Source organism: Aquarana catesbeiana, linkage group LG03 (assembly GCF_042186555.1).
Source record: "Aquarana catesbeiana isolate 2022-GZ linkage group LG03, ASM4218655v1, whole genome shotgun sequence".
NCBI lineage: Eukaryota > Metazoa > Chordata > Amphibia > Anura > Ranidae > Aquarana > Aquarana catesbeiana.
In genome coordinates this window covers 635,510,406-635,639,288 of record NC_133326.1, presented here as the reverse complement: position 1 = coordinate 635,639,288, position 128,883 = coordinate 635,510,406, and the positions used below count along the sequence as shown (strand labels likewise).

Here is a 128,883-nt window from a genome sequence, read left to right as displayed (position 1 = left end):
ACGCGCACACCCCCCCACCACCGTGTGATCGCAGGTCCCATAGACTCGATGTCCGCGGGGATACCCATAATCATTTCACGGAGAGAGGAAGAATGGGGAAATGCTGATGTAAACATGCATTGCCCCGTCCTGCCTAGTGACAATGAAACTGATCACAGCTCCCTGTAATCAGTGTCTTGTCATAGCCCCTCCCCCCCACAGTTAGAATCACTCTCTAGGACACGCTTAACCCCTACAGCGCCACCTAGTGGTTAACCCCTTCACTGTCAGTCACATTTACACAGTAATCAATGCATTTTTAATTGCACCGATTGCTGTATAAATGTGAATGGTCCCAAAATCACGCCAAAAGTGTCCGATCTGTCCGCCATAATGTCGCAGTCACGATAAAAATCGCTGATCACCGCGATTACTAGTAAAAAAAAAAATAATATAAATGCCATAAAAAAACAAACTATCCCCTATTTTGTAGACGCTATAACTTTTGCGCAAACCAATCAATAAACGCTTATTGCGATTTTTTTTACCAAAAATATGTAGAATACGTATTGGCCTAAACTGAGGGAAAAAAAATGTTTTTTATATATTTTTTGTGGATATTTATTATAGCAAAAAGTAAAAAATAATGCGTTTTTTTCAAAATTGACGCTATCTTTAAGTTTATAGCGCAAAAAATAAAAAAAATCGCAGAGGTGATCAAATACCACCAAAAGAAAGCTCTATTTGTGGGGGAAAAAAGGACGTCAATTTTGTTTGGGAGCCACGTCACACGACCGTGCAATTGTCAGTTAAAGCGACACAGTACCGAATCGCAAAAAGTGCTCTGGTCTTTGGGCAGCCAAATGGTGCAGGGCTTAAGTGTTTAAGAAGTTTAAAATACCTCTGAAGCACAGTTAAAATAAACTGGTAGTTTTTAGGTACTTACTTGCTTTGTATAATAGACACATACTAGTACCTGTGTCTCACCTGCAATTTTCTTTAAAGCATCCAGGGGAACCAGTTATGTGCACAATGAGCAGCTTCAGTGGTTGCTGGCTCCAGTATTCCAAGTTCCCTACCGTTGGTTAGTGTGGGACTCATCACAATACGGAGGTAGGAGCAGTGGCCATGGCCAATTATAAATTCAGAACTCATTCTTACATTTGTCATCAGTGCAATATATATAGGAATACACTAAATAAAAAAAAAACAAAACAACTGCCCTGTGTGAGGATCGAACTCACGACCTTCAGATTATGAGACTGACGCGCTACCTACTGCGCTAACAAGGCATATGAAGGTAAGACAGCCAATACCTTTTAGAGGAGTTTAGAGGGAGGGGTGTTAAGGGCAGAAATCTAAATGCACTAAAATCACATTACGGAGAGTAACATTTGAACAGAAAAACTATCTGACGCACCTAAAAGCGTGTAAATGTTTATAAACTTTAGGCGCATTTAGCACTTTTATTATTAATTTTAATGGCCAGAATGCATTAATATTTTGGTCAATGAAATGAATAAATGCCCAAATGCTTGATGCACCTAAATGTGTCTAAAATCAATTGAAAAACAGCTTTAGTGCAAGTGACTTGGTTGCACTTTTGAACTCACAAGCAAGCCCGGCTAGCTCAGTCGGTAGAGCATGAGACTCTTAATCTCAGGGTCGTGGGTTCGAGCCCCACGTTGGGCGATCATTTTGCATAAGTCATTACTTTGAGTTTTCATTTCGTGTGTTACCCTCTAAATTTATAGTCACGTAAAAAACTAATATTACATAGAAGGAATTTGACAACACGGTTGAGAATGTAACTTAAGGAAAACATTCATACATTTCTCAACCTGCCTCAGATATTTCAAAGAGAGAAAAAAATATTTTAGGACTTGTTTACACGCATAATTCATATAAACACACAGAAACTTGTTGCACGTTTACATGCATTACCAAATCCATTGTGCTGTTTTACTGTGTGGTGAAATGCAGTTTAATAAAGTGTTTTTTTTCTACAGGCCACATCAAAGAGAACATTTTTTTTTGTATTATGATTTAGCTTTACAATTTAATGGCTTATGTGCCATTTCTTTCTTTCTTTCACTCCATCCCGCACCCACCTCTCTACCTTACAAAGTTACAATCTCCTGCAGAAATGTTGCTCCTCTTCCAGTGTCCTCACTTTTGGCTCATTTACACCATACTTTGCAGAGCTATTCATTCTGTGAAACTGAGCATGTTCACTCTGTATAAATGGGGGCAAAAAAATATTATTAGGCTATTTTCACTGCAGATCAAATTGTATTCTTTATACAGAATAGTGTCACTAAACCCACATCATAAAAAACTCTCAATAAATGGTGTATTGCATGCTGTTCATACTCAGTCACTATGAGATTCGATTTCTGTATTCTGCAAAAAAAACCTGGTTGATCCTGTTGTTTTCTATCTCCCCCTTCTGTTTATGTCCCCAATTTAGCTAGGGATTTCGCAACTGTGGTGGCAACTCTGCACATGCTCAGTTTTCAGTGAGTTTCTATGCTGAGCATTTCCTCCCTATCACATGGGAGCAGCCCATGTGACTATAAAGTCATACATGTGGATGTATACACAGTGGTAAATGACAGTCCACTCCCTCCCTCCTCCTCCATGCTCACTAACCAGCTAAACACAATGGGGGTGGGATATTACATCTTGATTTACCTCCCTTTTATTCTAAGACACAGGATGGAGGGGCGTAAAAAAAAACAAAAACAAACTGCCCTGTGTGAGGATTGAACTCACGACCTTCAGATTATGAGACTGACGCGCTACCTACTGCGCTAACAAGGCATATGAAGATATGGTGGCCAGAAGATAGGGACAGAAATCTAAATGCACTAAAATCACATTAAGGAAAGCAGGATTTTTTTTTACTTACCGTAAAATCAGTTTCTCTGAGTTTATTGACAGACGCAGCCTTCTTTATTCATAACGATAGGGTTATATTGCCTCTGCAGGAGTAGGACTAGGTAGTACAAAAAAAAAAAAAAACACTTGGGCACTCCCCTGGGCCGTCCTCAGTCAGTATATAACCCCTCCCTGCTCTAGGTATTCAGTTTAGTAGCAAGCCGTAATAGAAGTATCAAAAAACAACTCCATAGAGGGGTGGGTGCTGTGTGTCAATGAACTCAGAGAAATGGATTTTACGATAAGTAAAAAATCCTATTTTCTCATTCGTTCATTGACAGACACAGCCTTCTTTATTCATAACGATAGGGACGTCCCAAGAGAGTGCCAACATGAGGAGTGGGAAAATAAAAATCCCAAGGCTAATACAAGCGCCAACCAGGTAACAGGAACTTCACCCAGGACAAGCTGGAACCCAACCTGAACGATACCCCTTCAAGAGAGGGAATAGACCCTCTAAAGAGCAGCCTGCAAAAAAAACTTGCGGCCAAAAGAGGCATCTGCAGATGCCAAACCATACACTTTGAGGAACTTGTGAAAATGTACACCGACGACCAGTGGGCGCCTTGCCAACTTGCGCAACAGCCGCCTGATGACAGAAGGCCCAAGAAGCACTAAGTGCCCGAGAAAAATGCGCCATAACCGGGAAAGGAGGAAACCGATCTGTGACAGGATAGCCCAGAGACATCTGTCCGATCCATCCAGACCAACAGACTAAATGGCTGGGGGATTCGGATGCATTTCACCCTGTTCAATACAAGGGGAGAAAGGATCTTCCCCACTGAAGAAAGGGAAAACGAAGCCACCAGACTAGGGAACCTCTGGTTTCCTGACTCAGCCGAATCCGATTGTTCAGAGACCTTGGGTATTTGTCCCATTATGCCAGGATCTCCCCGAAGGGAGCCTACATGGAACTGTGCAAATGAGCTTGCCTAAAAAAAAGGGTAAATACCATCAGACCCAACACCCACATGTACATCTGCAGAGGAGCCCACCTGCCGGATAGCAAATGAAAAAATGCTGCATGCTACTTCTGGAGTCTTTCCAGGGGAAGAAACATGCTGGCCAGAGCTGAAGCCCAGTCAGGCTCAGATAAACCAATTATCTGGCTGGACCAAAGCAGACTTACAATAGTATAGACGCCAACTGAAATCAGAGAAAGTCTGTAAAGGAACTACGTTGCTCCTCGGGGCAATCGAGAAATCGACGCAGAAGAGGCAGCCCAGGACCGTCAACCCCCACTGACGTAACCATGCCAGATCTGGGGCCAACACCTCGTGAACACCTGAGGAGTGGTGGCCAGATCAAAAAGGACCACACCACACACTGATAATGCTCCGCACCCACAGCAGACGGAGAAAGTGGTGGAGTCGGGCACATAACAGAATGCTTACGCATTCGTGATGTCGTAGAAGTCAGAAAGACCCCATGATGGAGTGCCACCGCTGCGTGGACGGACTCCATCCTGAACTCCTGTACCCACACAAGGCAGGTCAGGGCCTTGAGGTCCAGAATTAGATGTACCATTCCCTCCATCTTTTAGACTGTGCACAGGTTCAAATAAAACCCCTGACACTGTTCCCAGCATTGGAACCGGGACAATCACACTCTGCAGCAACTGGGCTTGCACAGCCCCCCCGCGTAGAACAGCAGGCAGTCTGGCGACAGACGACCATTGGAAGCAACAAACTGGAGGAACACAGCTGGAAAACTATCTTATAACCGGACAAATTCAAGACGCGACATGAGGCAATAGACTCAGCAACCAGGGGAACTGCGGCCAAGAGGCATAGCGGACAAACCTCAGCACTTACCCAATAGGTTCCCAAGCAGCAAAGGCAGGGGAATTCTGCTCCCCCTCCAGGTATGCCATCTGGGCCCTTAGAAGCCAGAGATTCCTCTATTGGAGCCATGGTTGCCTCTAACAGCCTAGAGACAGAGGGGTTCACTGCTGGTGTAACAGTCCCCTTCTAAAGGGGGGGACTCCGCATAGGGGTACCTTACAGACAGCGTTTTTGGAAACGCAAAAAGCACTTTGGACACTCCCAGTCTTCAAGGACAAATTTGTCAAAATAAGAGAGAGAAGGGAACACTTTCGCCACGCAAGATGGTTTATCCAAGAGGGTACCGGCCCTCCCCTGCAGCCACTGCTGCATGCCCATCTTGAAAGGTTCCCGCACAGATGTAACAAGTACGACAACCAGAGTCCCTATGAGCCCCCTGCCGTCATCCTCACTCCCTGACAGGATAGGGAGCATGGCCACCAGCCCGCAAAGTGGCCACATCCGTGCGGCAGAGTCAGATATGATTGTTCAACAGGGGAGGTAGGGGAGGGCAGGAGTGCCCTATACTAGGCTATCTGCCTAAGCGCTACACCAAAAAGTCAGGGGGGAGGGGGGTTGGGGGTCCCACCCACCGGGACCCCCCCTGAGGTCCACATAGGGGATGTCGACTGAGGTCCTGCACAGAGGGCACCCCCGAGGCCCCTCACAGGGGGCACAGACTGCGGCCCCTCACCGGGGGGGCACAGACCGGGGACACAGACCATGGCCCCTCACCGGGGGCACGAACCGTGGCCCCTCACAGGGGGGGCACGAACCGGGGACACAGACCGTGGCCCCTCATAGGGGACACAGACCGTGGCCCCTCATAGGGGGGCACAGACCGTGGCCCCTCATAGGGGGGCACAGACCGTGGCCCCTCATAGGGGGGCACAGACCGTGGCCCCTCATAGGGGGGCACAGACCGGGGCCCCCCACAGGGGGCACAGACCGTGGCCCCCCACAGGGGGCACAAACCGTGGCCCCTCACTGGGGGCACAGACCCCCTCAGCGCCACCCCTCAGGAAAGGGGGCCGCCACAGCCGCGGCCTAGTGGGCCGTGGGCTAAATTTCTGGCCGCCTGAGCCTTGAACGGGCCGATCCTGAGCCTTGAACGGACATTCGGATGGTAGGCCGCAAAGACGCGGCCTAAATTTTCATACGCTGGTCACGATTGCGCGGCCTGCGGGGGGACTGAAACCGACGAGACGGTAGGTCGCAAAAGCCGCGGGCTAAATTTTTGGGCGCCCGCCACCCGCAGGGGGACCAGAGCGACCCTGAGCTTCAGATAGACACTTGGTCGGTAGGCAGCGGCATAAATTTTCGCACGCTGGCTGCGAGTGCGCAGCCCGCGGGGGGACCAGACCCATTCTAGCTGGTAAGCCGCAAAGCCACGGCCTAAATTAGTTAGCAGGAGCCCCGATCACCAGCCTCCCAGGCCTAATCACCAGATACCCCCCTAATACAAACCTGAGGGTGGGCCTCACCTGGGAAAGAGGGGGGAGGAGGAGGGGGGGTGGAGAACCCCAGAGGGACCGACCACCCCAGGGAGTACCCGCGTTCCACCTCTCGAGGGAAGGAGAGGGGGGGACTACTTACCTCTCCAGCGAAATGCGCGGGTAACGCTCCAGGACAGATCCTCCACACCAAAGTGGGGTGGGCTGTCAGCCATGAGGAACGCTGCGACACAGGCCGAGACCCGGTTGTATGTGACCTCGCAAGACGTTTAACTCGTAGGGCCAGCCCCTGTCCAGTGGGGCTATGTCGCGGCCGACCTAGTGCGTAGCTGCGGTCTGCATGCGCTTGTTGGCCAGACTGGGGTGACCCCTGGACCAAGTGTCCAGTCTGTCAACCAGCCTAGCAGTTGATTGGAGAACTCACTGGAAAAAATCCAGGAAAAGCAAAAAATAAACAAAAATTCCCAGGACTAGCGATCCCAGCAGGGAACTAAGTTCTTACTCCTGACTAGGCAGAAAAAACGGAATACCTAGAGCAAGGAGGGGGTTATATATAGACTGAGGACAGCCCATGGGAGTGGCCAAGTGTTTTTTTTTTTTCTTACTGCCTAGACCTACTCCTACGGAGGCAATATATAACCCTATGGTTATGAATAAAGAAGGCTGTGTCTGTCAATGAACGAATGAGAAAGTAACATTTGAGCAGGAAAAAATGCCCAACGCACCTAAACGCGTGTAAATGTTTATAAACTCTAGGCATGTTTAGCACTTGAATGTTTATTCATTCCAATGGCCAGAATGCATTAATATTATAAAATTAATAAAAGCCCAAATGCTTGACGCGCCTGAATGTGTCTAAAAGCAGTTGAAAAACACAGCTTTAGTGTAAGTCACTAGGTTGAACTTGTGACCTCACAAGCAAGCCCGGCTAGCTCAGTACATGTAATTCCTCATGTCTTTTTGATGATTTAGAATTTCCCAACCTAGGCCTATCCCAGACAGTTTGCAACAAGATAACATTTTCCAGCGAGCAGAAGATATACTTTCATGTATAAAATGCATGCTCCAGGTGAGGCTCGAACTCACAACCTCGGCATTGCTCACCAGTTACTGTCTTATAAGTACCGCGCGCTAACCGATTGCGCCACTGGAGCACCTACATATTTCATTGGCACCAGGCCCCAAAGCAAGATGGCCATCAGAGCTTCAGCTGTGATCGCCAGCCAAAGCACACCCCCATGCAATGACCCAACAGCTAACTGGAAGTGACATCAGCACCCAGCCCCAAGGCAGGATGGCTCCTCCTAGAGATTTAGCGGCAGTCACTGGCAGACTTGCATCTTTTGCTGACTTACCCAAAAGCCCTCTTATGAGCCTTTCTAATCCTGCTGCCCATATCACAAAGGCCATACAGTGCATTTTATTTTAACAAATAATTATCCTGGGCAAATTGCACAAAAAAACAAAACAAAAAAAAACACTCATATGGTCTAACAGGGTGATTTTAACTCAGGCAGCCAGGCATTTGACACCCAGCCTGGAAACATGGCACTTCTCAAGATCTGCTATGAATAATCACCAATCTGTATTTCCCAACTTAATCCATGGCAGCATACGTTTGGGTAGCTCTGACCTCCACCCCCATAAATTTTGAGGCTGATCCAGACCACGTTACTTTCTTTTTGTCCTCTCATGGGACCGATCAAGATGTATTTCTCTTACCATTGTTGATTTAATGATGGATGTCTGCTCATGAGTTTCTGGTAAGGTTATGAGTGGTTGCTATCAGTGGGACTGTTCCCAGAAGTGTCTTTCAGTATTTCCAGCAGGACAGTTTTACAGGATAATATCAGGTTCCCAAGCTAGCAGCAGGGTGGCATTCATATCAACATGGGCACCCCAGAATTCCTAGACATCAATAGGACTGCGTGATACAGTATTTTCAGCTATTAGCAGGATGGCACCAGATTGCCATATACAATACTATCAAGAACATCCCATATGGTCTAGCGGTTAGGATTCCTGACTTTTACCCAGTTTTGACTGCTGGTGTGAGAATGATCATTTTAAAATCTCATGAAGCATGTTAACTACATAGATTTCATAAATAAAACATACAAGATATATTGTACATTGTTTTTTCGCCCAGTTTGGCCAAAAAGGGGTAAAATCTCTCCACAATTAGAGTCAATGCAGTTCTCTGTATATAAGTGGGAAGCAGATACTGTGAAGACAAAATCAGCAAAAGAAAGAGCACAAAGACCCTAGGGCAATTAACCGCTTTTATTTAGAGATGTTATAAAATGTATTTAATGTACCGTATTTATCGGCGTATAACACGCACCCCAAGTTTAGGAGGGAATTTTAAGGAAAAAAACTTTTAGGAGTAAAGTTTAAGGAAGAAAAACTTACATTAAAATGCCCATCAATGCAGCGTCATCAGTGTCCATCTGCAGCCTTGTCAGTGCAGCCTTGCTCCAGTGTCTATTGCAGCCTTGTCAGTGCAGCTTGGCCCCAGCGCAGAATTGTCAGTGCAGCCTTGCCCCAGTGTCCATTGCAGCCTTGTCAGTGCAGCTTTGCCCCAGGGCAGCCATGTCAGTGCAGCCTTGCCCCAGTGCAGCCTTGTGTGATCGCCGCGATCCCTGCCAACATACACAGCCGTGTGTAAATTCAAATATGGCGCCGAGACTGCAGGGACTCGGCAGAGCCGAGATACACATACCACCTTAGGCAACAGAGGACCAAGGGTGAGTGCCAAGTCTTGCCGGGTGCATGGAGAGCCAAGCTTGGTGGGTCTCAAGGAGGTTGAGGAAGTGAAAGAAATATGAACACATGAACAAATGAAAGGGACCTCTTAACAGTTAAAGAGCAGACTTTACATTCTGTTCCATGGAGGCTTTCATTAGTTAGCATTTTTACCCTAAATATGCACCTAAATTTTACACATACTGCCGAATAACTCTATCAGCAGAGGTGAACCTATTCCACAATGCCAGCAAAGTCATTTTCCATGTGTAGAGCCACCTGCATGTGAAAAATTGTATTTTCCATGCATTAATGTGTGTGTGTTAGGTAGTCAATTCACTTTAAACAGACTGTTAATGTACCTCAATGTGGCAACACCATAATGTCCTGATTCAAGCAGAACAAAAAAACAAAACAAAACACCTTCGGCAACAGAGGGCGAGTACCAAGTCTTGCTGGTGCATGTAGAACCAAGCTTGGAGGGTCTCGAGGAAGTGGAGAAAAGAAAGGGACCTCTCAACAGTTACAGAAGGAGCAGACTTTGCATTCTGTTCCCTGGGCTTCTTCTGCTTAGGAAGATAGGTGGTCTTGCTACCAGTAGCATCCTTCATGATCTTGTCAAGAGCTTGTCTAAAGAGATTGTTGTCCCTCAAAGGCCATGTGGATCAAATGTTTTCTAACAAAAGGATTCCACAGACCAGCTTTTTAGCTAAAGTGCCTTAAACACCAGAAGGTTTTATCCCCTTCATGAGCAGATCATTTTTTGCCATTTAGCACTGTGCTACCCAGTGGGCTGAACGAACAAAAAACTTACAGTGTGTACCAGGCATTAAACAGGTGGCAATGTGTCCATATATATTGGTGTACATCTGTTTCAAACTCATACAGACAACGGGGTCATTAAAAAAAAAAAAGTCCATAAAAGGTCCACCATTATCCACAAGTGATGTTACAATATAGTGATCCCCACAACAATATCCAGTGTTAACTATTGAACACAAAAATCCTAATATAATGCCACTCCTCTCTGGACATCATTCACCCCTTCACAATGACTTATAGCAATGTATATCAGACAGGTAACAAACTTAAAATCCTTAGAGCTGATGATCACAAGCGCTGAGAAGTAACTCCAGGACATGTTCCATTAAAAAAAAAAAAAAAAAAAAATCACATAGGAAAAATAGAACAGGATCACATATAGCGTAAAAAGCGTATCTCACATCAGTCCCAAAGCATTTACCTCCTTCTGCTGCAAAACAAGTGGGAATGTGGAATAATGGCACCCAGTGACCTAAATAAATGAGGTAGCTCCTGGTGCTCAGTCCAACAGAGTCTTCAGAGACAGGGCAAATGCAAAAGCAATGCCTGCAGTTCTGGACCTGGAAAGCACTTTGCAGCTAATTTGTACCAGAAAGGAGTCTGGAAAGTGCCTCAAGCGGAACCCAGTGTTTAATCCCTGCAATGTGCAGTAGGGTCTGGATGTGGTACTACAAAAGCCAGATTGAGAATGATTGCACCAAATGGCTGCAATTGGTGAAGCAACTCTAGCAGCAATGTAGATAATAACTTTGATTGAAGGGGTGAATAGAAAAAGCGCATGCTAGTAGTAGGAGGGGTTATCCTGGGCTGGCCTTCAGTTTTTTGTTTGCCGGAGTCACTCAGTGGATGAGGGAACACACTTTTCTCATATTTAACATATCCTGTGAGCCAAGGAGGCTGCAAAAAGTTGACTTGAGTAGAACAGTTTTTTTTTGTTTTATTTTTAGGGTCATCTGCCATTAGGTTGCATTTCCCCCCAAATTGGCACCTAATTTTAAAAATCTTACAATACTGCTGAATACCCCAACAGAGGTGCTCCTGTTCTACACCTCCATTTTATTAAAACAGCAAGGCAATTTTTCATGTGTAGAGCCACCTGCATGTGAAATCTGGCACTTCATCTTATGCACTGACTTCTTATGAGGGCACTGAGAGCAGGAGGGGCCATTTCCCATCATAAAACAGGGGACTACAATTCAAACTTTTTTGTGCATTGATGTGTAGTCAATTCACTTTGAACAGGCTGTCACTGTACCTCAATGTGTGAGCTGCACTGACCTCACGCAACACACAGCATATGCATTTGCACATTTAAAGCGGGGGTCCACCTATCTATCGTTTTTTTTTTTTTTTGGAGTTCACAAACTTTTCTTCTCATGATTATCTACTCACATGTTCTGTGTAATAAGTCCGCCTGTGTCCGATTTCGTTGTAAAGAATAACTTATAAAATTCACTGAAGGCGGTTTCCATCTTCATTGTGGGCATTTGAAGCCCACAAGCATGTATTTCCTGGATGCGGTGAATGCTGTGCTCCCAGCATTCACTGAGATGTTGTGATGATGCTGTTGCACAATGCATGCTGGGAAGCCTGTGACTAGCTCCCAGGGGACTGTGGGAGGTCTGGGAGAGGCTAGAAACACGCCTACTCCCATGGGAGGAAAACCAGGAAGTGCTAAGATTAGAAAAAAAAGGCAATTACGGCGATTTAAAATTTTTTACACAGCATGTTAGCATCTAGGCAAGGAAGAGAATGCATAGAGATAATGTTCAAAATTTGGGTGGAACCCCGCTTTAAGATGTACATTAGGGTGCAATTAACTACAGAGTGTTACCATGTGCTGTGGTAACGGGTTATAAATCACTTCCTGACATCCAATGTTGTCAATTACGTTTTGAATGAGCATTAAAAAGAGCCCCCTTTACCAGACCATTCATTTCAACAAAAGTCTTTCTATATGGTTATATGTGCATTCAACATATTCTATGCATGTAATTTCACTGTAAAAGCTTTTTGCAGATATCCAAAAGCCCCGAGCCAGCTGGCTGTCGTTATCTTGGATGTGGTATTACACTTAATGGGGTTTTTTGTAACCAAAAATATGTAGCAGAATACATATTGGCCCAAATATATGAAGAAATTTCATCATTTACATCTTTTATTGGAGAGGGTTTATAGCGGAAAGTAAAAAAAATATTGTTTTTTTTTGGTCTTTTTGTTTATAGCACAAAAAATAAAAAAATGCAGTGTTGACCAAATACCACCAAAAGAAAGCACTATTTGTGGGAAAAAAATTATACACATTTTATTTGGGAACAACATTGCACGACCGCGCAATTGTCAGTTAAAGTAACGCAGTAGCATATCACAAAAAATAGCCTGGTCATTAACCAGTTCCGTACCACCCATCGTACATATACTGCGGAAGGGCGGCCAGGCTGCACAAAACAACACACTGGTACATTGTGCGCAGCCGTGGGTGGTGGGCGCGCGTGCCCACGGCGATCGGATTAGTTTCAGAACCGATTAGTCTACAGGCCCAGACCAATGATTTCGGACCAGGACCTGCTGATTGGTTCTGGGGGATGACAGACTGCCCTGGTTTGTGTAATGTAAACACAGGCAGAGGAAGTGATGTCATCTCCTCTTGTGGAGCCCTTTTCAGTTCCAGCGGAGACATCTACAGTGAGTACATCAAGCACTATACTAACACCAGTACACATAGGCACACTTCCCCCCCACTTAACCCTTTCACTCCTGTCAGTGTGTCAAGTGCAGTATTCACATTTTTCACTGATCACTGCATTGGTGTCACTTGTGACAGTAAACAGCATTAGGGCAGTTAGTGGCAGGCCCAGGTTGGTTTAGGGTACCCCCATATCTTTAAAAATGTAACCCCTTGATCACCCCTCAGTTAATCCTTTCACCCCGTTTACAGTCTCACTAGTATAGTGTACAGATCTATTTTCTGATCGCTGTATTAGTGTCACGTGTGAGGCTAGTTAGCATTGTATAGTGTATGGGTACCCGCCATATATTCCCTAATAAAGGTTTAACCCCTTGATCACCCCCCCCCCCAGTTAACCCTCACTGTGTCAATAGTATAGTGTACAGATCTTTTTTTCTGATTACTGTATTAGTGTCACAGGTGACACTAGTTTAGGTGTTAGCATCAGTTAGTGTCAGCGTCAACCGCAGACAGAATCAGATTTTAACCCTTTGATCCCTAGTAGCGCTAACACACACCTCCCATACTGGATTAATATCCTTGATCTGATCAGAACTATATTAGCGTCTCCAGTAGTATAGGGTTCCCCGTTAGCAGGATCAGCCCAGACACCTGCCAGTGCCTGTGTTTAGCCCCTCCGCTCAGGCCACCAAAAGCGCAGGATCAATAGATCACTGTCACTTTACAAAACTGCAGCGTTAGCAGAGTCACACCCAATCCCTGCTAGCACTAACAGTTAATTTTTTTGTAGCGATTCAAACAGTCTCTGATAACCAGGTGCATTTTTACCTGTGAGTCACACTAGCTGTACCTGTAAATTTAGTGGCAAGAATGTCAAACAAAAGGTACACTAGTGAAGAGGCCAACAGGATACTGAGCATGACAGACGAGAGCGCAGGGGAAGCCTGTCAGAGTCACAATCTGATTCAGGTTAACTATACTAACCTGTAGACAGCAGCGGCACCCTAACAGATAGCTCTGATGACGGAGTAATGGGTCCTGCTAAGGTCAGGCATACCCAACCTAGTCCTTCCTTTGCTGAGGTGCAACAATCGCATGGTTCTCGTATGCAGCAGAGAGCCAGTACTAGCACCGCTCAACCTTCTGGTGAACTGGCAAGCACCAGCGGCCTAGTACATCCTGGTCGTAGACAAACAAGCACTGCAGTATCATTGATGTGGCCAGTCCCATAAGTGCAGTTCAAGCTTGTGCGATGGCTAGCACAAGTAGTGCCCCGCAGTCACCAAGAGATCAAACACAGGCCCGTAGAACCCATAGTGTCCTTTCTGATGCGTTTGCAAATCCTGAATGGCAACACACCACTTCTACAGTGCCCGTACTTCCCCCATTCACTGGCCAACCTGGAATTCTGGTGGAAACAGCGGATTTTACTTCCCTTGACTTTTATAAGCCGTTTTTCACGGAAGATCTGTACAGATCTATTGTGGACCAAAGCAATTTATCGCCGCAAATCCAAATTTGATTCTTGCCAGAGAATTTGGCTGGAAACCTATAACGGTTCCAGAATTTAAGATCTTTCTGGGCCTATCCCTCCTCATGGGCATTACTAAAAAGAGTAAGTTGCACTGACCCAATTCACCATATGCCCGTGTTCTCTGCTGCCATGGCCAGGACTTGATACAAGCAAATCTTGCGGTTCATGCACTTCAATGACAATGAACTCTGTCCTTCTCAGGGTGACCCTGAATATGATCGGCTCCACAAAGGTCAGCCCCTCATAAACCACTTGAACCAACAATTTGCAGCTTTGTTTATTCCCGAGCAAGATGTCTGCATTGACGAGTCCCTGATTACATTTAATGGCCGCCTTTTGTTCAAACGGTTTCTCCCCAGCAAGCATGCCAGATATGGGGATATGAAGTATAAGCTCTGTGACAGGGCAAAAGGCTATAAATATAGTTTTCTGGTTTACGAGGGAAAAGATAAGAGTGTGGAGCACCCCAATTGCCCAGACTACATAGGGTGTAACGGCAAGATTGTTTAGACTTGGCGTCACCCTTATTCAGGAAGGGGTACCATTTATGCATGGACAATTTTTATACATGTTTCCCCCAACAGCTTGTAGATGCTCCACTTAGCTTGCTTGAGTTCCAATGAATTGCTTGCCATGAGATGGAAGGACAAATGGAACGTTTTTGCTCTGTCTTCCATTCACGCAGACACGGCAGTCCAAATTACTACGGCAACTGGTGTTGTTGAGAAGCCCCTCTGTGTCCACGAATACAACCTTAAAATGGGAGTGGTGTACTTCAACAAGAAGAGAATGGGGCCGTAATTAATTGCCCATAAGGCCAGACGCCGGTACAAAAAAGTGTTTATATACTTATTCCAATTGGCTCTGTGCAACGCTTATGTGCTATACAAAGCGTCTGGATGAACTGGATTCTTCCTAAAATTCCAGGAAGAGATCACAGGCCTTCTGTATCCAAGAGGTGCTGTGCCCCAATTTCCCAATCCAAATTCAGTGAGCCGGCTGCATGAAGGCTACTTTCACACTGGGGCGGGCGGGCGCCGGCAGTAAAGGAGCGCTATATTTTTTTAGTTCACCTTTACAGAAAAATATGTAATGTGAATTTACACAGGACCTTGCACTCCCCGGTCCCGCTGACCTTGACCACGGCAATCTTCCGTTCTGAGCCCCAGAATAGCCGCATCAGGAGTCCGGGGCTTAGAAATCCCCTCAGCGTTTAATTTCCAGCTGACAGGAAGGGCTATGCAGGTGCTGATTGGTCGGCTCCGCCCATGTGGCAGCATTGACCAATTAGAATGCTCCGAAACGTCCCTCCTGACGCGGTACGTTTTGGACATTCAGCTGAGGGGATTACCAAGCCCCGGTATTTTGCAGCTCTCATTTGTTTTCGAAAATGAAGAAAGAAATGGAAAATGTATTTTTTTTCCTTTTTTCAAAACTTTGTGAGAAAAAGCGAGATCTGCAAAATACTCAACATGCCTCTCAGCAAATAGCTTGGGGTGTCTACTTTCCGAAAAGGGGTCATTTGGGGGGGTTTAGTGCTATCGTGGCATTTCATGGCCTCCGAAACTGTGATAGGTAGTGAGGAGTGGAATCAACAATTTACGCCCTTAGAAATCCTGAAGGCGGTGATTGGTTTTCGGGGGCCCGTACGCGGCTAGACTGCCAAAAGGACCCACACATGTGGTATCCCCATACTCAGAAGAAGCAGCAGAATGTTTCGGAGTGTAATTCCACATATATCCATGGCATGTGTGAGCAATATATCATTTCAGTGACAACTTTGTGTAAACAAAATAATTTTGTCAATTTTCAATCACTTGTGACAAAAAAAAATAAAATATTCAATGGGCTCAACATGCCTCTCAGCAAATTCCTTGGGGTGTCCACTTTCCAAAAAGGGGTAATTTGGGGGGGTTACTGCCCTGCCATTTTAAACACCTCAAGAAATGATAGGCAGCCATAAACTCAAAGCTAAGTAAATTCCAGAAAATGCACCATTTTGTAGACGCTATAACTTTTGCACAAAACCAATATACGCTTATTGAAATTCTTTTTACCCAAGACATGTGGCTGAATACATTTTTGCCTAAATGTATGACTAAAATTTAGATTATTCGATTTTTTTTAACAAAAAGTAGAAAATGTTTTTTTTCAAAAATTTCCGGGTTTTTTTGTTTATCGCAAAAAATTAAAATCCCAGGAGGTGATCAAATACCACCAAAAGAAAGCTCCATTTGTGGGGAAAAAAGAACGCAAATTTTGTTTGGGTACAGCATTGCATGACTGCGCAATTACCAGTTAAAGCAGCGCAGTGCCAAATTGCAAAAAGTGCTCTGGTCATGAAGGGGGTAAAACCTCCCTGGGCTTAAGTGGTTAAAGGGGGGTAAATCTTTCAGTGAGGCAGTGAAACCTGTTTGTTCGCTTGCTATCCTAGAATTAATACGTGGATGTGAGTCAGAATATGACCATTTTCATTACACAGTCCCTTTAAGGGGTCAGTCCATCCAAAAACTGATATTGGTCACAGGGTCTCTTAACTGATAAAGCAGTTGAAAAGCTTTGTTTCCCTTTTAAGAGATCATCACAAAAAGATGTTTTCCGGACATGAAACATCAAGAACTGAAGCTGCAACAAAAACACATTTTAAATTTTGATTGTAAACATGATTTATGGACACTGGCCAATGTTAAGAGCACACAGTACAAATGTTCCTTCATATAAATCCTATAGGCAACTGACCTGTGATCACTTACCAACATTAATACACAATTTATCTGTCCCTTTATCTCATCTTGGGAACTTTCTTGGAAAAAGCATTCATGTCGAAGCTTAAAGATAGCTTGAACTTGACCTTGGGTACCCGACGCCAAGGTTCACTCATTTTTCACAAGGTTTATAAAACCTCAAAAATTAAATACCATGTTTCGTTAAAAAAAAGTGCCCTGTAAAACACCTCTTTTCGAGCGTGAGGATTATCTACTGCTTTGACACCATGTATGGAGGATTGGCACTGTACGTGTTTTCATATCAGTCTACACCACCACCAAATACAATAAAGGGATGTAATGAGCTCTGGGACTGAAGATATAAAAGCTTAGCATCAAATTGCTGCAGGTAACATGGTTGAGATGGGATCCAAAAGAGAAAATGATTTAAAACCCCTCAATGCTGTTTATTTAATAAATTGCGCTTTCCAAAAGCGAATTTTAGTAGAAAAACAATGGGATCAGTTTGTTGCGTCCCAAACATTTTGTTTCAAGTTTCAGGTGTTGAGTGGAATGTTCTTCATATCCACGTTTCCCATTATCCGTTATCCTTCTTTAAGAACCAGAGGTGCCTTTGGGAATAAAGACTGCAGGCTGGCCATTAAGTGGCTTGACATTGTAGATAGTTTTAGTCTTTAAGTTCAAGAAGGCACTTTGAGTTTACAGCTCCCAAGGACGTATTGGAGGATCCGGTCTACCACCCAGGCCAAGCAGAAATCCAATAACAGAACTTTAACGATCACCAGCTTGAACTGGAAAAAAAGAAAAAAAAAAAATGATGACAAACCCATTAAACAATTGAAATAACCTGAAAGTAATAGGAGTACTATATAGTAATTTCTATTGCAAGCTGAATAAAAGGACACTGGTGCAGACACATTGGAGGTGCCACTGCTGACTTTTCTATGAGATTGCACGCTTCAGGACTATCTTCTAAACCCTAGCTTTACAATTTGGTGAGCCACTGACCTGAATCAACTACGTGCTGAACCAGTGTACTAAAGACAGATATTAATGTGCTTGGGCCAGGTCAGTAAAAGAAGCATAATGCTATCTGCCTAGCAATCATGCTGACCCTAAGAGCCCATTCACATCTATTTGGCCCCACTGCGATATGTTATTGTTCGTTACGTTAAGGCGGCCTAATTTTTTAAATGTGAAAATTAAGCATGCACCATTTTTCAGATGTAGTACAACACAATGCTAGTAAGTTGTCATTTGTTGCAGTATGCTGCCATGGCAAGTGTATTCCAGTGTGCTGGGATTCCAATGAAAATAACATGGATAGGATGTGTTGCCACATGTTACTACAATGCAAAGGTGTGAATGCCCCCTCTCAGGCTTCAATACTTTCAATGACCCTAAACAAGTATGCATATAAGGACTTGTGACATTTCTGCTTTGCATACTTGTTTTGCATAGGAGACTCAAAGTACTGAGGATTACAGGTCAAGAAAACAGCCAAACTGATCAACACCCTTAATACCTCAATATAGGATATTTAATAAAAACTTAAAGGACAAGTTCACCTTTTCAGAAAAAAATATTAAATGCACATTTTTTGCAGGTAAAAAAATGTGCATTTATAATTTTTTGTTACAGGAGCCTGTAAAGCATTGCACTAGATCACTGATGCCATGCAGGGCTTCTACAGACCTGTCAGTGTATAGGCTTGCTCGTACCTCATACATGCTGACAGGAAGAATGAATGAACTACCACGGCACTAGTTCATTGAAAACTACAAGCCGACAGCCGCAAAGGCTGCCGGGTCTTGTCGTTTTCCATTCACAGAGCGCTGTAAATTAAAGACGTGGCCGGGAGGGCGGAGCCCCGCACAGCCACGTTTTAAATTTTTTTGGACAGCTAGCAGGTGGAGAAGATGCTCTGCTAGCTGGCACAACAGGGGAGCGGGAGGTGCGTGGGCTGGTGCATTCATAACATGTTACACACCGATTATGCGTGTAAGACATTATGAAAGGTGAACTTATCCTTTAAGTCTCAGTTAAGAAAAAATGTGATCAGGCAGGCTCTTGCAGAAGAGACATGCAATGTCTCTTCTACAATAAAATAAACCAACCTGCCTGCTTGCAGTCTTCTTTGGAATATACAATAAACTGTGCATGTGCAGATTACATTTCGGCACAGATCCTGTGTTCCAGGACGACTTAAATATGAGGCCAATGGAGATGGCTGCAGCCTGGCACTCTGACGAAGCTGGGTAGAGGATGCTGGTATGGGACATCAGACTGTTGAAGGACAAGTATCGCTGACTTTACTTCCGCTTTAAAGCTTAACGCCAATTGTTTTTTTTTTTGTTTTTTTAATAGCTACAGCTGAGAAGAGATAACATTTTTGTTTGCTTATTTATGTGTTCAAACTGGGGAGATTCATCTATATTTCATGTCCCCATTACCCTATATAGTGGAATCTTAGATTACGAGCATAATCCGTTCCAGGAGAAAGCTTGTATTCCAAAGCATTGGCATATCAAAGCGAGTTTCCCCATAGAAGTCAATGGAAATGAAGAGAATTAGTTCCACATAAGCTTCTATTGCATGCAATAACGTATGTGGCCAGAGAGACACAGAAATACTTGGAGACTGCTCGGATGCACTCTGAAACCCTCGGAAACACTCGGGAACTGAGTATTTCCAAACGGCTCAGAGTGTCACCGGTGTCCCCGCACCTCTGGCCAAATGCGGTACTGCACAGCGCAGAGGCTTGAATCCTACTCGTTTTGCGAGACAACACTTGCAATCCGAGTCAGGATTTAAAAAAATAGCAGCTCGTATTACGAAACGCTTGTTAACCGTGTTACTTGCAATCTGAGGTTCCACTGTATAAGAAATGTGGGGTTTGGATGTCACCAGGACAGAAAGGCACAGACAGCAATAAAAACATTGTCAGAAACTCACATTTTTCACCACAATACTAAAAGTGTGTTTGACAGAAGTCAGGAAGGGAGGCGACATCTCTACATGGACATACAGATAAAACCTTGACAGATGCTCCCAACACTTCCCTGCTCTATCCAAAAAAGGTTTGGCTTGAGCTGGCTTTTAATATTTTGCCTCAGAATTAAGGGTCAGACCAACCACTGGCACCCTAACAAAAAATGCCAACTTAGAATTTTGGCCCTGTGGGCCAGTGTCTCTATGGATAGAGAGACATAAGTCACACCAGCCTGTGTAATGGGCATCACACAATGGTTTCTAAAAGAAGGTATCTACAACAGTATGTGTACAGCTCTCAAAACACCAGCCGTGGGCTTAATGGAACTGGACTCTTCAACACTGGTGACCTGAAATGGAGATGTAGGAATCTGGGAGTTATTCTGACAAATAATCTGTGTAAGTAAAGGGGTTGAAAAAAATAAAAATGAATAAAAAACAAAAGCCTAATATTACATATATGGTACGGAGACCATGTTGAACTTAAAAGTTTTGCTGCAAAATTCAAGTCTGGTTTTATAGTTACCTCCACTGGTATGTCCACCAGGCCAAACTGCTCATTAAACTCTGGAGATGTACCAGACAGAAGACCCAAAATGGCCATTCCTGATAACACTATACTCCACAATAAGGGTTTGTTTTCTCGTAAGCTCTCCATAAATGGATGGCCCTAAGAAAAACACAGAATGCACAATGGCATATGAAGTAATGCAATAAAGACCATGTGAGCATGTCAAATAAACAGACTGTTACAAAAGGGCTAAAAGTCTGAAGAAAAGGTATAGTCCAAAATATGTTTCACTGTACAGTAAACATGAAATATTTGATTATTAGGTTATCTGACAGCAAAATTAGCTTTTTTCCACCTAGTGAAACTTTAAATGGTCTAGTCCTAACTCAAACATCACATTCGGCTGTCAAATAAAAAGTGAGGGCTTTTTTGCACTCCTGTGAAATCATTGCTGATTATAGAAAAAAAATACAAAATGACTACTATGGTGCAAAATAAACAATGTAAACAATCATTGTTGGATGTGGTTGTAGCTCCTCAGAAAGGACCAGGTGGATCCTCCAATCAAAGCACTATAAAACAAACACGTAAAAGGGCATGACCAACTGAGTGAAGCAATTTATTACATAAAAAGATTAAAAAGCATGTATGCACTCACATGTACTTAAAAGAAACAGGCACGTTGCCCCCCCCACAAAGTAATTAAAGTGTTTCTAAAGGCAGAAGTTTTTTTTAATCTTAATGCATTCTATGCAATAAGATAAAAAAACATTCAGAGTGCAGCAGCCCCCCTCATACTTACCTGAGTCATTGGCTCCCTCTGCTGCCAAAGTCAGTTAGCCATTTAAAAGAGAGGTGGTGAGGCCAAATCGCAGCTCTGTGTCTGAATGGACACACAGAGCTGTGGCTCAGCCCGGGTGCTCCATAGCAATCTGCTTGCTGTGGGGGCACTCAAAAGGAGGGAGGGGCCAGGAGCGCTGACAAGGTACCCGAGAAGAGGAGGATCTGGGCTGCTCTGTGCAAAGCCACTGCACAGAGCAGGTAAGATCATCATTTTTTATTTTACTTTTTCTTTAAAAATAACAAACGAGAATTTAGTATCACTAACACTGGAATGGCTCAGGATGGAAACCACATGCAGTTTGGCAGGAAAACAACCAGGCACTGCAGAGTTAACAGCAGAGAGCCTCTTTAGGCTTGAGAAAGGGGAGTGAATCCGGTGAAACATGTAGCCGCGCCCACGATGACAGCCTCCATCATCCGCCCATCCAGAAACTGACACTTCTTACATCCAAGCTTCCGTGCGCTCTACATCACCTACTTTTTGGCATTAACACTGCAGTGCCTGGTCACTTTCCTGCCAAACTCTGCAGATGGTTTCCATCCTGAGCCAGTCCAGTGGCGATTCCTTTGTGGGGGATAATATGCCTGTTTTTCAACTAGCTGTGAGTGCATACCTGCTTTTTAATCTTTTTATATAATAACCTGTTACAATCAGATGGTCGCACCCTTTGCTTGTTTGTTTTATAGTGCCTTCAAAGCTGATCATATACAGTGACAAATGGGTTCTAGTTTCAACTGAAACATTGGCAAAGCTCCTGTGCGCAGAGTACTCAATGCACAATCCTGCATCCCTTTGATCGGTGACAACAGGACAGGGGTTCTGCTATTTAGTTGGTATGGTTTAACCACTGAAGGACCAGCCTCGTTTTGGATTTTAGGTGTTTACATGTTTAAAACAGGTTTTTTTGCTAGAAAATTACTTAGAACCCCCAAACATTATATATGTTTTTTTTCCTAACACCCTAGAGAGTAAAATGGCGGTCGTTGCAATACTTTTTTTTTGCACCGTATTTGCGCAGCGGTCTTATAAGCGCACTTTTGGAAAAAATTCACTTTTTTGAATAAAAAAAATAAGACAACAGTCAATTTTTTTTATATTGTGAAATATGTTACGCCAAGTAAATTAATACCCAACATGTCACGCTTCAAAATTGCACCCGCTCGTGGAATGGCGTCAAACTTTCACCCTAAAAAATCGCGATAACATGTGTGGTTTGACCACCGTTTTCAAAAAAAAAAAAAAAAAAAAGAAGTGTCACTTTTATTCCTATTACAAGGAATGTAAACATCCCTTGTAATAGAAAATGGCATGACAGGACGTCTTAAAGATGAGATCTGGGGTCAAAAAGACCTCAGATCTCATATTTACACTAAAATGCAATAAAAAAAAAAAAAAAAAAAAAAAAAGTCATTTAAAAAAATGACATTGAAAAAAATATGCCTTTAAGGAGGCATGGGCAGAAGTAACGTTTTGACGTCGCTTCCGCCCAGCAGTGTCATGGAGACGAGTGGGCACCATCTTAGCCTCACTCGTCTCCAGGCACAGCAGGCGCGATCGCCTTCGCCGCTACCAACGGCTCTGGATCGCGGCGGGTCCCTCTCCTGCCACCGATAAAAGTGATCTCGCGCCGCAGGGACCACTTTTATCAGAAAGAGGACCGCCGCACGAAAACGGGGATACCGGGGTTATGGCAGCTAGCTGCTGCCATAACAACGACATACCCCTTCAAAGTTTGGACATACATCGGTGTGCGGCGGTCCGGAAGTGGTTAAGAGTTGCAATTTTTATGTGAGGGCACTTACAGTGCTACTCGTTACCTCTGAAGAAAGATGAAGGCTGCCTGTTTTTACCAGAGACGCTGCATATAGAAATAAGAGGTATGGATCTTCCAAGTTACCGTTATAGTTGAGGAAAAAGCGGTCTTAAACAGAAAGCAACTTGAAGGTTTAAGCTCTAAAAAAAAATCAATGTCTTCTATAGAGCAAAATCCAAAGGGACTTACCTTATAATTAATAGCAAATGTGGCCATCTGCATAGCCATGGACATGATATACACTGTGCTGTTCACCAAACTTGGCTCAAACTCCTTATACAAATCCACAAACTCATCCTTCCTATACAATAAAAATAAAGTGCACATTAACAGCAACATCGCACGGTTTTCCAAAGATCTGTATTGTAAATTTGAATGATGTTGAGACAAAAACCTTTACAGTTTTCCCTATTTACTATACTGCAATCTTGAGAAACAGCGAAGAGGGAGAAGTTAAAAATTTTCATAACATGAAATATACAGCAAGCATACAAAATGTTACAGAAACGGAACTCTGGAAGCTATGCTCCAAAAAAGAGAGAAATGACCTAGTCACTAGTATTCATTGTGGTGTCCAGATGATCTTTTTCCATTAGTGACTTACATAGTTAGTCTGGTTGAAAAAAAGACACAAGTCCATCTAGTTTAACCAATAAAAAAGTATATACAACCTACAGTTGATCCAGGCAATGACTGTTTATGATCATTTTCTCCTCCTTTGTTTAGACTTCATTTACATGTGTTTATATGCGTGTAAATCGCATGTTCTTAGACACAGATTTTTGGACTCGGTTATGGATCTGAAAGCAGCTAATGTTTACTCACCTATGTGAATGCCTCCATTGAAAACAATGTGGCTGTGTTCAGATCCGTAATTAACCACTTGACCTCTGGAAGATTTACCCTCCATTTAGGCCAATATGTATTCTGCGTCATTTTTGGTAAAAAAAAAAAAAATTCCAAAAAGTGTATATTGATTGGTTTACATAAAAGTTAGGGTCTTCAGAGTATGGGATATATATTGGAATTTTTAATATATATATTTTTTATACTAGTAATTAGGGATGCACTAATACCAAGCATTTGAATGTGTATCGGTACTCGCCTAAATGCTCCTGATACCGAAAACGATACTTTGCGGTCAATACAAAATAAACGGGTGCAAATAGCACTGCAAAGAGTCACATGCTATTTGAACAGGAATGCAGTGCAATTCCTGTCCGAATCACATGCGATTTCCCCCACTGCTCGCGCGTGTGTGTACACAAAGGGATTAAAGCACCATCTAGTCAGGTTAAATAATGTTAGAACTCTCAGTACATATCTGAGAGGAAATCAGGGCCGCTGGAGATGTAGAGGCGGCCCACCCCCAAGCTGACATCACTTCATCCCTATATCCACGGGGTCCCGGAACTTCTTCTTTAGCAGCCCAGATTTGGTACCAGATATAAACTGAGTTCTAACATTGTTTAACCTGTCTAGATGGCGCTTTAATCCCTTTGTACACAAACATACACACACACACACAGGAGCAGTGGGGGAAAATCGATGATCAAATCAAATGCGATTCTTCGCAGTGCGATTTGCGACAATTTTTTTTGCATTGATGCAAATTGCACTGCAAAGTATCGGTACTCGACTGAAAGTATTGGTACTAGCACTAGCCGATAAACGGTATCCGTGCAACCCTACTAGTAATGGAGGTGATAAGCAACATATAGCAGTAATTGCGGCAGACAATCTGACACTGTGGGAACCAGTGACACTAATACAGTGATCAGTGCTAAAAATATACACTGTACTAATGACACTGGCTGGGAAGAGGTTAATCATCTAGGGCAATCAAAGGGTTAAATGTGTGCCTAACCAGTGTTTATGTGTAAACAGTGAGGTGCTTCTACTAAGGGATGTGCTGGATTTAGTTCCCTGCTTTGCAGAGAAACAAAATCCAGCACATTCCCGCTGAGAGGACAGATTTATGCCATGATTACATAGGCAGATCTCTGTTCTGTCTTTCTCCTCATCGATCAGTGGGTGCCGGTGGTCATCCATTGGCACGCAGTTGCTGATCAGTTTGTGCTGTGACCAAACACAGCACAAGCAGCTGGCACCCTACCCGGAAGTGACGGATCACATACTAGGTACGTGATCTGGCACAGGAGAGCCACTTTGCCGCCATATAATGGCGCTATGCGGTTAGCAATTGGATAGAAAAAACACTTGTATGTGTGTTTGTTTTTATGACCGTGGGAATGAAGCTTGAATGTGCAACCTAGTCTTATTCCTTTAGCAGAGATACTGAGTAGAGCCATGTTATAATCATTAGTTCTGCCTACAAAACAAACCAATGTTTCCAAAAACATCACCCTTCCAGATCACACACATGACTATAAAATGTCACTAGAAACATTGAGATATCAAAGAGCATCTTACTTGGCTTCTGTTCTCTCCATTGCTCCCCTGTATAAATAGATGAGACTGGAGAAGTGGACAAGGAACTGTAAAATCACAGTGAGGATGGTGTATAGGTTGAAGATGTTGGGCAGAGGACGTTCCCTGGAGAGGTATTTAAGAGGCTGAAATGAGAGGGGAAGAACATGAATTAATCAGTTACAATAGCCAAAAATGTAATATATTGCAGGTCATCAATCTTTAGATGTGGTTGTTTCATTAGTTTTGTTTTTCATACTTTTTTTCCTTCATTTTTAATCAATGAATCTGCTAGTAACACATTTAGTCCTAGCATGACAACTCAACCACCTTTCCGTATCAGGACAACAGAAACAAGACAGGACCACAGACCTCCACCCTTCTTTTATTCTTCATAGGAGAGCTAACCAAGAACAAATGTAAAAGACAACAGTCATCACAGGCAGTGATAGTACAGGAAAAAAAAAAGTACAGGAAGTTACCAGCTCTCAAGATTTTGGCAGATCAAAAGATGTTTTTTTTAAAAAAAAGATAACAAATTCCTTTCAATTGCATATTTAACAGACCAAAAGGATCCAAATAAACAAAGTTTATGTTTAGGGTTTAGCAGCAGTAGGGTGTTTTAGGCCGTGTTAGGCCAGCCATAGACTGTTCAAATCTCGGCCGGTTCAGCAGAAATCGGCTGAGATTGAAACCATTAATGGGCAGGCTGAATGTACTAAGTTGAACGATCGATCAATTTGGGTACAACCAGCCTGCCACATTCGCTTGCGATTATCGCAAGCGGCTGCTATAGCTGCTACTGATGATCACTGTCTTCTCCCGGCGGGGACGGCTTCCCTGCCCCTTCGCCGGGAAAGACAATTGCTCGGCAGGAGGGATTTCCCTGTCAACACTGTTGATTGGGGAATCGTGTAAATTATTTCCCTGCAATGAAAGAAATTCAAACCATCTATGACCTGCCTAAGTCAATGATTAATGCAGAAAGTTTGTAAAATAACTTAGATCCCTTCTCCATGCTTTATACATTTCTAAAAAATGGTTCAGAAACCCACATATTTACACACAAAGAAAGGGGGAGCAATGACAACTACGGGTATTTTTTTCTTGACACAATTGAATGGTAAATGCTATCAGAGGCTATACCTCAGTCGGGAAGGGGTTACAAGCATTCATTGGAAAGTTCAGGTTTAAAAAAAAAAAAAAAAAAAAAAAAAAAAAAAAAAACCATCTGCCAGGTAAATCTGAAATATTGTATATTGTATGCAATTAGCTTATGTTATCCACTTGCAGCCAATAAATTGTGTACTAAAAGCAGATCTTTATGCTTTTGTTGAGTCATTTTACTGCTATGCTGTGAATAGTCTGGAATATTTTGACCAGGTGCTTTTGAGGTCTAGTGACAAGACACAAGTATATGAATCAGAGGTTGACAACCAGCCCTCTCCCCCATCTCTAGCTCATACAGGGAGAGACAGTGAAAGACTGAGCAGGCACATATAGTCACATCGTACATTAACATCCACTCACAGTACATATCGCAGGAGTAATTACCTGAGTGGAGTATTACTGGAGAATAATTTTTGCTAACAATTCTTTGTGCGAATAGAATAGTTACCCCTTTTACAGAAAGGAATGGCCACAAGATGTAATGGCATTTACTCGGTGAAAGAGCCATGTTCTGTTAAAGTGGGGAGACTATTCAGAAAAACACAGACAGACACACCTTGGAGCGGGAGATGAAGAGAAAGCAGCCAGCCAAAAGAAGCCCCTGTAGTGTTGCTTGAAAGTCGCTGAACTTCACCCCCTCCAGATACAGAACACTCTGTCCATAGGCCAAGATCAGAGCATTCAGTGCCAGAATTTTAAACATCTGTAGCGTTGTTACCAGAGTGCAACGACCTTGCTTGATGACATGGCAGACTACGAAGAGGGAAGAAAAAGAAAAAAACATTTTTATATTGTCAAACTCCATCTAGGACTAGGTCTTCAAACTTCTTATTTCTAATTCATCAGTCTTCTCTATAGGAGTCATTAAACTGGGAAAAAAAACCCACAATAAAGTGGAGTTGTTGCCCATAGTGATACAAAGGGATTCAGGTTTCATTTTTTCCATGACACAGAAGTTGAATCCTAACAATCCCAATTTTGTACTCCTCTGGTCTCTAATTTTAACCACTTCAGCTCTTGCACCTGTACACCACTATGGACCACAGCCATTCTTACATTTCTTCTATGGGCTGATTTTTTTTTTTTTGTTTTTTTAATGGGCCTCTGCAGGTTTATGCCATAATGTGCTAGCATGCACACATACTAGCCTTATTATAAGCTTACCCGTAGGTACAAGTGTATAAGACTTTGCCTACCATTTTAAGATAACAAATACTACAAGATTTCCTACTGGCTATTAATACTGTGTTGCAAAGACATTTATTTTTTTTCTGCGTCCTTGAGGATTTGCTCCACAGTGCCTGTGGCAACATAGGCCAGTGAGGGTTTGTTTTAAAGCTCCTTTACTACTATTTAATATATCATTACTTGACTGCCGCATAAAAAAAGCACAGAAGCTAAGATCTGCATGATGACTGTTACTCACTGCACTGGATAGAGGACAGCTTTGACGTAAATGGAGCAGCAATGCTCGCATCTCCCAGCTTGACTATTTGAACCTGATCCTCCTCCAACTCCTTTAAGACTTGACTGATCCTCTCCTAAAGAAGAAGTAAACATAGTGAAAAAATTAAAACCTATTCAGAAAAAAAAAAAAAAAAATACTAAGCCTAAACCCACTTCCACTCCTATTTTAAGCCTATTCTAACTACCCTGTAAAAGGAAAGAAGTCTATACTTACCTATGCTGAGGGAAGTCCAATCACACGATCTCGCCAGCAGCTGGCTTTGGTGTAGAGGAGAGATCGCCAATAATGGCTGCAGAGCCTGGGCGATGTAATCAACAATAGGTTTACTATGGGGCAGCCATTGTCGGCTGTCCCCCTGCTACACTGAAGGCGGCGCTAGGACTTGATCAAGTGACTGGAGAACCTTCAGCATAAGTATAGGCATAAGTATAGGCATCTTTCCTTTACAGGGTAGTTCTAATAAGCTTTGAATGGAGCTGGGAGTAGGTTTAGGCTTAGTTACAATTTTACTGGAATTACACAAACTAAACCCATCAGAAAACTGGACAATTCAAGCTTATTGCAAAGAAATATATGCAAAAATATTGAGTAGTCCCTAAAGTAAAGCCGGCCATACATGCATATAAATTCAGTTGGTTCAGCAGGAACCAGCCAAGATTAGATTCATGTCTGGGCTGGCTGATTGTACCCAAGTCGATCCATCTGTCAACTGGGGTACAAACAGCCTGTCGTATTTGACATGCGATTACTGCCGGTGGCTATAGCCACTGTTCCTTGGATGGTAAAGAAAAAAAAAAAACACAGGAAATATCCTTTAACATTTGCCACCAAATGAAGGTCCAATTTATGCTAAAAAATAAATAAAACACGCTAACTGCAGGCAAGCAATCGTTTTACCTTCAGGCATGAAGGGGTTAGTCATACATACAAAGGCTGTTTTATACAGTGTTCTATAATACTAGTGCACATGCAGTGTATTCTACATTTAAGCATGCCTCTGGTGATAACTGTCACAGCTGCCAGTGTGCTTGTGTCAGCTCTCAACCCATTTTCAAACACTCAATAGGTTGACACTGTATAGTTGGACACACGTGTAACATGACAACTGCAGATCTAAATAGGGGCTAAGATGGCATTGTCAACGAAAAAAATCTACCTGAACCCTAACCTGCCTGGAGCGCAACAGATTAAGACCATTCATCAATGATTCAATGTACTAATGAGTCAAGAACACAAGCCCTGCAGTGTACCAGCATCTGATAAAGATGAAGTGATCGTGATCAACTGTCTGTAGGTAAAATCTGCTTGGGCGAACTGGATAACCATCCAGGTCCTTCTGTCAGATAGCTTTAATATGAAATAATTGCAGACCATAAAATCAATGTGGCTTATCTGAGCTCTGAACTTACCCGTTGTAGAGCATGCTGTTCCTCTCGTTGTGACATAATTCTGTTTTTAGCTGCTCGGGATGTGGGCTTGATTGAGTTACTGGAGTGTGGGGGCAGCGGTCTGCCGTCACCAAGCACTTCCCGTTTCGGCTTCTTCTTCTCTGGCAAACGCTCTGGTGCATTGGCAAGCAAGGCCACCCCTGAAATATTTAGCATGATATCTTTACTATCACAAAAACAGACAATGCAAGAGTTTATAAACTAAATAGGAAAGGAGAGAGGGTGGAAAGTGCATTTGTAGAAAGGATCAGTCCTGAACACTTACTACATAAACTATAATCTATTCAAAATGTACAATCCAGTCCAAGTAGAAAGAAAACTGTATGAAATGCATGAAGGGTCCCATAATCTACCTACACAGGGCTTCTGGTTTCCAGCAGTGCTATACATTCCCATTCTTATCCACAGTGTGAAGCTTCAAAATATTAGATAATTAGGAGGCACAGCAAACTCTACAGCCACACTAGGCTCTCGTGTCCAGAATACTACTCGTAGCCAAATGCACAATTTAAAAGCACATTTGCTTACCCAAGAGGTCATTACGTGCAGTCACATGTTTGACTTGCAAACATCTGCAAACTGCACAATGAGGCACATGATCAACTTATTTCCTGCTTCAGCAATTAGGTTCTGTTCTCTTCCTCCAGCCTGCTTATTGGACAATCAATAGATATCAACAATTCTGTCCAATCAGCAGGGAGTTGATACAAGAGAAGCATGCTAGATCAGCAGGTGGTATGGTGGTCACAACACTGGATAAAGGTCATCATTTCTTTGGCAGTCAACCACTTCACAACCACCCTAGATCAGTTTACTGCTACAGGGCGGCCGCTGTGTGCCAGATCACGTATATACACACGCACGTGATCCCACACTTACGGACAGCAGGCGTGAATGTGCGCTGCCGCCGGCTCGCTCTAGCTAGGATTATGCACAGAGGGAGCCGATCAGCGAGTACCACAAACTTGATGTCCGCCGACACCCGCTGATCAATCGTTAGAGGCAGAACGGCAGTCTATGTAAACAAGGCAGATTGCCATTCTGTCAGTAGGGAAGGTATGGATGTGTTCCTGCAAAGCAGGGACAGGGATTCATGTCTTCCCTTATTAAAAGCACCTCTCCCACAGCACACAAACACTGGCTAGGAACACAGTTAACCCCTTTGAGCGTCCCTGATATTAACCCCTTCCCAGCCAGTGTCATTAGTACAGCGACATCGTATATTAGCACTGATCACTGTATTAGCATCAATGGTTTCCAAAAAAAGTGTCAAAAGTGTCAGATTTTTCCACCGCAATATTGCAATCCTGCTATAAGTCGCTGATCGCCGCTATTACTAGTAAAAAAAAAAAAATTAAAATTCAATACATTTATCCCACAGTCTGCAGACGATACAACGTTTGTGGAAACTAATCAATATACACTTACTGGTATTATTTTTGCAGCAGAATACATATTGGCCTAAATTGATGAAGAAATAATTTTTTACTTTCTGCTTTAAAACATATCCAATAAAAAAAAAAACAAAACAAAAAATGTAGAGGTGATCAAATACCACCAAAAGAAAGCTATTTGTGGGGGAAAAAAGGGACATAAATTTTATTTACAGTGTTGCACGATCGTGCAATTGTCAGTTAAAAGTAACGCAGTGCCGTATTGCCAAAAAAATTGCCTGGTCATGAAGAAGGGTAAATCTTCCGGAGCTGAAGTGGTTAAATAAACTATTTAGCCATTTACCAGGAATTCCTCTATATTTATTATTTTGTATGACATCTGAACAACCACAGGCATTAGGAAGGGGCAGCAAAGTTTGTAAAATAGAGAGAAAGATTAACCTAGCCATTGCATTCAAGACATAATGAAAAGAAGAACAAACAGAAGTCACACCCAAGAAACCAAGTGGTCTATTTTACTAAAAGCTGTTACTATAGTGCACAGGTAAAGTCCTCTACTTACCCACATTTGCATGTTTTAAAGCACCCACATCGTTGGTCCCATCTCCACACATCAATGTGATGTAGCCCAGCTCCTTTAGACTGGTAATCACAAACTCCTACACACAAGGACAATCAATCAAAAACGTGCAAGAAAAAAAAAAAAAAAATTCGCAATTTGGGTTTACAATTTCAGAACAGATCTAAAGTCAGACTATTAGCAGTGTTTGTCTAAGCTTTGGTTAGATGTTTGACCATTTAAATGAAAATGTGACCATTCCTTTCATCTGCCAGGAGTGAGAAATGCAAGTCCGCTGTAAATTCCTACTCAGACAGCTGAGCCAGGAACCAAAATTTTTACATGTAAGAAAAACGAGAGAGAGACAAATGCTCTTCCATACCCAAAACATGTATTTCTTTTGCTCCCAGAGGATAACAAGAAAAGTGGGGGGTTAAAGAAGGGCAATTTTGTGCTGATAGAAGACTGAGCTTCATTGAAAACCTGTTGCAACAGCCTTTGCTAAATGCTTGCAATGTATAGAACTGACCTGAAGATGTTTGTCCCCCCCCCTCCCCCCAAAAGCAAAAGTGGATATAAACCTTAAAAGCCACAGGAGATAGGCAGCGCATGAAATTCCTATTACATGCGAGATCACTGGTCACCAACAAACCAAAACTGAAATATCCATAGTGGCTGAAGTTCACCTTTAGTAAAATGTTACTAACCGAGCAGCCCCCGCACACCCCCCTGTGACAGTGGGCCGGAGATCTTATCCCTGCACCTGCTGTCACAATTTAAAAAAAAAAAAAAGTGTGGACGTGAGGGACTCCACCCACCTGGCAGCATCATTCGTTCACAAAGTTTTGTGAATGGGAGAACTACAACTACCATCAGCCATTGCAACAGACGGCTTGTAAGTTCTCAATGAACTGCCAGGGCACTGATGAGCGCTCTAGGTAGTTCTCAGATTCTTCCCGTCATTCAGTATCTGCCTGCCTGTATAAAGTATGGGCAGACAGCTATACTGACAGTCTACAGGAGCCTGAGACTGCACCCGTGATCTGCTTTACAGCATTCTAATAAAAAAAAAATATATGCACATTTTTTTAACCTGCAAAAAGATGTGCATTTATTATGTCTTTTTAAAAAAGGTAAACTTATCCTTCAATAAAGATAGGACATAGGTCAAATCCAATTTGTAGTCAAGTGTGAAGAAAAGATGAAAATAAGACATTCACTTACTACAAAATTAAATAAAAAGCATTTAAAAATATATATTTTTTTTTACCTTCTGCTTTGGGGACACCCGGGCAAACACCTGGGTGTGCGGAATAAGTGCATTCAACAGATTCCCTCTTGTGACTTGCAGGTAAGACAGACCCTCTCCAGTTAGGCATAGGTAGTACTTATCAGTGAATGACTTCACAGAATCGGGGAAGGCTGGCAAGGACACTGTGCCATCGATAGACTGCCACACCCAGCTGGCATCTGAAGACAGACAGTAGAAACATATTTAAAATATTGAGTAAGCAAGATTTACGGTAAGTCCAGAAACTATGCAGAGTTGCAAAGGTCCTCAATGTTTTGCTTTATAATGAAAAGGACAATTCTAACTTATTAACATAGTAAAAAAATCCATGCATAAATAAGATGCATGTCAAGTGTCATTTATCCAAATCATGGTACAGCTAGGAGTAGTTAGTCACATGCAGCTGGACTTGTTCTGTAATGTTGAAGACATTTCACTAATCATCCAAGTGGGAATCTGACTGACAATGGGGAGGAAAAGGCGCCATTCAAAAAAAAGTAAGGGTGATCTCTGCAGGTCAGGACTTCAAACACCCTAGGCCTAGGGAGAAAAGCCATTCCTCCCAGGATAGCGACATGTACAATTTGGACAAAGGACAACTGGTTTGTACAATCTGTGAAAGAAGCCTTCAATGTTAAACTGAACCACCACCGCTGCCTCTCACATACTGTATATCTTTTTACCATTTATACCCCAGCAATTTACCCCAACAACTTACACCTTTAGCCATGTAACACCCATCCCAGAATTAGTTACCATCCTAGAAATAACCATGATAATCCACTTGTGTATTTAAAACAGGTTGGTTTAACAGACTCACACCTCCTATCATGTTCTTGGGCAATCAACATATGTCTTGCCAAATTATATGACACCATGGTGATTGGATGAAGGTTCACACTGATGTGGTACGGAATTCCCAGTGAATTCTGTGTGGTTTCCGCACTGCATCAAAATTGCACCCCATTCATATGAACCGCTGTGGGTGTGTATGTTAACTTAATGACACCCGAAATTGGTTTGGAAAAGGTAGGATGATTTGTAGAATCGGATTGCATGGGTGTGAACACCCATGTGATCCGATACTGGTGCTGCAAAAAGAAAAGGGTCCTGCACGATTTTGCAGTGTGTGGATACAGTGTGCTTTAAGCCATACTGAATGAATGAATGGCTCAAATCGCACTGCTGTAGAATCACATGTGATTTGAACAGGAACGTGGTGCGATTCCTGCACCGCGTCCAGTGTAAACTGGGCCTAAAAGAGAAGTATGTTAATTAAAAAAAAAAATTACTCATCTAGGTGGATGCAGCATCGATCTGATGCTGCATCTGCCCCTTGCTGCTTCTAAGGCTAAGAACTGAGTAATCAAAGTCCGCTGATCGCTCAGTTCTCATTCTTTACTGAACAGAGAGCCGGTGACTGTCAGTCACCGGCTCTCTGCTCCTCCAGTGCTCACTGTAGCTCTGGGCTGTGGAGGGGGCAGCTTGCGTAGAGGCTGATCCAGCTGTCAGTCTAGGCATCTGGGTAGATCCCAATACAGTCGGGATCTTTCCCGAGTCTGGACCGACTGATTGATATCAACCAACAGCGGGCTTTAGCCCACTGTCGGCTGAAAATGGGTCACAGCAATGCAGTTCATGAGAAGTATAGCCAAAATAGCTTTGGTTGTACTTCTCCTTTAATGTGGCTCAGCTAACACAGTGTAACTATAAATGTTGGAATATGTTCTAACACGTATAACTGAGACAGCTACTTGGGGAAGTGGTAAAACATGATAGAACAAACTACTACAAGGCATGTCCATCGACATACATTTACCAATCAGCAGTCAAGATCTGTCAGCCATACTTACCTAGGTGGATGTAGCATCGGTCCAAATGCTGCATCTGTCCCCCGGCGCCTCTAACACGGAGAACCGAGTAAACATTGCCGATCGCTTGCTTCTCACAGCTCCTGCGAGCTGTTGTCAGTCACCACTCTTATCTGCCCCCTCCATGCTCACCGGAGCTCTGGGCTGCGGAGGGGGCGAGAGCGGCCAGATTAGGCTCTCAGAAGCTCGCTGAGAGGTTGAGCCGGGTACCGGTCCAGGGATCTAGGCGGATCCCGACTCCATGGTCGTGATGACGCCCGAGCCTGGACCGACTCTGATGTCAGCAGAGTGTGAACTTCAGCCCGCTCTCCGATAAAAACGGGTCATAAGAGTATCAAACAAACTGCACTCTTGTGATCCATAGAAGTACAGCCAAACAAGCTTTGGCTGTACTTCCATTAATGAGCTCTGCTAATAAAAACAACTTCAAGGTTTAAATGTAGCTCAAAAGGTACGTTTTTTTTGTTTTAAATGTTCCAATGTCCCTCATACACAATCACTTACATTCTATTTACACACCAATGTCATTCTGTAAAGGGAAATTTTATAGCACAAAACAGTTACACACTACTTAACTTAAAAAGCACTGCAGATATCACTAACCTTTCAAATCCTGTGTAGGCTGTAGGATTAACGTGTGCTGTTTTTCAATAAAACTAAGCTCCTGAGCCACATGACAGGCAGTGAGTGGATTGTCCCCAGTTATCATCACTATCTGGGAAACAGAGAAGAGCAGAGGGGTCACATTTACCCAAATTCACATTAAAATGCTGAAGGCCGCTTTAAAATGAGAAGTTATAACCATTACTAAAGAATTGTGTACAGCAAGAAGCTTGACTGTTACTCTGATCTCAGAGTCAGTACTGTATGTGGCTTCACCTGATGAATGTTTGTTTTAAGTTACAGATAAACAAGTTTCACACCTTTCTCTTTATAGATCTGTGCCCCTGCAGGTAAATGCTTTCTGCTTGAAAAGGCCTTAAAGTCATGGCTATATCTTGACATTTCACATCCGATACTTGAATTTTTCAAAGTGCTGTAGTGCATGCTAGACATGATCATGATTAAGTAAAATAAAACCTTCCTAAGATTGGTGCATTCATCTGGCAGTGGCCATTGCTTTTTGCTCTACATGAGCAGCATCACTGCTATGTCAACATGCTGTGCTGCATCGATTGCAATGTAAAACTGCACTTTCCAGAATGCACTGCAACACTTGTCTGAAGACGGGCTTGTGTCTTCATAAGACAGATGAGAAGCTTCCTCCCCCCTTCAGCACTGACAAGATGTGAGAGTAGATAGGAGGTAGAGAGCGGGCAGAATGGTGACATGACATGGTAACGTCATCCATTACACTTATAGCCCTTGCGTGGAATGACATTCCAGATGGTGCCTATGCTGGGAGAATATTGTAAAAGCATTGCATGAGCGTAGCCACCATACTATGGGAAGGATCTTTAAATGTCATCTGCTAGCAGAATCAAGACACTTTTATGCAATTTAAAGAAATAAATACAATTCATTATACATTACATTGTTTGAGAAAGCGATGAAACATTTATATTTACGTTTCACTTCTGATCAGAGATACACTTTAAATTCCATTTTTCTATCAGTAAAAATGCTGCTTCCTGTCCTCTTATGCTTGCAGTGTTGGCAGAGCCAAGTAGCAGCAAACACTCCTCAACTCAAGTACTCCTATAAACTTGTAAGGTAGATAAAGAGAAGGGGGTGTCTGACCAGGTCTGTTACTGAGTGCTGATTACTAAAATCACCAGGGCGAACGCTGATAACTATTGAACTGCACAGGCATATCTAGACACCCTGCACAACTGCTGTAGTAGAAACATGGAGGAAAGACTATAAAATAGAGGTGGTTGATATAATGTCTATCTGACTGCCTATCAATTTCTGTGACTAACAGGGGTTTAAAGTCAGAAGAGTAACATGAAAGACAACTAGCAGAGGTGGGAAAGCAGACCATCTAAATAACTTACAACCAATTAACACCTTCCCGCCCGACACAGTGGGGTGACAGATCGCGCTGCTATCTTTCCTACAGACTAAATAATAAACACTGATTTGGGTTTTTTTTCACCAAAGAAATGTAGCAGAATACATTTTGGCCTAAATATATGAAGAAAGATTTGCAAAATTTTATAACAAAGAAACACGCTTTCAAAATTTTTGGTCTTTTTTTATTTAGCAAAAAATAAAAAAAAAAGTGGTGATTAAATACCACCAAAAGAAAGCTTGATTTGTGTTGATTTTTAATATGGGTACAGTGCTGCATGACCGCGCAGTTGTCATTCAAAGTGCAACAGCGTTGAAAGATGAAAATTGGCCTGGGCAGGAAGGGGGTGAAAGTATCCAGGATTAAGTTACAGTATATCAGTTATCAAATTACTTGATGTCAAATCCCTCTTGAACTTCTACTGTCCCAACACCAATTACACAGTGCATGCACCTAAGACACCTAAAAACATATCTTACATGGTGGGATGCATTCTGGATCTCCTTGATAACGGCTTTGGAGTCAGCTTTAAGTGGGCAGGAGACCACAATAAAACCAGCAAACCTCAGATCGCACTCCAGCGTCTCCCGCTTTATTTCACGTATCTACAAGAGAAGACAGGTACAAGCATATGAAAGATTTTTTTTATTTCATTTTTTTAGTCAGTGGGGTTTATTTACTAAAGCTGGAGAGTGCAAAATCAGTCTCACTTCTGCATAGGAACCAATCAGCTCCCAGGTTTTATTGCCAAAGCTTAACTGAACAAGCTGAGGTTAGAAGCTGATTGGTTTCTCTGCAGATGTGAGACTGATCTTGCACTCTACAGCTTTAGTAAATAAACCCCAGTGTGTTGATTCCATATAGTATCTTTATATAACAGTAAGCTCCTCCCTCTGCATCAAAGTGTATTGGATCCAGAACCTGATCTATCAAAATGCTGCAATTTTAGTGCTTTGGATTAACAGATTCATTTCTGAAACTCCTTGCTCTTACCCGAATATGATGCATTTGCCAGATGAAGGACAATCCCTAAAGAGCAGTGGCAGTCATAATGTTAAATGCAATATATAGCAGGCTAGAAGTGGTCCTGGAGATCAGAAGGATCACACTGATGCAGAGGCTGTAGGAGGTTTACAATTACTATTGAATACATTCTCTTCAGCAGATGCAAACTGCAGGAACGATTAAGCCCGGCACACACAACCCAGTGGGTTGCACAAAAAAAACCAAAAAAAAAAACCTGACAGCTCCAGTTGGATGCAAGGTTAGTACAGCGACCTCCCCCACTGAGCTGTTGTGTTCTGACAGGGAGACAAACCCAGTGTGTTCTGGTTGTTGAGCAGGAGACCCAAGATCCTTGCTGCTATATGAAGAAGGGTAATATTTCTTCTATTCTTCTGTCTGTGCAGGAGATTCCAACTCTCAGAAACCATAAGCAAATGACTGCATTACAGAATAGACTCTTATTTGGGTCTGTCTTTGACAGCAGGACAACACAGCAAAGAAGAGACAGGAGCCCAGCACTAAAGCCCTGTACACGTGGGTCGAATGTCGGGAGACAACCAGTTAAATAAAATCCGGATGGCATTTGACCTGTCTGTAAGCCAGTCGGTCTGACAGAAGCTCTGACGAGCATGTTGGAAAAACAGCAGGCGACCGGCTCCTGATGGCGAACAGCACTGATCAGAGTGTTCTGGCAGTGGGCCACTCCCTTGTCAGAACACAACAGCTCAGCGGGGGAGATCACTGTACCAACATCGGATCATTAATACAGTGGCTTCGACCTGAGCGGTCAGGTTTTTTGTTCAACCTGCGGGGTTGAATGAAAAAAAACCTGTTAGGGTGTGTACGAGGCTTAAGGACAACCACTGACATTTTGAGTGTGTTCTCTGAAATACATAACCACAAGTGTAATGTGAGGAGGCCATGCTAAACTAATTACAGCCACTGCATACCTGCTGATGGGAGAGATGGCCAAGCTCTTTATAACCCAAGGCGAGAACTCTGGCTCCTTCCCGAGAGATCTCTGTGTGCACTTGGTTGTAATACTCTGGACAGTGAGAGAACTGAAAAAAAAACAAACAAAAAGATACTTCAGCTTCAATGCCTATATATGTATAGACCTGTACTTAAAGTGATTGTAAATGCAAATAAAAAAGAAATAAAAAACAAAAAACAAAAAAAAAACATAAAAAAAAATTGAAAAAAAATAAAACACACAACAAAAAGACAGGTTTATACTTACCCCGAATCTCCTTTTTTTGGGTCCCCCGCTGATGCCTCTGGCTCCCCTATGGGGGAACACCTGTATGCTCATTCCCAAACCTTGTTACCTACATCTATAGACAGACACGCTCCTGGCTTTGATTGACAGCACTGTCCTGCTGCCTGAGAGACCAGGAAGTGGGGGGAGAGCCACAGACCTGCACAGCACTGGATCGAATGAGGGCTCCAGTAGATTGGGGGGGAGGGGGAATACTACTACCTAAAAAGGTAAAAAATGTTTAGGCTTTATAACTTAATTCTCACGCGTGAACTTCTTTAATCCCATGGAATGTGACAAGGTCTACTCAACTAGACTTAAAATATATCAGCATTCTTGGAACAAATGTAAAAAGCGAAATTATAACTACTTAGTGCACAAGAAAGTAAGGGTAACCATTACAGACCACTTTTACTTTTATAAACATTTTTGGGTGTATGTGTTTTTTCCAGGAGTGTGGTTAGAAGGTAGTTTTACAATATTTTATTGCCATTTTGGCACATTGGGGACATTTTTTATCGATTTTTGTTATCTAGTGAAAGGAAAAAAAGTATGGCACAGAGGCAGCAAAAAAAAAAAAAACCCAAACAAATAAAAAAAAAAAAAAAAAAAGGTGATTTCAACCTTTTACCACACAAATGTCAAACAATCACAAGGGTGAGAAGAGATTTTGCAGAGATGGCTAAACAAGAAAACACCAACACTGCCGTATTAGTATCAGTCTTCAATTAGAATTATTCCACAATGGTAATATTCCCAACAGAAGCTTTCATAGGCCAGTCAGAAACACAAGAAAAAAATAAATATAAATGTACAAACATTTCATCACTAGACCTTTGCCATCTACACACCATCTTCTGTAGGGTCTCTGGAGCCCCCTTCACAGTAGCCACGCAGCACAGATCAGTGGAGCCAGAACGTTCATAGGAAGCCAATACAGACATCCGCTTCAGGGCGCTGGCAAAATGGAATCTCTGGTGGATTTTCAGGCCCTGGGTTTTAATGCCACGAGGGAACACTTTCTCATCTGATGTATAAAAACAGCAGGACATGCATTAATAAGTGTAAGCTGAAACAATGCCACAGTAACAACTAAACACTAAGTCAAGAGCACACACTCAGTAAAGTGCAATAACTAACAAATATTGTCATGTACTACATTAAAGATAATAGGATAATTAGGAAAACCTTCCCAGGTAATTGTAAACCCCAGGATAAGCCATCAGAGGGGGTGTCTGCGGCATGCCACCCACCCTTCTCACTATAGGCCAAGCTGAATTTTAAGCTGGCCATACACAGATCAAAATTTGGCCGATTCAGCAAGAACCAATCACATTTTGATGAATGTACGGCCTTTCCCATTAATGAGAAGTTGAGCTATCGATCGACTGCTGGAAAACCAGTTTGATCAGAACTGCAGCCAAAAGGCTGCACAACTGATCAGTGTATTTTGACCGAGGAGAGGAGGGGGGGGAGTTTCCCTGATGTCAGACTACAATGACACAGCACAGACGACTCCTGCATCCACACTGAATTGAATCAGATGGCTGGCTGCACAAAAGAAAACTGACCCATGTAAGGGCAGCACCAGTCTAAGTCACCCCAGTTCTCCAAGATCTGCACAATTCCATCAGTCTGTAGGCCACCATACACAGGTCTAGTTTCTCTCAGCTGAACAAGAGAACAATTGATTTCAATCTCAAAGCGAACCGTGTGGATGGAGGAAGCTCTACGGCTGGATATTATATTTAGGAGCCATGGCACCCATGGATGCCTGAACAGTGACTGCATCAGAGGAGATGTGGTCTTTGCTCAGCCAATACTTTTCCACCTGACTGGGTTGATTTTTAAAATTACTTTTGTCAAGCTGGGTGGTGCTTGAAGGGTCACCCTTGGATCAAATTTTCACCAATTTAGAAGACGTTGTCTATGAAGACCTTAACAATGGGACCTTGCTGGCAGGAACTAACAGATCACAGGGATGATATCATAAACGTGGTAAATTTCATGCACTGTCCAATCAAAGGTCTGAGTCAGTGACCAAGCCGCACTGTAGCTCCTGAGTGAAACACATTAGGGGTTTGTGCACTGGATGGAGTAGCTCATTTACTGGATGTATCAATAATAAGAGCATAACCACCAGACCTGTAGCCTGACTGAGCAGGCTACTTTCCTCCACCTAAAAGATTTCAGTTTGTTGTTCAACTGAGTTGTACAGTTTATAGGTCACATTAAAAGGTGGAAAAAGTTCTGAAATTATTTATCTGTGTCTAATTTTTCTACATCACAGAAACCTGACATTTTAACAGGGGTTTGTAGACTATGTATATCCACTGTGTGTATATATATATATATATTTATATAAAACATTAAAACATTTCATATTCCTGGTACGTTGTGCCATGTTTTTGTGGCTAAAAAATATATTTTCTTTGCATTTCTTCCTGTGTGTGAGATACCTGGTGATCCTGCCAGTCCCCCTGCTGTCCTATTTTCAAACTGACACTAGGCAAAGAAGCATATCCTTCCCATCGAGGTCAGTGTTCTGGCTATGCTGGGAGCACGGCCTGCCTGTCCTTAAATGGCCAAGACTGGTGCTGACACCTCCCCCTGCACAGCTCTTCATTGGGAAGATCAGTGTATGGCTCTCTCTGCCAGTGATGGGAGTAAGTCACACATATGCAAGTCATAAGCAAGTCTCAAGTCTTAACCTTCAAGTCATAAGCAAGTCCCAAGTTACTGTGGCGAAAAGCAAGCAAGTCAAGTCGAGTCCCTGCCAGAAGTCAAGCAAGTCAAGTCAAGTCATTTATTTTGGTCAAGTCACAAATTAAGTCAAAATACTGATCTACCCCGAAGCCGGGACTCGGGGGGAGCTTTCTATTGTGTGGGGGGGGGGGGGTTTGGCGGCGTTTTTTGCCTAGGCCAAGACACAGAACTGGTGGTGCCAAGTCATTGCAAGTCATTGCAAGTCAAATAGCCCAAGTCAAAGTCAAGTCGCAAGTCATTAGTGACAAGTCAAAGTCAAGTCGAGTCATTTATTTAATTTTGTAAAGCAAGTCGCAAGTCCTCAAACAGGTGACTCGAGTCTGACTCGAGTCAAGTCATGTGACTCGAGTCCCCCACCTCTGCTCTCTGCCTCCTGCAGACACACACATGGATGAGCAGATGCATCAAGCCTAGTATAAGCACTCAAGTCTGACGGACATCACGGGAAATAGGGATAATAGGGGTAATTACTGAAGCATGAATAGACTATAATAAAGTCCATGGGGTCTATGCAATAAAACCCTGAGAGGCAGGCCAGTGAAAAGCAGCTTCTGGAACTGAGGAAAAAGCACAGGCACCAATCTGAATGTAGTAAGGTTTAATACACTTAGAACCCTTTCACACTGGGGCGTTTTTCAGGCGCTTTAGCGTTAAAAAAAAGCACCTGTAAGAAGCCTCACCTGCAATCCCAATGTGAGAGCCCGAGTGCTTTCACAGAGACCCCTTTCACACTGGGGCGTTTTTCGGGCGCTTTAGCGTTAAAAAAAAGTGCCTGTAAAGCGCCTGAAAGAAGCCTCATCTGCAATCTCAATGTAAAAGCCCGAGCGCTTTCACAATGGGGCCCTGTGCTGGCAGGGCATCAAAAAAAGTCCTGCAAGCAGCTTCTTTGCAGCGCTTTCGTGTTTTTGCCACCGGGCTGGGTGCGCCAATGGCCTGAGCCCTTTTACACTGCCAGCACCCGAAAAACGCCCCAGTGTGAAAGGGGTCTTAAGCGGCGCTTTACCAGCGTTTTTCGGGCGCTGGCAGTGTGAAAGCGCTCGGGCTTTTACATTGGAACTGCAGATGAGACTTCTTTCAGGTGCTTTACAGGCGCTTTTTTTAACGTTAAAGCACCTGAAAAACGCCCCAGTGTGAAAGGGGTCTTAAAGAAAAGGGTACTCACAAAGGTAAAATGTCATTAGGCATTGAGCACAGAGTGCATAAGGCGTCTGCGGGAAGGGTACATCCGACTGGCTTCTGCAATGCATACTGATTGGGCCGTGCCGGTGGATGCCGACGCTTCCTGGAGCCTGGGACGCACAAGGAGCCAGAGATGACAGCACTTCTGGGACGGAAGAAGGAGAGCATGCTCCGTAAACTCATCGCCTATCCCCTCATCGCGTCCCGGAAGTGCGGTCATCTCTGGCTCCCTGTGCGTCCCAGGCTCCAGGAAGCGTCAGCATCCACCGGCGTGGCCCAATCGAGTATCCATCGCGGAAGCCAGTCGGATGTACCCTTCCTGCAGACGCCTTATGCACTTTATGCTCAATGCCTACTGACATTTTACCTTTGTGAGTACCTTTTATCTATATGTGTATTAAAACTCACTAACTACACTCAGATTGGCGACTGTGCTTTTTCCTCTGTTGTTCCTGCTGACACACCTCTGCAGTCTTAACCTTCATTCCAAGCCCCTTATGTAACTGAGAACAGAGGTTATATGATCACTTATAAAAAAAGGTATAAATATACACACAAACAGGGCTTTATTTTTAGCGGAATGCAGGGGACCGCAGTTCCGGCACCTCCAGCACTGAATGTATGTAATGGCAAGGGGTGTTGGTGTGCTGCAGGGTCTATTGATGCTGGCTGCTCGGGGATCTATTGTTGCTGGTGGGAACCTATTTTAACGGGGCAGGGGAGGTCTATTGTTGCTGGTAGGGGTGGGGGATCTACTGTTGCTGGTGGTGGGTCTTGTGTTGCCAGGGGGTCAGTTTTTGCTGGGAGGGATTTAGGGATGCTGGCTGCAGGGAAATCTGTTGCTGCTGGGGATCTTTTGTTGCTGGGGGAAGGGGTAATTTGTTTTGCGGGTGATCAATTATTTATTTAGTACAATTTTTTCTTGGCTCTGTATTCTCTAAAAGGGGCAGTACTCGGAGGTGGGTAGGGGGTGAAACCAAGGAATGGTGCAGGAGGTGGGTGGGGGTAAAGACAAAGGGGGAGTTCCTGCATCTATTGCCCGAGAAAAAAAGCTCAGCATACATACACACACACATTTTGCCCTGTATTTCTATTTTAAACTGAATAGGTTGTTTTACAATTGAAATATATGCCTTACCTTTGGTTAGGGCCCAGTCCACAGCTGTAAGCATAGCTTTCTCCAGTGGATCTCCAACCAATGTCCCATCATCCATCTGCACAAGAGAGTGGCATGTGGCCACCACTCGGTGAGTGTCAATGGGAATCTCAAGAATAGGAGTTATATCCTTTCCATCTCTACAGGAACAAAACAAGAAAACTTAAACTACAACAGGATCAATATAAAATACCAGCCTTTACATAAAAAGTACACAGTTTTGTTTGTATGTATTTATTATTTACCAAATTTTTCGCTCCATAAGACACACTTTCCCCACCCCAAAAATGACGGAAAAGGTCTGTGCGTCTTATGGAGCAAATATTGACCAGGCCTCCCCCCCGCACGTTAGAATACCAGGCCAGCGGCTCGGCTCCTCTGTGGCAGAGGAGGAGGAGTCTGAGTCAGCTGTGCAGCAGCACCAGGCCAGCCTTTCATTGAATGAGCACGGCCCGGCTGAACGGCGCACATCACACTGTGGTCGGAGCGAGTGCTGGCGGCTACGCTGCTGTGCACGTCACCTGGCTGGACTGACTTCACTGCATCACACAAAGGAATCCGAACCCCTGCAGAGCAAACTCATCACTGTAACCTGTACATCAAGGTTTATTATTTTTTATTTTTCTCTTTCTAGTTGACCTGGATTGAGGGAAGGGGGGGGGGGGGTACTTTGGAGGTGTGGCCGGGTGCTTTGGAGGCCTAATGTACTGACCACTGGCTAACGCCATTTGGTTCAAAATTTTTTTTCTTGCTTTCCTCCTAAAACCCAGGTGCATCCTATGGAGCGAAAAATCCGGTACATGTTTTATTAAAAAGAAGAACTTACTTGAGGCCAGCCACACCCCGGACTACTAGGCTGTCGCTGGTTAATGTACCAGTTTTGTCAAAGCAGCAAATTTCCACCTTTCCAGCAAAGGGGATTCGGAAAGGCTCAGTACAGTATACATCTAAAATAAAATTTAAAAAAATCAGTTGTAGACAATGTACATTTACTACAAGGCATCAAATGTTTTTGTTATTGATTTTTTTTTTTACAAATATGAAAAATAAAAAAACACTACATTTACTTAATAAGTACCCATTTCAACAATAACGCTTGCATTTAAGACAAATCGTTGACGTCTAAGAATGGTTGCATTTCATTACTGCATTTTAGCAGATCAGCCGAGCTGAGAGCGAAGGCTAAACAAGCATTTGTGTGCTACTGCATCTATATTATACCAAATAGAGGTCGACTGATATTTGGCCTTTTTTAAGAAATCGGCATCTGCCGATTAATATGCAAATTGGGCCGATTTAATTGCACCATGCCCTGTCGACCCACAAGTGTTCCTCCTCCCTTCCCAACACTAGATTGGCAGAGCGGCGATTGACACTTGCCAGAGCCGCTGAGTGTGTGTAACTGACATTTGTAACTGAACGAAGTGAGAAACCAGCTGTCAGAATTCAGCAATAATATCAGGGGTGGGCGGGACCTAGCAGCTATCAAATACAAGCCAATGGGATCTGGAGACTATGGGTATGTGGCCCCGCCCCCTTTAAGCAGCCCAATCATTGGCTGGTGTTTGATAGCTGCTGGGTCCCGCCCACCCCCCACATCAGCACTGAATTTTGACAGCTGGTCTCTCTCTGCATTCAGTTACATTTGTCAGTTTCACACAGTTAAACTATATCGGCTCAGTGTGAAACCTGCCAGTGCCAACCAGTGCCACCTGCCAAAAACACAAAACAAAAAAAAACAAAAAAAAAAAACAAAAAAAAAAAAAACGGCCTAAAATATTGGCCGCAAAAATCGGCATCATGTCGGCCGCCCCGATTTCTAAATATCGTCATCGGCCAGAGGAAAAACCCATATCCTTCGACATCTAATACCAAACACACCATATATGTTCAAACAGGGACATGGGTATATGAAGAACTCTGTGCAATGTACAATCAGACAACAATTTACTCACAGAGTTTGGCCAGAGCAATCAGCGAGGTGTTTACTGCCAGGGACAGCTCAATAGGTAGTTCAGGGGGCACAACGGAAGTCAGGATCAGTGTGCATTCCAAAAATAGTTTATATCGGTTTCTACTAGGATCTTTGGTACCTGAAAGTAGAAATCATAATGTTTAGGAGCAGTTATTTAAGAGCAGATGTAACATTATGCATCAACTGGAAAACACACACATAGGTAACACAGTAAAATGTCTAAATGTTAATAGACTAAATTATTGTTCTATATATTTCATGGGGGTCATTTTTGCCATTACAATTTATACATTATAAAATATTTGTTAAACTAAAACTTTATTAGAGGGGAGCTCCAGTCATATTTGTAAAAATTAAAAGTCCACAGCTACAAAAACTTCAGCTGCCGACTTTTAATAAAACAGACACTCACCTGTCCCAGGATCCAGCGCTATGCTCACTCTGGCTGTTTTCTCCTTCATTCTTTGGTCCCCGGCATCTTAACTGTGGGCAACCGGCAGTGACAGCCTGTGGCTTCATAGACGGTTGCCCACTGCCAATGCACGAGCCACGCATTGTGAATGGTCCCTGCAGTCTTCTGGCACCTGTGATGTGTCCCAGAATATTACTGGGGGAGTGAAAACTTCCACTTGGATCACCTAGGTAATCCGAGTAGAAGTGAGAGCGGGTACATGTCAAAACCAGATGCCCAGTCCCCGTTCCTCCCCCTCCCCCATATAGAGGGGTCTGGATACGGTCCCCATGGTACAAATCCAGGATCCAAAAGTTACTAGACAGTCCAAGGCATTTAACAGTCACATATTGATAGATGTTTGAGAAAAAAATTTGAATGGTTTAAAAAGAAAAATACTTTTCCATAAAAGAACAGGTCCATCACCTAAGCACACTAGCAAAAAAACGGAGCCTCCTTGAGTGGGTAGGGTTATACAAGTTTACTTTAACCCTAGCCCCAACCCCAGTCCTTTTGGCCAGTGTCAAAACACCTGAAGGTAGCCTGCATATAACCCTTGGTCTATTAATACAAGGTATGTATCCTGTACTGTAATATTAAGATGTTACTTTTTTAACATTCACCTTCTATCCAGACATAGGCAGCAGCAGCAATGGCAAACACCAGGAGGAAGAGGATGAAGATAAAAGTTTCCAAGTTGTTGGCAGTGACACGTTTGACCCCAAATAGGATTGTCCGCAGGAGCTTACCCTGTTAAAAGCAAAAAAAAAAAATTACATTATCAGACAACTGTAAAAATAAATAAATAAAATAAAAAGTAATGAAACTAAAGATAATAACCACAATTTAGCAATGTGTTGAATGCTGTGATAAGGTAAAAGTAGTAGAAATTAAACATTTAGGAACACCACTGTCTGTTCTCCCATATGTTTGTATAAAAAAAAAAAAAAAAGACGTACCAGGGGAGAAGGCTTTTAGCATTGTCACTGCTGAGGCGATCCCCTTCAGAACGTCTTCCCCCAAGATGAGACGCGTTGGGGCGGAGCTAAGATGACACCATCATACTCCAGGACCCTCGGTCGGTCCATCTATAATGCTGCTCTGCTCGTTTTACTTATTGTGAGTACCTTTCTTTGTTACAATAAAAGCGGTGTATGCGGTTTTACACTATGTGGCTTTTGTGATCTATGTTTTATCGATCCATTACGTATCCCTGCTGTGGTTCCTCCATCTTCCGTCGATACAGCAGTGTACAGTGTACAAGAACTTTCTGAATTAGGCCTCCTATAACCTGAGGTCTAACAATGAGGTAAGAAGCTGGTATTTATATGTGGTAGAGGAGCCACCTATATGCCACAGAGGAGTCTGCCTGCTCACTGAAGATTTTTTTTCTCCACACATGGCCATGTTGGCACAATATGGAATACTGAATATATGAACTTTATTATTTGATGATACAAGTTATGAATTGTTCTTTTGATGAACTATTTGCACCATATAGGATATCTGCACAATATAAAATTTGTTCATTATGATTTGCACTTTTGCACAATTTGTTTTAAAAATGCAGTGCAACAATATTATATGTTGGATTGCTATCACATTTAGTATAGGGATGTGTGATTGAGTGGAGCTGCACTTTTGAACTTTATGATATTCAAATCACTGTGTGCCGTTTTTTCACTGCTGAAGTTACAAGCCTGTAGCGTTTCTATCAGCACCAGGCCCTTGATTTAGGAATTGGCATTACTGCCTCTGCTGTTCAATATCTCCCACTGTAAGCTGCAGAACTTGGGAGGGGACGCACATGAGACACAAAATGATAGGGAATAAGGCTCAGTCGAGAAAGGTAAAGAAGTTTTTTTGTTTACTTTATAAGGCTTGTGCATCACATAGTAATTGGATTTGGTACTTGTTTAAACTGATACGGGAGCCTTCAGCTGTACAAAATATGTTTTTCAGTCAGGCAAAATGAACATATTGTGCTATATATACACACACCAATCAGCCATAACATTATGCCCACCTATGGACTCCATTAGGCAAGGCATCACACTTCCTCCCCAGCTTGCCTTCTTCCTATAGTAAAACCTGGTACGACACACATGCCCCTGGCCATCCACAAGATGTAAAAAAAAAAAAAGTGATTCATCAGACCACACCACCTTCTTCCATTGCTTCCTGGTCCAGTTCTGATGCTTACGAGCCCATTGTAGGTGCTTTTGGATGTGGACACAGGTCACCATGGAGAACTTAGCCAGGCAGCAGGACAACAGCTCCATTTACAACAAACTGCAATGCACTTTGTTCTGCCACCTTTCTACTGGAACCAGCATGAACTTTTTTCAACAATTTGAGTTCAGTATCTCTTCTATTGGATCAGACTACATAGGCCAGCCTTCACTCCCCATGTGCATTAATGAGCCTTGGCTGCCCATGACCCTGCTGCCAGTTTTCCTTCCTTGGACCACCTGTGGTAGATCTTGGCCATTGCAGACCAGGAGCATCCCACAGGAGCTGCAGTTCTGGAGTTAATCTGACCTAGTCATCTAGCCATTACAACTTGGACCTTGTCAAAGTCACTTAAATCCTTACGCTTGCCCATTTTTTCTGCTTTCAAAACATCAGGGACATGTTCACTTGTTGTTAATATATCCCACCCACTTTCAGATGCCAATGTAACAAGATAATCAAGGTTATTCATTTTATCTGTCAGTGGTCATAATCTTATAGGTGTACATCCTTACCTCATGTACAAAAATAAAACCTATTTTTGCAGAGCTCATTAGTTCAAGCTAAAATGTACACAAGATGAAGCAAAGTAAAAAAAAATCATCCCCATGTCTCTGCACCATCCTCTGTCAGGTTTTACATCTTTATTTGCTCCTCACCTGGGAAGTGTTAAAACCAGTTCTTAGGACATAGGCCACACACCCATTATCAAGCGCTAAGAAGAAAGAGAAAAGAAAACAAATTGTCATTAAACCCAAATCATTATAAACTGTTAATACGTGCTTTATTACATTGTGTTCATACTTTGCCATTAGAGCATTCTTTTTCTGTAGACTGAAAAAAACTTGGTAGATGCTGCTGTTCCCTGTCCCTCCCTCCTTCTCTGTGTCCCTGCTGCAGCCTGATATTGTATAGAAGTTACTGAAATTACAGAGCATTCTTCCCTTCAAAGCTGCTCATTTACTCTATTTTCTCATCTGTGTAGGCCACATGACTACAGAGTCACAAATGTGGGTGTATACACTCCAGATAAATGACAGCCAACTCCCTCCTCCTCCATATTGATAAACACTATGGGGACAGGATGGAAGACATGGATTGATGGAGGCTTTACCTCTGTTAGTCCCAGCACATACACACCATAGACACAAGCTGGAGGGTCTTGACACAGCCTGTGATTGGCAGAACCTCCTCCAGATCTCTTTACCGTGTGAACAAAGTCAAAGTTATTGTCAAACAACTTAAAGTCTGCCTTGATTTGATCAGATGCTTTTGTGCGCAAGTCCAGTACGCATATGTAAATGGTGATCATACCACACATGTGAAGTATCTCCCCAAATGTCAGAGCGAGAGAAATAATTCTAGCGCCAGACCTCCTGTGTAACTCTAAACTGGTGACCTGTAACGACTTTTCAATTGTAGCCTTTTTAGGTTTTTAGGTATGAACATATGCAAATTTAAAAATGTGACATGTTAGTTATCCATTTACTCAGCATATCCTCTTTTACATTTAAAGTAATGCAAAGTAGTGTGTACAGCTTGTATAACAGTATAAATTTGCTGTCCCCTTAAAATAACTCAACACACAACCATTAATGTCTAAACCGCAGCCAACAAAAGAGAGTATACCAATAAGTGAAAATTTAAAAATTGGGCACAATTAGGCATTTTCCCTCCCCGATGTCATGCGACTCTTTAGTGTTACAAGGTCTCCGGTGTGAATGGGGAGCAGTGGTGTTATATTTGTTGTTATCGCTCTCACTCTCTCATACTGGTCACTGGAAGTTCAACATGGCACCTCATGGCAAAGAACTCTCTGAGGATCTGAAAAAAAGAATTGTTGCTTTACATAAAGATGGCCTATGCTATAAGAAGATTGCCAAGACCCTGAAACTGAGCTACAGCACGGTGGCCAAGCCCATACAGCGGTTTAACAGGACAGGTTCCACTCAGAAATGGCCTTGCCATGGTCGACCAATTAAGTTGAGTGCACATGCTCAGCGTCATATCAAGAGGTTGTTCTTGGGAAATAGATGTATGAGTGCTGCCAGCATTACTGCAGAGGTAGAAGGGGTGGGGGGGTCAGCCTGTCAGTACTTAGACCATACACCGCACACTGCATCAAAATGGTCTGCATGGCTGTCATCCCAGAAGGAAGTCTCTTCTAAAGATGATGCACAAGAAAGCCCGCAGTTTGCTGAAGACAAGCAGACTAAGGACATGGATTACTGGAGCCATGTCCTGTGGTCTGATGAGACCAAGATAAACTTAAAGGGGGGTTCCGGCCGCAATATATATATATTTTTTTTTTTAAAGTCGGCAGCTACAAACACTGTAGCTGCTGACTTTTAATAAGGACACTTACCTGTCCAGCGAGCCCGCGATGTCAGCCCCCCGAGGCCGATCCGTCCATCGGATCGGCCGCCAGCGCCTCCATCTTAACAAAGGGAAACAGGCAGTGGAGCCTTGCGGCTTCACTGCCCGTTTCCTACTGGGCATGCGCGAGTCGCGCGGCGCTTTGTGAATGGCCCCCGTGGTTTTCTGGGACACATACAGTTCCCAGAAGGCAACGGGGCTGCTCCACCGAAGAGGAGGAAGCGCCGCGGAAGAGGCAGATTAGGAAGACTGCCTAGCAACAAGGGTTTCAGGTAAGTTAAAAAATTTTTCTTTTTTCAAATGTTTTTTTTTAATGATTTTTGATGCAATTTTTTATTTTAGGGTGGCCCTCCACTTTAACCGATTCAGATGGTGTCAAGCGTGTGTGGCAACAACCAGTGAGGAGTACAAAGACAAGTGTGTCTTGCCTACAGTCAAGCATGGTGGTGGGAGTGTCATGGTCTGGGGCTGCATGAGTGCTGCTGGCACTGGGGGGCTACTGTTCATTGAGGGAACCATGAATGCCAACATGTACTGTGACATACTGAAGCAAAGCATGATCCCCTCCCTTCGGAGACGATAAAATGACGCAATGGGAACAGCAGGCACAACCCGACGCATTTCATCCACGAAAATATCACCTGGGCTTTGTGGATGAAACGCACCGGGTCGAGCCTGCTGTTCCCATTGAGTCATTTTATCGATTAACAAGCGCTTGTTTTACCTCTTCTAAAATGTGAGTATAAATCTTTAATTTTTAATTATAAATGTTGTGTTATGCAGATTCACGCTATGTGCGTTTTTTATTCCTTTTTGGCCCTATATGTTTGAATCCACATGACGTTTTATATATCTTGGAGCTTCCTTCCTTGTTGACTGGTGGTCCTTATGAGAAGATTATTTTATCCAATTGTATCAACGCCTATATCCATCCGGGCTCTACTATTTTTGGTGAAGAATCACCGACAAGTCTGTTTGATTCATAGGGCGTATGTCCTATTGAATCCATACTTTCCAGTAAGCCTCAGTGTTATTGGTGGCGGTGTTCCATCTCCCCTTTTCATGCACGTTCAGCAGTGGCTTGAAAATTACCATTTGGGGTATGGTATATATTGGTCTAATCACCTGATATCGCTGCATTTATATGTATGTTATATATTGGTTTAATCACCTGATATCATTATTTCAATATTGCACATGTATACTGTTAGTTTGATATCTTCACAATTATTTTAACTTTGATACATTTAGATATGTATCAGGTTATCTATGCACTTTAGATCACCCATTTAAATTTCAAATTGTTACTAGCGCTGCACCATCACTTTTCCACTTACTCTTTTCAATTGTCATTTGCGGTGCTGGCAGCTTCCCCCCCTTTTTTTGGACAGCGCGATATTTAGCACATTTTTTTCAAGTTTTAACTGTCGTCTTTGTTCCCACTAAGGGAGATTCACCCTCCTAGTGACCGTTGTCCATCAGACAGAAAAGTGATGAGAAAAGCAATATCCTGGAGTGGTCATCAGAATAAGAGGCGAGTGGAAATCCTCAAATGAGGACATCTTGAGGTGAAGAAAATTCTCCCCAATGGGATACAGTATAATTTTAGCTTTAAAGCAGAATTAAACCCAAAAATTTAATATATTGCAGCTTACTGATCATTAGATATGGTGGCTGCATGAGTTTTCTTTTTTTTAGTTTTTTCCCTCTGCTTTCATCTGGTGATCAGACCAATAACACACCTCCTGTATTAGAGTGCCCCAACTCTGGATGAAGGAGCATGGGGTCAACTTTGGACAGCAGCATTGTTAATCTGGGGGGAGGTGAGTGCTAGATGTACTAGCAGTTTTAGATGCACTAACAAATTGAAGCCAAACACCAACTCGCACTTTATAAGCAGTTATAGCAACAGTTTTTTTCCCACTTTTGGGATAAAGGTTTTACATATAAATTAAGGTTTTACAAATAAATTAAAGCTGATCGTTGTAAGCATCCCTGTCAGTGGTAAATGGTTTGTCTCAAACCTTTCTTTGCTACATTTGCAGGTGAACTTGTTCTGCTGAAAAACAAGAGACTTACTGGCTGATCAACAGATAAAAAAAATAAGAAAGCCTAAAAAAGAAAAATGAATGCAGCCGCCACATCTAAGAATTGGTAAGTTGCAATATAATAAAAAAGGTTTGCTTTTGGGTTTATTACCACTTTGATACACATTTTGCCCAAAGTTTAGCTTTAATGTATGGAGGACATGGTTTAATTTAAAACCGGAAACTTAAACCAAAGACCACTCATACTGAAATCCATCATTCCCCGTGCTAGTTGCAAAAAGCAGTACTTACGTTTAAGGCCGGTAGTCGCCTTCTGAGGAGGAGTGTGCTGCACAACCTTGGTGCCACCAAAAATGACATGCAGTCTGGAGTCAGCGTTTAAGTCAAGAACGTGATCTGCATCCAAATCCTCGATAGGCTCCTGCAGAGATCCACACATTGCCATTTTTATTACATGCATATGTTAGTAGATTATACTTCTACAAAGCCTTAATCCAGACAAAACTATTATTTTTGCTTTGGATAAAGTGGGGAAACTCAAGAGCTTCTGGCAGGTTCTTTCATTGTTGTGGCCCCTGTTGGGAAAACTTCCTCTCACAGGGTCCAGAGGAGCAGAAAGCGATGGGAAATCCCTCTAACGGGTTAAGACTAGAGGTCGACCGATATGGGTTTTTCTCTGGCCGATGCCAAAGCCGATATTTAGAAATCGCGGTGGCCGATGGCCGATATATGATGCCGATTTTTTTGGGCCGATATATTAGGCCGATTTTTTTTTTTTTTTCCCCTTCATCTCATAAAATCTAACAGTTAGACCCCTTTCACACTGGGGCGTTTTTCAGGCGCTTTTGGGCTAAAAATAGTGCCTGTAAAATGGCTCCCCTGCAGTCTGTGTGAAAGCCCGAGTGCTTTCACACTAAGGCGATGCGCTGGCAAGATGTTAAAAAAAAGTCCTGCAAGCGGCATCTTTAGAGCGGTGTATACCGCTCCTCCACCACTCCACGCCCATTGAAATGAATGCGCACCACTGCCGAAGCGTCTACAAAGCGTTTCGGCAGCAGCGCTTCAGGGGCGCATTTAACCCCTTCTTCGGCCGCTAGTTGGGTTATAAGTGCCCCGCTAGCAGCCGAATAGCGCCGCTAAAATGACGGTAAAGCGCCGCTAAAATTAACAGCGTTTTACCGTCAACGCCTGCCCGCTCTAGTGTGAAAGCAGCCTTAAGTAATAAGTGATACAGAAAATGTTTTATATTTAAATATTTATTAAACAAAACAAACCTCCAATCAGTTCACTTGTATGTAGAATTTAGATTAAAAAAAAAATAACTATATCTTAAATATTAAATACACAAAAACAGGTAATCAAAACTTTTGGACGAAAAAAATGGGCTAACTTTACTGCTTTTTTTTTTTTTTTTTTTATTTCATTAGTGTATTTTTTTTTTTAAAAATTGCGTTTGAAAGACCGCTGCGCAAATACCGTGTGACATAAAATATTGCAACAACCGCTATTTTATTCCCTAGGGTCTCTGCTAAAAAAAATATATATAATGTTTGGGGGTTCTAAGTGATTTTCTAGCAGAAAATACAGGATTTTTACTTGTAAGCAAAAAGTGTCAGAAAAGATTTAGTCTTTAAATGGTTAAACTGAAAACTTCTCCACGGAGTTCAGTCTATTGATAAAAGAACCTGAAAGAGATACAATGTATCTTCTTATCAGACTTGGCAGGCTGCCCAGAGGAGGAGAGAAGATAACTTCACACAACTTGCAATTGACTTCTATTACAGAAGTCATTTGCAAGTCCCGCTGAATCGGCTTTTTTTATCAGCACAATCAGCCGATGCCGATTAAGTAAAAAAAAGCCAAATATCGGCCGCCGATATATCGGTCGACCCCTAGTTAAGACTGCTACAAGAATTAATTCTGGAGCAGATAAAATTATCACTCTGGTAGGGTTTTTACTGTGTGTGTGGTTTCCAGTCCCAGTAACTTCATTCTCCAAATTTCTTATCTTGGCGTCACTGGGTGTGAACGAAACACAGTAGTGGGAAGAACTCCCCAATAGAGTCTCAGACAGTAATAAAAAACCTGAAAGAGGTTTTTCTTTTAAATAAAAGCCCAAATTGTTACATACTCCTTAGGCACCTAAAAAGCAAAATAACTTGATTTAAACATTTTGGGGGGGTGGTTGTTGGTTGGTTGAGGGGAGATGTAGCAATAACTGAAAAGCACCTAATTTACATCACAGTGCGAAACTCTATTTTAAAAAATTAAATTAAATAAAATGAAAGGAAAAAAAAAAAAAAAAAAAAGAAGAAAAAAGGATTTTAGTGTTCAGCATCAAGGAATAGAGAACTCTTGCCTTCATTTGAGGGACAGACTCTCCAGTCAGCATTGCTTCATCCACAATACATCGTCCTCGGAGCAGCAGAACATCACAAGGAACCAAGTTCTCATTGGCTGACCTTCCTGAAAAAAAAATGCACACGTTTATTGACCAACATCTAAATCAAACATTTAAACAAGTTCATAATTTGGGTAACGGTGTCCTGTTAACTGTAGCCTTGTTGTGTCCTGCAAGCAACCCCCTTTGTGACCAAAAGTCACTAATGCCTAGGCTAAATTTTGCAGTGTTCACGTCACTGCCCTGTGGTAAAGCGCGTTACTAATATTGGTGTGATACGGTGCTATTCACTGTGAACGGCACTCCAGCACACCTTTCCCATATATGTGCATTGCCGAGCAACACAAGGTTCTCTGTACAGTGTTACATAAAATAGTACAAGCACTTTTTTAGTGCCTATGACAGCACATTAAAAGTTAATGGATTACCTTAACACAACGTAGTGCATGTAAAAATAAAAATCATTTTTATAAAAGTGGTGTCAACGGGCAATCCTCCTTTAAAAAATATACATATATATATATATATATATATATATATATACACACACACACATATATACGAATACTGTAATGTAGATGAAATTAAACAGATTAACAGGCTGAAGTCCTATTTTGTGAATGAAGCCTCCAGCCTGCATGTGATTATCAAGTCATAGGTGATAAACTGATCGCATGATCAATCATCTAATTGGCCCCCCATTTGTCAGTGGTGGGGGGGGGAGATTTGGTGCCAGAGCTGTAAGTGACAAGCCAGACAGTTTCTGCTAGTAAGGGGTTAATGCATCTATAGTAGTGAACCAGTGGAACCTGGTGTAGATATACAAGAACAAAAAATTTAATTTTAACAGCTCAAAATACACACACATTAAGGGTTAATGGCTAAAAACAAAGCCCATTGCAGACTTATAAAAAAATCAATATAATGCATGCAATGTATGTAAAAATTAATTGTCCAAAAAGGTCAAAAGCTGATCCAAAAGTATCCATGGGAAAACATTGAATCCATCCACAGTAAAAAATAAAATAAATAAATAAACCGACCAAAGATGGAATTGGGGATCACAAGTCCTTTATATGGAGGGGAGAGGTGTCATTTTTACTAAGGGCCCTTTCACACTGGGGCGGTTTGCAGGCGCTATTGTGCTAATAATAGCGCCTGCAAACCGACCCGAAAGTGCCGCAGCTTTGATTCCAGTGTGAAAGCCCCGAGGGCTTTCACACTGGATCGGTGCGCTGACAGGACGGGAAAAAAAGTCCTGCTAGCAGCATCTTCGGAGCGGTGAAGGAGCACAGTGTATACCGCTCCTGCCCATTGAAATCAATGGGACAGCGCGACTATAACGCCGGCAAAGCGCCTCTGCAGAGGCGCTTTGATGTGGTTTTTAACCCTTTCTCGGCTGCTAGCGGGGAGTAAAACCACCCCTCTAGAGGCCGAATACCGATGGTAAAGCGCCGCTTACAATAGCGGCGCTTTACCACCGATGCCGCCCCCGCCATAGTGTGAAAGGGCCCTTAGGGCAGTGATGCACATGCACTCTGCATTGCTTAGTGACAACCTCAGAGGTTCTGGGATCCTGGAAAGTCTAATTTCCCTTATCAGGAACACACACACACAACACAACACAATCACTAACAACTAAGCAGTATAAAAGGACTGCCTGATTGGATAGTTTAGGACTTGCAAAAAAAAATCTCTGAAGACTTTGACGCTTGAAGCTAAAGAAACACAAGATAATTGGAGCTATAGTCGACAAAGAACAAATAACTGTTCATCACCTCAGGAAGAGAAGCTGAATACCATCTATATCTGGCTCCTGTGTGGTACAGGCCGCTTGCTGTGGTGGACTGTGGATGGATTCCCATGGATAATTTTGGATCAGCTTTTGACCTTTTGGGCAATTTTTACATACATTACACGCATTATACTGATTTTTTTATATCTCTGCAATTGGCTTTGTTTTGATTTGTTAAGCCTTGATGTGTGTGTTTTCTGCGCAGCTGAATTTAAATTTTTTGATCCAAGATTGAAAGCCACAAGCAATACGCATCAACTGGTGGCTCTTAAAGGATGCTTCAGCATGGGGAATGTTAAATGAAACTACAGGCCACTATATTCCCTCACTGTTGTTAACATCTTCACCTGCTCTTCTTCTAGATTCACCATCTAGAGCCATCTTTATTTGCCGCCTGGGATGATGCAACTCTCATGCATGTGTGTGGGAGTTGATACATCCCATCACCAAGGCATGCTGAAAATGTACACCGAGCTGCTCATGCACAAATCAGTGTACATGCTAAAAGAAGTTTCTATTGGAGAAGAGCTAAAGAAACTTATTGGAGAAGAGACACATTCTGTATCTTCTGTAATAAAAAGTTTTCCTACAAGCAATTTATTTTTTTAAGATAAAGTTCAACTTTGATATACAGGCTGCAAACAGAAAGGGGTTATTTATGTATATGAAAGCTTACCTATAGACACAATGTCACCTGGAATGATTTCATCGCTGGAGACTGGCCTCCATTTCCGATTTCTGTACACCTTAGAAACAGACAAACATGTTGAACGTGAAGCATAATTTACTCACATGATAAATTGTGAAAACACCACAAACTCTTTAATGGTCAATGATAAATTGCAAAACAACTAAAACGGACAAAAACTAAATTGTTTAATCAATGCAAGTCCTTCCGCCGACACACATCAATGCTGGAATCCAGCAAACCCCAACTTCCTTGCTGGAATGAAGACCCAGTGTTGACTCCAGTTTTAAAGTGACAGGACACATGTAGGATGAGAGAGTGTGAGTGAAAGGAGGTTCAGGCAATAGGAACATATGAGAGTCCTAGAATACAACCAACATACCATATATACTCGAGTATAAGCTGACCCTAATATAAGCCGAGGCACCTAATTTTACCACAAAAAACTGGGAAAACTTATTGACTCGAGTGTAAGCCTAGGGTGAGAAATGCGCAGCTACTGTAAGTGGAAAAGAGGGTCAACAACGCCCATTTGCAGCCTCAATGTGCCCGTTTGCAGCCATAGGTCCCCCGAACTTCAAACTCAGTAGTTAAGGGTTCCTAGATGCCCCCTAGCTGCAGCCAAAATTTGGGGTCTCTGAACCCAAAGGGTCCCGAAATGACATTGCTGCAGATGGACACAGTTGACCGAATTAGGGGCCCCAAATTCGGTTCGGAAAATGTCAAGCACTTTTCTGCAGCAGAGAATGACATTTTCCGAACAGACTTTGGGGCCGGGTATCTCGGGACCAGAGACCAGAACTTGCTAGAGGAAGATGTGGCACTTTCAGCAGGAAAACAAGAGAACATAAGACCTGGTTCTTATCAGCTGGTATGGGCTCCAGAATATAAAAGCATGGGTATTCTATGATAAAAGGATTTGGATAATACCTCCAGGCAAATAGAGAAGCAGTTTTTTGTGCTCCGATTAGCATTGGGGGAACTGCTTCAAATAAAGGATGCAGACTGCTGGGTCCACTGTCTCCCTAGGACTGAAAAAGCAAAAAATTGTTTTGTCTAGGTTCCTGGCTGAAGTTTTGGCAGCTTAAAATGTATCTATGGTCAAAGCATGCAGGGAATTCAGAAAGTTGTGGAAAGAGATGGAAAGCAGACATGCATCGCTCACATGAAAGAAGATTTTCCAAGTAAGCTTCCATAGGATTGTCAATAATAATTGCTTGTTTTGCAATTAGAATGCTCATGGTATAAAATGAAAGTATGCTGTCACTATAAATCTCCTTTAAGGGATATCACCACCTGAGATCTGATGTATATTTGTAAACCATCTCTATATGTAACAAGCAATAATAAATGCTCCACAGAGTTGAAAGCAAATCAGACTGTTTTCAAATACAACATGCTTTAACAAATTATATATATATATATATATATATATATGTGAAAAAAGTTATAGTTTTCGTCAAGCAATAAAATGTTAAAATGGAAAAGCGAACATCTACTGCTAAAAAAAAAAAAAATAAAAAATCACAAGGTCAGGCTGTTAAACGCAGGTGTGTCATAGCAGGAAACGATGGGTGGAATCTTCCTTTAAACCAAAAGTGCAACTAAAGCCAGAACTTTTTTTCCTTTAAAGCCCCAAAAATGTTGGGTTAATTGCTCATTTTTGTGTAGGGGAGAGATGGAGAGATATACTTACAAGATGCTCCCCACACAAGCACAACATTTTGTATAAACAGACAGAGTATTGTAACATAATGAAGTGTCTGTGCTGCATTAAAATAAAACATTTCTTAATCCTGCCTACTGGGGGCATACGCAAATTTAATGGGCATGGGTGAGCAGGTGACTCTCCTGCTTATTTCCCATGCGACAACGCTAGCCGCTTCCCTGATTGGTCAGTGTCACATAGCGTAGAGAAGGAATACAAAGGCGTATATGAGCTCAGACAAGAATATTCAGAGCTTACAGAGGGCTTTCTTACCCCAATACCAGTAGCCAGACAGTTACAGGAGCGTGGAAGGGAGGGTGTATGCTGCTGGGAAAGGAGGGACTTGTAACCAAGTAAACCCTTTAATTTGCCCTTTTTTGTCAATTTTTTTTATTCACGACAAAGTGACCGTGTATGTAAATCCCACCTCTGACAACATCATACTTTCCTCCCCAATGCTCCCCTGCCTCTCCTTCATCCATCGACGCCACCAAAAAATACCTGGTTCTTCTAAGTAAGGAGGAACATGTGACCTCCTCCCATGAAGCAGATTTCCAATCTAGCAGCCAATTGGGAGACCCAAGCAATATAACAAGATGGAGAGGCTGACTTAACCTCTGAGCTTCAACACCAGGTCACACTGGGTATTTTGGAGATGAGAGAATAAAGCAGAATGTAGGGCTGGCTTTACATGCCAATTCAAAGCTAAGTGACCATATGTGTAAGTTGACAGCATTTAAATAGCAAGTAAATGGCAATACAATGAAGAGAAAGATATTATAAGAGCAAGACATTTTTCAGTTCTCTCCTCACCTGAATCATATAAGGCTTGTTCCCCATCTTCCTGATCTCAGACAGGTTCCTCATCTGTTGCTGGACCAGAGAGGCCTCAAATGCCACCAACATAAAGAGGGTGAAGACACTGTAGTACCAATATTCATCTAGGCACCAGAGGCCAACACAAAATACCTGCCAAAAAATACAGACAATGAACACTCAAATGTCAACATTCAGGAACAAAAAGACAGGCAACTTTTTTCCTAAACCTCTATTCCTGGAGGTTTAGGAAAACAAACCTCTTCCACATTTTCTATACTGTAGCAGAAATGACCTGAATATTAAAAGGATAATTGCACTTTAGGACAAAATACACTTATCCTTTTGGCTCCCTTTCCCCTGACTTAACTAACCCATTTTTCCCCTCCACAGAGGCGTAATTCTCTAGATCCAATGGTACTGTCCTCTGGTGACTGTTTACATCCTGGCTGTGCCTTAGCATTACATCTCAATAGACTTCTATGAAGCCGTCTCCCACCATCCCACTTCATGCCTAGCCACAGGACATAGCGTCGAGTCCTCTGAACTGTTGTTTTTATGCACGTTGCACTTTTTTGGGTGAATTATTGGCATTCACTTGATTATTGCACGTTAGAAAAAGGATTATTGTTCTTAGTTACTTGGATTGAATATTGCTACTATTTGTCACCATTTAATAAGTTTAGGCATCATTAATCACCTGAGCTCACGTTATTTTTCACCTTTTGAGTCGCACATTGATTGATGTCATTGTTGATACTTTTCTTTTATTAGTTATTTGGAAGATTGTCTTATTTCACCTTTTCATTATATATTGTTTTATATTCATTATTTTAGTTTGGATGAGGTAGCGCCACATATTTATTTATTTCAGTTTCATCTTGGTACACCCTGCTCTCGACCTCAGTAAGCCTGCAGTCAGAAGGCAGCAGTGGACATCTTGTTACACCCAGCCCATATTGTCGCTTCTCCAATGTAACAAGATGGCCGCTGCCGCTTTCTGACTGCAGGCTTACTGCGGCCGAGTGCAGGGTGTAGGGTGTACCAAGAAGGGCGTTGCGGTGTTCTGACAGAACGTCACTTCCATTACAGAGTCTGATGGGTCGCCGATTCTGACGGAACTATTTGTCTTGGGAAAATAACAAATATATTTTAAAATTTATTGTTATTTATTTTATAAGTTGCAGCGAGGCCAATCTGTGCCCATTAGTCGGTTCCACCTATCAGTGCCCATCAGTGCTGCATATTAGTGCTTCCTCATCAGGATCCCCCATCAGTGTCACCTATCAGTGCTCCAAATTTGTGCCTCCTCCGTGCCAGCCCATCAGTGCCGCCTCAGTGTCACCTATCAGTATCAATCAGTGCCGCATTTTAGTGCCTCCTCATCAGTGACACCCCATCAGTGCCTGCCCATCAGTCGGTGTCACCTATCAATGCCCATGAGTGTTGCATATTTGTGCCTTCTCTTCAGTGCCACCTCATCAGTGTCACCTATCAGTATCTCATCAGTGCCTCCCCATCAGACAGTGTCACCTATTAGTGCGGCCTCATCAGTGTCACCTATCAGTGCCCATCAGTGCTGCATATTAGTGCCTCATCAGTGCCGCCTCAGTGCTGCATATTAGTGCCTCGTCATCAGTGCCACCCCAGTGCCGCCTCATTAGTGTCAACCATCGGTGCCCATCAGTGCTGCATATTAGTGCCACCCCATCAGCGCCCCCTATCAGTGCTGCATATTTGTGCCTCATCAGTGACACCCAATCAGTGCCCTGCAGTACCGCCTCATCAGTGCTGCATAAGAAGCTATCATTAGTCTATTGTGTTTTTAAAACTGTCACATGACATTAAAGAAAAGTATCGGCGAGTACTTGAAAAAAGTATCGGCACTAGTACTCGGTCTTAAAAAAGTGGTATTGGTGCAAACCTAATTTCTGTAGCATTTAACCTAAAATGGGATCCAACTATAGTAAAAATAACTGCCTATTATGTATTCCACTTCGTTTAGTGAGCTGTAAAGGTTTTTAACGGGCCACTTATTACAGTTTAGAATACCTTTGTTTTTCAAAAGCACACTTCTAATTTAAGGCTAAATAAATTATTATTAACTTTATGCAGGCGCCGGTTTTATATTTCCATGGAAATTTGGATTTGTAAATCCTGTGTGTTTGCTGCTCAAAAAACTGAATTTTATTTACTTAAAAAAAAAAAAAATAATAATAATAATGTGTTTTATAAACACATTCTGGTGTGAACAGGCCCTAAAAACGAAAGTTCAACTACTTGCGGACCGCCGTCGTCATTATATGGTGGCTGTTTAATGTGGAATACCATTATTATGGCAGCAGGTAGCTGCCATAACCCCGGTATTGTTTTAAACAGCGGGTGGTCCGCTTTCAGATAAAAGTGGTCTTTGTGACGGATTCGCAGCGAGATCCCTTTTATCGGCGGTGGAAGAGGTGCCCGCCCCTCCGCTCCCTGGTGGTCTCCGCCGCTTACCGGAGCCGTCAGTAGTGGAGGAGACGATCGGGTCCTCTCCCCTGTGAAGCTGGATGCAGAGTGAGGGAAAGATGGCCCCCATTCGGCTTCATACCATTGGATGACCAAAGCAATGTCAAACGTCACTTCCGCCTAATGGTCTTAAAGGGGATTTTTTTTTTTTTTTCCCAATAAAAAAATAAACACATACGCAAGTCGCGTCCGCATATGAATATCAAACCACACATGTGAGGTATTGCTGCGATCATTAGAGCAAGAGCAATAATTCTAGCAAAAGCAAGAAGGGAGATTTTTAAGGGTAAAAGTTTGTCGCCATTCCACGAGCGGGAGCAATTTTGAAGCGTGACATGTTAGGTATCAATTTAGTGGGCATAACATTATCTTTCACAATATAAAAAAAAACTGGGCTAACTTTACTGTTTTCCTATTTTTGGATTTATGTTTTTCCAAAATAATGGAGTTTTTAAGGCCGCTGTGCAAATACGGTGATACAAAGTATTGCAACGACCCCCATTTTATTCTCTAGGGTGTCTGGAAAAAAAAATATATATAATGGTTTTAAGGGTTCTAAGTAATTTTCTAGCAGAAAAAAATGATTTTAACTCGTAAACAACAGATCTCAAAAAGAGGCTCTGTCCTTAAGTAGTTAAAGACATTACATTTAACAAATTACCCAATAGCTTTGTCAAGTTGAGCCCAACATTCTAAAGCAATATAAAAACAGTCTCCAAAACCTTTGTTTCGCTCCAACCGTTTCCCATGTATGCCTATAACATGACAGGTCCAATTACCCTGCAAATAATTGTCAGACATGTTGGATTATTATAAAGACTCGTACCTGAAACACAAAGAACGGTGCAATGGCTCTCTCTTTAAACAGATGTAGAAAATCAGGAACAACCATCTCTGCTCTAAGGACAGAAACAAACAAATTTCAGGGTGGTAGCGCAATATCTGATTAACTGAGAAAATTAAACTTTTGTATTGAGCTAGAAACATATGTAAAGACAAAACCGTGTGTGTGTGTATTTTAAGTGGTAAAAAGTTGTTTAACTACACACCCCATTAAAAATTTTCAGTGATCTACGTCCTAACTTCTCACAACGGAACAGTGGAAGAACTAAGAGGAGATCCAGTCCCCCCACAAAAAAATGAAAAGTCAGCAGCTACAAAATACTGTAGCTGCTGACTTTTACTGTTAGAACACTTACCTGTCCTGGAATCCAGCGATGTCGGCACCCCAGCCATTGTTACAATCAGCCCTCGGGTGCTGCCGCCGCCACTGCAAAGAAAACCTTGCGGCGTCACTGGCGGTTCCCTACTGCACTGCACTTAGTGAATGGCCCGGCGGCGGGAGAAGGAGGAGGGTGGACGAACTTCTGGGGGACCTCAAAGCAACCAGGTCTTCCAGGAAGTGGGGACGGGTACCTATCAAAACCAGGTACCCGTTCCCCCTCCCCCCTAAAGGTGTATTCTATGCTGTTCATACTCAGTCACTATGAGATTTTTTTTCTGTATTCTGCAAAAACCCTGGTTGATCCTGCTGTTCTCCATCTCCCCCTTCTGTTCATTTCCCCAATTCAGCTAGGGATTTTGCAGCTGCGGTGGCAATTCGGCACACTCAGTGTTCAGTGAGTTTCTATGCTGAGCATTTCATTCCCATCCCATCTGAGCAGCCCAAGTGACTATAGAGTCACACATGTGGGTGTATACACAGTGGTAAATGACAGCCCGCTCCCTCCTCCTCCATGGCCACTAACCAGCTAAACACAATAGGGGTGGGATATTACATGTAGATTAAAAGGAGGAATCACCGCCCTCTTATTCTAAGAAACAGACTGGAGGGGTGTGACAAAGCCTGTGACTGGCAGAAATCTGCCCACTTCATGTTATTGCCAAAAAATAATAAACATTTGATTTAAAAATGAGTTAATTGACAGAAACAGCGCTCCATTATTCAGAACCATAGGGTTATACCGTCCCCTACAGGAGTAGGACACTAGGCAGAAAAAAAGGTCTTGGCTACGCCTATGGGCAGGTGGTATACACCCCCCTCTCTGCTATAGGCCTTCAGTTTAGTAATAGACAGTGTCGGAAGTATTAAAACTCCTTAGAGGGGTGGGTGCTGTGTCTGTCAATGAACTCAGAGAAATGGATTTTACGGCAAGTCAAAAATCCCATTTTCTCTTTTGTTCATTGACAGACACAGCGCTCCATTATTCAGAACCATAGGGATGTCCCAAAGCAGTGCCAAACATGAGGGGTGGGACAACGAAAAATCCCAAGGCTAACGCAAGAGCCAACCAAGTAACAGGAGCTCAACACAGAACAATCTTGAGCCCAACCTGAACAATACCCTTTAAAGAGGGAATAGACCCTCTAAACAGCAGCCTGAAAAACCTTGCAGCCAAAAGAGGCTTCAGCAGATGCCAACACATCCACTTCGTAGAATGTTGTGAAAGTGTACACCGACGACCAAGTGGCCACCTTGCAAACTTGTGCAACGGACGCCTGATGACAGAAGGCCCAAGAAGCACTGAGCGCCCAAAAAGAATGCGCCGTAACAGGGAAAGGAGGAAACCGATCCCTGACATAATAGGCTAGAGTCATCACCTGTCCGATCCATCCAGAAATGGTCGCAGAAGAAGCAGACAGCCCCTTTCTTGGCCCGTCTGATCACAGTGAAGCTGACCTCCAAAAAGGACTCAGTGGCTGCCAAATACACTCAAATCCCCCAAACCACATCCAGGGCAGATAAGACAGATTCCCTAGGATGTGTTGACCAGGGACACAAGGAAGGCAATACACTCTCCTTATTCAAATGGAAAACCGGGGAACGATGGAAAAGGGCGAAGAACCACCTTAACCTTGTGTAACCCTGGGTAAAGTGTACGACAAGATAACACTACCATTTCCGACACCCTGCAGAGGTGATAGCCACCAAGAGGCCACCTTCTGAGACAGAGTAAGCAGTGGAATCTCCAGAATATTGTGAGAGAGACTTCTGGAGAACCGGAATCGCCAAGTTCAGATCCCACGGTGGTAGAAGAGACCGCACCCGTGGAAACAGACATCAAAACCCCTTCGAATAAAAAAGGTACACACCAGGGAGTGCAAGACCAGGGGATGCTGAAGAAGACCACCCAGGCTGACACCTGGGCATTGATGGTACTTGAGGCCCATTCTTGCTTAACCCCCCATGAAGGAAGGTCGGAATCAGAGCCACCGAGAAAGGACGATGAATGCCCGGTGACTCAGACCAGGATTTATGCGCTTTCTACATCCAAGGTTAGACTCCCGGGGGGGAGCCCCCGAAGTAAATCTGTCCACGATCCAGACATAGTCTGATCGCTCGAAGTTCCAGAGTATTGCTCGGTAGTCCGGATTCCACCAGCGTCCATTGACCCTGAGCAGAGCTCAGTCCCAGGACATCTCCCCACCCAGACAGACTAGCATTGGTGGTCACCTTGTTCAATACAAGGGGAGAAAGGATTTACCCTGCCGAGGAACCGGAGAGCGAAGCCACCAGACCAGGGAACCTCCGGTTTCCTGGCTCAGCCGAATCAGATTGTCCAGAGACCTCGGGCACTTGTCCAATTATGCCAGGATCTCCCTGATGGGAGCTTCTATGGAACTATGCAAATGGAATCACCTCAAAAGGGTAGATGCCATCAGACCCAACACCGACATGCAGGTCCGCAGGGAAGCCCACCTGCCGGACAACAGTAAATAAAAAAAATTAAGCATGCAACTTCTGGCGTTTGTCCAGAGGAAGAAACACTCTGGCCAGAGCTTAAGCTCGGATCAGGATCAGATAATCCAAATGTTCTGGAAAGGGCCAAAGCAGACTTTAGATAGTATAGAAGCCAACTGAAATCTGTCAAGGTCAGTATAGGGGCTAACGTTGCCCCTCGTGGTAGTCGAGGGCTCGCAGAAGATCGTCCAGGCAGCCCAGGACCGCAAACCCCCACTGACGTAACCACGCCAGATCCGGGGCCCAACACCTTGTGAACACTCGAGGAGTGATGGCAAGAACAAAGGGCAACACCACACGCAGACAATGCTCAGCACCCACAGCAAAATGGAGGAATTGCTGGAATCGGTCACATAGTGGAATGTGTAAGTAAGCATTTGTGATGTCGATAGAAGTCAGAGAGTCCCCATGACGAAGGGGTGCCACTGCCGAGCCGACGGACCCCATCCTGAACTTCTGTACCAACACAAGGCAGGTCAAGGCCTTGAGGTCCAGAATTGGACGTACCATGCCCTCCATCTTTTGTACTGTGAACAGGTTTGAATAAAACCCCCCCGAAAATGTTCCCGACATGGGAACCGGGACAATCACACTCTGAAGCAACAGGGCTTGCTGTCTAAGCACCACTGTGGAAATAGACCCAGCAACCAGGGGAAATGTGGCCAAGAGGCATAGCAGACAAACTGCAGCGCCTAGACCAACAAGTTTACCAATGTAGCAAGGCAGGGGGGAATTCTGCTCCCCCTACAGGTATGTCAGCTGGATCTTTAGAAGCCGATTCCTCTATTGGAATCATGGTTGCCTTGAGCATCCTAGAGACAGGGGGGAATCACTATTGGTGGAAAAGTCCACTTCTGAAGAAGGGACTCCTCAAAGGGGTACCTTACAGCAAGCGTTTTCGGAAGCACAAAGGGCACTTTGGACACTCCCAGTCTTTGACAAAATAAGAGGGAGAAGGGAACGCTGTTGCCACGCAAGCCGGCTTATGGGTGCCAAATGGGAAACCAGCCCTCCGCCTCAGCCACCGCTGAATCCTCCATCTTGAAAGGTTCCCCCACAGATATAATAAGTGCGACAACCAGCGCCTTTTCGTGCACCACTGCGGTTGTGGAGGAATCATCCTCACTCCCTGATAGGACAGGGAGCGTGGCCACCAACCCCGCAAGGTGGGACACGTCCGTGGTGGCAGAGCCAGATATAGGATCGTCCGAGGCCCCACACAGGGGGGCCCCAGAACGAGGCCCCACACAGAGGGGACGCTAACCGAGACCCCACATAGGGGATGCTCCTCCTGCTTATGTTTCCCTGTAGACAGGCTGGGAGAGCTAAGGACGCATTCATACCAAGGTAGCCTGTTACAGTGCATAAGACACGTTATGTCTCAGGCTGTGTTAAGACCGCCCTTTCCTTGGAATGGGTTGCAAACACACCACAATGGATCAAAACTTGTACCTGCTGCATTTTTGATACAGTGGTCCGTTACCATGCATTGTGGAGGTGCTTTGGGGTGCCAATCACAATAAATGGTGAAACCACCAAAGAGCATAACATGCAGTATCGCAACAGCCCAGTCTTAACAGGACCTAAGTATATCTAGGGGACACATAGGGGACGCTGACCGAGGCACCACATGAGGCGCCACTGAGACCCCTCACAGGGGGCCCAGGCCGAGGCCCCTCACAGGGAGCATCAGGAGCACCCGCGCTGAGCCCACCTAAAAGGACACTGAAAAGGAGATAGCCCTAAATTTTCGGCCGCCCGCGGGGGGACCAGCACCAGGTTGGTAGGCAGCAAAGCCACGGCCTAAATTTTCAGCCGCCTGCCGTGAGTGCGTTGCCATCGGGGGGAGACCGGACCAATCCGAGCCGCTGAACGGAGGGTGGACACCAAAAAATGGATAGCGACGGCCTCCGCCACCCACCCACCCTGCGCCCGGTCAGCCAGTCCCCCGATCGTGGATGCCCAGTCACCCGCCTCCTAGGCCCAATCACTGCAACAGGTGGGCCCAAGGGATGCCCCCCAGTAGCAACCTCGAGGATGGAAGGGGGGGTACAGTGTGTCCAAAAGCACCAAGGTCAGAAGCCTGGGCCTCATCCGGGGAGAGAGGTGGAGGAGAACCCTGGATGGACCGACCACCCCAGGGAGTACCCGTGCCCCACGCCACGTCCAGGAAAGGAGACCCTGTACTTACTGATCCAGTGAAGCGTGCTGGTAACGATGCCAGACAGATCCCCTCGCCACCGAAGTGGGGGGGGCTGTCAGCCATGAGGAACGCTGCGACACAGGCCGAGACCCGGGTGTATGCGACCTCGCGAGAAGTTTAACTTGCAGGGCCAGCCCCCGTCCAGTGGGGCTATGTCACGGCCGACCTAGCACGTAGCTGCGGTCTGCATGCGCTCGCTGGCCAGACCACTGGATCTTAGTGTCCAGCCCATCGCCCAGCCCGACAGCTGATTGTAGATCTCCTCTGAGAAGAATCCAGGAAAAAAGAAAACAAACAAAATCCCCGGGACTATAGTTTCCAGCAGGGAACTAGGTCCTTACTCCTGACTACGCAGAAAAAAAACTGAAAGCCTATAGCAGAGAGGGTGGTGTATACCACCTAGGACTGTCTATAGGCGTAGCCAAGTCTTTTTTTCTGCCTAGTGTCCTACTGCTGTAGGGGGCGGTATAACCCTATGGTTCTGAATAATGTAGCCATGTGTCTGTCAATGAACGAAAGAGAAATATATATTTGTATGACAATTTAAAACAGTTTATTGATATTTAATTTATTTTTACTCTATCCCAAAAGACTGTTTTTTTATTTTGAACATGTGGCCAGTAGGGATGAGCTTCGAGTTCGAGTTGAACTCATGTTCGACTCGAACATGGGCTGTTCGCAAGTTCGCCGAACAGCGAACAATTTGGGGTGTTCGCGGCAAATTCGATGCCGCGGAACACCCTTTAAAAGTCTATGGGAGAAATCAAAAGTGCTAATTTTAAAGGCATATATGCATGGTATTGTCATAAAAAGTGTTTGGAGACCTGGGTCATGCCCCAGGGGACATGGATCAATGCAAAAAAAAGTTTTAAAAACTGACGTTTTTTCGGGAGCAGTGATTTTAATAATGCTTAAATTGAAACAAAAAAAGTGTAATATTTCTTTAAATTTCGTACCTGGGGGGTGTCTATAGTATGCCTGTAAAGGGGCGCATGTTTCCCATGTTTAGAACAGTCTGACAGCAAAATGACATTTCAAAGGAAAAAAAGTCATTTAAAACTACTCGCGGCTATTAATGCATTGCCGGTCCGACAATACTCATAAAAGTTCATTGATAAAAACAGCATGGGAATTCCCCACAGGGGAAACCCGAACCAAAATTAAAAAAAAAAAAAAAATGACGTGAGGGGTCCCCCTAAATTCCATACCAGGCCCTTCAGGTCTGGTATGGATATTAAGGGGAACCCTGTGCCAAAATTTAAAAAAAAAAAAAACGGCGTGGGGTCCCCCCAAAAATCCATACCAGACCCTTATCCTAGCACGCAAACTGGCAGGCCGCAGGAAAAGAGGGGGGGACGAGAGAGCGCCCCCCTCTGCTGAACCGTACCAGGCCACATGCCCTCAACTTTGGGAGGGTGCTTTGGGGTAGCCCCCCAAAACACCTTGTCCCCATGTTAATGAGGACAAGGGCCTCATGCCCACAACCCTGGCCGGTGGTTGTGGGGGTCTGCGGGCGGGGGGCTTATCGGAATCTGGGAGCCCTCATTAACAAGGGGACCCCCAGATCCCGGCCCTCCCCCCTGTGTGAAATGGTAAGGGGGTACAAAAGTACCTCTACCATTTCACTAAAAAACTGTCAAAAATGTTAAAAATGACAAGAGAGTTTTTGACAATTCCTTTATTTAAATGCTTCTTCTTTCTTCCTTCATCTTCTTCTGGTTCTTTCTCCGGTGTTCTCGACCAGCATCTCCTCCGTGGCGTCTTCTTCCCTTCTCCTCGGGCCGCTCCGCATCCACTGCATTGAGGGAGGCTCCCGCTCTTCTCTTCATCTTCTTTTCGGGCCGCTCCGCATCCATGCTGGCATGGAGAGAGGCTCCTGCTGTGTGACGCTTCTCCTCTTCTGATGGTTCTTAAATAACGGGGGGGGGGGGCACCCGGTGACCCCGCCCCCTCTGACGCACAGGGACATGCTGGGACTTCCCTGTGGCATTCCCCATGACGCCACAGGGAAGTCCCGTCAAGTCACCATGCGTCAGAGGGGGGCGGGGTCACCGGGTGCCCCCCCCCGTTATTTAAGAACCGTCAGAAGAGGAGAAGCGTCACACAGCGGGAGCCTCCCTCCATGCCAGCATGGATGCGGAGCGGCCCGGGAAGAAGATGAAGGGAAGAAGATGAAGGGAAGAGCGGGAGCCTCCCTCCATGCCATGGATGCGGATCGGTCCGAGGAGAAGAAGGGAAGAAGACGCCGCGGAGGAGATGCTGGACGAGAACACCGGAGGAAGAACCAGAAGAAGATGAAGGAAGATAGAAGAAGAAAGAAGAAGCATTTAAATAAAGGAATTGTCAAAAACTGTCTCTTGTCATTTTTGACAGTTTTTTAGTGAAATGGTAGGTCATTTCACACAGGGGGGAGGGCCGGGATCTGGGGGTCCCCTTGTTAAAGGGGGCTTGCAGATTCTGATAAGCCCCCCCGCCCGCAGACCCCCACAATCACCGGCCAGGGTTGTGGGGATGAGGCCCTTGTCCTAATCAACATGGGGACAAGTTGTTTTGGGGGCTACCCCAAAGCACCCTCCCAATGTTGAGGGCATGTGGCCTGGTGCGGTTCAAGAGGGGGGGGGGGGGCGCGCTCTCTCGTCCCCCTCTTTTCCTGTGGCCTGCCAGGTTGCGTGCTCGGATAAGGGTCTGGTATGGATTTTTGGGAGGACCCCACGTTTTTTTTTAATTTTGGCCGGGGTTCCCCTTAATATCCATACCAGACCTGAAGGGCCTGGTATGGAATTTAGGGGGACCCCCCACGTCATTTTTTTTTTTTAATTTTGGTTCGGGGTTCCCCTGTGGGGAATTCCTATGCCGTTTTTATCAATTAACTTCTATGTGTATTGTCGGACCGGCAATGCATTAATAGCCGCGAGTAGTTTTAAATTACTTTTTTTCCTTTGAAATGTCATTTTGCTGTCAGACTGTTCTAAACATGGGAAACATGCGGCCCTTTACAGGCATACTATAGACATCCCCCAGGTACAAAATTTAAAGGGATATTACACTTTTATTGTTTCACTTTAAGCATTATTAAAATTACTGCTCCCGAAAAAACGTCCGTTTTTAAAACTTTTTTTTGCATTGATCCACGTCTCCTGGGGCAGGACCCAGGTCCACACTTTATGACAATAACTTGCATATAAGCCTTTAAAATTAGCACTTTTGATTATTCATGTTCGTGTCCCATAGACATTAATGGTGTTCGCGTGTTCGAACAAATTTTTTGCCTGTTCGCATGTTCTGGTGCGAACCGAACAGGGGGGTGTTCGGCTCCTCCCTAGTGGCCAGCAGCAGAGGACTAGAAGCTCCTCCTGCTTATGTTTCCCTGCAGACAGGCTGGGAGAGATCTGGGTCATGTGACAGCTGTATATCGATTAGGAAAAAGGTACTTCAATTTTATTTTTATTAAAAATAATTACAATGCCATCATTCATTTACAGAAATAGAAGGGACAATGTAAATTAAACAGTGTGTGTTTAGTATCACGCTAAGGACACATTCATACCAAGGTAGCCTGTTACAGTGCGTGCATAAGACACGTTTATATATCTCAGGCTGTGTTAAGGCTGCCCTTTCCTTGGAATGGGTTGCAAACACACCACAATGGATCAAAACTTGAACCTTCTGCATTTTTGATAAAGCGGTCTATTACCATGCGTTGTGGAGGTGCTTTGGGGTGCCAAACACAATAAATGGCAAAACCACCAATGAGCATAATGTGCAGTATCGCAACAGCCCAGTCTTAACAGGTCCTAAGTATATCTGTAGCAAAAAAATATTCTTATCGGAAAAGAATATTTAGAACTCTGATATTTATTGCGTTCTGTGTCCCACACTGGAGAGATTCCCCCTCCATTTGTCCTGATGACCTGGTTGTCATCAGGGGATTTTCTCATATTTTACTCCCACATCTTGCTTTGTTCCAGGACACTCTACTCTAGCCAAAACTACAAGAAAGAAAAAAAAAAAAAAAAGTTTGGGGTACAAATATACTTTTTTCTGAAGGACCTCTTCAGACATTACTAAAGAAATCCTTTTTTTTAATACTGCAACCTTCATAAAAAAAAACTTCCTTTCATCAGACTTCCCTTAGTTTGGGTATTCCTGACATGCAACAAAAAGCTAAACCAGTATAGCAATGTCAAAACTGCAAGATGCAAGAGCAATTTTTAAGCTGCTTATGCATTATAATCTGGAAGACTATAAAACAATCACATAGATCTCAGTCTTTAAAGTCCCCACAGTGACACCCAAACAAAGGATTCAAATTACCAATATTAACGGAGAGGACGGCCATGTTAGGGCGTTAGTGGGAGTCCATTTGAACTTGCACTTTGTAAACAACACAAAGGAACATATAATGAATTGTGGATGTGAGCACGCTCTGTATTAATCCATAGACCAACATATCTCAGGCCAGCTTCACGGGATGCAGGAAGGAAAAAACACAAAACGGTTTTCCTGGCTGCTATACCCAATTAAGCACAATGCCCAAGAAACAAAATAAATACCAAGACAGCTCTTACTTGTTGATTCCATATTTCTTCTCAGCAGCTTTGATATCAGCTTCTTCTAGGTATCCTTTAGAACTCTGGTAATAGGACAAGGGACGCTCCAACGGAAACACAACAGGAAAAAAAACTTTCTTCTCTTCAGCATCATAGGAATATTTGATTTTTTGGAACTCGAATGACAGGGTCTCCTTCCCATCTTCACTCTGGGGAAAGAAAACAGAAAAAGTGGGAAAAAAAAACATGCTTTAAATAAAAAAAAAATCTGAGGAATTATTTTAGAAGAATAATTTATAGGTTGTCAATCAAAAATAAAGACAGCTCCAGTACTCAAAGGACTGAATTGGACAAATCAGCCGCTACAAACCATGAAGCAGATTAATTCCTGTACCTCACAGACACCATACAAATGCCCCGGCCATGGGATAAGAAGTCTCTCTCTAACACAGTGTGTACAAAATACAATACTTGCGTCAATTCAATGTGTCATAAAGAAGCAGAGATATAAGTAAAGAGGACACCTTGTCTTTAAGTAGTATACCCTTTTACCCCCAAGATGCCACTTTTCACAACCTAGATCTGTTCCTGATGATTCATTAACGTTTATGTAAACTAGGGATGCACCAACTCCATTTTTTTTATGAGTACTGATACTTTTTTTGATTTTCAGCACACACCGATACCAATTACTGATACCTACCGCAACGGTTTTGTTTACACTTTAGCTATCAGCAATGGAGCAAAGCTTGGAAAAGTTATTTACAAATGAAATACATTTTTTTTGTGTGCTTTTTTCAATGTGAAACGTGTAAATATAAGTTAAAGTGGAACTTCCGCTCATTTGTCTCCTCCCCACCTCCGGTGCCACATTGGGCACCTTTTGGGGGGGAGGGGGGAGCGGATACCTGTCTGACAGGTATCCTGTCCCCACTTCCAGGAGCCACGGCCGCTGACGTCACCGTTCGACTACCTCCTACTCCTCCTCCTTCCACTGGGCCAGTAGGAGAGAGGACAGGTAAGTGTCCTATTATTAAAAGCCAGCATCTACTGGCTCTTAATTTTGCAGTTGTGGGCGGACCTTCCTTTTAAAGGTGTAAAAATATTAACGAACTAAGCAAACAAAAAGAAATTTTAAATTAATAGTTTAAAAAATAAAAGTGAACAATAAAAATGAAAAAAAAACATCAGGAAAATGATTAAACTGAGAATAAGGAATTAAGGGTTAATACAGAGGAACATTAAAAAAAAAAAAAAAATTTACTTGACAGGTTGCTTTAGGGCCCTTTCACACCAAACACAGTTTAATGCATTTTGAACTGCACTCTAACTTCATAGACAGCCCAATATCAAGGTGATCCTATGGGCATAATTCACATCATTGCAGTGCAGTTCAAAAAAAAAACAAAAAAAAAACCACAAGGTAGGAGCATGCTGCATTTTTTCGCACCGCAAATGCATGAAACACGCTACAAACATGCTTCCAATGCACTGCCCCATGCCAAGCCCAAAAACGTATTAAAAAATGCACTTGCAGACGCAGCACAAAACATGCGTCAGGCGCGCTTCAAATGCATGTAAACATGCAGTCAAAAACGCAGTTATGTGCAGTTTCTGGTGTGAATGGGCCCTTAAACTGATTTCATCTGTAGAGGGAAGTTCATCCCTTTGATCTGTAGATGAAGAAAAAGACAAAAAGAAACAATGTTTCTTTTTGTCTCTGTTTTGTTGGTAAACCTTGCGGCTGCTTTTCTTTTTTTTTTTTTTTTGACAGCTCCAATTGCGGAGACTTCAGTTTAAACTTCAGCTGTCAACAGGGGAACCCCACTGACACGTGAATGAGTCATTGGTTAAGGACACAGCAGCCCTGCTCCTTAATAGATAGAGAAATGCTGGCTTTTTTTTTTTTTTTTTTACATTTCAGCTTTCACTGGGGGAATCCCTCTGACAGCTGAAAGAACCGAGCCTGAAAGCATTGGTTTCAGCCATCGGAGCATTTGCATGACTACCGATACATGTACCAGTCTGTGCAATCCTAATGTAAACCAAAAATGTTTTCAGTGTTAGAGTAGGTAAGGGATACATGTTTTATGATATTTTCTCCCACCTGTGTCCCAAAGTTTTCCCTTTAACTTCCTGTCCCAGAGATACAAGGAATGAGGAGACATCTCTACAAAAGTGAGGTGAATGTCTCTTTTAGACACCAGTCACTGGAGTAAGTATTCAAATTGAAAAATATATCCTCACTTCTTAATGGTCATCAGGGCAAATAAAGAGGGTGAAATTACTTAGTGAAAATAAAGTTAAAGGGGTTGTAAAGGTAATTAAAAAAAAAATAATAACAAACATGTTATACTACCTTCACTGTGCAGCTCGTTCTGCACAGAGTGGCCCCGAACCTGCTCTTCTGGAGTCCCTCGGCGGCTGTTTCAGCTCCTCCCCGCAAGAACTAACCACCTTAATGCGAGCTCCCTCGCATGATGGTTAGTTCTTGCGGGCGCGCTCCCGTGATACAGCCGGCGGCTATAGCCGCTCACTGTATCACTCGGCCCGCCGCGTCATTGGATGTGATTGATAGCAGCGCGAGCCAATGGCTGCGCTGCTTTCAATCCATCCACTGTAGCCAATCAGCGGCCAGGCTGAGCGGCGAAATGGATGTCGGGAGCGAGCGGCTGACTTTCGAGGCGTCAGATAAGTAAAACGGGGGGGCTGGGGCGGCGGTATTGTCGGAAGTTTTTTCACCTTAATGCATAGAATGCATTAAGGTGAAAAAATTTTTACCTTTACAACCCCTTTAAAGACAGGAATAAAAGTTTGGCAGGGGTTCTATGCCTTCCCCACTAACTAAAATTGGAACAAACGTATTGACTACACATACATTTTAAATTTAGTATCATATATCTTTCCAGGGGAAACATCAGCTATAAAGCATTGCTCATCCTTCTGTGTCTTATAAAAGAACTGCTATAACACTAATTGTGCACATAGCTCTGTTCTTGCTGAACAGAGCTCATTGCATCTCAGATGAAACTACAGACGTTCCCTAAACTGTTCCCCTTCGGCAATTCTAATATTTAAGTGTAACTAAATGCATTTTGGATAGAATAAGGGAGGGTTTTAACCCATCAGTTTTTTCTTCCCATCTGTGTCTCATTGGGGAGAATTCCCCCTCACTTCCTGTCCCATAGCCAAAACAGGACGTGAAAGAAAATCCTGAGCTGTCACCAAAACTAGTGTCCCCATTGCAAAATTTCCCCTCTATTATTACTGACCTAGTGTCAACCAAAAATTTGGGATTTTCTTACTTTCACTTTGGAGGATAATGGTAAACAGGACAAACAGGGGCACAGACAGCAGTAAAAACTGACACGTGTTCCAATACCTCTCCACTCTATCCAAATCTAACAAAAAGTTTTGCCTTTAGTTACACTTTAAATCCACATCACTAAGTTCCATTTCCCTTAAGACACAAATTCCTAATGGCACTATTAAATATTGCTTACAAACGTTTTCTTTTCCCTTTTAAGCTTGGCCGCTGCTGTCTGTTTCCCTGCTGTTCCCTAAAACTTCTGGACAGAAGCGTGCACAAATTATTATTTTTATACAGGATTTATATAACGCCAACAGTTTGTGCAGTGCTTTAAAACATGGGGGCAGACAGGACAGTTACAATACAATTAAATACAGGAGGAATCAGAGGGCCTTGCTCAGTAGAGCTTACAATCTAGGAGGGAGGGTCAAGTAATACAAAAGGTAATAACTGTGTGGGGTGGGCTGATGGAGAAAATAAAAGTACAGTTAGGTGGAAGCATAGGCTTCTTTGAACAGAAAAGTTTTCAGGGATCGCCTAAATGTGGACAGAGTAAGAGATAGTTGGACAGAATGGCGTGGGTTGTTCCATAAAATAGGAGAGACTCAGGAGAAGTCCTGGAAGAGACCATGGGAGGCGTTCTGACCGCAACTCATGCATCAAATTCAGATCTAAAATGCGCCACTTTTACATTGTGTTGCATTGAATGCACCAAATGTAAAAGTGGAGCTAATAAGAACCAACTCTTTTGGCGTACAGAGAGAAAAATTGGCTCAGACAGATTTTGCACTGACTCACGTACATATAAAGAGGGAACAGCATGAGTTAAATTTAATTACAAGTTCTAGACAGGTACATGAATTTGGCGCATTCTTCATCGTTTTTAGAATGCATGAGACACTTTTGCAAAATCTGCTTGTGCCAGTCTTCATAACTCCAGGGAATGTGAGCGCACAGAGGGAGGGAGCAGAGATTAGTTAGTCCAGGTGTCTGGACATGGTGGGCAGAGGAGCCCTCTTGTTACAGAGCAATCTGTTAATGAGAACCTGCATAGAGTTTTCTCATGCAGCTGTAGTTAAAGCCATTGTAAAGGCTCGTTTCTTATTTTTTTTAAACAAACATATCATACTTACCTCCACTGTGCAGCTCGTTTTGCACAGAGTGGCCCCAAACATCCTCTTCTGGGGTCCACCGGCAGCTCCCCACATCAGATAACCCCCTAGAAGCGCTCTCCCGGGGGGGGGGGTTACCTTGCGGGCGCGCTCCCGAGTCCAGCATTTGCATCCATAGACATGAATGCCGGACTCAGCCCCACCCTCCGGCACCTGCGTCATTGAGTTTGATTGACAGCAGCGGGAGCCAATGGCTGCGCTTCTATTAATCTATCCAATCAAGAGCCGGGACTCCGTGGAGAGAGGGAGAGCGCATCTCCGCCGACAGAAATACAGGACTCAGGTAAGTAAAACGGGAGGGCTAGGGGGCCGGTCACTGCCGGGTTATTTTCAAAGAATGACAGCGGTCGTCTGGTGAAGATGCCCGCTCGCAGTCACTGGGGGTAGGGGCATCAGCTGCTGGAACATGGTTCATCCAAAAAAACAGGTAATATGTTTAATCCTTTAAAAGGCATCCTTTTGGTCTGTCTGGATCAATTACGTTTAATCAAGCTGCTGGATAACATGGTGAGTGATCTTTCCCCGACTGTAAAAGTATATAAGCCAATGCACTTTATGAAACTCTTTAAAAAGGTCCTCTATCCAAATCTGATGTTTTTATTGCTGGCAGATGTCGGCTTTATCACGTACACATCCAAGAGATAATACCTCTGTGTCTGAGCTAATAAATCTGCTCACTATGAAGGGCCTGCTCTGCCTCCAGGTTTATTTGTTTCATAAATTGCAGGTTTCAAGACCAGCATGACAACCTGAACTATGTTAAAGTTTATAAGGCCACGGTCAGTCTTTAAAGATCGGTTACACAGATAAGTTACTCTGTATATTGTGAAAACACTGGCATGAAACTTTCTTTGGGTAGGACTGGTTTCAGCTGACACATTGCTGGTATCAAGGAGTATGTGATTTCATGTACATTATTTATACTAATCAGCCAGTATACCAGAGATAAGAGCTCATGTTTACCATAAATATATTCTACTACAACAAAAAGTTAATTATTGTGGTCTCACCTTCTCTCTGAGTAGCGGCACTAGCTCCGCAGAGCCATTGTTGGGATATGGTACGACTTTAGCGAATGTTGCAGTCTTTGGGTTTGGGTCCTGTGAAGAGATATAAACACTGTCAGCATGCGTCATTCCAGTTTACTCAAAAGTATATTTCACTCTAATATCATATCTGTTGACAAGCACTGAACAGTCAAAATAAAAATCTACCCCTTATTTGTGATTACTACAAGCACATTGCAGTGTTTCCTAAACAGCTGGACTGGTATTACTGGCACTGACTGTGGGTGGACAAGAATGTAAAAAGTAGGTAAACCCCAACTGAATAGTTTGTTTGCCAATTCTCTGAACATAGCGCTGGCCAATCAGGAACACAACCCTAGGGCAGTCAATCTTCAGAACACTGAACAAGGAATTCCAACTTACGAAGTCAGCTCTGTTGAAATTGTAAGTTATGTCAAAGCAAAATGGAGGAGAGAGGAACTGGATGACCCAGAGAAGAACAATCACTATCAGGGCAGATTTTCTAACCTGATTATTGTTCCTTCCTTGGGCTGTCAGCAAGCAGGACACTACCTGATACTTTAAAAGTAGTTCTAAAGCCTAAACACTTTTTACATTAATGCATTCTTTGCATTAAAGTGGTGTTCCACCGAAAAAAAAAAAAAAAAAAAAAAAAAAAGAAGCATGAATGTTCCTAGAAAAAAAATTTTTTTTTTTTTTACTTACCTCTAAATGGCTGTTGCTAGGGGTCCCTTGTAGTCTGCCTCCATCAGTTCCTGGGCTGGTGACATCACTTCCCCTCAGTGCAGGAAGGGCTCAGCTCTGCCCCCTCCCTCTTGTCAATCATCTGGAACACATTACAGGTCCCAGATGACTGAGCGGCCAATCGCGGCGAACGAATAGAGCGGGTCTTTTATCCCCTGCATCGCTGGACCCTGGGACAGACAAGTGTCCGATTATTAAAAGTCAGCAGCTGCAGTATTCGTAGCTGCTGACTTTTAATTTTGTTTTTAAAATGGGAACTCCTCTTTAAGTTGCAAAAAATAATTAGGCATGGTTTTTGGCCCCCCGCCCCACCCCTTTTACTTACCTGAGCCCTCATTTGATCCAGCGCTGAGCACGTCTGCTCTTCTCTTCCCTCACTTCCGGGTCTCGCTGACATTGCTGGTGCACCGGGAGCTCTTGGCTCCCGCTGCCATCAATCGAAGCCAGTAAAATGGGAGCCGGCCCGAATTCCACTGTGTGCGTCAATGGACACAGCAATGGGGCTCGGGAGCAAGCATGCAAAAGTGCCCCTTATGGGAAGCGGCCGAGAAAGAGCCCCGAGTGGAAGAGACCCGAGAAGAGAATGTTCGGGGCCATTCTGTGCAATTCTATTTCACAGAGCAGGCAAGTAGAACATTTTTATATTTTCCTTTATAATCACTTAATTCTGTCCCAACGAGTAGGGTTGCAGGGTTACCACTTTAAGACCAAGTACAAGCACCGATACCTTTTCTCAAGTACTCGCCGATACCGATTATTTTTTTAAGGTCATGTGACAGTGGCAGTAATATGCATCACTGATGAAGCAGCTGTCAGATGCTTTATTGAAAGCCACACAGGGAGATTGGTGATTGATTGTAACTCCCCCCACCGCCGCACCAATCGTCCCTGTCCCCAAACGCCATGCATCTCCTATGCCGGCGTGCGTCAGATGACGCAATTGTATTTGCGAAACGCGCGTAGAGGCTGCTGGGAAAAAGACTACGTCACTTCCTACCGGGCGATAGCGAGTCTTGAGACGCACGCCGGCATAGGAGATACACGGCGAAACCTTCACCCATCTAAACCGATGGACAAGTTTGGTGCCGACTTATGGGCACGTGAGTTTTATAGTCCTTTTTAACCCTTTTATAAAATAAACTGTACATATATACTGCGCAATGATTACTGTTAATTTTTTATGAGGACGGATACCTCTTGTACCTATTTTACTGGGAGCAGCATAGTTCAAAACCCTGAGTGGAGTGGTTACCCTTTTTAATGAACCAAAAGCGTGTTTATACCAATATCTGGTGAGTGGCCAATCCATATGGTGGTGGTGTTGTCACTAAATTGGTGGATCAGTCACATGGAATCACGGATGTAGGATAAAAGTGCACAGGAATAGTTCATTCACAGTGGAAAGATTGCAGTGGGATTTATTAATTAGCTGGCACATTTAAACCTGCAGTAACCCTGGACACTAGGGGTGCAACGGATTGTCACCGATCCGTGATCCGAATGGTTCAACCTGTTCAGATCGGCACACATGCGCTCCGCGGAGCGCGCCGCTGTCTCGGCCTTAGGAAAGGCTGCGGCTTCAGCCTAGCTCCGGAGCAGCGGCCATTTACCACGTGATCACTCTGTCAAATGACGGAGCGATCACTTGTAAACAAACCGGTGTCATGTCATGGTTCCTCTTTCCCCTCTGTGTACTGATCTGTACAGTGGAGGGGAGAGATCGGATGGCAGCAGTGCCAATACTCTGACAAACCCTGCTAATATATTATTACAGTGGGGGAGATTTCTTTTTGTTGATCCGAAAATGATCCGAACCGTGACTCCTGATCCGAGGAACGATCCGAACCGTGAGTTTTTTGATCCGTTGTACCCCTACTGGACACTGATTGATTTATTATTATGTATTATACATATTTTATATATTTTTTTCTTTACTTATTTGAGTTTTTTTTCCCACATTGATTGGAGGCTTGAGTGAAGTTATTTTGGTGTATCATATGATTTGAGGAGACACTGGCATATTGCACTTATGATAATTTTTCACTGTTTTATAATATTTATTCACTCTTTGGTATAACATAAGTGGTGTATTTAAGAACATAAGATAGGGGTTAGCACAGGCAACATTTTTTTTTTTTATGATCACTTTTCACAAATTCAAGATGTGTAACCCACAGAACTAGAATCCGTGTTCATAGATTATCACATGCAGTCTAACTCTGACATGTATTAAAGTAGATGGAATTGATAGTTGCAATCATAGATTAGTCAGCTGCAGGCACATACCTTGGCTGAGACAAAACAAAAAGGTCTTCGGTATATTTTTAGATGCATAAATATTTAGTGATGCAGGGTAGAGATAAATGAATAATTCTTACAAACTTTAATTCAGTACAATAGAAGTAAAAATAAAATATCGAATGTATCCAATAAATCCCTGAATCTAGAATACTATGTAAATAAGATTTCCCCATCTCAGACTCTACTGGTTGACTTTCCATACATAGAACAGAGGTCTCCAAACATTCTACATAAAAGGTCAGTATACTGTCCTTTAGATTGTGGCCTGTGGGAGTGGAACGATCCCCAGAGAGAGAGTAAAACAATTCCTCAGCCTTGGGGGTCAGTCAGAGTAAAAAGATTACATACCACCTGTGGTCAGGAGGGAGGAGGATCGGTGCCCCCCCTCCGGCACTAGCGTCAGGAGGGGGGGAGGATCGGGTGCCCCCCCCCGGCACTAGTGTCAGGAGGGGGGAGGATCGGTGCCCCCCCCCCCCGGCACTGGCGTCAGGAGGGGGGGGGAGGGTCGGTGCCCCCCCCCGGCACTAGCATCAGGAGGGGGGAGGATCAGTGCCCCCCCCCCCGGACTGGCGTCAGGAGGGGGGAGGATCAGTGCCCCCCCCCGGGACTGGTGTCAGGAGGGGGGAGGATCAGTGCCCCCCCCCCCGGGACTGGCGTCAGGAGGGGGGAGGATCAGTGCCCCCCCCCCGGGACTGGCGTCAGGAGGGGGGAGGATCGGTGCCCCCCCCACCCCCGGCACTGGCGTCAGGAGGGGGGGAGGATCGGTGCCCCCCCCCCCGGCGTCAGGAGGGGGGGAGGATCGGTGCCCCCCCCCCGGCACTGGCGTCAGGAGGGGGGGAGGATCGGTGCCCCACCCCGGCACTGGCGTCAGGAGGGGGGGAGGATCGGTGCCCCACCCCGGCACTGGCGTCAGGAGGGGGGGAGGATCGGTGCCCCACCCCGGCACTGGCGTCAGGAGGGGGGGAGGATCGGTGCCCCACCCCGGCACTGGCGTCAGGAGGGGGGGAGGATCGGTGCCCCCCCCCAGCACAGGCGTCAGGAGGGGGGGGGAGGATCGGTGCCCCCCCCGGCACTGGCGCCAGGAGGGGGGGGCGGATCGGTGCCCCCCCCGGCACTGGCGTGAGGGGGGGGAGGATCGGTGCCCCCCCCCGGCACTGGCGTCAGGAGGGGGGGAGGATCGGTGCCCCCCCGGCACTACCGTCAGGAGGGGGGGATCGGTGCCCCCCCCCCCGGCACTGGCGTGAGGGGGGGAGGATCGGTGCCCCCCCCGGCACTACCGTCAGGAGGGGGGGGAGGATCGGTGCCCCCCCCGGCACTACCGTCAGGAGGGGGGGAGGATCGGTGCCCCCACCGGCACTAGAGTCAGGAGGGGGGAGGATCGGTGCCCCCCCCCCGGAACTGGCGTCAGGAGGGGGGAGGATCAGTGCCCCCCCATCACTGGCGTAAGGAGGATCGGTGCCCCCCCCGGCACTGGCGTCAGGAGGGGGGGGGAGGATCGGTGCCCCCCCCGGCACTGGCGTCAGGAGGGGGGGAGGATCGGTGCCCCCCCCCCGGCACTGGCGTCAGGAGGGGGGGAGGATCGGTGCCCCCCCCCCCCGGCACTGGCGTCAGGAGGGGGGGAGGATCGGTGCCCCCCCCCCGGCACTGGCGTCAGGAGGGGGGGAGGATCGGTGCCCCCCCCCGGCACAGGCGTCAGGAGGGAGGGGAGGATCGGTGCCCCCCCCGGCACTGGCGTCAGGAGGGGGGGAGGATCGGGTGCCCCCCCCCGGCACTAGTGTCAGGAGGGGGGAGGATCGGTGCCCCCCCCCCCCCGGCACTGGCGTCAGGAGGGGGGGGGGAGGGTCGGTGCCCCCCCCCCGGCACTAGCATCAGGAGGGGGGAGGATCAGTGCCCCCCCCCCCCGGACTGGCGTCAGGAGGGGGGAGGATCAGTGCCCCCCCCCGGGACTGGTGTCAGGAGGGGGGAGGATCAGTGCCCCCCCCCCGGGACTGGCGTCAGGAGGGGGGAGGATCAGTGCCCCCCCCCCGGGACTGGCGTCAGGAGGGGGGAGGATCGGTGCCCCCCCCACCCCCGGCACTGGCGTCAGGAGGGGGGGAGGATCGGTGCCCCCCCCCCGGCGTCAGGAGGGGGGGAGGATCGGTGCCCCCCCCCCGGCACTGGCGTCAGGAGGGGGGGAGGATCGGTGCCCCACCCCGGCACTGGCGTCAGGAGGGGGGGAGGATCGGTGCCCCACCCCGGCACTGGCGTCAGGAGGGGGGGAGGATCGGTGCCCCACCCCGGCACTGGCGTCAGGAGGGGGGGAGGATCGGTGCCCCACCCCGGCACAGGCGTCAGGAGGGGGGGGGGAGGATCGGTGCCCCCCCCGGCACTGGCGCCAGGAGGGGGGGGCGGATCGGTGCCCCCCCCCGGCACTGGCGTGAGGGGGGGGAGGATCGGTGCCCCCCCCCGGCACTGGCGTCAGGAGGGGGGGAGGATCGGTGCCCCCCCGGCACTACCGTCAGGAGGGGGGGATCGGTGCCCCCCCCCGGCACTGGCGTGAGGGGGGGAGGATCGGTGCCCCCCCCGGCACTACCGTCAGGAGGGGGGGGAGGATCGGTGCCCCCCCCGGCACTACCGTCAGGAGGGGGGGAGGATCGGTGCCCCCCCGGCACTAGAGTCAGGAGGGGGGAGGATCGGTGCCCCCCCCCGGAACTGGCGTCAGGAGGGGGGAGGATCAGTGCCCCCCCATCACTGGCGTAAGGAGGATCGGTGCCCCCCCCGGCACTGGCGTCAGGAGGGGGGGGAGGATCGGTGCCCCCCCCGGCACTGGCGTCAGGAGGGGGGGAGGATCGGTGCCCCCCCCCCCCGGCACTGGCGTCAGGAGGGGGGGAGGATCGGTGCCCCCCCCCCCGGCACTGGCGTCAGGAGGGGGGGAGGATCGGTGCCCCCCCCCCCGGCACTGGCGTCAGGAGGGGGGGAGGATCGGTGCCCCCCCCCCCGGCACTGGCGTCAGGAGGGGGGGAGGATCGGTGCCCCCCCCCCCGGCACTGGCGTCAGGAGGGGGGGAGGATCGGTGCCCCCCCCCCCGGCACTGGCGTCAGGAGGGGGGGAGGATCGGTGCCCCACCCCGGCACTGGCGTCAGGAGGGGGGGAGGATCGGTGCCCCCCCCCGGCACAGGCGTCAGGAGGGAGGGGAGGATCGGTGCCCCCCCCGGCACTGGCGTCAGGAGGGGGGAGGATCGGTGCCCCCCCCCCGGAACTGGCGTCAGGAGGGGGGAGGATCAGTGCCCCCCCATCACTGGCGTAAGGAGGGGGGAGGATCGGTGCCCCCCCGGCACTGGCGTCAGGAGGGGGGGGGGAGGATCGGTGCCCCCCCCCGGCACTGGCGTCAGGAGGGGGGGAGGATCGGTGCCCCCCCCGGCACTGGCGTCAGGAGGGGGGGAGGATCGGTGCCCCCCCCCGGGCACTGGCGTCAGGAGGGGGGGAGGATCGGTGCCCCACCCCGGCACTGGCGTCAGGAGGGGGGGAGGATCGGTGCCCCCCCCAGCACAGGCGTCAGGAGGGAGGGGAGGATCGGTGCCCCCCCGGCACTACCGTCAGGAGGGGGGGGGGATCGGTGCCCCCCCCGGCACTGGCGTGAGGGGGGGAGGATCGGTGCCCCCCCCGGCACTACCGTCAGGAGGGGGGGGAGGATCGGTGCCCCCCCCCGGCACTAGAGTCAGGAGGGGGGAGGATCGGTGCCCCCCCCCCCGGAACTGGCGTCAGGAGGGGGGGGGATCAGTGCCCCCCCATCACTGGCGTAAGGAGGGGGGAGGATCGGTGCCCCCCCCGGCACTGGCGTCAGGAGGAGGGGGGGGATCAGTGCCCCCCCCGGCACTGGCGTGAGGGGGGGGGGGGGGGAATCGGTGCCCCCCCCGGCACTACCGTCAGGAGGGGGGGGGGGGGAGGATCGGTGCCCCCCGCCCGGCACTAGTCAGGAGGGGGGAGGATCGGTGCCCCCCCATCACTGGCGTAAGGAGGGGGGAGGATCGGTGCCCCCTTCATTGGGAGGAATAGTGTCCCATCACCAGGGAGATGGATGAGATCACACCCACAACAGAAGATCCTGTCATTCATCCTCCCATTCATTCTACAATCTGGCACACACATTTAAAGGGGATCTCCGCTTGTTATTGGAGCCCCAACAATATCAATGAGGAAAGAGTCCTGACATGGGGGGGGGTCTCTGTGTCCCCCTATAATCTCATAGTGACAGCTAGGTCTGCAATCAGTATGTGACATCATTCAGGGAGAGTCCAGAAATGAGATCCCCCATAGCGGTGACAGACCGGGATTTCCTCACCCCTAGTACAGCTGTCAGGGATCCCCAACTACCAACCTCGCCCATCCCCCCCCCCCACCTACTGACCTTAGAGCACGAGAGCGCGCTGTGCGCGTGCACAGACCAGAGCCCCGACAGCACGGTGAGCACGTGCGCGACCCCGAGCGCCGCCAGGCAGATGAGCCCGGCCTCCGGGTACTCATCGACGCCGTACACCGACACCCACAGGTACAGCCAGGCCGGGTACAGGATACAGAACGGCAGCACCGTGCCCGTCAGCAGCCGGGGCCGGCGGCGGTACAAGGTGACCGAGCGGACCAGCTCGTCCTGTGCCGGCACACCGTTGACACCGGCTGACACCGCCGCCGCCATTCCCGTCTCCCCTTGACACTTCCGCCTGCGTCAGCGCCGGCTAACGCAACTTCCGCTTCCGCCACCGGCAACGGAGGAGTCAGGAACGGGCATGCGCTGCGGGGGGGAGGAAGGTCACGTGGCCCTGGCTGCGCTGATGATAGGTCATGTGACCTGTGTCTCTGCTGATGGAAGGTGCTGTCCCCTCTGTACTGCTATAAATAAAGATTGGCGGGTCACCTCTCCACAGGGACTGTCATTGTACAACTCTCCTCCTTTACAACAATTCATACAAACTTTAATTCAGTACAATAGAAATCTATCTATAAAATATTCAATGTATCCAATAAATCCCTTAATCTAGAATATTATGTGAATAATACGATTTCCCCATCTCAGACTCTGCTGGTTGACTTTCCATAACATACAACAGAGGTCTCCAAACATTCTACATAAAGGATCAGAAGGTCTGTCTCACAGTGTCCGCCCTAATCCATCCCTAAGGTGTTCTATCGGGTTAGGGTCAGGACTCTGTGCAGGCCAGTCAAGTTCCCCCTCCACAAACACACTCACCCATGTCTTTATGGACCTTGCTTTGTGCTCAGTCATGTTGGAACAGGAAGGGACCATCCCCAAACTGTTCCCATAAAGTCTTATGAAATGGACCAAAAACTCTTGGTAATGCCATAAGAGTTCCCTTCACTGGAACTAAGGGGCCAAGCCCAACCCCTGAAAAACAACTCCACACCATTATTCCCCCCCCCCCCCCCCACCAAATGATTTGGATCAGTGCACAAAGCAAAGTCCATAAAGACATGGATGAGCGAGTTTGGGGTGGAGGAACTTGACTGTCCTGCGCAGAGTCCTGACCTCAACCCAATAGAACACAATTGGAATGAATTAGAGTGGAAACTGCGAGCCAGACCTTCTCATCCAACATCAGCGCTTGACCTCACAAATGCCCTTCTGGAAGACTGGTCAAACATTCCCATAGACACACTCCTAAACCTTGTGGACAGCCTTCCCAGAAGAGTTGAAGCTGTTATAGCTGCAAAGGGTGGGCCAACCCAACATTGAACCCTACGGACTAAGACTGGGATGACATTACAGGTCATGTGCGTGTAAAGGCAGGCGTCCCAATACTTTTGGTAATAGAGTGTCTATATTTGTTAAAAGCCAATCAGGAGAGAGAGGGGGCAGGGCCAAACTGCAGCTCTGTGTCTGAATGGACACATGGAGCTGCAGCTCGGCTCGGGTGCCCCCATAGCAAGCTGCTTGCTGTAGGGGGCATTTGACATGAGGGATGGGCCAGAATCAGCTAAGAGGAACACGAGAAGAGGAGGATCAGGGCTGCTCTGTGCAAAACCACTGCAACAGAGCAGATAAGTATATTTAAAAAACAAAACAACCCAGTGGTGATCAAATACCACAAAAAAAAAAAAAAAAGCGCTATTTGTAGGGAAAAAAAGAATGATATAAATTTTGTTTGTGTACAGTGTTGCATGACCGCGCAATTGTCAGTTAAAGTAACGCAGTGCCAAAAAGCAAAAAATGGCCTGGCCACGAAGGGGGGGGGTAAATCGGATAAACCAGAGGGCAAGTGGTTAATGGCGCCCCAAGCGCAGGTAGCAGGCGTGCGTTTGCTGCACGTTTTGTGAAGTGAATGGGCTGCCCTATGCTCCAAAATGTGCAAAAAAATGCGAGCTCCAGCTTGGCTCAGATGTGAACCCAGGTTTAGGGTTTATGGACATAGAGATTTTTCATGTTTGCGGCACTTTCCTGCACCCAGGGAGCCACAGGGGCCTTGTACAGCCTGCCATTTAGGTGATTACACTCTTGTAAATAGTGATGGTTTTTTGCATCCAATGTATTTTCCGAATGTCAAATGCCTGCATTTAGGAAATATGTTGGACATGCATGTCTGGGTATAACACTGTTGCAAAGAGACTGTACAGCTGCATACATCCACTGACTTGAACGGTAGGTAGGTCCCCTTTGTGTTTCATTTTAACCCCCATTCACACCCAAGTGATTTGAAGCTGGTTTCCATTATCTCAACACCCCATAGTAATCCAATGCTCAGAATAAAGGACAGGAGCTTCTTGTGCATTTTTGGCCGCAATAAATGTCAATAAGAGTGCCTGGAAAAACACATTTTTTTGTGCCTAACAGCTTTCTTCTCCTCTTAGTAACTAGCATTCTGTTGGGTAAAACAGACATCCCAACCTGCAAAAAAAATAATTTCAGGGAGGTTTCAAACTCATTTCAGGGAGGTGACGCTTCGCGCTGGCACCGACCCCCCCAATAAAATGCAGCCTTACCAGTGCCAAATAAATGCAGCCTGATCAGTGGCAATTAAATGCAGCTATACCAGTGCCCATCAAATGCAGCCTTACCAGTGCCGAATGAAATGCAGCCTGATCACACAGCTGCTGGCGCTGGGCTACTGGTCCTGGGGCCTGGCTGCTGAGGACAAGGGTCTGGCTGCTGAGGACAAGGGTCTGGCTGCTGAGGACAAGGGTCTGGCTGCTGGAGCTGGGCTGCTGAGGCCAAGGGTCTGGCTGCTGGGGCTGGGTTACTGGTCCTGGGGCCTGGCTGCTGAGGCCAAGGGTCTGGCTGCTGGAGCTGGGCTGCTGGTCCTGGAGTCTGGCTGCTGGGGCCAAGGGGTCGGCTGCTGGGGCCAAGGGGCCGGCTGCTGGAGCCTGGGCTCTGGCTGCTGGAGCCAGGGGTCTGGCTGCTGGGACCAAGGGTCTGGCTGCTGGAGAAAAGGGAAAAAGGGGCGCACCAGCCTTGTGCATTATCTTTTAAAAATATTTATTGAATAAAATGGTAAAAAAGAAACAACTCACACGCAATTGTAGAGGAAGGCACAACGTGAAATGCACCGACTGACAGCATGCAACCTAGGATGAGCGATACCTTCCAAGGGTCGTGGAGGAACGCACAAGCATCACTACCAGCTGACGCGTTTCGAAGGGGACATCCCTTCTTCATCAGAGCTTAGCCTTGGCCCTTTTCTCTCGTTGTTTACTAGGATTCCCCGTCCTTGAGTGCAGCAAGACCTGTGTTGTTGTACTATCCGTATGGTGATCCACTTGTGCGCAGGAGTTGTTTTTTCTTCTAGCTGCTGGGGCTGGGCTACTGGTCCTGGGGCCTGGCTGCTGAGGCCAAGGGTCTGGCTGCTGGAGCTGGGCTGCTGGTCCTGGAGTTTGGCTGCTGGGACCAAGGGTCTGGCTGCTGGGACCATGGGTCTGGCTGCTTTGACCATGGGTCTGGCTGCTGGAGCTGGGCTGCTGGTCCTGGAGTCTGGCTGCTGAAGCCTGGGGTCTGGCTGATAGGCCCTTGCTGCTTGGGCTGGGGCCTGGTTGCTTGGGCTAAGGGTCTGGCTGCTGGAGCCAAGGGTCCGGCTGCTGGTCCTGGGGTCTGGCTGCAGTAGGACTGGTGAGCCATCCCAGTCAGGGAATTCCCCAGAAGGAAGAGGGTGGGCGGAGGCAGAGAGAAGACTGGGCGCCGTGATCTGCACAAGGCCCAGTCTCTTCTGGTCTCTTCTATATCAATCCGCCAGGCAGACCGGGACTGTCATGTACTTGTCGCACAGGAGATCACTGCGCAGCGGCAGCCGAAAGTGGAGAAAGAGTCTGCTTGACAGGGGAAAGTTTTTTTTTTCTTTTAATTGCTACAGCCTGCAGATCACAGTCTTCTCTCTGCCTCCGCCCACCCCCCTCTTTCCCTGCTGAATCGGCTGGACCAACCCCATAAAAAGTACCCATGCAGCAGCAGGCTGGGGACAGTGGTATGGGCTGTCCCCCTTCTTCCTCAGCTCGCAGCGCCTTACATCCGCCTGTCACTCAACCACATACAAAGCGGCCGTACTCCATTCGGATGCTCGGTATGCTCCTGTCTGTCTGTGGCTGTCCGGGAGCCTGCAGCCAAATGCGGGAGACTCCTGAGGCTCGCGGGAGACTTGGGATGTCTGGTAAAATAAAACACTCAAGCTCAAAATGGGTGATAATACCACTTTAAAGGGTTAGTTCATCTTTACTTAAAAGCTTCCTATGCAGATAAGGGGCGTCTGTAGATAAAAACAAACTGTGCAGCTTTGACCAAAGTTGAATAATGTCCTTGCTATAGCTGTAGGCCATTTACATACATTACTATGCAAACGTTTTAGGCAGGTGTGAAGAAATGCTGGAAAGTTAGGCCCCTTTCACACAGACGGATAGAATTGTGCTTTTGGCTGCGGATTTTCTAGTTTTCTACCGCAGCTAAAAGCACACAATGCTTTCCTATGGCCCCATTCACACACTGCGTTTAGATGCGATTTAGTTACATGCGGTTCGGTGCGGATAGAAAAAATAGAATTGACTGCGTCCAGGAGCGATTTAGTGCAGCTATCCACACATAACTGCAGGTAATCGCAGTGTACTATTTCTCCTGCGGATAGCAGCGACAACAAGAAAAGAAAAGCAACAGGAAGCACATCAGAAATGGCAAGAATGTTCAAACGCAGCTAAAGGCACGTAAACGCAGGTAATCTCATTGTACAAATGCAGCTGATCGCAGTGCCTGGAGTCTTGAATTTCACAGAACATATTATATGCTTTTAACTGCGGCAGAACAGCCGTCCGTGTGAAAGGCGCCTAAGAATGCTTTCAAATGTAGCGCTCCCCCACTGTCCCTTACTCTCGTAGCCAGGCAACAGGGATTTTGTAGCACTTGCACAATAGTCAAGAACCAGTCAAGGGTGTTTGGTTTTTGTTTTTGGTTTATTAGGGGATGAACTTAGATTGGTAAGGGAAGGTATGGGATGCTCAGAACTCTAACTTGAATACAAACTGAGGACTGGTAGCAAAAAAATGGTTCCAATTATTGAATGTAGATGCTCTCTTTCTGTAGAATATGCTGATATACCTGGGTGTTCCTTAAATCCCCAAGCAAGAGGTGTAGGGTAGCTTTACAGCCATTAAATGGCACTAAGCTGTCCCTTGGTAGTAAGTAAGCAGAGTATTACACCTTGTTGCTACTCCTCTATCAGGTTCCGGGGGTGTAGTGGTTGAGGTTACTCACTTAGGCCCTTTGGTGAACCCTGAAGCTCAATTGACTGCTGCACAGACCACCTCCTGAACAGCTCCCGATCTTGGCTTCCAGGATGGCTTCAGCTAAGCGTAGCTGAGGCTGGAAAGGGATGTGAGTCTTCAGCTGCTCCTGGCTTCTCTCTCTGGTTCTCTTGCTCTGTCTTTTGCTCAGGGGCAGAGCCCCCCTCAGTACAGGGGTCCCCTCTGGGCTACTGGACACTGGGCTCTCCTCTCCCGCTGCCAGGCTCCAGAATATTTATGGCCTATCTCCCCACCTTCTGGGCCATCCCCACCCAGGGATTGGAGAAGACTCCATAAATATTCAGGCCTAATCTCTCAGACATCCCAACCTGCAAAAACTCATTTCAGGGAAGTGGCGCTTTGCGCCCGCAACCCCCCCACAGCAAAATATTTTTTTTAAATATTTTTCCACAGTGATTCTTGGGAAGGGGGTGGGTGGTATGTGGCAGTGGACGGTGTTTTTTTTTTATTTTTAATAATTGATTTTTTTACAATTTAGTTTTTTTCTTAATTTTTTTTTTTACAATGCTTTTTGGGGGGGTTGGGGCAGTGGACAGTGATGGTAGGACAGGGGAGAGTGGTGTCAGTATTTTTTTTTTTGATTTTTTTACACTTTTTAATTTTTTAGAATTTTTTTACAATTTTTTTTTAAATATTTTTTGGAGGGGGCTTTGGCTTTCCAAATCGATCTCTTATGGTAGGCATAATCAATTTATGGTTGGCAACTTATTTGATCGATATGACACACACACAGGGAAGTGGATTTTTGGTCGACGGATAAGATATGATCGTAATTTACAATCATAAATGATCAACCAACCGCCACTCTGTTTCCACCATGTAATCTCATAATCTGATTGTTTGAAATAGGATCATATTCATGAAGAAAGTATCTCAGTGCTGCTGGTCAATAATATTCCGCCCTGGCCGATCGAATTTGATCGAAATTGAGTCTAAATCGAACAGAAGGGAAGTTTTGATTGAATCGTACATCGATCTCATAAAAATTTAAAGCGTGTCTTTCCACCATAAATGTAAAGATGATGAAACAATGTATTAAATTATATGTGATATTGTATAATATATTATACTATACTGTACATATATATATCCATAGTATATAAATGTCACATGATCTCCCTTGGTCTATGCTCACTATGAAGATGCATGCTGGGTAATCCCTGATCACTTTGTTTCAGCCACACATGGGTTAATCAGACACGCCGCCCTCACTGATCGAATTCTCCGCCTCTTTGTTTTCGTTCTGCCAATCACAGGGCGCACATCCCCCATACAGGAAGTGAAGTGTGACCATGTGAAGCCTTCAAGGGTGAGCTGGTGTCAGTGATCATGTAAGTAGAGAGTGGATGATGGATCTGGGTGTAGAGTGTTGTATGTGAAGTGGCTGTGATCCTCCAATGTATAATCTCCTCTATTCTGCTACAATGTTTCCTGATCACTTCCTGGATTTGGCATTACATTCTCTGAATGGCACCTGATGTGCCTTCACATGAAAAGGAACCCAGATTACAAGCAAAATCCAATCTAACCGCTTGTCATCCGGGCTTTTCCTGGCACCTTTTTCTTTACAAGTTTAATTACTTCAATACTGGGCACCTACACCCCTTTCCTGCCCAGGCCATTTTTTCAGATTTCAGCGCTCTCACACGTTGTGTGAAGAAAATGATAAAAAATATCACATGGTTACAGTGTTTCATGACCGCGCAATTGTCATTCAAATAGAGCTTTGTCATTATCTTCCACAATACAAAAAAATTGGGCTAACTTTACTGTCGTCTTATTTTTTAATTCAAAAAGTGTTTTTTTTCTTCCAAAAAAAGTGCGCTTGTAAGACCGCTGCGCAAAAACGGTGTGACAAAGTATTGCAACGACCGCCATTTAATTCTCTAGGGTGTTAGAAAAAAAAATGTATAATGTTTGGGGGCTCTAAGTAATTTTCTAGCAAAAAAACTGTTTTTAACTTGTAAACAACACATCTCAGAAAGAGGCTTGTTTCTTAAGTGGTTAATAGAAACAAGGATGTCTGGTCCTCTTTATGAAGAGATATGAGGTCAAAAAGACCCCAAATCTCTTCTTTAACTTTAGACCCCTTTCACACTGGGGCGGTTTGCAGGCGGTATTGCGCTAAAAATACCGCCTGCAAACCGCCCCTAAACAGCCTCCGCTGTTTGTTCAGTGTGAAAGCCCGAGGGCTTTTACACTGAAGCAGTGCGCTGGCAGGACAGTGAAAAAAAGTCCTGCAAACCGCTTCTTTGGAGCGGTGTAATTACCGCTCCTAAACCGCTCCTGCCCATTGAAATCAATGGGACAGCGCGGCTATACCGCGGCTATAGCCGCGCTGTACGAGTGATTTTAACCCTTTTTCGGCCGCCAGCGGATTGTTAAAACCACACCGCTAGCGGCCGAATACAGCTGCAAGAACGACGGTACAGCAGCGCTAAAAATAGCGCTGTTGTACCACCGACGCCCCCACCGCCCCAGTGTGAAAGGGGCCTTAAAGAGGAAGTCAACTCCCCTGGTTTGTTTGTGCCTATAATAAGGCTTACCCATAGGTGCTCTATATATCTCTTAACCGGTTCAATACAGGGCATTTTCACCCCCTTCCTTCCCAGGCCAATTTTTAGTTTTCAGCGCTGTCGCACTTTAAACGACAATTGCGCGGTCGTGCGACGTTGTACCCAAAAAAAATTGACGTCCTTTTTTCCCCACAAATAGAGCTTTCTTTTGGTGGTATTTGATCACCTCTGCGGTTTCTATTTTTTGTGCTATAAACAAAAGAAGAGCGACAATTTTGAAAAAAAACACAATATTTTTTACTTTTTGCTATAATAAATATCCCAATTTTTTCCTCAGTTTCGGCCGATACGTATTCTTCTACATATTTTTGGTAAAAAAAAATCGCAATAAGTGTATATTGATTGGTTTGCGCAAAAATACAAAATACGGGATAGATTTATGGCATTTTTAAAAAAAAAAATATTTATTTATTGTTTTTACTAGTAATAGCGGCAATCGCGATTTTTTTTTTTTTTTTTTTTTTCGTGACTGTGACATTATGGCGGACACATCGGACACATTTTTGGCACCATTCACATTTATACAGCGATCAATACTATAAAATTGCATTGATTACTGTGTGAATGTGACAGGCAGTGAAGGGGTTAACCACTAGGGGGACACAAGGGGTTAAATATGTTTCCTAGGGGAGTGATTATAACTGTAGGGGGAGGGGACGTACAAGGGGAGGAGACCGATCGGTGTTCCTCTGTACTGGGAACACAGATCGCTCTCCTCTCAACTGACAGGACGTGGATCTGTGTGTTTACACACACAGATCCACGGTCCGGCCCGGTTAACAGGCAATCGCGAGTGCCCGGCGGACATTGCGGCCGCCGGGCACACGCACCGGGTCCCGAGCAACGTGGCTGGCACGCGCCCCCTAGGTGGTCGGGAAGCCCAGGCCATCATATGACGTCCACCCAGGATGGGAGATCCCATCTGTGGACGTCATTTGACAATGGCCGGGTTTGGAAGTGGTTAAACTTGCACCGTTTAGGAGATATTTACCGTATACCCTACGCTCTGAAGGAATGACCGCCCATGCCGTTTCTTCAGAGCCGTGTGCTGTAACCGGCGGCTCCCGCACGGGAGTGACGTCATTGCGGCTGCGGTCACTCACAGGAACACGGAAGAAACAACGGGGAAGATGTCAGCCGTCTCTGCAGTGTGCGGGCGTCGCTTGCAGGGGCTTCGTTCGAAGGTAAGTATTTCATAATGAGCTAGTATGTGATGCATACTAGCTCATTATGCCTTGGTCTTACTTTTGCTTTAAAAAAAAAATGTAAAAAAAAAAAATCATAAAAAGCCTGGAAATGACGCCATGACATCGCTCCGGTCCTCCAAGGCCATAGAGTCGTTCAAAGAGTGTTAACTCTTTGATCGCCTATGGGAGCACAAAGCCGCACCATCGGATCATTTCTCAGGCAAACCGGTGGTAACGGTAAGCCCAAGAAGCACCGGCGGGAGGGTAGTTGCCCCCTCCCTGCACTTTGAAAACCAGCCCAGCGGCTCATGAACCGCTCGGACCAGTTTCATGAGAAAACCGACAGTCTGCTGAAAAAAACAGTCCTGGGGTTATGGCTGTTACAGCCATAAACCTGGTGAACCACTTGCAAACCACCATGTGTGTATATAAGTATTGCGGTTCCTGTAAGGCACATTAAAGCGTATTATACCACTGGAAGTTTTTTTTCCCCTGCAAGGTAAAGTCATAATGTGCTAGTTTCACATACTAGCACATTATGTGAAACTTACCTTGAAACGAAGCTGTTCCAGCACCGCAACATCAGCGCTGCAGCCGCTTCAATCTTCACCCGTCTTGCTTCTGGGTTGGCAGGCTCCAGCGCTTTGAGTGGCCGGAGCCGTGAGGCCGGGAGCCGCCATTCATGTCACAGGGCTCTGAAGGAATGGTATGGTCGCCGTTCCTCCGGAGTGCATATGCCAGTAATTTCCTTTGCTGCATGTAATGTAAATATCTCCCAAACGGTACATGTTAAGGAGATATTTACATTACTTATCGGTAAGCATTATTATAGGCTCACCTATAGGTAAAAGGCAGTCATGGAAGTTAACATTCTCTTTAAAGTGGGGTTCCACCCCAAAAAAAAAATACATGAAAAATCCTAAAAAAAACCCAAAAAAACATTTGGATATTTTTTTTTTAACTTGCCTCTAAATGCCTGTTGCTAGGGGGTCCCTCGTAGTCTGCCTCTTCGGCCTGGACTGGTGACATCACTTCCCCCTCGGCACAGGAAGGGCTCAGCTCTGCTCCCTCCCTCCTGTCAATCATCTGGGACCAATTACAGGTCCCAGGTGACTGAGCGGCCAATCACGGCACGCTGCGCCGCTCGCGCATGTGCAGTGGGTGCCAGGCTGTGAAGCCACAGCCCGGCGCCCACAGTTGCAATGCCGGCGCCGCTGAACGGAGGGGGAGATGAGCAGGGCTTCGATCCCCCGCATCGCTGGACCCTGGGACAGGTAAGTGTCCAATTAAAAGTCAGCAGCTGCAGTATTTGTAGCTGCTGACTTTTACATTTTTTTTTTTTTTTTGACTGGACCTCCTCTTTAACCACTTGCTTACTGGGCACTTAAACCCCCCTCCTATCCAGACCAATTTTCAGCTTTCAGCGCTAACGCACTTTGAATGACAATTGCGCGGTCATACAACACTGTACACAAATGAAATTTTTATAATTTTTTTCCCACAAATAGAGCTTTCTTTTGGTGGTATTTAATCATAGCTGGGATTTTTATTTTTTGCTAAACAAACAAAAAAAAAATGGAAATTTTTCAAAAAAAAAAATGTTTCATAGTTTGTTATAAAATTTTGCAAACAGGTAATTTTTCTCCTTCATTGATATGCGCTGATGAGGGGGCACTGATGGGCACAGTTAAGGCGGCACTGATGGTCACAGTTAAGGCGGCACTGATGGGTGGCACTGATAGGTACTACTGATAGGTGGCCACTGATGGGCGGCACTGATGGGCACTGGTAGGTGACACTGATGGGCACTGCTAGGTGGCACTGATGTGCAGCACTGTTGACGCACTGGTTGTGGGCACTGATGGGTGGCACTTTGGGCACTGATGGGTGGCACTGTGGGCACTGATGGGTTGCACTGGTGGGCACTGGTAGGCAGCACTGCTGCCTATTGCTAGGTGGCACTGGCAGGGGGCACAGGTGGGCACTGAGGATCTTTAGTAGCTTGCCGTGATCGGGACTGATGTCCCTCTCACAGCCGCCGGTGAACGGCTTTGTTTTCCTCCTCACGCTGTCAGCGCGAGGAGAAAAAATAGACGATTACCGGCTCTGTTGACAGCTGATCACGTGGTAAGGAGTCGGGATCGACCCCTTACTCCGATCTGTGATCAGGCGAGTCTCATAGACTCACAGAGCGCGCCGCGCGCTCCCTGCAGGGGGCGCGCAGGCCGCTTGTGCCGTCAAAGCAGGTCCGCGCTGTCATTCAGCTATAGCGCGGATCTCAGGTGGTTAAGCAATTAGAATATATATATATATATATATATATATATATATATATATTACACACATACACAGTGGGGAAAGAAAGTATTCAGACCCCCTTAAATTTTTCACTCTTTGTTATATTGCATATTGTACATTTCCCTCATTAATGTACACACAGCACCCCATATTGACAGAAAAACACAGAATTGTTGACATTTTTGCAGATTTATTAAAAAAGAAAAACTGAAATATCACATGGTCCTAAGTATTCAGACCCTTTGCTCAGTATTTAGTAGAAGCACCCTTTTGATCTAATACAGCCATGAGTCTTTTTGGGAAAGATGCAACAAGTTTTTCACACCTGGATTTGGGCATCCTCTGCCATTCCTCGTTGCAGATCCTCTCCAGTTCTGTCAGGTTGGATGGTAAACATTGGTGGACAGCCATTTTTAGGTCTCTCCAGAGATGCTCAATTGGGTTTAAGTCAGGGCTCTGGCTGGGCCATTCAAGAACAGTCACGGAGTTGTTGTGAAGCCACTCCTTCGTTATTTTAGCTGTGTGCTTAGTCATTGTCTTGTTGGAAGGTAAACCTTCCGCCCAGTCTGAGGTCCTGAGCACTCTGGAGAAGGTTTTCATCCAAGATATCCCTGTACTTGGCCGCATTCATCTTACCCTGGATTGCAACCAGTTGTCCTGTCCCTGCAGCTGAAAAATACCCTCACAGCATGATGCTACCACCACCATGCTTCACTGTTGGGACTGTATTGGACAGGTGATGAGCAGTGCCTGGTTTTCTCCACACATACCGCTTAGAATTAAGGCCAAAAAATTCTATCTTGGTCTCATCAGACCAGAGAATCTTATTTCTCACCATCTTGGAGTCCTTCAGGTGTTTTTTTTAGCAAACTCCATGCGGGCTTTCATGTGTCTTGCACTGAGGCGAGGCTTCCGTCGGGCCACTCTGCCATAAAGCCCCGACTGGTGGAGGGCTGCAGTGATGGTTGACTTTCTACAACTTTCTCCCATCTCCCGACTGCATCTCTGGAGCTTAGCCACAGTGATCTTTGGGTTCTTCTTTACCTCTCTCACCAAGGCTCTTCTCCCAGATAGCTCAGTTTGGCCGGACAGCCAGCTCTATGAAGGGTTCTGGTCATCCCAAACATCTTCCATTTAAGGATTATGGAGGCCACTGTGCTCTTAGGAACCTTAAGTGCAGTAGAAATTTTTTTTGGAACCTTGGCCAGATCTGTGCCTTGCCACAATTCTGTCTCTGAACTTTTCAGGCAGTTCCTTTGACCTCATGATTCTCATTTGCTCTGACATGCACTGTGAGCTGTAAGGTCTTATATAGACAGGTGTGTGACTTTCCTAATCAAGTCCAATCAGTATAATCAAACACAGCTGGACTCAAATGAAGATGTAGAACCATCTCAAGGATGATCAGAAGAAACGGACAGCACCTGAGTTAAATATGAGTGTCACAGCAAAGGGTCTGAATACTTAGGACCATGTGATATTTCAGTTTCTCTTTTTTAATAAATCTGAAAAATATCAACAATCCTGTGTTTTTCTGTCAATATGGTGTGCTGTGTGTACATTAATGAGGAAAAAAAAATGAACTTAAATGATGTTAGCAAATGGCTGCAATATAACAAAGAGTGAAAAATTTAAGGGGGTCTGAATACTTTCCGTCCCCACTATCTATATATATATACATATACATATACATACATACACACATATATATATATATATATATATATATATATATATATATATATATATATATATATATTTCTGTTCTGTTTTTTTCTCTATTCTTTTCTATTCAATTCATTTTTTATTTTATTCTTATATTTTCTATACTTGTCTGTTCTATTTTACTCTATTCTTTTATTTTCTATTCCATTCATTTATTTTCTGTTCTAAGTTTTTGAATTTGATTCGAATCGAATTTTGGACAAAATTTTGTTTCGTTAATTCAGATTATTTTTAAATTCGTTACTATTGTAATTCGGAAATTTGTGTCGAATATAAACTGTTGTAGGACTCAATGAAAATTGTGCAGTATATTGTAAGCATAGCTCTGTTAGGCTCGATTCACACCTATGCATGTTGCTTTTGAGCGTTTTTGGAGGTTTTTTTTTCATGCTTGCCACGTTTTTGAGCAGCGTTTTTGCGGCATTTTTGCTGCGATTTGCGTTTTGCGGTTTTTTTTTTTTTTTTTTTTTTACAGTTTTTTTTTACAGTCTAAAAAAAAATTAAAAAAAAAAAAAAATACGGCAAAAACGCATCAAAAACGCTGCAAAAACGGTGCACTTGCGTTTTTGATGCTTGTCCATTGAAATCCATTACATGCAAAACGCTGCTTTTTGCATGAAAAAAAGTCCCCGACCCTTTCCAAAAATGCAGAGAAACAAAAAGGCATTGATGTGAACATGTTCCATAGGAACCCATGTTAAAAAATTCCCGTGCATTTCTGCAAAATGCAAAATGCATCAAAAAACGCGCTAGTGTGAATGGAGCCTTAAAAGATATGTTAACTTCTGGCAATAACTAGGCCTTCTCCATTCTCTTCACTCAAAGGCAGGCCGCATTGGAGGTAACAGCCAAGTACTGCCGTAATGAACTGGATGAATATGGACAGTGTGTGACAAACAAGCCGGGGACGTGGCATCACGATTGTCATGAGTTAAAGGTCAAGGTGGCCCAGTGTACTTCATCACAGTGAGTAACTAACATTTTACCTGTAAGTATGGGTATATATATTTTTATTCAGCGGTTCAGGTGCAAATTTTACACTGAAATCTCACCTGAATGGGACTGAAAAATGCACAGGACCGTTTTTTAAAATTTTTTTTAATTTGCACTGCAACCAGCCTGCATGTATGTGCACCGGCTCCATTGAAACCCAGTCTGGTTCACATGTTATGCAAATCAGCTGCGAAATCCCGTGCGGTTCAAAACACATTTGATTCGCATATGTGTGAATCGAGCCTAAGGGTTTTTTCACACCATGTCTGTTAAGCTGCATTTTTCTGCATAATGCCACCTACTGTATGTATGATGTGAAAAGGGCTACAACCGTGTCATTCATTCAGAGATCTCTGAATGAATGAACTATCCTAGTCCTATCTGGTACAAACAGAGTGCGATAATTAGAGATGCACCGAAATTTCAGCCGCTGAAACATTTCGCCCGAAAATAGTGTTACCAGCAGAATGCCAATGAGAGAAAAAGGTGCTGATGATGGCATCAAAAATGCACACGAATTAGCAACGTTTTTGCTGCAAATTCACAGCGTTTTTGCCGCGATTTTGCGCTGATTTAACCATGATTTTACTCTGCTTATGGAGTGTTTTTCATAGGTCATGTGACTCAAAAACCGCATCAAAAAGGTAACATGGGTGCATTAAATATGCGTTCTTGCTATGTTTTCAGTGCATTTCAACTGGGAGGTGTGTGGTGTGTGTGGTTTTTTTTTTTTTTTTCCCCAAAAATGCAGCAAGCAGGATTTTTAACATCACAATGAAAGCGCATTAGACCAGTGTGCAGACATACATAGAATTTAAAATTTTAATTTTAATTTTTCTTGCGTGCCAATAATGGACCATAAATGTAATATTCATTTAACCACTTCCAGCCCAAGGCGATTCTGGCACTTTGCTCCTACATGTAAAAATCATCATTTTTTTTTCTTTCTGGAAAATTACTCAGAACCCCCAAACATTATATATGTTTTTTTAGCAGAGACCCTAAGGAATAAAATGGCGGTCGTTGCAACTTTTTATGTCACACAGTATTTGTGCAGCGATTTTTCAAATACATTTTTTTTGTGAAAAAAAAGTTTCATGAATTTAAAAAGATAAAACAGTAAAGTTAGCCCAATTTTTTTGTATAATGTGAAAGATGATATGCCAAGTAAATAGATGCCTAACATGTCACGCTTTAAAATTGTGCACACTCGTGGAATGGCGGCAAACTTTGGTACTTAAAAATCTCCATAGGCGATGCTTTAAATTTTTTTTACAGGTTACCTGTTTAGAGGTACAGAGGAGGTCTTGTGCTAGAATTCTTCCTCTAACACACGTGACGATAACTCATGTGTGATTTGAACACCGCTTATATATGTGGGCATGACTTTTGTATGCGTTCGCTTCTGTGCGTGGGCACGCAGGGATGGGGGTGCTTTTAAATTTTATTTATTTATATATTTTTTAAAATTTTATTTTTACACTTTTTCTCTTTTTTAAATGTTTTTTTTTTTTTTTTTATAGCTTTTATTCCTATTACGAGGAATGAACATCCCTTGTAATAGGAATAGTTGGATCTCTCCTTCATGCTGGAAAGGCCAAGATCAAAAAAAAAAAAAAAAACTGTCTCGGCCTTTCCAGCCTCATCCTAGGCATTGTTTACATCCGCCGGATGTGATGTCATAACGTCGCGCTGGGCCTCCGAGGGTCAGAGATGGGGACCATCTGGTCTCCAGAAATCTCTATGCTCAACTTCCGGCAGCGACCCATTCATTCTACAGCTCGCGGATCGCACGGGCGAGACCGGAGAAGCACTGGAGGGCAGCGAGGGGGGGGGACCTCCCCTCCTGTCACCTGTAAGAACGATCAAGCGGTTGAACTGCTGCTATGATTGTTCTTATGGTGCACAGAATCGGTGGCCGAAAAAGATGATGCCTGTAGCTGCACCCATCATTCAGGTATCCCCACTCAAAGTCCAGGACTTCATATGACGTACCTTGGGCGGGAAGTGTTTAATTTGATGATATTAATTAAAAAAGTTGAATATAATACAATTATATATAAATCATTTTTTAAAACTGTCATTTTTGGTTTTCAGCCAGGTGCATCCTGCATTTTCGGTTTTGGTACCAAAATTTCCATCCGGTGCACCTCTATAGATAATTACTGCACTCCTAGTCTATTGACAATTCCATCAGCTCTCCAACTGAAAGCATGTACCTCTGTGCAAACAAGGAGCTGGAGGAACAGTCTGCAGGGGCCTGGCATTGCAACCAACATCCACAGACCCGTGGGTGCAATGCACATTTTATTTACCTGTAAATATACATTGTATTGTATGGGCATTATTTTTTTTTCTAAAAGGTGGACTTTAAATCTTTCCCAGCAGTACCCTCTACATACTCTGATCTCTAGGTGGCAGTATTGCTACATCATTATTCAAAACCAATACCGCATGATTGATTTAAAATCCACATAAGATTAAGATTTAAATAACACAAATCTATTTAAATGCTCTTCTTATTACAAATACAATAAGGAATGAATCTGATTTTATTTTTACAGACTTGTCAATTATTATAATAATGCGTAAAATATATAGCACTTGTGTGGTTAAATATTAAATGCAAAGCTAACAGCGTTAAAAGTATGGTTATCGCATACCGCCAGCTGGAGAAGGTCTCAGGTAAAGTATACTCAAACCCAGTCACTAAAATCTTGGATAAGCTTCAGCTTGTTTTTGTAATTTTCAATCTTCTGATGTATACAGCTTTTAACCACTTGCCGACCAGCCTATAGTAAAAATACATAATTTGGCGTTAAATAGCAGGGTTATAGTAGCAGCTGGCTGCCATAACCCTGGTATTTATTTATTTATGTATTTATTTACACTAATGGTGATTCTCTTTTAGATATAAGCGGTCCGCAGGCGGATTTACTGTGGGATCACTGCCCGGTCGTTCCCAGGCTTACCTGACCTGGTGGTAGCTGGGTATGGTGAAGAGTGAAGCCAAGATGGCCACCACTCGTCTCTATGATGTCACTTCTGGTTACCGGGCCATAGTTAAAAAAAAAAAAAAAAAAAAAAAAAGTTCAAAGGTCTTTTTGACCCCAGATCTCTCAATAAAGAGGGCCTGTCATCCATATTTCTATTACAGGGGATGTTTACATTCCTTGTAATAGGAATAAGGATGATAAAACAAATAAAGGGATAGTTTTAAAAAAAAAAAAGTAAAAATAAATAATTAAAAAAAAAGTAAAGTGCTCCATCCCTCCGTGCTCGCGTACAGAAGTGAACACATGTAAGTCACGCAAGCATATGTAAATGGTGTGAGGAGTGAGAGCAATAATTCTAGCACAAGACCTCCTCTGTAACTCTAAACAATTAACCTGTAAACATTTTTAAAGTGGTGCTATGGAGATTTTTAAGTACCGTAGTTTGTCACCATTCTCTGAGTGTGCGCAATTTTAAAGCATGACATGTTAGGTATCTATTTACTTGGCGTAACATTATCTTTTATTTTTACAAAAATATTGGGTTATCTATGGTGTTTTTTTGAATAAAAATTCATCAAAGTGTATTTTTTCCCAAAAATTTGCTTTTCAAAGACCGCTACCCAAATACTCTATGACATAAAATATTAAAACGATTGCCATTTTATTCTCTAGGGTCTCTGCTAAAAAAAAAAAACGACTTAATGTTTGGGGGTTCTAAGTATATTTCTAGCAAAATAAATACTGTTTTAACCACTTTCCGACCAGCCGCCATCTTTAAGAACCATAGCAGGCGCGCACATGCCCGCTGCACGGCAGGGGACCCGATGCGCATGGCTGGCGGCTGGGATGTCCGCCGGCCACCTGTGATCGCGGGCACGAGAGCCAGAATGGGGATCTGTGTATGTAAACACACAAATCTCCATTCTGACAGGGGAGGAGAGACAGATCTGCTGTTCCTAGTAATTAGGAACAGCTATCTGTCTCCTACAGTCAGTCCTATCCTCCCACAGTTGGAAACAAACATGAGGGAACACAGTTAACTCCCAAAAAAGTGTCCGATCTGTCCGTAATGTTGCAGTCCCACTAAATATCGCAGATCACTGCCATTACTAGTAAAAATAAGAAAAATGTCATAAATCTATCCCCTATTTTGTAGGCGCTATAACTGCGCAAACAATCAATGTACACTTTATTGCGATTTTTTTTTTTTTTTTTTTTTTTTTTTTACCAAAAATATGTAGAAGAATACATATTGGCCTAAACTGATGATGGAATTTTGTTTTTTAGAAACATTTTTTGGGATATTTATTATAGCAAAAAGATAAAAAATATATATTTTTTTTTTTTTCAAAATTGTCACTCTTTTTTTTGTTTATAGCGCAAAAAATAAAAAATGCAGAGGTGATCAAATACCACCAAAAGATAACTCCTATTTTTGGGAGAAAAAGGACGTCAATTCTGTTTGGGTACAGCGTCGCACGACCACTCAATTGTCAATTAAAGCGACGCAGTGCTGTATCGCAAAAAATGGCTTGGTCTTTAAGGGGGAAAATCCGGGGCTGAAGTGGTTAAACTATTAAACAAAAAGTTCCAGAAAAAGGCTTGGTCAGCAAGTGGTTTTAATAAACATGTCCTGCAATGTCATAAAAAAAAAAAAACAAAAAAAAAAAAACCTAAACCCTTCATTTTTTTTTATTTTATTTTTGTTTTCATTAGTATGATTTGGCACATATTAAACATGTTACAGATCTCAATTTAATTTCTTGTCCTCTAGTCCCATCATACAGAAAATCCGTTCTCAATGTGTAGAACCCTTTACAGCCTTTGAACAGTGTCTAAAACTAAACCCAACAGTGGTGGAAAAGTGCTCTCAACATGTCGCTGACTTCTTGAAATGTGCCGAGAGAGTCAAGGTGACAGAATAGCATGGAAGAGGTAAGAAGCAAAAACATAGATGAAAACCAATTTGCGTGTTGGATGTCATTCAATTGATGCCTTAAAGCAGGGGTCTCAAACTTAAATGACCTGAGGGCCACAAGACAAATTTTCACATAAAATGGGGGTCGCATGCAAACTGTACTTTCCCCCAGCACTGGTGTCGGCGGACGCACTATTAACCCCCAGCACTGGTGTCGGCGGACGCACTATTAACCCCTAGCACTGGTGTCGGCGGACGCAATATTAACCCCCAGCACTGGTGTCAGCGGACGCACTATTAACCCCCAGCACTGGTGTCGGCGGACGCACTATTAACCCCCAGCACTGGTGTCGGCGGACGTACTATTAACCCCCAGCACTGGTGTCGGCGGACGCACTATTAACCCCCAGCACTGGTGTCGGCGGACGCACTATTAACCCCCAGCACTGGTGTCGGCTGACGCACTATTAACCCCCAGCACTGGTGTCGACGGACGCAATATTAACCCCCAGCATTATCCTCCACAAGTACCCCCCCACACTCCACTTCACAAATATCCCCCCCACACACTCCACAAGTACCCCCTCTTCACAAGTTTCAACCCCAGTCACGCAACTAAGGACTTTTCTCAGCCTCTGTGTGATGGCTGACTTACCTCTCCTCCTGGCAGTCAGCTGGTGGCCTGATCTTCTGCCTCCTGTGTCCGCTCCTCCTGTCAGGTCCTGGCTTCATCACAGGCCTAGAAGCAGGGCACCCTGAGAACACCACAATCTTCCTCCCTGAGGTGGCAGCAGGACCCTCGATCCGGGGCCAGTGTCCTGTGGAGAAGTGCGCTATCGAATAGTGCGCGGGACGAACTGCGCATGCGCCGTACGTTTGCACAACAGCCTGTGCACAATAGCCGACTGAAGACAATTTTTAGTCAGATTGTGCCTCGCGCTGCCGAGGAGTGTTCATGTAGGCGAGGGGCGGAATTTAACATGAAGGGCGTGGATGTTTTCAATGATGACTAGTGCTGCAAAGATGGGGGCAACATTTTTAACGATGCCCAAACAAATCTGCTAAACAAATCTTTATGTGCTATTCTTTCTGGAGGGTCTATTTAGCTAGCTAAATATTTAAAATTCTGCCCCCATCTTTGCAGCAGTGGCCATCCTTGAAAACATCCACCCCCTTCATGTTAGATCAGCACTGGCCTTCAGTGAAAACATCCACCCCCTTCATGTTAGATCAGCACTGGCCTTCAGTGAAAACATCCACCCCCTTCATGTTAGATCAGCACTGGCCTTCAATGAAAACATCCGCCCCCTTCATGTTAAATTCCGCCCCTCACCTACATGAACGTGCCTTGGCACAATCTGACTGAAAACTGTGTTCAGTCAGCTATTGTGCACAGGCGCCGTCTCGCCGACACAACAGCTGATCGTAAAATCAGCTGTTGTATTACGTACGGCAAATACGCAGTTCGTCCAGGTGTTCTGTCGAGAAATGCCCCCCATCGAATAATGCCCGGGCTGAAGGGCGCATGCGCAACACATGCGCTGTGCGTAATATCACAACAGCTGCTTTTACCATCAGCTGTTGTGACGGTGAGACAGTATAGGCACACAATAGCCCCACGCTCCCCTGGCGAGTTCATGTCCATGATGGGCAGATTTCTACACGTTGTGGGTGGATTTATTGGCACTTGGAGGCAGAATTACATGTCCAGTGCTGCAAAACAAAAACTTTGTACTGGGCGGATTTCCACATTTCTTGTGGGTGGATATATGGGCATTTTGGGGTGGAATTAGATGGCCAGTGCTGCAAAAACTTTCTGATGGGTGTACTTTTACAGTTTTTTGTGGGCGGATTTATGGGTACTTTGGGTGGAATATCACAAAGTTTTATTTTTTTGCAGCACTGGCCATCTAATTCCGCCCCAAAGTGCCCACAAGAAATGTAGAAATCCGCCCAGTACAAAGTTTTTTATTTCTTTTGCAGCACTGGAAAATGTAATCCTGCCCCCAAGTGCCTGTAAATCCACCCACATCGTCTAGAAATCCACCCATCATGGACATAAACTCTCCACGGGAGCGCGGGGCACAATCTGACAGAAAAAAAAAAATTCTGTCAGCTATTGTGCGCCTGCGCCGTCTCACCGTCACAACATCTGATGGTAAAATCAAAATCAGCTGTTGTGATGTTACGTACGGCGCATGCGCACTTCAGCCCGGGCACTATTCGATGGGAGCATTTCTCGACAGAACAGGTGGGCAGGGCAATGGGCAGATCCTCCCTCCTCTCTGCTCTCCTGTGTTGTGGGCTGGGCTGCAGCAGCATGCGGGGGAGAGGAAACGGAGAGCGAAAACTCCACTGCCACCCGCCTAGGATCAGCCCTGCATGCGGGCCGCTTGCAACCGGTCCGCGGGCTGGTACTTTAAGACCCCTGCCTTAAAGGCATTGTACACTTTCAAATATTTTTCTTGTTTGAACTAGATATTAGTGTAGTGATATTCCCTGTGTCGTTTGTTTGCCTTACCTTTGTAGGGCACTTTCACACTGAGCAGCGCTGGGTGTTGGTGGTAAAGTGCCGATATTCTTAGCGGAGCTTTACCGACGTTTTTTTGCGCCGCTTTTTGACCGCTAGCGGGCGTTTTAACCCCCACTAACAACCAAAAAAGGGTTAAAAGCGCCCACAAAGCACCGCTGCAGCGGCGCTGCCCATTGATTTCAATGGGCAGGGGTGCTGTAGGAGCAGTATATACACCGCTTCCACAGCGCCTCAAAGATGCTGCTTGCAGGACTTTTTTGAGCACCCTGCCAGTACACCGTTCCAGTGTGAAAGCCCTCGGGCTCTCGCATTATAGTGAAAGGAGAGGCGCTTTGCTGGCACTATTTTTAGCACTATAGCGCCTGTAAAGCGCCTCAGTGTGAAAGGGGTCAAAATAATGGGCTCACATGTTGTGGCTGTAGTTTGTAGTGTCATGGTTGATCGATTCCCCTATGTCCATGTATTCATTCACCTAGCTTGTCCCTATTCCTTAAAGGGTAACTCCACTTTAGTGGGGAAAAAAGTACCAAATAAAGAAAAAATAATATACCGTATACAATTGCGACACAAATCATATTGTAATTGAATGTTATTAAAAATGGCCTTTCCTTTTCAATGTGCAGTGGCTGTAATATTCTGAGAAAGCAATGCAATTTGGCTACCTGGAGGTGTTCTGTACACAGAGAGCCCCCCCAGAAACTTAATTTCCTGCTTGTGTGATTGGCTCACTGTTTTTCCCAGAAGTCTACATTAAAATAAAAGTCAGATTTCAGGCATCCCCTGCAACACAAATGTCATTTTTGGTGAGATACTCCCAATAGGAAATCACGTCTAAAGGATAGGCCCTGCAACTTTCCTCATTAGTGCCCTGCAGGTGCTGCAGCTGATTGATAAATATGAAACCACTCCCATTAGATTCACTTTCCCACATGGGTACAGACAAACGCACAGGGATTTCTTCAAAATAAGAAAAGTTAGGCATCTGCAACACAGTTTGTTAAAATCCTTGCAATGTACATAGATCATTCAGAGGGGAATGTTTTTTTTTATTTTTCTCAACAAAAGTGGTGTTATTCTACTTGCAACTTCTGGTCCATAAGGAGTAAACAGACCCAACACTTAAAGTGGTTAAGTATCAAAACAGTTTACTCCATTTTTATTGGTGTGGGACAGGGATTGATTCCATATCTATCTTATCTCTGGCTTCAGTCATTTTCATATATTTTTAATGAGCATTTACTAGAATATAAATGCTCAGACAGATTCTCAGATATGTAACCTAGAAGCCTCTCTTGATGGGCTCAATTGGGGTGCTTCTGTCTGTTCACTAAAATTCAGAATACCATATAACCACTTGCGGACTGCCCCCATGTACAGTGGGCGGGCAGCCCACACAGGCAAAGCAACGTACCCGTACATCACTGCTTGCTTCCAGGCATGCACACCCCCCCCCCCCCCCGACACTCCTTGTGGGAGCCTGTCAGCAGATCCTGGCCAATGGTTCATGGTCATGTGTTCAATCACAGCCCAGAGCTCTGTGTTGACAGTCAACACAGAGCTCTGTTCAGAGAGAACAGGGATAAGAAACAAAAAGAACTGTTAGCAAAGGCAGCACACTTTACACACATTACAGATAGTTCGGCAGACGTTTAACCCCTTGATCGCCCTAGATGTTAACCCCTTCCCAGCTAGTATCATTAGTGCGGTGGCAGTGTATAGTATTAGCACTGATCACTGCATTAATGTCACTGGTGATGTCAGTTCCCCCCAGCGTCAGTCAATGCCAGAATGCCCGCTGCACTATTGCAGTCCCATTATAAGTCGCTGATCACTGCCATTAGTAGTATAAACATTTTCAAACCCAGTATATATACCATAATTTGTAGGCACTATAACTTTCACACCAACCAATATACAGTACACTTATTGGGATTTTTTTTTATGAAAGACGTAGAAGAACACATTTTGGCCAAAATTTATGAAGAAATTTTTTTTTTTTTTTTAAAGAGTTAAGAGAAAGTAAAAAAATATTGTTGTGTTTTTTTTTTTTTTTGTTTGTTTATATCGCAACAAAATAAAAAAAAAAAAACAGTGGTGATCAAATACCAAGAAAGCTCTATTAGTGTGAAAAACTTTTATTAAAATAAATTTTGTTTGGGTACAGCGTTGCATGACTGCACAATTACCACTTAAGGTAGCACAGTGCTAAATGGCAAAAAATTGCCTGCTCATGAAGGGGGTAAATTCTTCCAGAGGTCTCGTGGTTAAAGAGCATTCCACCCGAGTGAAGACTCTTGCTTTTTAAACGTCTCAGATACTTCAGTAGTTCTGGTCCCATCCGCCAAGATCACAAACACTCAGGGAATGTCTGTTTTCTGAAAATCTGGTTTAATTCTGTAGTTTATCATCATAACACCTTCTTTTTTTTATTATTCCCACAGAACTATGACCAGATACCCAGACTGTTCACTGCTGTCTAGAGCACAATCCAGACACTGAACATGAAGAATCATTAGTATTATGGAAGACAGTCATTGCAAAGAATTCTCATAGTGTTCACATTCACTTCAGTGGTGCCTATGTTTTTGGAATTATGGATAAGGAATGGAAAAAAAATGTCCAGATTGTCTTTCAGGATTCAAAAGATAGTGCTCCCTTTTTAACAAAAAAAAAACTATACAACCTAGATAGATTATTTACAGACTGAACAGCTGTTTATTTAAAGAAAAAACTGTAACCAGGCGATGAGCATTCAAATTCTTTTATGATCTTAATAAGCAGTAAATGAGCTTTTAAACAAGACTGACCTCTGCAGCTACAGCTGCTGTGGAGGAATTAATTCTCAGAGATCTTTAAGAGAAGACCTGTAGTCATCCAAGTCTGGCCTTAGCCGACTCTGCACACCACCTGCTCTTTGTTTACATTAACAATTAGAAAACCGGCTGATAATCACTCCAGGGAGGGGGAAGGGGGCAGAATAAGCTGAGCTGTTAAAATTAAAAGTGAATGTGTTTTTGCTCAAAATTAGCTGTGTTAGGCCTCATGCACACGAGACGCTGTTGAACGCGCGTTCAGAGGCAGTTGGACACTTTTTTTTCAACTGCCCCTGAACTCATTCAATGTTATCCTATGTGTCCATGTACACAGTCTCGTTTTTTTGTTTTTTTTGGCGTTTTTAAGCAGTTGTGTTTAACCTCGTTTTTTCCAGAAGCAAAAAAATGGGTTCAGACGCAAAAGTTTTCCACGTTTCAGACGCCAAACGCGGCTAAACGCCGGTACCGTGTTTAGCCGCGTTTGCGTTTATAAGTGTTTTTAAAGGAACCCTATTTTTTGGACCAGAAAACACAGAAATATGATGGTAAACTGCAGCAAATGTGGGGTTCCTAGCACCAAGTGGCCCCGAAGTTGGGTCTCAAAATGTCAATCTCTAATTTTGGGGCCCCGTATCTCGGGGTCACTTGGTGCTAGGAGCCCCACATTTGCAACACAGTGGAAATAGCCCTACAACATATCCAAATTTGGGGTTCCTAGCACCAAGTGGCCCCGAGATATGGGGCCCCAAATTTGGGTTGCAAAAGGTCAAGCATTTTTCTGCAGCAGAGAATGACATTTTACAACCCGACTTTGGGGCCCCGTATCTCACTAGTGCTTAGTGCTTTTTTGGATATGTTGTAGTGCTAGTTCCACTGTGTTTGCATACCAAATTTGGGGTTCCTAGCTGGCCCTGAGATACGAGGCCCCAAAGCTGGGTCACAAAATGTCATTCTCTGCTCTGCAGATGCTTCTAGACGCAAACGCGGCTAAACATGGCATGCAAATGCGGCAAAACGGGCGTTTCTAAATGCCGGTTTCAGCTTTTAAAAACATGTGTTTTGCACCCGCGTCTCGTGTGCATGAAGCCTTAAAGCAGGTGGTGGTGCATGCTTTACCAGATTACGATATAGTGTCATTGGGCCCTGCAGGAGTTCAGTTTATCTGCTTTTATGCCTGGTTCACAGTATTGTGACTCTTCGTGCCGTGTTTGCACAGACATGGCAGCCCATTCATTTTAAATGGACTGCTGTGCCTGCATTTAATGCAGGAAAAGGTTCCTGCGGCATTTTTAAAACGCAGCGGCAGGGAATTCACATGGTGCTTTTGCACCATGCGATTTTATGGTGGTTCTCACACCCGCTGCTGCAGTTTTTAGATGCGTAGAGGTGCCAAGAAGTGCAGCACGTTTTGCCTGCAGGTGGTTGTAGGTGTGGGAACTGGTGTGATTCCCGCCCCTGCAACATTGTGAACCAGGCCTTAGGATTATCTACTCCACAGTGCCTGTGGCTACAGAGGTCATTGAGGGTGTGTGTTAAAGCTTATTTACTGCTGAAGAATATGTAAACTTTTAAATGTCAATAGGCTGGCCACCATTCTACTTTTGCAGATAGGTTCCCAAAGTAACGATTGTACAAAGTGGAAAATCCATCAAGAGAGCTAGACACCAGCATATAGCTTTGTAAGGATGATGACTTTACTTTAGAACCTAAGTTGACATCACCCTTCCCATTATCAGTTCTCATCCTGTGCGTTGAACTAATCTCGCCACATTCCTTACAATCTAATTGTACAATCTCCTTTAGATCTACCAACAACATATAGTGCAAGGGCCTGCCTAATTGGATGCAAGATGATTGGATTAGGTAGGTCCTCATACTACATGATTTTGGTAAATCTAAAGTTGATTGTAACGTGTGTGGTGACCCTTAGGTAATGTTTTTGGTGGGTCATAATGATCCAGATTTTTTATTCTAGTTTTTGTTAACATCGGACTAATAAAGCAATCTAAATAATTTAATGTTTTTGTGTGAAAATGTGTCATTTTCCAATTTTGTGCAAATATTTTGTTATTTTAGAATAAACATCACATATACTGTAGGTGAAACATACGGTAATCAAATTATACGGTTAAACGTATACACACTGCCTTCTAATTAGTTATTAGGATAGATCACAATTTTCTATTTGGCATCTGCAGTGGGTAGGCTAACAGTCCCCAGTATGAGCTCCTTTACCATGGTAGCATTCATCGTATGACAATTAGGAGCATGCAGAGGCGCACACTCCTAGCTGTCAGGCCATGTTGTAACTTAACAGCCGAAAGCCTCGTCTACGTTCGGGAAATAATCAATGTGGTTCTTGGTGATCATGCTGGCTAAAGGTCTATTTACAAAATGTGATTGAGGAGATATAAACCTTTTCATCCACTTCAGCCAAGATGGTAGAGTGCCTTTATTTTAATACTGTTAATGAAATATACAATTGCAGTATTAAAAAAAATTTAAAGTGTTTTTGTTTCTTTCTCGTACATCACGGGACACAGAGCAGCATAGTAATTACTATGTGGGTTATAGGCCACCTTCAGGTGATGGACACTGGCACACCCCAGACAGGAAGTGTACTCCCTATATAACCCCTCCCGTACCGGGAGTACCTCAGTTTTTTTACCAGTGTCTAAGGTGTTGGTCACTGGAGCAATGCTTGCTGGAGAAAGAAAGCTATGCAACCGGGTCCATTCAAAGTGCCATTGAGGCCAAAGTGGATGGTACCCGGGCCTCGTGAAGGAAGAACGAGGTTTTGTCTGTAACGCCTCTGTTGGAGGGCTGGACCCTGGGATCCAGTGCTTTGGTCATGCAGCTAAAACCAAAGTTTTTTTTTTTCTGGCAGGGTGCTATACAGGTCCAAGGGAGTGGAACACCGATAAAAAGGGACCCGTTAAAGGTTTTTTAAACCTAGCCCGCCATGAGGGGTGAAGATTGGGTCTGTCTGGTTACCAGCAGAATGTGGTGGGAAAAGGTAAGTGAAGAATCCTAAGGAACTCCAAGTTCACTTATGGATTGTAAAATAAATGTTATCATGCCTAGAGGGTGTGAAAGCACATACCTTTACCATGCTCCCTCAGTATCTCGCTCAGTGTCAGCAGGAGACAGTCATGCTTCAGTCAGTCAGTCAGTCTTAGCCACCAGGAAGATATTGGGGGGGGGGGGGGATTCTTTGTGTCCCATGAAGAGACCCAGCACCACCCCCCCCCCGCAATGCCCCCCGGAGATAGGAGTATGGAGGCTACGGTGGACGGCTCATGCCTCCCCACCCCCCCTCGGGGATCGCGGCGGCTCCTTTTTTATTCCTCCTCCTTCCTCCCCCCATGCCGGATCCATCCGAGCGGAGGATCCGAACAGCGCCCATAGGAATTAGCCTTTTTTTAAATAAAGAGCGGCGTGTTTGGGGGAGGGAGAGGGGCGTGGCTTTGCACGGCTAAAAACCCCCTCAGGCTTTGCATGCCTATCCTGTTCATCCATTGTTGGAGCAAATTATATATGCTGAGTGGGATCACCCAGATAGGCATTATCTTCCTCCTAAAAAGGCCAGGGGCAACAGCCTCTAGACAGTAGCGACGGCCTCCGCCGTCAGGTTCAAGAGGTAAACCTCAAGGTCAAGCCCAGGGACAGAAGAAGTCCTGGGGGCGGAAACCTACAAAACAGGATTCTAAGGCCTCTTTATGAAGGGGTGCCCCCGCTCGCACGGGTGGGAAGGAAGACTTCTGCACTTCTCAGAAGTGTGGCAGAAAGAGTTTCAGGACAGATGGGTCATCTCCACAATAGCTCTAGGTTACAAACAGTTTCCATCACCTCATTTTTTTAGGTCAAACGTTCCCAAAGATCCAGGGAAAAGACAAACTCTGTTTCTGACATTAGATCGGCTGTTGTCTCAAGGGGTGATCATGGAAATCCCCACGGAGGACCAGGCAAAGATCAGCGCCATAAAGGAGCTGGTCCAGGTGGTCAGGACGAAGAAAGATCCTTCCATTCGCCTTTGCATGAGGTTGTTAAAGATGGTGGCTTCATTCGAAGCTGTTCCCTATGCCCAGTTTCATTTGAGACTGTTGCAAAACAGCATCCTAGCTGCTTGGAACAAAAAGGTTCAAGCTCTAGATTTCCCAATGCCTCTGATTTCAAAGGTGCGCCAGAGCCTCAGTTGGTGGTGGATAACCAAGAATCTGCAGAAGGGGAAATCCTTCATACCAGTTACCTGGAAGGTGCTAACAACACATGCTAGCCTTTCGGGTTGGGGAGCAGTCTTGGAAGATGCGACTGTCCAAGGGAAATGGTCCAGAACCGAAAAGACCTTGCCCATCAACATTCTAGAGATTTGGGCGCCACGCTTGGCTCTGAGGGCCTAGACATTCAGCTTACAGAATTGTCCTGTCAGGATCCAATCCGACAATGCCACAGCAGTGGCTTATATCAATCACCTAGAAGCATGTAACTTTGCCTATCGGCAGTCTTCATTCCAGGAATAGAGAATTGGCAGGCGGACTTCTTGAGTCGCCAGCAGTTGTTCCCAGGGGAATGGTCTCTTCACCCCGATATCTTTCTGGCCGTATGCTAAAGATGAGTGATCCTGGACGTAGATCTGTTCGCATTCAGGTTGAACAAGAAATTGGACAACTTTGTGTCGAGGACAAGGGATCCACTCGCATGCGGGACAGATGCGTTGGTGACCCCGTGGGATCAGTTTTCGCTGACTTATGCATTCCCTCCTATTCGGCTGCTACCAGGGCTTTTTCGCAGGATCAAGCAGGAAAGGAAGCCGGTGGTTCTTGTAGCCCCGGCGTGGCCCAGAAGATCTTGCTATGCAGAGATCGTAAAAATGGCGGTAGGGGACCCATGGACCCTTCCACCACGTCCAGACCTGCTCTCGCAGGGACCAGTATTCCATCCTACCTTACAAACTCTTAAGTTTAACGGTTTGGCTATTGAAACCCACATTCTGAAGAATCGCAGGCTTTTCTGGGTCAGTGGTATCTACCTTGGTTAATGCAAGGAAACCAGCTTCCAGAGTGTATATATATATATATATATATATATATATATATATATATATATATATATATATGTGTATGTATATGTAATTTCATTTAAAGGTTTTTTTTTTTTTTTTTGAGTACAACAGAAAGGGCAAAGTCCAAGAACTTACAAACATTTGTACGTTAAGAATGGGCTAATGAGCACAACAATAAGAACATAGCAACCCCTAATAGGGGCCTAGTGAATCGGTAGTTGTTAGTATAGCTCCAGCTCCCCTATGTGGGACTGAGTATAGAAACATCAAAATAAGACTTTGTAATTGCCACAAGTCAGGTGCACCCAAACAATTTTTCAAGCATAACAAAGAAGCACTGCGTCACGGAGAATAGAAGACAGACAGGTAAGGATAGGCGGAGAAAGCAGGATCAATAGAGATAAGAAGAGGAGGGAATAGAGTTAGGGGAAGGAAAAAAAAAAAAAGGGGGGGGGGGGGGGTGGTTGTAAAAGCAGGTGGTTATGGAATTGTGCACAGTTACAATTGCTACAATTGGTCACATAGGTTTTGAGGTTTTGTAGTCTTGAGAGAACCGGAACTCGTGCCAGTAGAACCAGGTTTTATTGAATTTTTCCTCTTTTCGATGTAATGCGGCCGTCAATTGTTCCATCAGGTTAATTTCATTCACCACAGCTATCCATTGACCAATAGTAGGGGGTTCTGTACTTTTCCACTTTTGCGGGATACATGTTTTAGCGGCATTAAGAAGATGGATCATTAGGGACTGTTTATAACGACGCCCGGCATTAGCGTGAGGTGGAATAGCGCGGGGTCATCTGCCAGTGAAATGTCTGTCAGTCTAAAAATCACCCGTCTGATATCGTCCCAGAAGGGGCGGACCCGAGGGCATGTCCAGAATACTTGCAGTAGCGTACTGTCAGATTGTTGACATCGCCAGCAGGTAGAGGGAACTGAAGGGTAGATCTTATGTAGGAGTGTGGGTACTCTATACCAGCGGGTCAGCATCTTAATCCCCACTTCCTGAAACCTACTCGCGATTGAGGAGCGGTGAGCAAAAAACTAAATGCTTTCTCTCTGGTCCTTTGAAAAGGCCAGATTCAGGTCGTTTTCCCACTTCAGTAGAAAGGGAGGTATATAGCTGTCTTGGGGCTTAATCAGCATCCTGTACATTAAGGACAGTAGATGGCGGAGAGGGGCAGGATCTAGATATAACCTCTCAAAGTCAGATGTGGAGTAGCTCAGAGTCATATATTATTAGAGTTATTATTAGAATCTGGAGGGCATATGTTTCCTGGTGTGAATCCAAGGGTTGGCATCATCAGAAGTATGTCATAGGTAGAATTCTTGCCTTTCTGCAATTAGGGGTAGAGATGAAGCTGGCCTTGAGTACTATCAAGGGTCAGGTCTCGGCCTTTCAAAGACCACTTGCTTTGCATTCCTTGGTCCGTGTTTTTATACAGGGGGTAACGCGGCTTAATCCATCGGTTAGGTCACCTTTGAACCCCTGGGACTTGTTTTGTCGCTATTACAAAAGCTGCCTTTTGAGCCGATACGGCATACTCCCTTGATCCTTTTGACAAGGAAGTTCTTTTTTCTGGTTGCTATATCCTCTGCAAGAAGGGTATCAGAGTTGGCTGCTCTTTCTTGTAAAAAGCAATTTTTAATTATTCACAAGGACAAGGTGGTGTTGCGTCCTCATCTAAGCTTTCTGCCTAAAGTGGTGTCAGGCTTTCATCTAAACCAAGATATTGTTCTAACTTTGTTTTTTCCAGAACCCTGTTCTACGTAAGAGAAGTTACTACATTCTCTTGATGTAGTGAGAGCAGTCAAGGTCTACTTGAAGGCGACTGCTCTGACTCGAAAAACTGATGTCTTGTTTGTGCTGCCTGAATGTCCTAGGAAAGGCAGGCAGCGTCAAAATCTACTATTTCTAAGTGGATTCGGCAAGCGATTATTCAGGCTTATGGTTTAAAGAGGAGAATTCCACCTTTTCAAATCAAAGCGCACTCCACCAGGGCTGCTAGTGCTTCGCGGGCAGTGCATCACCAAGCCTTCATGGCTCAAATCTGTAAGGCCGCAACTTGGTCTTCAATCCATACATTCACTAGATTCTATCAGGTGGATGTAAAAAGGCATGAGGATATCGCCTTTGGGCGCAGTGTGCTGCAGGCAGCAGTATAGGTCCTCAAGTCTGATGGCGCCCTGCTTTCCTTATTTCTCCCTCCCCACAGATAGCATTGCTCTGGGACATCCCACATTGTAATTACTATGCTGCTCTGTGTCCCGTGATGTACGATAAAGAAAAAAGGTTTTTTATAACAGCATACCTGTAAAATCCTTTTCTTGGAGTACATTGCGGGACACAGAGGTCCCTCCCCTCTTTCTGGGATATACGTGCATTGCTTTGCTACAAAAACTGAGGTACTCCCTGTATGGGAGGGGTTATATAGGGAGTGAACTTACTGTCTTGGGTGTGCCAGTGTGCATCACTTGAAGGTGGCCTATAACCCACATAGTAATTACTATGCTGCTCTGTGTCCCGTGATGTACTCAAAGAAAAGGATTTTACAGGTAAGCTGTTATAAAAACCCTATTTTTTTGTTTCTTTTATTTATTTTTTTTTTTTTTTACATTTTTGCCCATTTGCTATAAGTAAAACAAACAAATTTAAGTATTTTATTAAAACAGTGTACCAATTAAAATGTCATTTGAAAACGTAAAACTTATTTTCAAGTTAACCTGATTATTTAGGCTTTAATGACCTCTGGCCAGAAAAAGGTTAACTAAACAACATAATCAGTGATGTAAGTTATTCTGTTTATTGATTTAAAGAAAAGTGCACAGCTCCAACACTCCAAGCTCTCCCCTCATTTACTGGAATCGGGTGTGTCCATCCCTCCTTACATGGCTCAGTATAATCTAGAAGAAAAGATGCACAGATGTTGTCTTAACAGTTAAAATGTTAGTCAGCTGACAAGCTTCAGCTCTGGTCCTACTCTCAGCACTACCTTCCTGACCTGTTTCACCGGATAGCATACGTCTCAACAATCCCAGATTGTGCAGGAGTGTAAGGCCCCTTTCACATGGCGAATCCCTTTTGACAGACTCCGCTAGCTCAGCGGGGATCGCTCTGTTGATCCCTGCTGAGCAGACGGATGACAGGTCCGTTTCCGCTCACTGTGCAGAGACTCACTGTCAGAGTCCCGTTCTCCTCTATGGGGAGATTGGGTGAAAACGGATCACCTGTCCATTTTCATCTGATCCACCAGATGGATGGTAAATAGGAGCACCATCCATCTGGATTTGGCAGACAGAATGGTATGACAGCGGGTGTCAGCGGACATGTGTGCGCTGACATCCGCCTCTCCATAGGGCTGAATAGATGGTCCGAATAGGTCCGCCTGAAAAATGGACAGGCGAAATTGATCGGACAGCCCACGTGAAAGGCGCCTAACACATTTTCACCTCAGTCAGCTTTGTCCAGCAAAGGCTCTGCCCCCTGTATGTTGTGCATACGGTGTATTCATATGGAGTTTGGATATAAGTACAACTGTAATGTGATATGCATATAAGTGAGCTATAGTAATTCTTTTATATGCAGATTCCGCCTTTGGTTCATTGGAGGCTACTCCTCTGTTCTCTTCAAATCCACAGCTTAGCGGAAGCCTTCCCTCTGCCACTGCATGCCATACTTCCAGAATCTCGTGAGTGGGTTTGAGGGGAGAGGTGGTCTTCAAGGTACTGTGGGGTTGGCTGGATTGGGGGCCTGTACTGAGGGGATGGTCTGCACTTGGGGTCTGTACTGAGGAGTTGGGCCAGGTAGGGGGAGGCTCTCTACTGATGAGGTGGGCTGGGATGGTAGTTTGTGGTGGTGGTGGGGGCGGAATCTATACTGTGTGGGAAATGTAAGCTGTTGGGGAAGACCTGTAATGTGGGGAATATGGGATTGGGGATTTGTAATAGGAGGAGAGGGTAATTTTTTATTTGTACTCTTATCACTATCCTGTGCATCATGCAGTCCTGCACTCTATGCGCAATAACGACTCCTGACCACTGCATTCTGTGTGTTACACACTCCTGACCCCAGTGCGCTATGTGCCATGCACATGTGACCCTTGCACTTTGTATTATTCTCTTCTGAGCCCTGCAATCTGTGCTTTATGCACTCCAGACCTCTGCACTCTATATGAAATGCTCTCCCGAGCCCTTCACTTTGTGCATTATGCACTCCAGACCTTTGCACTTTCTGTGTTATACACTCCTGCATTATGTGTTACGCACCCTGCACTCTGTGCATTATGCACTTCTGAGCCCTGTCCTCTGTGTTCTATGCACTGCTGTTACCTACTTTCGCTGCATTACACACTCCTGACCCCAGTGCGCTATGTGCCATGCACATGTGACCCTTGCACTTTGTATTATTCTCTTCTGAGCCCTGCAATCTGTGCTTTATGCACTCCAGACCTCTGCACTCTGTATGAAATGCTCTCCCGAGCCCTTCACCTTGTGCATTATGCACTCCAGACCTTTGCACTTTCTGTGTTATACACTCCTGCATTATGTGTTACGCACCCTGCACTCTGTGCATTATGCACTTCTGAGCCCTGTCCTCTGTGTTCTATGCACTGCTGTTACCTACTTTCGCTGCATTACACACTCCTGGGCCTAATGCCACGTACACACGATTGGACATTCCGACAACAAAATTTATTTCCGACGGATGTTGGCTGAAACTTGTCTTGCATACACACGGTCGCACAAATGTTGTTGGAAATTCCGAACATCAAGAACGCGGTGACGTACAATGAGTACGACGAGCCGAGAAAAATTAACTTCAATAGTCAGTGCAGCTCTTCTGCTTGATTCCGAGCATGCGTGGAATTTTGTGTGTTGGAATTGTGTACACACGATCGGAATTTCCGACAACGGATTTTGTTGTCGGAAAATTTGAGAACCAGCTCTCAAATTTTTGTTGTTGGAAATTCTGACAACAAATGTCCGATGGAGCTTACACACAGTCGGAATTTCCGACAACAAGCTCACATCGAACATTTGTTGTCGGAAATTCCGACCGTGTGTACGCAGCATTACATGATAGACACTGTGTTGTAAGTCATACTCCTGACCATTGAACTCTGTACACTTGGCTTTATATGACATACTCCTGACCACTGCACTCTAAGTTCATTATATTCTATGTAATGGAACAATTTTTTCATTTTTACAAAGTCTTGTACTGAGATTTGTACATGCATGTTAAGACACTTGCTGTTCTTGTGAGGTCGTCATTATTGCATATTTTGTGGATACTAGGACAGCGGCATATGTGTGTTAATCATAGCTCCCAACTGTCCCTGATTTGAAGGGACTGTCCCTGATTTGGAACAAAGCACCTCTGTCCCTCTTTCCTCTTTGTTTGTCCCTTGTTTTGGTCTAATCTATATAGTTGTATATAAAATGCGCTCTTTATCTTTTAAAATGTGTTTCTCAGTGTTAAACCTTTCATCCAATTTCTAAATTGCTTCATTTGTAAATTTCAAAAATCAATATAAAGGAATAGTTGTGGTAAAAAAAAAAAAAAGCACTTGTGGTTTTAACTAATAATTTTTTTTTTGTAGAATTCTCCTTTAACCCCTAGGCCCCAGCAGCACGCAAATATATGGCCTCTTGGAGGGTGGGCCTTGGCGCTGGGCAGACACATACTTGCGTATCAATTTGCAGACACAGCTGTGCTGACAGGGCACACCCTACACACCCTGGCACAGTTACGCTAACAGAAAGCTGCCGATCACTTCTTGCAATCCGGAGATTTCTGATTATGTGATCTCTGTCGACAGTCAATCACATGATCATAAACCCTGCCCCACCACCCGCCATCTGAAACCTCTTAAAGGGCCGGGAGGCGCCGGCGTAAAGTGGTTAAGTGGGTGTGGCAGGGGTTGTGTCCTATGCCTACAGATTTTTGCTAATAGGTGTTCCTCATTCCCATCTCAAACAGTTGGGAGGTGTGGTGTTGATCATACAGTGAGTAGGCTCAACAGATGTTGCAGCACAGTGTCCAATGATGTTTTTTAAATCTATTAAGCCATGATTAGGGTATTGCCCACATTATCGGCTGTATGCCATCGCCCAATACCCAATTACCACCTTACCAAATTACAATAATTAAGCCAGACAACCTGTTTTTGGGTTAAAATGGCCATAGCAGCCTCTTTATTACACAAAAAACAAACCATAACAAAAATTTAATAAAAGAAATAACTGACTTGAAAAACTGCATAGGATTATTGAAGGAACCCTTGACTGCTCAAATTTCTGTATCTGGCACTACCTCGCCTATTACGGCCCACAGCCGTGCTTTACGCCAGTTCTGGGACAAATTTAGGCAAATTCACCAGCCAATACAGCCAACTATTACTCCTGCCCTTATTAGGGCAGGTACACCCCTACCATAGATGGGCCCAACCCATCTTTTTCCAAAAAAAATTCACTAACCCCGCCTTCAAAAACCCTACGACCTCTGCCAAGACGCCCAGCGTGAAACCTTACGCCTGGGCGGCCCGCCACACCCACAGAGCTCTTTGAATGCCGTCTTGCAAGCCCAGGAACCAAAGATCAATCCCTACTGCATTCAAATGAACCCCGTCCCCTCTCAAGTTCAACCACGAATCTTGCTCCAATTCCCTGTGACAAATCGCCAAACCGCCGTTGCGGACAAAAATTTTTGTTACAGCCTTATTGATCTTGATCCTGGCTCTATTAATCCGCTCCACAGATATAACCAAACGCCAGGAGGCCCTGGCCACCATGTCCGACCACACTACAATTGTGTCCGGGAACACGGTACGCAATCTTAAGAGATCATATTTAATGTCTCTGCATAATTCCCTGGACGCCCGGAGCCCCAAATCATTTCCTCCCTCATGAAGTAGAAGTACGTCAGAGGGCCTGTCAAGCCTAGCGTAATGGAACCCTCGACCACAACATGCCCCTGACCCCGATCCACCTGATCCTGACCCGTTCTCTGGAGAATCCCAACTGACGATCATCCTGCCTAACCTCGGCCCTCTTAGCCCCCCCAGAAAACATAAGAATGGCCCAGGATCCACACCAAACATTCCGAACCTGTAAAGTAACACAAAACATAAACAACACAAATCCCCAGCACCAACACACACGAAAAGAACCCAACAATTAAATACCCACAACATGTAAGAAAAACACAAGAAACAGAAACACACGTAAAACCTGATCTCCTTCCCCCACTTAACCATGTTTACCTACGACCTATCCAATCTCACAATAGATGAGGCCGCACATACAGTTGAAAACGTTGTGACTCCCATCTACCAAGTTGACACACCAGCTTGTCTTCCAGGCCTCATCGGGCCGCTTCCGTGGCTGCTCCAATTCTGAAAGAATGGGAGGAGTAATTCTGTGTCGAAAAAACCCGCAGCCAGGAGACACTTCTTGAAAACCGCCCCAAACTGAAACCTAGACAATGCAAACCCATTACTATCTTGGAGCAAAGGACCGCGGTCCGTGCCCCTGACCTCCAACTATTCCCGATCTGCCCGAACAGGGCACAAGGGCGAGCCCCTTACCTCCCCCAAAGTAACCCATGCAACTTTACCACCTTGGTCAGTTTTGGACCTGCGAATTAAAAGGTACACCACTTCACCCCTAAGCACCACATCAGCCCAGTCCAAACCACCATCACCCCATTTTGACTTGCACACCAATTCTCCAATTCTGAACGCCCCAAAAAACGCCAAAATAAATGCCGTTCTAAAAAGCGCAGCCTCGTAATGCGAAGAACAAACCTCACCCATGACACCCATGATAGCCCCTAGCATGCTAAATGAAACCGGGCGGCGGGAATCCCTTGTGTTCTTACCCCGCCTGTAGCCCCGCAAAACCCGTTTTACCAAAGCATGCTTGGTAACATCCCCAACCCCAGACAATTGAAACCAAACAGCCAAGCCCGACATTTTCTGACCCAATTTGGATGCGGAAACTCCACCTTCCACATTCATGCCAATGAATTCTAGCACCAAACACAAATAGTCACCTTCGCTAGCACATCCACCTACCTCCCGTTTGAGTGCAAGCCACTCCCCCCAAACCTTCCACGTAGCCACGCACACCGAATCCTTGATGAGCCTTGTTACCGTTCGAATGCGATGTCCCATAAGTGGTCTGTAAGCGAGACAAAGCATCAGCCACATTATTGGTCACACCCGACACATGAACAGCACGAACGTAACAATACAAACAAAACAGCACTAAATGCCTCAGAAAACGCACCACCGGTGGGGAAGAAGCGGAAATTTTGTTAATAGCCTGTACAACCCCCAGATTGTCACAGTGAAAAAGAACCCGTTTGTTCCTAAATTCCTGCTGCCAAATTTCCACCACCATTACAATGGGAAATAGCTCCAACAGCACCAGATTACCCAGTAAGTCCGCCTTGCGCCATGAATCCGGCCATTCACCAGCACTCCACTGACTCCCCAAGATTGCTCCATAACCAACTGCCCCGGCCGCATCCGTATAAAGCTCCAAGTCGCACGCAGAAACCATTCCATCCATCCACAATGACCTACCATTGAACTGTGCTGAGAACAACTGCCAAACCTGCAAATCGTCTTTGTGTGCCTTAGACAAACGCACAAAATGGTGCGATGCCTTGACCCCCGACGTGGCCAAAGCCAAACGCCTGCAGAAGATCCTGCCCATAATGCGGCATGCAAAATTCAACTTGCCCAACAATGACTGCAAGGAACGCAAGCGAATCTTGTTGCAGCCGAGGGCAAAGGACACTGCTGCCTGCATGCCCTCCACCTTATCAAAGGGGAGCCATATTTCCATGCGCACCGTGTCAATCACAATCCCCAGAAATTTCAGCGTGGTGACCGACCCTTCTGTTTTTTTCTTGCGCCAAAGGTACACCGAATAACTCAAAAACGTATTGCAACGTGGCCAACAGAATATGGCACCCCCTGCCCGTTGAAGGGCCAATCGCCAAGAAATCGTCCAGGTAGTGAATTATGGAATGCAAACCGGACACATCCCTCACCACCCATTCCAAAAAGGAGCTGAATGTTTCGAAAAAGTGAACAAGATACGGCACAACCCATAGGCAGGCAGAGATCGACAAAATAATGACCCTCCCACATGTAGCCCAACAAACGGAAGCTGTCGGGATGCACCGGAAGAAGACGAAAAGCCGATTCTATATCCGTCTTCGCCAAAAGAGCCCCCTTGCCGAACTTCCGAACCCAACTAACCGCCTTGTCAAAAGATGCGTAAGAGACCGTACAAAACTCGCGGTCAATGGCATCATTAACCGACAAACCATGCGGATACGAAAGATGGTGGATCAACCGGAAAGAATTGGGTTCCTTCTTGGGAACCACTTCCAACGGAGAGACAACCAACTCCGCTACAGGGGGCGTTTCGAAAAGGCCTGCCATCCTACCCAAAGCCACTTCCTTAGCCAATGTCTCCGACACCACTGAATGGTGTTGTCGTGCCGACAACAAATTAGCAGGGACAGGAGGAACACCGGATAAAGTGCAAGGGATCCTAAAACCCACAGAAAAACCATGTAAAAGAAGCCGTGCCGCCGTTTGATCAGGATACCTACTTAGGAATGGAGCCAGTTTTTCCACCTTCACCGGCGTCCTCCCTCTTGCCAGCTTCACCAGACTTACCTTTGTTTTGTTTGAAGCATTTCGCAAGTGGATCAGATCCCCCGCAGCCTGAGCATTCATGTCGGAACTGGCATGATCCCCCAAATCTACAGTTCCCTTCATTGAACTGCCAACAGAAACCTTTCCGCTTTCCGGCCAATGGTGACGCGGTTCCTGTGCCTCACCAATAGCATCCGCGTAACAAAACAGCGCGGAGCACTAATCTGGAGATTTCTCGCCGATGACACTGGCAAGAATATTGAACTCCTGTAGCCAATTCCCAAAAGTCCTGGGAATAAGCCGGTATCGCCTCTTCTCCTCTTCCTCCTTCTTACTCTCATCCGGCTTGACCTTGTCCAGGTTAAACATTTCTAGGGGTAACAGGGAGAATATCTCCACGCACTCACCTTTCCAAATCCTATCACGCACTTCCTGTTTCAAGTGAGATCCCAGCGGTCCCTCGAAGCACACATATACTTCGCATTTAGCTGCGTCCGCTAAACGCACACCCTCGGTGTCCCCCGTGGACTTCTTACCCTCCTCAGCCACCTTGGCTGAGCTCTGCGATGATGTAGCCACCACCGCCTGCCCTGCCCCCTCCTGGGGGGACGTCACCCATACCCCTCCCGTTAGCCCCCCAGTCAAGCCCTGGCCACATCCCCTGATGCAATTAGCGGAGACTGCGCAGCTGTCCATGCCGACGCCGGGGAAACAACCCCAGTCACACTAGACGCCGTGGAAACAACCCCAGTCGCACTAGTCCCCATGTCGCACCTGGCTAGTGCTTTACTGAAACCTGCCATGAACGCTTGTAGCAGTCCAGCCACACCAGTCATCCCGGCTGCCGTTGCCGGCACCACCGACGGCACCCCTAGCAAGGACCCCCTCCTCACAGCTGTGTCCTGCAAGGCTATCTCCCGAACAGCAGAGTCTTGCCTTAGGCCCATCACAGCATCCCCCCCATAATTCGCTGTCCTTCCTCAGCCACAGAGCCCCCCTTCCCCCTGTACCTGTCCCTGTGATAACATTCCTGTACTAACAGCTGACTCAGACGACATAACAGCAGACACATAAGACGCACATGGATAATACTTACCAGGCTGCCCAGACCGCTCAGCCGTCACTCCGGATCCCTGCAGCTGATCATCCTCTCTTCTCCTTGGGCCGGCATCTGCCCCCTCCTCTCCTTCCTCAGACGCTGACAGTTCTCCCTCCGACCGCTCTGCATCTTCATGTATCATGCCCGTATTGCGCTCCGCTGATAGGCACCGGCCGATGACGTCACCGGAGGCCGCCGCTCCGTTCTCCTTCGAGTTCCTCCTCCCCTGCTGCGCTCTCTGCCTAGGGCTTGTGACAGAAGCTGTGCGCAGGTCCCGCTGAGCTGTAGGCTCTGCGCCGGCTCCCCTCTGGTAACCTCCGCTTCTTCTGTTGACAGTCCCAGCCGTCCCAGGCATCAGGCCGGCACTGGGTGAACTTACTCTCCCCCACAGGGCTGCTCTAATGGCGGGCGTAGCACCCGCAGAGGCAGCCGTATGGTCCTGTAAAGCTGTAGAAGGGGGGTGGGATCGTGTGGCTGACCCACTTCTTGCCCCGTCGGACGCCTGTGATGAGGATTCCTCCCAGTTCCGTTAGCCTGCTGAGAAGGCGTTCTCTTGGCTGCGGAAGCTGAAGGGTCCATTACTGGGCTCCCAGCGCGGCGACACCCCCTCGGAGTCATTTCAGGGCTCAAACGCTCAGGAGGCCTTGACCTCCTAGCACGTGTAGTAGAAGGGGCAGGTGTAGCAATTACCTGCCCTGACTCCGGCAACAGTCCAGACAATTGATCACGTAGCCATTGCGGTCCATTGGCAACCGCCGCCGCGCAAATCCTGGCCAGCATATTGTCAAGATCCTCCATCTTAAGTCAGTTAACTGCCAGACACAGCTAAACACTCAGAGAATCTCCTCGGTTGCTGTCCAAATTCAAAGTGATACTGACAGACCAGCACCCACCTAGCAACTCATTAGGACCACCCAGCCACACCCTGCCCCACCCTATTATCCTCCAATGGGTACCTCTTATCATATCTCTCCTGATACTTGACCCTCCTACCAACTGTATCACTTTCTTAACAACCCCCACCTTGCTATAGCCTTATGGGGAAAACCCCATCATGCTGGCCCTACTCTTATGCTGCGCTTCAGCTCCAGGCCTATACTAATATGTTTGCAGTGTGTTTTTCACTGCATTCTCTGCAAGAGCTTTTGGGTTTGCCAGTATATCTTTAAACCGCACCCAGGGCAGCCATCAGAAATTTTTGGGCCCCTTACACAGCTTTAGGCCTGCCCCCCCCCCCCCCCGAGCCTGACCACCAACATTCGCCAGGACCTGCCCACGGGCCATCCTACCGAATCTGCACTCAGCCCATCCCCAATCCTGTATATATGTCAGCCTCCCACACACACCTGTATATATGTCAGCCTCCCACACACACCTGTATATATGTCAGCCTCCCACACACACCTGTATATATGTCAGCCTCCCACACACACCTGTATATATGTCAGCCCCCCCTCACACCTGTATATATGCCAGCCTCCCCCCCCCCCCATGCACTCCTCTATATATGTCAGCTCTCCTCCCACACACCTGTATATATGTCAGCACACACACACACACACACACACACACACACACACACCTGTATATATGTCAGCCTCCCATAAAAATATCCCATAGTTTGTAGACGCTATAACTTTTGCGCAAACCATTCAATATACATGGGATTTTTTTTTACCAAAAGCATGTAGAAATTGGCCTAAATTGATGAAGAAATTTGATTTTTTTTTACATTTTTTTTACTGGATATGTTTTATAGCAGAAAGTAAAATAATTTTTTTTTTGTTTTGTTTATAGCGCAAAAACTAAAAACTGCAGAGGCGATCAAATACCACCACAAGAAAACTCTATTTGTGGGGGAAAAAAAGACATAAATTTTATTTGTGTACAGCGTCGCACGACCGCGCAATTGTCAGTTAAAGTAACGCAGTGTTATATTGCAAAAAATGGCCTGGTCATGAAGGGGGTAAAACCTTCTGAGGCTGAAGTGGTTAAAGTGATTTGTAAACGATCACCTTGTGTATGTATGTGTGTGTGTATATATATATATATATATATAGTCTGATTATTGAAGGAGAGCATACTGAGCTGCCAACATAGCTAGAGAACTGACCATGGTCTGTTCTCCTGCTTAGTGTGGTCAGTTTTTATTGGGAAAGCATATAGACTGGAAGGAACACCAGGGATTTCACATAAAGGAAGCAATACAAAGAGAACAGGATATTTTCTCATACAAGTACATGGTACAGCAGGCACACATATAGTTTAAGCTTGTTGGCTGAGTAAAGTATTGCCTGTGAAGACATAATT

The 128,883-nt window shown here is 45.0% G+C and overlaps 2 protein-coding genes and 3 non-coding genes across 6 annotated transcripts; 1 reads left to right on the top strand and 4 right to left on the bottom strand.

Annotated features, from left to right (window-relative positions):
- Positions 1-1,198: 1,198 nt before the first annotated feature.
- On the bottom strand, positions 1,199-1,271 carry TRNAM-CAU (transfer RNA methionine (anticodon CAU)). Its single transcript has one exon. It is a non-coding gene; the product is annotated as a tRNA-Met (tRNA).
- Positions 1,272-2,729: 1,458 nt separating this feature from the next.
- TRNAM-CAU (transfer RNA methionine (anticodon CAU)) lies at positions 2,730-2,802 on the bottom strand. The gene has a single exon. It is a non-coding gene; the product is annotated as a tRNA-Met (tRNA).
- Positions 2,803-7,257: 4,455 nt separating this feature from the next.
- On the bottom strand, positions 7,258-7,350 carry TRNAI-UAU (transfer RNA isoleucine (anticodon UAU)). The gene is given in 2 exon segments: positions 7,258-7,293; positions 7,313-7,350. It is a non-coding gene; the product is annotated as a tRNA-Ile (tRNA).
- A 9,787-nt stretch (positions 7,351-17,137) lies between these two features.
- ATP13A1 (ATPase 13A1) lies at positions 17,138-86,682 on the bottom strand. The gene is made up of 26 exons (XM_073622518.1): positions 86,316-86,682; positions 78,866-78,955; positions 73,392-73,582; positions 63,705-63,777; positions 60,368-60,523; positions 57,835-57,904; positions 55,322-55,428; positions 53,254-53,383; positions 49,198-49,253; positions 46,930-47,056; positions 45,836-45,973; positions 44,707-44,827; positions 43,863-44,020; positions 39,631-39,806; positions 38,472-38,582; positions 36,996-37,121; positions 35,106-35,217; positions 32,611-32,810; positions 31,344-31,440; positions 29,349-29,527; positions 27,898-28,012; positions 27,028-27,224; positions 25,305-25,447; positions 23,061-23,172; positions 20,230-20,373; positions 17,138-17,503 (listed from the first exon to the last, which is right to left on the bottom strand). The coding sequence occupies exons 1-26, from the start codon at positions 86,598-86,600 to the stop codon at positions 17,393-17,395; spliced, it is 3,525 nt and encodes a 1,174-aa protein (XP_073478619.1). The 5' UTR covers positions 86,601-86,682; the 3' UTR covers positions 17,138-17,392.
- A 6,190-nt stretch (positions 86,683-92,872) lies between these two features.
- Positions 92,873-112,753, top strand: CHCHD5 (coiled-coil-helix-coiled-coil-helix domain containing 5). 2 transcript variants are annotated; one of them, XR_012243031.1, is made up of 5 exons: positions 92,873-93,027; positions 100,308-100,448; positions 105,246-105,406; positions 110,364-111,326; positions 111,471-112,753. XR_012243031.1 is itself a non-coding variant. In XM_073622516.1 (4 exons), coding segments are annotated over exons 1-3 (294 nt in total). In that variant the 5' UTR covers positions 92,873-93,025; the 3' UTR covers positions 105,397-105,406; positions 110,364-112,753. The 2 variants fall into 2 exon arrangements, 1 of the variants encoding a protein (XP_073478617.1); XM_073622516.1 differs by having other exon boundaries at positions 110,364-112,753.
- Positions 112,754-128,883: the final 16,130 nt, after the last annotated feature.

Bases quoted from the DNA above. Each gene is read 5' to 3' on its own strand.
- ATP13A1 (XM_073622518.1), bottom strand. From the start codon at position 86,600: ATGGCGGCGGCGGTGTCAGCCGGTGTCAACGGTGTGCCGGCACAGGAC. The intron at 27,225-27,897 runs GTGAGTAACAGT...CCCTCTTCGTAG, and splicing joins GCTGTCCTCTATCCAGTGCA to TCTGCCATGTCATCAAGCAA. The intron at 17,504-20,229 runs GTAACTATAAAA...CTTTTTTTCCAG, and splicing joins TGGTGGACATACCAGTGGAG to TTCAAGCTGGTGATCGTTAA.
- CHCHD5 (XM_073622516.1), top strand. The intron at 100,449-105,245 runs GTGAGTAACTAA...CTTGTCCTCTAG, and splicing joins GCCCAGTGTACTTCATCACA to TCCCATCATACAGAAAATCC.